A 144179-nucleotide genomic window follows, 5' to 3' on the forward strand; every position below is an offset into this window, starting at 1 on the left:
TATAGTGACGTATGAGTGTTGTGTTAGGGCTATATAGTGTCGCTGAGTGTTGTGTTAGGGCTATATAGTAACGTATGAGTGTCGTGTTAGGGCTATATAGTGTCGCTGAGTGTTGTGTTAGGGCTATATAGTGACGTATGAGTGTTGTGTTAGGGCTATATAGTGACGTATGAGTGTTGTGTTAGGGCTATATAGTGACGTATGAGTGTTGTGTTAGGGATATATAGTGACGTATGAGTGTTGTGTTAGGGATATATAGTGACGTATGAGTGTTGTGTTAGGGCTATATAGTGACGTATGAGTGTTGTGTTAGGGCTATATAGTGACGTATGAGTGTTGTGTTAGGGATATATAGTGACGTATGAGTGCTGTGTTAGGGCTATATAGTGACGTTTAGTGCTGTGTTAGGGCTATATAGTGACGTTGACTGCTGTGTTAGGGCTATATAATGACGTTGAGTGTTGTGTTAGGGCTATATAGTGTCGCTGAGTGTTGTGTTAGGGCTATATAGTGACGTATGAGTGCTGTGTTAGGGCTATATAGTGACGTATGAGTGTCGTGTTAGGGCTATATAGTGTCGCTGAGTGTTGTGTTAGGGCTATATAGTGACGTATGAGTGCTGTGTTAGGGCTATATAGTGACGTATGAGTGTCGTGTTAGGGCTATATAGTGTCGTTGAGTGTTGTGTTAGGGCTATATAGTGACGTTGAGTGCTGTGTTAGGGCTATATAGTGGTGTTGAGTGTTGTGTTAGGGCTATAAAGTGACGGTGAGTGTTGTGTTAGGGCTATACAGTGACTTTGAGTGTTGTGTTAGGGCTATATAGTGATGTTGAGTGCTGTGTTAGGGCTATATAGTGACGTTGAGTGCTGTGTTAGGGCTATATAGTATCGTTGAGTGTTGTGTTAGGGCTATACAGCGACGTTGAGTGTTGTGTTAGGGCTATACAGTGACGTTGAGTGTCGTGTTAGGGCTATATAGTGACGTATGTGAGAGCCACGCCGCCATTCTGGCCCCTACAGATTTTTCGACCATGGATTTGAAAATGGCTCCAATAAGTGACACGTCACCCAGACTAGAGGGCATTGTGGATAGTAAAAGCTGGATAAATTATTGGAGTCTCTGACATTTTTGGAACACGGTTTATGTAACACGGCCAAGGTAAAATAGGTCATGCTGAAAGTTATGAAATAATTCCTGGCATGAGATCAGTCCGCAGAGTTCATGTGCTCCATTGTGGTTAGATAACCATAAATTGCACACGTGGACCATGCTGAAAACTTTGGGAAGTTAAAGGTCCAGATTCGTCATTTGCAGGTTGTTGTTCTTTTAAGTCAATTTTTTTTGTCTTCTGATATTCATTGATGTTCTTTGTGCCACATAGGTTACTTGCTTTTTTTTTTTTTTAAATACGCAGTATGAAATACTTATGGTAGCAACTTTTTAAAAAGTCGCAATTAATGAATAAACCAAAAACATTTGGAAACCCCAGTTCCCCTAGTCCATACATGCCAAACTATGGCCCGCGAGCCAAATTTGGCCCACAGGGTGATAATATTTGGCCCGTGATGCCATATGGAGGACTATATGAGGCCATTATTCTGTATGGAGGACTATGTGGGGCCCATTATACTGTATGGAGGACTTTGTGAGGCTCATTATTCTGTATGGAGGGCTATGTGGGGCTCATTATTTTGTATGGAGGACTATGTGGGGCCATTATACTGTATAGAGTACTATGTGGGGCCCATTACTCTGTATGGAGGACTGTGTGGGGCCCATTATACTGTATGGAGGGCTATGTGGGGCTCATTATTCTGTATAGAGGACTGTGTGGGGCCCATTATACTATATGGAGGACTATGTGGGCCCATTATTCTGTATGGAGGACTATGTGCGTCCATTATACTATATGGAGGACTATGTGGGCCCATTATTCTGTATGGAGGACTATGTGGGCCCATTATTCTGTATGGAGGACTATGTGGGACCAATTATTCTGTATGGAGGACTATGTGGATCCATTATACTGTATGGAGAACTATGTGGGCCCATTATTATGTATGGAGGACTATGTGGGACCCATTATACTGTATAGAGGACTATGTGGGGCCCATTATACTGTATGGAGGACTATGTGGGCCCATTATTCTGTATTGAGGACTATGTGGGGCCCATTATACTGTATGGAGGACTATGTGGGACCCATTATACTGTATAGAGGACTATGTGGGGCCCATTATACTGTATGGAGGACTATCTGGGGCCCATTATACTGTATGGAGGACTATGTGAGGCCCCATTATACTGTATAGAGGACTATGTGGGGCCGTTATACTGAATAGAGGACTATGTGGGGCCTATTATACTGTATGGAGGACTATAGAAAACACTTTGGCCAACATATTTAAAACGGCGGGTACGTGGTGTGGAGGTAATACCATTCACACCCCATAACCGTGAAGCAGCGCCTACTCAAATAAATGATAGAAAAACGAAGAGGGCAAATGAGTAAACTGGCATGAATAAGCTTTATTATTAAAAAATCCTTTTACATAAATAGTATCAAAACATATGAAGACAATGTATGGACTTGCGGATCAAAAAAAACCCACCATGTCCTTAGCCCCATGAAAAAGTAGAGGACTAAGTATCTAGACAATACATCATAAATATAAGATGAAAAAATAATAAGCACCAAAAAAGATGACAATAAATACGCGTGGGTCCCCTAAGGAAAAACGTCCTGAGGGGAATCACCAAGATATATAAACTGCAAGGGATAGGCTCAGGTCAGTGACTGCGGTATGACACTATACCTAAAGATAACATCCAAAAAGAAAAATATAAAGATAGAAAGTGAGTAAAAGAGAAGAGGTGGGAAGAGGAGAGGGTGGGAAAGGTGGTACAAGCAAACATAGAGAGTATTAAATAATCTAGAGGGAGTCAGGTCAATTCGGTAAGGGAGTATATCGTTGAATTCATCCTATATATCACCAACACGACCAAAAATGACTCACCCACAACGGTATATACTGTTGCTTGTACAGGGGACAAAAGAGGGCTGGTCACTTCCGTCAGGAACGGGCCTCGACGCGCGTTTCACGGCAGCTTTCTCAAGAGGCATGAGTGCAGAGGGCTCAAGGACCTTTTTATGCCTGCCCCTGGAAGATCACATGTGCTGTCATGTGATCTAGCGATATGGCCACCCCTGGGGCGGCATCTATGGCGCATGCGCTGGAATTGTCATCGCCCCACGGTGTCCCGCGTCACCCGTCATAGCGTTGGCGCGACCCGGAAGTGCAGCCAAGGCTGCATCCGGGGAAGCGCCGCAGCCATGGTGACAGACGCGCGGGGACGCAGGGCGTGAGTAACCCAGCGCATGCGCACAGCAACCCCCGGTAGCGATACATGGTGCTCGGATTGTGTGGGCCCTAAATCTATAGAGAATAATGTGTCAATTGAATGGGCAACCCATCGGAGCAAAGAAACTACCCCCTGTACGCAGATAGGGGGAAGCAAAGGCCATACCAGATACTACTGGGACCGGGAGAAGAAATAAGGAGCAAGAAAGAGTAGAAAAATGATATGGAAGGCAGGAAAATATCAAGCAATTCAAAACTGAAAAATAAATACATGTATGAAACCACATATGAGAAGAATGAAAAACAAAAAAGGGGAGGGAAGACAGATACAATGAACAATGGAAGTACTAAAATACAAATATAGGAAAAAAGAAATAAGAAAAAAAGTTGATGAGAAAAAATATATATCAATGAATCATAAGTCCAGTTAGATTCCATGAAGAGGAAGATGAGATATTCTGTCTGTCCAAATACAAAAATGGAACATGGTTGCGGTCCTTGAGAGAGAGTCTATATGAAAAAACTATAAGAGAATTAGAAACAGAACAATTAAAAAACAAGATTAAAAACGGGAGGAACGAAAAGTAGCCCCCACACACGAAAATGTTCAGCAGGGTCAATAGGAAAGCATATACAAATGGTCCAAGGTAGATAAATGTCATTAGATAGAGCTATTCACCATGACCTATATAGATAAATATTATAATTGGCACCATATCTAATCTATCGAAGCGCAGTAACGGGATGGATACCAGTCAAAGAAAAGAGGCAAACCCCAAGTTCTCATTCAGCCCCCGTGGCGCCAAGGTGTCAAGAGTAACAATCCACCTTGCCTCCTTTTGTGCCAGGAGGCATTTGGCATTCCCACCCCAGGAGCCCAAGTGTACCACATCAATACCCCGTACTTTTAGTGATCGAGGATCGCAGTTATGAAATGCCCCGAAGTGCCGTGGTAAAGTCTTGAGCTCCCGGGGATCAGTGGCTACCCGAGCCGCACCAATGTCTCTTACGTGCTCACGAACTCTGATTCGTAGCTCCCTTGATGTAAGACCTACATAGATCAGCCCACACCCACACGTGGCATAATATACCACGTGTGTGGTGCTACAGGAGATGTAGTGGCGGATGTCAAAATGGCAGGAGCCATCATAGTTCGTGAACGACGTACAACGTATGACATTGGTGCAGGCGGTGCAATGTCCACATGGGAAGGTACCCACCGTGGTGCCACGAGATCCGAAGGGGTTGCACAAAGGAAGAATGTAATGACTGGAAACCAATAGGTCCCCCAGGGTGTTCGAACGCCAAGGTGTCATGCATGGATACTCTCCAATGAAGTCCCGAAGGGAGGGCTCCGTGCCCAAAACGCTCCAATGACGGGAGAGGATCCGCCGCATCTCCCCCCACTCATGGTTGAATGTGGATATGTAGCGGATCCTCTCCGGTAACCCATGGTTGCGTCTGGGAAGAGGATGTATAAGGTCATAGCGAGAGGTATTACGGGCCCTCACATAGCCACGGCCAATGCATCGATTGCTGTAGCCTCGTTGTTTAAAGAGCATGGAGGACTATGTGGGCCCATTATTCTGTATGGAGGACTATGTGGGACCCATTATACTGTATAGAGGACTATGTGGGGCCCATTATACTGTATGGAGGACTATGTGGGGCCCATTATACTGTATGGAGGACTATGTGAGGCCCATTATACTGTATGGAGGACTATGTGGGGCCATTATACTGTATAGAGGACTATGTGGGGCCCATTATATTGTATGGAGGACAATGTGGGGCCCATAATACTGTATGGAGGACTGTGTGGGGCCCATTATACTGTATGGAGGGCTATGTGGGGCTCATTCTTCTGTATGGAGGACTATGTGGGGCCATTATACTGTATAGAGTACTATGTGGGGCCCATTATTCTGTATGGAGGACTGTGTGGGGCCCATTATACTGTATGGAGGGCTATGTGGGGCTCATTATTCTGTATGGAGGACTGTGTGGGGCCCATTATACTATATGGAGGACTATGTGGGCCCATTATACTGTATGGAGGACTATGTGGGCCCATTATTCTGTATGGAGAACTATGTGGGACCCATTATACTGTATAGAGGACTATGTGGGGCCCATTATACTGTATGGAGGACTATGTGGGGCTCATTATACTGTATGGAGGACTATGTGAGGCCCATTATACTGTATGGAGGACTATGTGGGACCTATTATACTGTATAGAGGACTATGTGGGGCCCATTATACTGTATGGAGGACCATGTGGGACCCATTATATTGTATACAGGACTATGTGGGGCCCATTATACTGTATGGAGGTGTTATATGCACGCCACTAGGTTCAGATAGGGGCGAGACAGGTTACATGAATTCTTTGGAATCCTGAGGGAACCGTTACTCAGGGCGACCATAGACCATGTGCTGCAGCTTCTCTCAGGCACACAGGGGTATTGACCCTCAGGCACAGACACGTAGGTTGTTTCACTTGCTGACCAGACAAAATTGACAAGAGTCTTCAAAAATGGTAGAACAGTAGCATTTAATAAGAAGCCACACAGCCAGTGCAAGTTAAGTCTTATTAGCAACAGGCTCCAGTGACAGACAGTACAGTTTCCTTAGCAGCACAGCAGTTCACAGTCTTCCCAGTAGTACAGGACAGCACAGTTCTAATTCAAAGGCACATTAATGAACACAACATTCTTTACAGCACAGTGAGATGGAAGAGGGGGGAGGGTTTGATGAGGGAGATGATCCCCGTGACACCATTTCTTCCAGTCCTTATCTTTTTGCCTGACAATACTCTGAACTGCTAGTTTAGGAACTCTACCTGACCTGTGCTTAGCTTCACTCCTGACTTGAATCCTTTTCACTTGCTGGGGTGCTTCTGTGAGATACAAAACACACACACCACCTTTCTCTTTGGCTCCAGCCAGACAGTAAACAACTTCCCCACAATCCCCCTGGGGCTCTGCTAAAACCCTCCCGGTCTCCTGTGACTGTGTTAACCCTTATAGTTGCTGGATGCTTTTGAAGTAACAGCACTACTTCTGCATGTCACACTCTGCCCTCCTTTTTGAATGTCGTCCTCTACATTCGCCTTAATTGGTCAATCTGACCAGTTCTGAGACAATGGTGAAAGTTGAATAACTTTATATACAAATTGGCATTGTGAAATTGGTATAACGTTCATAAACATTGATAACAACCTATTCTTATGACCTTTTTCTTGTAGGACGTCTGTAAGAAATAAACAATTAACACAATTAAAACACTCAGCATCTCTTCAGCAAGCTCTCTCTAGGCTTTAACAATTCTTTGTTTCTACAAAGTCTTTTAAGGAAAATCAAAGCAGGAAAACAAGTCTTTCCACCAGGCAACATCTTCCATACTTCCTCTCAGTGGTGAATACCACTCAAGTGGGCTTACCTGGTCCGCAGGCAGAGATACCTGTTTCCAGTCGACGGTCCTTGGCACTTGGCTTGGTTCACCAAGTGTCTTGTACATCAGCATCACGAGCCTCCTCACTTCTCAAGTCGACATCCTCCTGATGGGTTGTTCCTCAGATACCATGGGTTCTTCGGTCACAGGAGTTTCTTTCGCCACACTCATTTCCCGTGCTTCCTCAGATGCTCTTGGAGCTGCCTCTGCAAGTTCCTGTACTTCTCCTGAATAGCCTATTTCTGCACGGTCTGATAATTATGCTCTTCCTGAGTGTTGATCGGTCTCTACAGGGCCTGGTGTACGATCATCAGATCTGAATTGGACTTCATCTGAACTCACTGGTATGAACTCTGGAGCCTCAGGACTTAGTTCACTCTCCTGAGGATGGTACATCCCTCTCCTTGCCGGTCCCAGAAATACAGCGGTGTGTTCTTCTTCATCAGAACTTTCAAGTTCACTGTCCACCTCCGGAGCTTCAGTCTGTGGTGGTCCCTTAGTCGATCTCGGACAAAGTCTGTTTACTTTTGGGAAATCTTGTTGTGGTGGGAGATAATCACAGGGTAGTAGTAAATTCCGATGGACTATTCTGGTTTTCTTGTCTCCCATTTCCAATCGGATTTCATACACTGGGCTGTCATCAGCTTTCCTCCTTACTGTTACGCTCGTGCCTGGACTGACTGGCGTTAGCCTGATTAGTGATCCCACTGTACCATGAACCGAGGAGTGCCTGGAGGGGCGTAACTAAGTATCAACCTGATCCGACCAAGGTCGCACGGCGGCTTAGTCGACTCCATGGACCAAGGAGGAACCGAGCAGAGGGACCAGGTGCGACTCCAGGTAAGACCCCGGTCACAGTTGTTGACCCACAACAGGGAATGCAGGAACAGGCAGATTAGACTGGCATACAGGCAGGTGGGTATTAGCAAGTACGGCTGGTATGCAGACAGGTGGGTACTGGCAAGTACGGCTGGTATGCAGACAGGTGGGCACTGGCAAGCACGGCTGGTATGCAGACAGGTGGGCACTGGCAAGCACGGCTGGTATGCAGACAGGTGGGCACTGGCAAGCACGGCTGGTATGCAGACAGGGAGATACTGGCAAGCACGGCTGGAGTGCAGACCGGGAGGTACTAGCAGGTTGGAGTGCAGGCTGGAGAGGGTCCAGTACAGACTGGGAGACAGGTACAGAGCCGCAGATGTGGTAGACAAGCAGAGTAAAGTGAAACCGCCGGAGCGGAGGACAAGGCAGAGCAGAGAGGAACTGCTGGTGCGGTGAGCAAGCAGAGCGGAGCGAAAACCGCAGGTGCGGTGGGCAAGGCAGAGCAGAGCGGAACCGCCGGAGCGGTGGACAAGGCAGAGTAGAGAGAAACCGCAGGTGCGGTGGAAAAGGCAGAGCAGAGCGGAACCACCGGAGCGGTGGGCAAGGCAGAGCAGAGAGAAGCCGCCGGAGCGGTGGGCAAGTCAGAGCAGAGAGAAGCCGCCGGAGCGGTGGGTAAGGCAGAGCAGAGAGAAGCCGCCGGAGCGGTGGGTAAGGCAGAGCAGAGAGAAACCGCCGGAGCGGTGGATAAGACAGAGCGGAGCGAAACCGCAGTTGCGGTGGACAAGGCAGAGAGGACAGGGCTCTGTTCACATGGAACAGACTGGAAAATACAGGACGATATGGAGGAGGGAAAAGGGACAAGCAGAACCAGATACACACAAGGTACTTCCTATGAAGTAGCGAGTGGACACAAAACTCACAAACAGAAGTACAGAGACAACGAGTTGGAGTTGCAAAGGCACATTAATGAACACAGCATTCTTTAAAGCACAGTGAGATGGAGGAGGGGGGAAGGTTTGCTGAGGAAGATGATCCCTGTGACACCATTTCTTCCAGTCCTTATCTTTCTGCCTGACAATACTCTGCACTGTTAGTTCAGGAACTCTACCTGACCTGTGCTTAGCTTCACTCCTGACTTGAATCCTTTTCACTTGCAGGGGCGCTTTTGTGAGATACAGAACATACACACCACCTTTCTCGCTCCAGCCAGACAGTAAACAACTTCCTCACAATCCCCCTGGGGCTCTGCTAAAACACTCCCCTTCTCCTGTGACTGTGTTAACCCTCATAGTTGTTGGATGCTTTTGAAGCAACAGCACTATTTCTGCATGTCACAGAGGACTATCTGGGACCCATTATTCTGTATGGAGGACTATGCGGGGCCATTATTCTGTATGGAGGACTATGTGGGGCCTATTATATTGTATGGAGGATTATGTGGGGCCATTATTCTGTATGGAAGACTATGTTGGACCCATTATACTGTATGGACTTCTATATGAGACCTTTATACTGTATCGAGGACTATATGAGGCCATTATTCTGAATGGAGGACTATGTGGGGCCCATTTTCCTGTATGGAGCACTATGTGTGGCCAATTATACTGCGTGGAGAGCTGAATGGGGATCACAGTTGGTGCATCATACTGTGATGGGGTCACCATACTTTGCTAGGGGGGTTGAGGAAGGGCGGGGGGTACAGTAGGGTTGTGCGTGTGGAGAGCACTGTGGAGAAATTCTCCATGGGGGTATCATACTTTATTTGGTAGGTGCTTTTGTTGGCATCATACTTTATGGGGGGCAATGAAAGAGCAATCTAGGAGCTTCAAGAGGAGGAAAATTACTTTGCAAGGGCTACAAAGTTGTGAGATATGCTCTCCTGTGACCCCACCAAATATTACGCTTTTTTTTGGAGGGGACGGGACCCAATTACACAACAAGATGGATTGCATATGGTGACGACAATGTGTTTTCTCAAGGTGGCGCATTGTCTATCGACATGTGCATACAAACTGCAAGTCTCAAACTCAGAGTCAATACCAATGCACATTATCATCGTCTCATGACAGTTATGATGTTGCTATGGGGGGATTGTGATGAAACAGCTTCTTATCTTAATCAGCCAGACGTCTAGATTTGTTAAGCCAAGAGAAATACACTATTGTGTTTGTGTTGACTTGTGAATGTATGTGTATTTCTGTGGCTGATCAAGAAGGACATACTATTATGTGTTTAAACCTGAATATTCATTTCTCTTCATCTGGAAACAATGATTTTTGTTAATATGTTATTTACATATTATACTAAAGCCAGCTAGATGTTGATTTATAAGAGCCCCCTGCTATACCAACTATGTGTTATGCACACGCCCGGGCTAAGCGGCGTGTGCGTGTGATTGGTAGTGATTCCACTGGACCGTGCCGGAGAGTGAATGCCTGGAGGGGCGTGACTAAGTATTCACCCGATCCGACCAGGGTCGCACGACGGCATACGACGCCAGTGCACCAAGGAGGAACCGAGCAGAGGGACCAGGTGCTACTCCAGGACAGACCCCGGACACGGCTGTTGACCCACACAGGGAAATACAGGAACAGGCTGGTAGGCTGGCACACAGACTGGAGGGTATAGGCAGGCACGACTGGTATGCAGGCAGGCGGGTATGCAGGCAGGGGGGTAAAGGCAAGCACAGCTAGAGTGCAGACAGGGAGGCACTAGCAGGTAGGAACACAGGCGGGATAGGACCCAGTACACACCGGGACTCAGGAACAATACAGGCAGAGGGTTACAGGCAAGCACAGCTAGAGTGCAGACAAGGCTGAGCAGGGAGGACAGGGCTCTGTTCACACGGAACAGACAGGAAGGGAAAGACAGAGCCAGATACTCACACAGTACTTGCAGAGACAACAAGCAGGAGTTAGGTACGAGTTCAGACTCTGCAGAAAAAGGAAGGGAACGGACATAGAGGCAAAACAGGTAAAGGACAGGAGAGAGTTCAGACTGGAACTGAGTGTACGGAGGAGACCGACACTGCAGAGGGATACAGGAGCGGGTCTGGGAATACGGCCCCCAGAGAGGCGGAACGAACAGGCAAGGAGCGTGTTCAGACAGGACAGACCAGACACAGGAGCGGGTCTAGGAAATCGGCCACTAGAAGGCGGAACGAACAGGCAAGGAGCGTGTTCAGACAGGACAGACCAGACACAGGAGCGGGTCTAGGAAATCGGCCACTAGAAGGCGAGAGGAACAGGCTAGGAGCGTGTTCAGACAGGACAGACAAGAGAACAAGAAAGGACTCAGTTCAGACACGGGAGCTGATACCACAAAGCAGGAGAAATACAGGACTCAGTTCAGACACGGGAACTGATACAAAAAGCAGGAGACAAGAGACGGGACCTGGCACCTTCAGAGTGCAAGCACACACTGAAGGAAACACTATGCTCAGGCAGGGATAGAAGGGAGCTGCTGAGCTATATACCAAGTGACAGACAGCAAAAGGCTGAGGACGCACAAGGGGTGTGACCCACAGCAGGTACAAAAGGCAGGAAGTGATCGGGCGCCGCCCTTAAGCAGCAGAAACAGACACAAACAGACAGCATGGAGGGAAGCCAGAGAGACATTCTGGACAGGAGATCAAGTGCGCCCTCTTGCACAGTGGGAGATGGACCACCATGCAAGGACGCCGCCAGGTATGTTACAGTACCTCCCCCCTTACGCCCCCTCTTCTTCAGGCCTGCCAGAATCTTCCGCAGGGAATTCGAGGGCCAGTCGTTCACTGGGTTGGAGGGGGACAGAGACTTAAGGGTAATCTCTGCTTCGAGGTACATCTTGTCAAGCTCACAGGAAGAAATAGACGGGTTATCAGGTACATAATGAGGAAAAGTCACTGTCTCTTTGTTATCTGGTGGTATCCCGGAGGATTCAGGAAACAACTGGAGGTCCTCCGCCGGGTCAGAAGAGTGCAGAGACTCAGAGAAAACAACTGCTTCAGAGTACACTAGGTCGGACTCACTGGAGGAAGCAGGCGAGGTATCGGGTACCGAGTATAGGAAAGTCTCTGTCCATTCACCACCAGGTGGCACCCCGAAGGGTTCTGGAGACAGCTGGCGGTCCTCCGCCTGGTCAGAGGGGTGTAGAGACTCACGGGTAACCTCTGCTTCAGAGTACACTAGGTCGGACTCACTGGAGGAAGCAGGCGAGGTATCGGGTACCGAGTATAGGAAAGTCTCTGTCCATTCACCACCAGGTGGCACCCCGAAGGGTTCTGGAGACAGCTGGCGGTCCTCCGCCTGGTCAGAGGGGTGTAGAGACTCACGGGTAACCTCTGCTTCAGAGTACACTAGGTCGGACTCACTGGACGAAGCAAGCGAGGTATCAGATCCAGGATATAGGAAAGTCTCTGTCCATTCACCACCAGGTGGCACCCCGAAGGATTCTGAACACAACTGGAGGTCCTCCGCCTGGTCGGAGGGGTGTAGAGACTCAGGAGTAACCTCTGCTTCGGAGTACACTAGGTTGGACTCACTGGACGAAGCGAGCGAGGTATCAGGTACAGAGTATAAGAGAGTCTCTGTCCTTTCGCTACCAGGTAGCACCCCGAAGGGTTCAGGAGACAACTGGAGATCCTCCGCCTGGTCGGAGGGGTGTAGAGACTCGGAGGTAACTACCACTTTGGGGTACCCATTGTCAGGCTCACAGGACGAAGCGGACAAAGTATTGAGTACCGGGTGTAGAGAAGTCTCTCTCCATTTGTCATCGAGTGGTATCCCGGAGGGTTCAGGAGGCAACAGGGGATCCTCCGCCAGGTAGTAGAGGTGCACAGACTCTGAGGTAACCACAGCTTTGGAGCATCCTTGGACATGCACACCGGTTAAAGAGAAAGAAGCATCTGATGCCGGGTGCAGGAAGTTCTCCTGTGTGGAGTCTGGATGGGCAGAAGTCTCTTCGGCCAGGAGAACTGGTGCACTACCCACGCACATTACCCATTGGGGTTTCTCCGGGATACAGGGAGATGAAGCTTCAGTAGGGACTTCAAGGTTGGGGTCAGGAGGTCTCAGGGAGGACAGACCCTGGCGTGACGGCTTGCCTCTAAGTCTAGCACGTCTGGACTGCCTCTTGAGGTTGAGAGAAGTATTCCGGAAAGCGTAGTCACCCTGTGAGGATTCTGGGTGGGCAGTAGTCTCATTGGGCTGGAGGACTATTGCGCTACCCACACACATTACCCGTCGGGGCTGCTCCGGGATATTGGGAAGTGAAGCTTCAGCAGGGGCTTCAGAGTTAGGGTCCTCGAAGACCATACGAAAGGCCACCAGGAAGGCCTGCAGGTCAAGGATGACAGGATCCCATGCTTCCCATAGGGGGGTGACCCATTTCAAGGCATCACCCGCTAGGTAGTCAATCATAAAGGCCACTTTAGCCCAATCGGAAGGAAAATAGAGAGGGTAGGCCTTAAAGTGTAGCATGCATTGCTCCACAAATGCACGACACTGTCTTGGATCCCCATAGTAACGTGGCGGATCCGCAGGAACGAGAGCTGATAGATCCATCTGGACGGGTGCGTAATTCGCCTGGAACTCAGCTAAAGGGGGAAAAAAATTTATTTATTTTAATGCATGTATTCGCTGGAAAAACTTCTCAAAGAGCGAAGGCCGTGGGGCTCAACGGGAACCATGGCCTGAGCATGCTGTTATGCACACGCCCGGGCTAAGCGGCGTGTGCGTGTGATTGGTAGTGATTCCACTGGACCGTGCCGGAGAGTGAATGCCTGGAGGGGCGTGACTAAGTATTCACCCGATCCGACCAGGGTCGCACGACGGCATACGACGCCAGTGCACCAAGGAGGAACCGAGCAGAGGGACCAGGTGCTACTCCAGGACAGACCCCGGACACGGCTGTTGACCCACACAGGGAAATACAGGAACAGGCTGGTAGGCTGGCACACAGACTGGAGGGTATAGGCAGGCACGACTGGTATGCAGGCAGGCGGGTATGCAGGCAGGGGGGTAAAGGCAAGCACAGCTAGAGTGCAGACAGGGAGGCACTAGCAGGTAGGAACACAGGCGGGATAGGACCCAGTACACACCGGGACTCAGGAACAATACAGGCAGAGGGTTACAGGCAAGCACAGCTAGAGTGCAGACAAGGCTGAGCAGGGAGGACAGGGCTCTGTTCACACGGAACAGACAGGAAGGGAAAGACAGAGCCAGATACTCACACAGTACTTGCAGAGACAACAAGCAGGAGTTAGGTACGAGTTCAGACTCTGCAGAAAAAGGAAGGGAACGGACATAGAGGCAAAACAGGTAAAGGACAGGAGAGAGTTCAGACTGGAACTGAGTGTACGGAGGAGACCGACACTGCAGAGGGATACAGGAGCGGGTCTGGGAATACGGCCCCCAGAGAGGCGGAACGAACAGGCAAGGAGCGTGTTCAGACAGGACAGACCAGACACAGGAGCGGGTCTAGGAAATCGGCCACTAGAAGGCGGAACGAACAGGCAAGGAGCGTGTTCAGACAGGACAGACCAGACACAGGAGCGGGTCTAGGAAATCGGCCACTAGAAGGCGAGAGGAACAGGCTAGGAGCGTGTTCAGACAGGACAGACAAGAGAACAAGAAAGGACTCAGTTCAGACACGGGAGCTGATACCACAAAGCAGGAGAAATACAGGACTCAGTTCAGACACGGGAACTGATACAAAAAGCAGGAGACAAGAGACGGGACCTGGCACCTTCAGAGTGCAAGCACACACTGAAGGAAACACTATGCTCAGGCAGGGATAGAAGGGAGCTGCTGAGCTATATACCAAGTGACAGACAGCAATAGGCTGAGGACGCACAAGGGGTGTGACCCACAGCAGGTACAAAAGGCAGGAAGTGATCGGGCGCCGCCCTTAAGCAGCAGAAACAGACACAAACAGACAGCATGGAGGGAAGCCAGAGAGACATTCTGGACAGGAGATCAAGTGCGCCCTCTTGCACAGTGGGAGATGGACCACCATGCAAGGACGCCGCCAGGTATGTTACACTATGTAAATTGATTAAATGCTCAAACAATGAGACCTGAGTCCAGTGGAATGAAACCTTTTCTAATTCTTAACCTGTGGATGTGTACTTGGAAGGATAATTGTAACTATTTAAGGTACATATGCCTCTGTAGCAGTCAGAATTGAAAGAGAGAATCAAAGATCAGTCAGACTCTTCAGGACATCATCTTGGTAGAATGGCTTTATCCAGGGAGACACAGATTTGTATTCTGCATGATTCCGGCCTAAGGGTATACAGCCCTGACTGGAAGGATACAGATCTGCTCCATTGACCATCAAAGAACTCACGGATACATTTGAGGAAACCAGGTTTGGACAATGAAATCACCTGGCCCCATGGATATGTTGTTTGGGGTTGCCAGGTGAGACCCTCCGGTCACCTGTAACCCATCAAGACGTTCGGAGAAGCCAGATTGGGACCAGCTGGTCATCTGGCCCCATGGAAACTCTCTGAGAGGCCAGGGTGGGACCCTTGTGTCTCCTGGCCATATACCTCGATGGACTGTCAGCTTCCTAAGCTTGCCGCTACCTCCTCTCTGTGAGGGCCTGCCAAGAGCGGGGAGCCACTGGTTGAGGTAGTCGGCCCAAGAAGTACCAAAGTCTCAGCTGTTCTATCCCAGGCGGCGTAGAAGGAAGGCTGAGACTGAGTAATGTTGCACCATCTTGGACATTTGCTGGGACTGTTCTATGTGTTTATTGTCTGTTTGGTGGTTCAATAAAGTATTGCCACGCTGTTTTACCCCCACCCTGTGTTATCTGAGTAGTGTTACGTCCTTGGGAGACCCCGTGTCTTCACAATGATGTAACTAAATACTTACTGTAAACGTTGCGTCTCTTTCTGGGCTTAGGGCTGGATCTGCCTTGGTTGAGAAATACGTTGGTGCTTTTCGCCTATTTTTCATTATTTGCGCATTATCCTTTTTTTAAAATTGGGCCTTTTTTAAAGACTATTTTATGTGTTTTTTTTTGTTTGTCATTGTGGTCACTCATTTTTTTTCCAAATGTACTCCAGCCCCTTTCTGCTATAATGTTCCCCCATCCTAACCCTTTCCAGAAATAATGCCCCTCATCTTGGGCCCGTCCTGCTATAATGTCCCCCCATCCTGACCCTTTCCAGAAATAATGTCCCCCCATCCGGGGCTCCTTCTTGGTCTCCTTTTTAGTATAATGTCTCCCATCCTAGGCCACTTCCTGGTATAATGTCCCCCATCTTGGTCCCCTTTTTGGTATAATGTCTCCCATCTTAGGCCACTTCCTGGTATAATGTCCCCCATCTTGGTCCCCTTTTTGGTATAATGTCTCCCATCCTTGGCCACTTCCTGGTATAATGTCCCCCATCTCGGTCCCCTTTTTGGGTATAATGTCTCTCCTAATGGGCCCTTTCCTGGTATAATGTCCTCCGTTCTGCTGCTGTTAAAAAAAAATAATTCTTCTTACTTTCCTCCACTACCACGATACTTGGCTTTCTCTTCTATAGCCGGTGCAGTAGCCTGCAGCTGACTTTGGCATGCCAGCCATAGGTGGCACATTACATTACTGCCATACGCAGCCCATGATGAACATGTGACACCCCAGGGGTCTGGTTGCCACAGTAACGTAATGTTATGTCTGAGAGCAGGTGGGAGGTCCTTTAGTCAGGGATCCTGTGCATGCCACACCTCCTGCCCAGTCTTGGGAGGGGAAGAACTTCCCCTATATAAACCTGGGGCTGAGGCAGGGTGAGTGAGTAGAAGAAGAGAAGAAGTAGAGACAGCATAGGAAGAAACAGCAGTTACAAGGAGTCAGGGGCTGGCAGCTGCAGAGTTCGCCCTGACTAAGAAGACTTTTTACCGGACCCGGAGTCCGAGGCTGTGGGGACTAATTCCTGCCCAGCAGCAGAATCCGTCAGGCAGGGGATTTCAGGTCCTCTGGCCCAGAAGCCCGAAGGCACGGTCACACGCGTGGGACCAGCACCGCCATCGTGGAGCGGAAGCCATTAGAAGGCCCCGAGTCACCGGCCATACGGGTGAGCACCACACGGTACACTCAGGGACGTGGGCTACTTACATCAGCTCCTAGCAAGGTAGCCAGAAGAGTACAGTCAGTTTGGGAGGCCTACAACTACGCCTGGCCAGGGGAGATCCCATCTGCTCAAGGACTGACCAGGCTCCATCCGCTAGCAAGTACGCCGGGAGGGTCTTTTGTTGTTACCAGTAAAGACCCTGAACTACACCGTACCGTCTCTGAGTGGTTCCTGCTACCCCCATCATCCACGTCGGCTGCCCTGAGGCCATACCCCTCCCGTTGGGGGTTATACTATCACGCTGCACAATCCCACCATCGGCCTCAGCGGTCTGCCCTGCAGCAGCAGCCCCCTGGCTGCACTCAACGGGTGGCGTAGTCATCAACCATTTACTACTAATGGACTGCCGTCTAGTTTGACTCCCTGGGCACGGACCGGGTCACCGCCACGAGACTACAACCCTCCACAGATCCGGCTCCGGGTAAGCTCCCGCATGCGCAGCGCAGCGCGACACAGGCCCAGGGGCGCGTCAACTTTGGCGTAGTCGGCAGGATTTCGTGCCCGCAACCACCGGGTACTGCGTGCCTGAAAAGCAAAGACTGTTCAAACTTACCAGTGGTGAAGATTCCCGCTATCCGTGGAGGTTTCCCGCCATCCGGCGCCATCTTCTACCTTCTTCCCGCCATCCGCGAAGTTTTCCCGCCATCCGGCGCCATCTTCGACCTTCTTCCCGCCATCCGTGGAGTTTTCCCGCCATTGGACGCCATCTTGAGGACGCCGCGCGGGAAGAAGAGGGGCGTGGACTCCGAAAGCGCGCGAGAACTGAAGCCCCGCCTCACGTCCGGACGTTGCGTAAGGTCCTGGAAGGAGCCCAGCAGACGCCGACGTCACAGGAGCGCGACGGAAGGTCCTCAACCCTGACGATCCACTGCGGAGCCGCGGCCTACGGAAGAGGATCATCGCAAGGTAGGCCACGGTCCACTAGGGGGGAGGAAGATGTCGGATACGGAGGAGAGCTTCACTGCCTCAACCCCCGCCAGCGCTACCGCTGCTGCAGTTATGCCCTTCACCATGCCCTATATCCCGGGAGCAGCTTGGCTACCCCAGTACTCAGGGGAGTCACATACCCTGCATGACTTTAGAGAAAAGCTGGATAGCCTCTTCCAGGTGTACCCCCTCACAGAAGAGCAAAAAGTGAGCATCCTGGTGGCCCAACTAACCAGGGCAGCCAAAAGAGAAGTAAAATCTTGGCCACCTGGGAGGAGGACTGTCGCAGAGATACTAACCCTGCTGAGGGACACCTTCGATACCCGCACCTCAGCCGAGATCAAGCTTAGATTCTACGGGTGCAAGCAGCGAGCGCATGAGAGTATAAGGGACTATGCACTAAACCTACAAGAGGCCCTGAGGGCCATAAAGCAGACCGACCCTGATGGGGTGGGAAACGAGGACAGGCTGTTGACTGAACAATTTATAGAGGGTTTATATTGCAATGCCCACCGAACCCAGTTGCGGGCAATGGCCTTACAGGATCCCCATCTGGACTTTGCACAGTTCAAGGATAGAGCTATCCGGGTGCTCCGAGAACCAGCACCGGGTGGCGTTGTGACCCACAGGCGCCCAGCTATCACTTACCACCAGGAGGCGGCGCCCTTGTCGACAGGGCCTGTGGGAGCTCATGCGCAGGCTTTGGACAATGACCCGGCTCCAGACCTACACCATCAGGTCCAAGAGCTAGTTAAGAGCGTTGCTGCGCTAACCCGAACTGTGCAGTCTTTACAGGTTTCCACCCCAGGGAAGATCCAGCTGGCATCCGGACCGGAGGACATCCCGTGGCGTCGACCAAGGAGGACCCCACCGGCCAGAGGAAGACCCAGTGACCGATACAGCGAGGACGGACGACCCATCTGCCGCCGCTGCAATCAACCCGGACATATGGAAAGGTACTGTTCTTTAAACGGGCACAACCTGGGGTAGAGGGCCAACCCCCAGGAAAAAGATCACCAGGCCCATCGAACTGGCGCGACAGATATGTGGGAGGACGTCCAGTCTTGCCTGTGGTACTGGATGGCATTCCCATGAGTGCCCTACTGGATACCGGGTCACAGGTCACCACCATCCCGTACGTGCTCTTCAAGCAGTACTGGAATGACTCGGATATTACCCGCTACCCTGACGACGACTTGAGTATCATCGCCAGCAATGGCCAGCCCGTGCCACAGATCGGATTTAAAGAGGTGACCCTCAAAATCGGTAGAGTCGAACTGGCCGCACAGGGACTGATCATTGTAGATATTGATAAACATGAGAGTCACCCAAAAATAACTCTAGGAACTAACGTAATTGAAAATTGTCTTGCAGAGGTGATTTTCCTTTTACAGCAGGTTGCCAAGAACGCCAGCTCCGGCGAGCAGCGGGTGCTCCAGAAAGAGATCCGGGCACTGATGCAACGGCAACAAGTGGAACTCTCCGGCGGTGAGATTGGTAGCGTAAGAATGTGTGACCCTTTTCCTATTGCCATGCCCCCAAAAAGTGAAATGATGATTTGGTGCCGGGCAGCTATTGGTCTGAGAGGTAGAGATTACCAGGCAATGGTAGAACCAGTTTACTCAGACAGTAGGCCCACCATTTTGACAGCACGGGGGGTGGTCAATGTACGCCATGGGAGGGTGCCCGTTCGCATAATAAATATCGGGGAGAGGGAAGTGTACCTGCCCCGGTATGCCACGCTAGCCAAATTATATACCACTAATCAAAATTCTATACAATCTGTGGAACCCTTGCCTCCATCTCACCCGGAGGAAGGTAACGGCTCTAAGAAAGACATGGAGGACTGGTGTCAGCAACTACATCTGGGTACTGACTCCACTCCCTCACATCAGAAACAAGGAGTCTATCGGGTGGTTCAAGAGTATGAGAGAGTGTTTAGTAAACACCCGTTAGACTTCGGGCGAGTCAAGGGGGTAGAACACCGCATCCCCACGGGAGATCATCCTCCCATAAAAGAGAGGTATCGACCCGTACCCCCTGCACATTACCAACACGCCAAGGGGATGCTTAGAGACATGAAGGAGGCTGGGGTAATCCGGGATAGCTGTAGCCCCTGGGCAGCCCCACTAGTTTTAGTCAAAAAGAAAGACAACACCATGAGGATGTGTGTAGATTACCGGAAAATCAACCGTATCACACACAAGGATGCGTACCCCTTACCAAGGATAGAGGAGTCATTGGCTGCTTTAAGATCTGCTAACTTCTTCTCTACCTTGGATCTCACTAGCGGGTACTGGCAGGTTCCTGTAGCAGAGGCGGACCGGGAGAAGACCGCATTCACCACCCCGATGGGACTTAGCGAGTTCACCTGCATGCCGTTCGGACTCTGCAACGCCCCAGGAACCTTCCAACGATTAATGGAGTGCTGTCTGGGCCACAGAAACTTCGAGACGGTCCTGTTGTACCTGGACGATGTCATCGTATACTCCAAAACTTATGAGGACCACCTGAAACACCTGGCGGAGGTGTTCGAAGCTCTGGCGAGTTACGGCCTAAAGGTGAAACCCTCCAAGTGTCACCTCCTGAAACCAAAGGTGCAATACCTGGGACACGTGGTGAGCGCTGACGGAGTGGCTCCCGACCCCGATAAGATCACCGCAATTAAGGGATGGCCAAGCCCCTCCAGCGTAAAAGAAGTGCGGCAGTTCCTAGGGTTGGTAGGCTACTACCGAAGGTTTATTCCCGGTTTCACCAAAAAGGCAGCACCTATGCAGGACCTCCTGATAGGCCAGTCCCGGAAGGCCAAGAACCAGAAGCCGCCCTTCAAATGGGAAAAGCTAGAAGAAGAGTCCTTCCGCCAGCTGAAGATGGCCCTCACGGGGGATGAAATCTTGGCGTACCCGGACTATAGCCAGCCCTTCATCCTCTACACCGACGCCAGTAACATCGGGCTAGGAGCCGTACTGTCCCAGATTCAGCAGGGGAGAGAACGAGTAATCTCCTATGCCAGCCGAAAACTGCGACCCACCGAAAGGAACCCCGAAAATTACAGCTCATTTAAGCTAGAGTTCCTGGCCGTGGTATGGGCAGTCACCGAGCGCTTTAGGCATTACCTCGCTTCTTCCCGGTTCACCGTATACACGGATAACAACCCGTTGACACACCTGGACACGGCAAGACTCGGTGCCCTGGAGCAGAGGTGGATGGCCCGTCTGTCCAACTACGAGTTCACAATCAAATACCGGGCAGGACGCTCCAATACTAACGCGGACGCCCTGTCCAGGATGCCCAACCTGCCGGACGAAGGAGAAGATCCGGAGGGACTGGAAGAAGTTGAACTCCCTGCGTTCCACCGTCATGGGACTATCCAGTATTCCCACCGGGTAAGGGGTAAGCAGGCTGCTACGTTGAACCCCTTACCCCACTACAACTGGGCGGAAACGCAAGACAGCGACCCTGCCGTCCGACTGGTGAAGGAGATGCTGACTCGGCCGGAGGCTCGCCTTGAACCAGACGCTCCGGAGGAAGCCAAACAACTATGGGCGGAGAAGAGTCGACTATTCCTTTACAAGGGGAAGTTGTGCCGCAGAATGGTCAACTCCCGGACGCATGAACTACTCTGGCAAGTAGTGGTGCCCCGAAGAGACGCAGCCATGGTGATGGAGGCATACCACGACGGAGCTGGACACTTCGGGTGGAAAAAGCTGGAGTTCCTGCTGCGCGAGCGGTTCCACTGGGTAGGCATGAGGGGAACCATCGAGAAGTGGTGCAGAGACTGTGGCCCGTGCAATCTGAGAAGGAAGGACCGGGCCAGCCAGAAGACTCCCCTGCAGTCCATCGTCACCCGGCAACCGTTGGAACTGGTAGCCTTGGATCATGTAAAACTGACCCCAAGCAGAAGTGGCTACGTCTACGCGTTAACCATCGTGGATCATTACTCCAGGTTCTTGGTTGTCGTCCCCGTCAAGGACTTAACGGCTCAAACAGCAGCTAGGGCCTTCCAGCAGCACTTCTGCCGTCCACACGGGTACCCGGACCAAGTGCTGACGGACCAGGGACCTGCCTTTGAAGCGGAGGTCTTCCAGGAATTCTGCAATCTGTATGGCTGCCGGAAGATAAGGACGACACCCTACCATCCGCAAACTAATGGACTTTGTGAAAAAATGAACCAGGTGGTAATGGATCTTCTAAAAACATTGCCCCTGGAAGAACGCAGTCTGTGGCCTGAGAAGTTGCCCGATCTGGTGGACCTATACAACCACATCCCGGTAGGTTCCACCAACTGTACCCCGGCTTACCTAATGAGGGCGAGACCTGGTAAGTTACCTGTTGACCTGGAAATGGGAGTCCTGACACCTGAGGACACTTCACCAGAAACAGACTGGGACACAGAGAGGCAGCAGCAGTACCGGAGAGTACAGGAGAGCGTGGAGCGAAGTCTCTGTCAGGCTAGGGAAAGACAAGAGAAGACTTACAACCAGTATGCTCCCGCTGTTCCCCTGGTACCCGGAGAGCAGGTCTTGAAGAGGAAAAGACGGCTCCACAAGTTGGATGACCAGTGGGAGAAGGACCCGTACACCGTACTGCCCTCAAGCCACGAGAACCCGAAGGTCTGTACCATCAGTAAAGACGGAGGGGAAACCACAGCCATTGTATCCCGGGGCCACCTGAAGAAGTGTCCCGAACAACTGAGGAACCCTGAAGAGGAACAAGAAGACCATCGACCCGTGGGAGAAAGGGAAGATATGGTTAGTACCGTGCTCGGGGACTTCCCTCGGTCTTGGACTCAAGTCAATGGTGCAGTTGTGGTACCCGTACTCACCTTCCTCCAACCATCATCCCAAGAACCTACGGAGCAACGGGTAGAGCTGGAAGAACAGCCGGTCCAGGAGGCAGAAGACTCCACACAAGTAGAACAGGAGAATCAACCCTCTGCTTATAGTGAGCCTGCCGTACCCCTAGTGAGACAAAGAGCCGGTAGACAGCTGCCCAGTTTACCCTTGACAGCTCCTACACCCTGTAGTTCAGGGCCAGACAGTCAGCTCCGTAGGTCCACTAGGGCCACTAGAGGCCAGTTACCCGCACGTTGGAGGATCTAAATGTTTAAGCTATTTTATAATGTTTACCTGTCTATAGTTGCTTGTGTGTAATTTTGTATTTCTAGTTGTTTTTAGGAATCCTTGGTGGATTTACCGGGAATCCTTGTATATAGTTGGAGCGTAACCCAGGATGGACTAAAGACTGTCAAGGACTCGGGGTAGAACAGACCCCTACCTGGTTACGTCTCCCTGTGTTGGTGAAATGGACACCTTGCTTTCTTCAGAGACTGCACCCGGTTGCGGACACGCCGTAACCATCTTTATGTGTTTTCTTATTGTATTATTAATGTTTTGCCTTGTTATGTTTTCTAAATGTGTTTAGTCCCGGAGTACTAAATTTTACTAGGGGGGAATGTGACACCCCAGGGGTCTGGTTGCCACAGTAACGTAATGTTATGTCTGAGAGCAGGTGGGAGGTCCTTTAGTCAGGGATCCTGTGCATGCCACACCTCCTGCCCAGTCTTGGGAGGGGAAGAACTTCCCCTATATAAACCTGGGGCTGAGGCAGGGTGAGTGAGTAGAAGAAGAGAAGAAGTAGAGACAGCATAGGAAGAAACAGCAGTTACAAGGAGTCAGGGGCTGGCAGCTGCAGAGTTCGCCCTGACTAAGAAGACTTTTTACCGGACCCGGAGTCCGAGGCTGTGGGGACTAATTCCTGCCCAGCAGCAGAATCCGTCAGGCAGGGGATTTCAGGTCCTCTGGCCCAGAAGCCCGAAGGCACGGTCACACGCGTGGGACCAGCACCGCCATCGTGGAGCGGAAGCCATTAGAAGGCCCCGAGTCACCGGCCATACGGGTGAGCACCACACGGTACACTCAGGGACGTGGGCTACTTACATCAGCTCCTAGCAAGGTAGCCAGAAGAGTACAGTCAGTTTGGGAGGCCTACAACTACGCCTGGCCAGGGGAGATCCCATCTGCTCAAGGACTGACCAGGCCCCATCCGCTAGCAAGTACGCCGGGAGGGTCTTTTGTTGTTACCAGTAAAGACCCTGAACTACACCGTACCGTCTCTGAGTGGTTCCTGCTACCCCCATCATCCACGTCGGCTGCCCTGAGGCCATACCCCTCCCGTTGGGGGTTATACTATCACGCTGCACAATCCCACCATCGGCCTCAGCGGTCTGCCCTGCAGCAGCAGCCCCCTGGCTGCACTCAACGGGTGGCGTAGTCATCAACCATTTACTACTAATGGACTGCCGTCTAGTTTGACTCCCTGGGCACGGACCGGGTCACCGCCACGAGACTACAACCCTCCACAGATCCGGCTCCGGGTAAGCTCCCGCATGCGCAGCGCAGCGCGACACAGGCCCAGGGGCGCGTCAAACACACCAACGTCAGCTGCCGGACTCTGATTGCTCGGGAGCATGTATTGCAGTGCAGGGACCCGGTAGGTCTCTGCGCCACAAAACATTTCAGCTAAATGTGTATCCTCGGACGTACATCCAGCTGAAATAGACACTGGCATCAGAGGCCTGCTCCAGCACATGCCCGGTTGCTGTCGCACCCTCTGCGATCGCAATCGTTACATCCCTGAATCAAGCCCTATACCTTTTATTCTATTCTGCCATTGGAGCTATGTAAAGGCTTGGCTTTTTTACGGGACTTGTAGCTTTCATTGATATCATTTTGGACTATATCGGGTTTTTTTTTGTTTTTTTTACACTTTTGTAATAATTTTTTGGCGGAGATGGGATAAAAAAAGAATATATTTTTATTTTATACTTAGAGTTGTTTCAAATACTGGCAATCCAATTATGTTCACTTTATATATGTTCATATACAGTACAGACCAAAAGTTTGGACACACCTTCTCATTTAAAGATTTTTCTGTGTTTTCATGACTTTGAAAATTGTACATTTACACTGAAGGCATCAAAACTATGAATTAACACATGTGGAATTATATACTTAACAAAAAAGTGTGAAACAACTGAAAATATGTCTTATATTCTAGGTTCTTCAAAGTAGCCACCTTTTGCTTTGATGACTGCTTTGCACACTCTTGGCATTTTTTTAAAATTTTTATAATTATTACAAATTTTCCCTTTATTTCGCCTCCTAACCAGCGTTCTACCACGGTGGTCCTTTGGTCCATTGTTAGGCTTCTGGCTGTCATGCCACGCCATGGGCGACTTCATACTGGGGATGGTGGATGATCCCTTGGACGCCAGACTTGATTGTGACCACAGCATCCTTAGTTTTCAACAGTCCCAAATTTGCCAAGACTGAATTTTTTTTGAAGGAGTCACTGGGGTCAGCCTAACCAATGCAATTGACTCCCCCAGCCCCCGCTATCGGTGTTACGCAAACACCATCATATATTATCGTCACACATCTGTACAACCAGTGCTTCACACTAAACCTATCAAAGTTCATGTTTCATTTAGAAAATTCCACTGGAAAAATTAAAGCTGGCCTCTGATTGGTTGTTACTGCAAGGACACCTGATTGGGCTAGGGTAACAGACTGTAGAAGCCAAGTATTATGGCTGGGGCAGATCACGTGACAGCAGCTGGCAGTTTCAGGAAGTGTAGTCATGACGACTAGGCTCTGCAGCCAGTGACGCCGTCGCACGTCACTCATACGTCATTTCCGCTCTGCTGCGCCGTGTTGTTGTGTCCGTGCCGGCTCTTTTATGGCAGTGACCCGTGTGGGTGTATAGTAGTGCGGCTCCCATGTTGTAGTGCCCGCCTCCCGGTGCAGGACATCCGCTCACATGGCCGGGATCCCCGATTCCAAGGCGATGACCTTATCATTGATCATCAAATGGGGCGGCCAGGAGTTCCCGCTGTCCGCTCTGTCGGAGGAGGACACGGTGATGGATCTGAAGCATTCCCTGAAGAGCCTCACCGGGGTCCTGCCGGAGCGCCAGAAACTGCTGGGCCTGAAGTACAAGGGTGAGACGAGGTCCTGAGCGGGTCCTAGCGCCGCCGGATAACAGCAGCCACATTGTGGGGACCAGTGGGGAAAGCCTGGTGTGTGGCCCCCACTGATCTGCAGAGTGGGGGTACTGGGCCTGGAAGAGGAGGCACAAGCTACAGTGAACATGTTACACACACTAGGAGATGTCTACTAAAGAGGGCTCACATAGCCGTGCTGTCAAAAGGGGGTCTTTGCCCCCTCCAAACCAGAGGGTCTCCGGGTCAGCGCCCCTTTGAGCTGATGGTCGGCGCCCCTCCGAGCCTGGGGGGTCTCCGGGTCAGCGCCCCTCCGAGCCTGGGGGGGGGGTGTCTCTGGGTCGGCACCCCTCTGAGCCTGGGGGGGTCTCTGGGTCGGCACCCCTCTGAGCCTGGGGGGGTCTCTGGGTCGGCGCCCCTCCGAGCCTGGGGGGGGGGTCTCCGGGTTGGCACCCCTCTGACCTGGGAGTTGGTGCCCCTCCGAGCCAGGGAGTCTCCAGGTTGGCGCCCCTCCGAGCCTGGGGGGTTTCTGGGTCGGCACCCCTCTGACCCGGGAGTTGGCGCCACTCCGAGCCAGGGGCTCTCCGGGTCGGCGCCCCTCTGAGCCTGGGGGGGGTCTCCGGGTCGGCACCCCTTTGAGGAGTTGGGGCCCCTCCGAGCCAGGGAGTCTCCGGGTCGGCGCCCCTCCGAGCCTGGGGGGTTTCTGGGTCGGCACCTCTCTGAGCTGGGGGTTGGTGTCCCTCCGAACCAGGGGGTCTCTGGGTCGGCGCCTCTTCGAGTCAGGGGGTCTCCGGGTCGGCGCCCCTCCGAGCCTGGGGGGTTTCTGGGTCGGCCCCTCTCTGAGCTGGGGGTTGGTGTCCCTCCGAACCAGGGGGTCTCTGGGTCGGCGCCTCTTCGAGCCAGGGGGTCTCCGGGTCAGCGCTCCTCCAAACCAATGGTCATTTGGTACAAGAACGCCGCCCCCATTCAACCAGCTTCACAACGCCTTTCTTGGACCGGCTGCTTCTTTCTAACCCTAAACCTTGGGGTCACTGGCTTTCTGAACACCCGTCCAACCAACCAGTGACCTGGTCCCTCCCCCTTGACCCCGAACCACAGGGCCACAAGGTTGGATCCTCTGCAGATAAGAGTCATAAGGCCAATAGTCACTAAGTGTCCAACCGCCCCCTTCTCCCAGTCATTGGCCGTGGACTGACTGCCTGCAGACCCCTTTTCCAAGTGATAATTACGGACCCGATGCCAAAGGTCAAACCCCTTCCCTAAACTACAGTTCACAGGGTCTGAATCACCCAAATCGGGTTAATTACCCAACGACTTCCCAGAGACCTTCACGGATTAGCCCACAGCAAGTCACAGGATCAATGGTTACTGGGCGCTCAACCATCACTCCCAACTTACATCTGGGACCCAAACCTGAGGCCACCGACCACCTGATCACCAGCACCCCTCCTCACCCAACCAGTGATCAGAGACTGACTGCCGGGCACCCCTCCTCCATGTGACTATCATGGGCCGACTGTTGACCCCTTTACCCCCAAACGGGCCCTGAACTTCAACTACCTGGGACTTTACTACACAGAGCCCCCAAATCCAGAAGTGACAGGAGCAACAATGGGAGAGATTGGGAGTTATTGTTCCTGCGGGTGACTGATTGTTATACATTACAGGCAAACCGGCAGATAACAGCATGAAGCTCGGAGTCCTGAAGTTGAAACCAAATACCAAGATCATGATGATGGGAACCCGGGAAGAAAGTCTGGTAACTATATACGACGCTTTATACGTCTCTGTTTAACCCTTTCATGTCCCCACGATTATTTTTTTTTAAATTATTTATGTATTTTTTTTCCATCCTCTTCTTGTAAGAGCTATGACTTTTTTTCCCCCCATCGATTTTAGTTGTACGATGACGCTCTTTCTTTGGGGACACCATACATTTTACAATATTATGTACTAAAAAATGGGCAAAAAATCCCAAGTGGGGGGGAAATGGTGAAAAAAAAAAAAAAAAAGGAAAACCACAATTCCTCCATTATAATTTTTTAAACCGTTCGTGTTTTAAAAATGACCTGGCAGCATTATTTTCCTTCAGGTCAGTATGATAAGAATCAGAGCAAATGGGCATTATTATTATTAATTAATAATATATTATTATTCATTAATAATAATATTATTAATACAATTATTATTATTTATTAATACATATTATTTGGCCAAAATAAAAAAAAAATGTAATTTTTTCGTTTTCATGCTGATGGAGGTGTTGAGGGTTTTTTTTTTGCATTGCGAGCAGGCTTTTTCCTTTATACCATTTTGGAGTAGATACAAATTTTTGATCGCCTGTGGCTGGGCTTTACGGGAGTACCAAGATGGCAGCCATGTCTGTGATCACAGGTGGAGAGGATGGATTTCCGGAACGGGGTGCCTAGGTTGTGAGAGTGGAGGAGTGGAGACTGTGCTATACAGATCTGGGGTCGGCTGTGTTGTACAGCCGGCATCCGCCTCTAGCAGCAGAGCTCTGATCGCTGCTGTTTTAGCCCCTTAAAAGGCTTGTCCACTGCTCGGACGGCCCATTGTCAGGCACTACGTCACAGCGACCCTTCTCCGACTAGATTAATTCCATGCTTTTATTGCAGGAGGACGTGCTGGCTCCACCACCGGACAACGACGACGTCGTGAATGACTTCGACATTGAGGAGGAGGTCGTGGAAGTAGAAAATCGGTGCGTCCTGATTTCTTTCTTTCCATTTCGGTTGCTGTCATGTGCCCTTGACAGCCACGATCCACCCGCGGCTGTTAACTAGTTAATGCCACTGTCAATCTCTGACAGCGGCATTTAACATGGCCGCGGCAGAAGGACATCATAAGTCCTTTCCCTTGTCATATGACCACGGGTCACTGATGGGTTGGCATTACAACCTGGGGTCTGCAGGAGACCCCTGCGGTTGTCATTTCCCGGAGGCTATGAGCGTTGCCCAGCGGTCGGAGCTCATAGCAATTCTGCTACACACAGGCGATCAAATGATCGCAGCTTCTAGTCTCCTAAGGAGACTATTGGAGCTCTAGATGGTGGCCCGATTCTAATGCATCGGGTATTCTAGAATAGGTATGCGGCCGACCGGGCGCAATCAGCAGAGCGGTGTTTAAATTTGGCGCCAAAATCGCTGATTGGTCGAGGCCGGCAACCGCGACCAATCAGCAAAGCGGTGTTAAAATTTGGCGCCTATATCGCAGATTGGTCACGGCCGGCGGTTGCGACTAATCAGCAGAGCGGGGTTTAAATTTGGCGCCAATAATGCTGGTTATTCGTGACCGGTAACCGCGACCAATGAGCAGAGCGGTGTTTATGGCGCCAATATCGCTGATTGGTCGCGGCCGGCCACCGCGACCAATCAGCGAAGCGGTGTTTAAATTTGGCGCCAATATCGCTAATTGGTCACGGCCGGTGGTTGCGACTAATCAGCAGAGCGGTGTTTAAATTTGGCGCCAATATTGCTGATTGGTGGCGACCGCGACCAATCAGCAGAGCGGTGGTTCAAATTGGCACCAAAATCGCTGATTGGTCGCGGCCGGCCACCGCAACCAATCAGCAGAGCGTTGTTTAAATTTGGCGCCAATCTCGCTGATTTTAAAAGCGGTGTTTAAATGTGTCTGCAAGATCGGTGATTGGTCGCGTCCGCTATTTAAATGTGGCGCCCACAGCTGTGTTAAACTTTTGCAGCAAGATCAGTGATTGGTCGCGGCCGAAGACCGCGACCAATCACCGATTTGTGCGCCATATTTAAATAGCGGCTGCGACCAATCACCCATCTTGCAGACACATTTAAACGGCGCTGTGCTGATTGGTCGCGGACGCGATTTAAATGTGGCACCAAGATCGGTGATTGGTCGCGGGCGCTATTTAAATGTGGCGCCCAAATCGGTGATTGGTCGCGGGCAGCGTCCGCGACCAATCAGCACAGCAGTGTTTAACTTTTGCGGCAAGATCGGTGATTGGTCGCGGTCTTCGGCCGCGACCAATCATTGAATCGTATTGGTGAGGACCGGGGAGCGCCGCTGCCTGTGCGGCTCCTTCCGCTTCGAGAACCCGGGACATGAGCGGGCGCTCGCAGCAGAAGTATCCTGACCCGCAGCGCCGCTCCCCGGTCCTCCCTTGACACCCTAGCCGCATGGATGTCAGCAGCGCTGCCTGTACGGCTACTTCCGCTGCGAGAACCCGGGACATGAGCGGGCGCTCGCAGCAGAAGTATCCCGACCCGCAGGTCGAGGTCCTTCTGCTGCTACCGGCCGGGAGATGAGCGCCTCGCGCCGGTCATCTCCCGGCTGCATCTCCATCCCGCAGATGAGCCGCTAACGGCCGCCATCTTTTTTCAGAAATCCCGCGGCGCTGATTGGCCGCTGCCGGACCAATGAGCGATGCGGCATTTCCAAGAAGGACGGGATAAGACGATTATATATATATATAGATGTGTAAAGTAAATAATAATAATAATGTAAAAAATATAAAAGTTTTAATCACCCCTCCTTTTCGCCCCATTCAAATTAAAATAATAAAAAAAACAAAAATACACATATTTGGTATCGCCGCGTCTAGAATCACGCGATCTATCAATATATAAAAAGAATCCGATCAGTAAACGGCATAATGAGAAAAAAATTAACGCCAGAATTGTTTTTTTGTTCACCGCAACATTGTAATAAAATGCAATATCGGGTGTCAAAACATCGGATCTACACCAAAATGGTATCAATAAAAATGTCAGCTCGGCGCACAAAAAATAAGCCCTCGCCCGGCCCCAGATCCCAAAAAATGGAGCCGCTACAGGTCTCTGAAAATGGCGACTTTTTTTTTTTTTGCGCAAATTTTGGATTTTTTTTCACCACTTAAATAATAACCTATACATGTTTGGTATCTGTGAACTGGTAATGACCTGGAGAATAATAATATCAGGTCAGTTTTAGCATTTAGTAAACATGGTAAAAAAAAACAATTGTGGAATTACACTTTTTTTTGCAATTTCACCTTACTTGGATTTTTTTTCCTAGTTTCCAGTACATAATATGGTAAAACCAATGGTGTCTTTCAAAAGTACAACTTGTCCCGCAAAAAACAAGCTCTCACAGTGTCATAGTGATGGAAAAACAAAAAAGTTATGGCTCTGGGAAGAACAGGAGCAAAAAATGAAAGCGTAAAAACGGAAAATGACCCGGGTGTAAAGGGGTTTAAATAAACTTTTGTTCGTGGAAAAATCCCTTTTAAAGAGACAGAGCCAGTGGAGGTTTCTGCTGCAGCAAGCTCCCGCCCAGCCAGGCGAACAGCATCCCATATCTGGCTTTACCCCTTCATTGCCTTGTGATTTTGTATTTTTGCACTTTCTTTTTTTCCTCTCCTTATTCCAAGAGCCATAACTTTTTTTATTTTTCTGTCAATATGGCCATGATTAAATCAGCCATCATGTGCGGGGAAAGAAAGATGCGGGCTCGGCGAGCGAGCCTGCATCAAAGGCTAGGGCATAACCTTTGACGGCGCCAGTTCGGTAGGTCAGTATACAAGGAATGTAGCATTTAAGGAGGGATTGACCATCCCTTTAACAGTGGTCACCTGTCATTGTTTTCAGAGAAGAAAATCTGGCAAAGATTTCACGTCGCGTCAAAGACTACAAGGTGGAGGTCCTAAACCCACCGAGAGAAGGGAAAAAGCTGCTGGTGCTAGACGTAGACTACACGCTGTTCGGTCAGTATGTCACCACCTTATGTCACCCTCACTTTTAGGTCCTGGCTAGTAAGGCCCAATAGTCCGGAGCTGTACGGTGCTGTATATACGGTGAATGCCGTCATACACGATGAGTCCGATGGTGCGGCATTACCCCTTATGTCAGCGTATAAGCTGCTTTTGTATGAGACAAATGCTAAAAAGTTAATTCCCTCCTGAAATGATTGCAGCTTTAGTCCTGATATCGTGGTTCTCCACTTCTCGTCTTTCTTCTTTCATCATTGTAGACCATAGATCATGTGCAGAAACCGGCTTGGAGCTTATGAGGCCGTACCTGCATGAATTTCTTACCTCGGCTTATGAAGACTACGATATTGTAATATGGTGTAAGTAATTGAAGCCTAAAACTTTATTTTTTTTACTGTCTTCCTTTTTATGGCCGTCACTATCCTGCGTTGGGGTAGATGCTGGCTACACTACACAACTGGCATCTGTCTCTGACAGCAGTGAGCAGAGCTGAGCTCCAATCACTGCTCCAAGCCATTTAAATGTTGTCGTAGGCTCACCGGCTCATCGACCTCCCCTCCTCACGGCACGATCTTGGGGCACTGATGGGTTACAATCCAACTGAGGGCCCCATCGCTGCTATATTGGTCGTCTCATGAAGCATAGGCTGAGCTTCATAGGAGAGCCATGATTTCACTATTGTATTGCCATATATAATATAAGTGATTTGGCAATCACAGGTTTAAAACCCCTAAGAGAATTAAAAAATACAGTGAAAAAAAAAAATAAAAAATCTACAAAGGAAAGAAAAATCAAAGCGCTTTTACGGTCACCACACTTCATTTAAAAAAAAAAGCACAAAAAAAATACCATACAAATCGACCAAACTTCGGGTATAGACAAAATAGTATCGATGAAAACGTCTGATCACTATGCAAAAAGCGAGTCCTCAATCAGCTCAGGAGATGTGGTGCAGCACTAAATCCAAAATTGTACAAGATCACCCCCCTCATTAGCTGGGATTGGTATACTGTAAGAAGATATATAAATATATATGTAATAAAGGAAAATATATACTGTGTGTATACATATATAACTAACAAATAAAACGTATATATTAAAAAATTAGAAAAAAATAAATAAATACATTTGTATGAAAAAAGTGTGTGTATATACCGTATATATACGAGAGTATAAGCCGACCCAAATATAAGCCGAGGCATCTAATTTCACCACAAAAAACTGGGAAAACTTATTGACTCGAGTATAAGCTGAGGGTGGGAAATGCAGCAGCTACTGGTAAATTTCCCCATCCTGGTAAGTATTGCCCCCTCATCCCCAATCCTCCCCAATTCTGGTAAGCATGGCCCCCTCAGACCCTATCCTGGTATGTATGGCCCCATCATCCCCAATTCTGGTATGCATGGCACCCCTCATCCCCAATCCTGGTATGCATGGCACCCCTCATCCCCAATCCTGGTATGCATGGCCTCCTATCCTGGCATGCATGGCCCCCCGTTACTGCATATATTTAAAAAAATAAGCACTCATACTCTCCTTCCTTTCCTCTACTCCAGCGCTGCTCCTGTTCTGCCAGCAGCTGATGTCAGCATCTGAGCAGCGCATGACGTCACTGTCATGCGCCCTCAGACGCTGAGGTGAGCTGTGGGGATATTCACTCCTCTCCACGCCGGGACTATGGTAGTGGAGAAGAGTGAATATCCCGGTTCTTTAATAGAGTGCTCACAGTGTCAGCAGCACCACAGCTCAGTGATCCTCCATGCCCGCTACTAAAGAGAATGAATATTCACCCTTCTCTACTGCATGTGCTCCGCTCCTCCGTCGCAGCTATCTCCCCCCTCCCCCACTATCCACCACCGGAATGTACAGTACAGACCCAAAGTTTGGACACACCTTCTCATTTAAAGATTTTTCTGTATTTTCATGACTATGAAAATTGTACATTCACACTGAAGGCACCAAAACTATGAATTAACACATGTGGAATTATATACTTAACAAAAAAGTGTGAAACAACTGAAAATATGTCTTATATTCTAGGTTCTTCAAAGTAGCCACCTTTTGCTTTGATGACTGCTTTGCACACTCTTGGCATTCTCTTGATGAGCTTCAAGAGGTAGTCACCGGAAATGATTTTCACTTCACAGGTGTGCCCTGTCAGGTTTAATAAGTGGGATTTCTTGCCTTATAAATGGGGTTGGGACCATCAGTTGTGTTGTGCAGAAGTCTGGTGGATACACAGCTGATAGTCCTACTGAATAGACTGTTAGAATTTGTATTATGGCAAGAAAAAAGCAGCTAAGTAAAGAAAAACGAGTGGCCATCATTACTTTAAGAAATGAAGGTCAGTCAGTCCGAAAAATTGGGAAAACTTTGAAAGTGTCCCCAAGTGCAGTTGCAAAAACCATCAAGCGCTACAAAGAAACTGGCTCACATGAGGACCGCCCCAGGAAAGGAAGACCAAGAGTCACCTCTGCTTCTGAGGATAAGTTTATCCGAGTCGCCAGCCTCAGAAATCGCAGGTTAACAGCAGCTCAGATTAGAGACCAGGTCAATGCCACACAGAGTTCTAGCAGCAGACACATCTCTTCAACAACTGTTAAGAGGAGACTTTGTGCAGCAGGCCTTCATGGTAAAATAGCTGCTAGGAAACCACTGCTAAGGACAGGCAACAAGCAAAAGAGACTTGTTTGGGCTAAAGAACACAAGGAATGGACATTAGACCAGTGGAAATCTGTGCTTTGGTCTGATGAGTCCAAATTTGAGATCTTTGGTTCCAGCCACCGTGTCTTTGTGCGAAGCAGAAAAGGTGAACGGATGGACTCTACATGCCTGGTTCCCACCGTGAAGCATGGAGGAGGAGGTGTGATAGTGTGGGGTGCTTTGCTGGTGACACTGTTGGGGATTTATTCAAAATTGAAGGCATACTGAACCAGCATGGCTACCACAGCATCTTGCAGCGGCGTGCTATTCCATCCGGTTTGCGTTTAGTTGGACCATCATTTATTTTTCAACAGGACAATGACCCCAAACACACCTCCAGGCTGTGTAAGGGCTATTTGACCAAGAAGGAGAGTGATGGGGTGCTACGCCAGATGACCTGGCCTCCACAGTCACCAGACCTGAACCCAATCGAGATGGTTTGGGGTGAGCTGGACCGCAGAGTGAAGGCAAAAGGGCCAACAAGTGCTAAGCATCTCTGGGAACTCCTTCAAGATTGTTGGAAGACCATTTCCGGTGACTACCTCTTGAAGCTCATCAAGAGAATGCCAAGAGTGTGCAAAGCAGTCATCAAAGCAAAAGGTGGCTACTTTGAAGAACCTAGAATATAAGACATTTTTTCAGTTGTTTCACACTTTTTTGTTAAGTATATAATTCCACATGTGTTAATTCATAGTTTTGATGCCTTCAATGTGAATGTACAATTTTCATAGTCATGAAAATACAGAAAAATCTTTAAATGAGAAGGTGTGTCCAAACTTTTGGTCTGTACTGTATATACAATAAAGTATATACCCGAGTATAAGCCGAGGGTAAGAAATGGCCTGAAAAAAAAGTCGACTTATGCTCAAGTACGTGTGTGTGTGTAATATATATATAAAACAAAAGATGAAAATATATCTAATTTCATTTGTTGCTTATTTAGATTTAAAAAAAAAGCTATGCAGGTTTTTGTATCACCGTTACCACATTGACTAGGAAAATCTTAGGGTGAACGGTGTAACAACAAAGTCCCCCGAAAAATTAGCATTTTTTTTTTTTTTTTAACCATTTCATGCCACTTGGACTTTCCCCCCATTTTTCAGTACAGTATTTTATGGTAAATTTAATGGTGTTATCCAAAGCTACAACTTGTCTCGCAAAAAACAAGCCCTCATGGATGGAAGAAATAAAAAATTGATGGCACTTGGGAGAAATGGAGAGAAAGGAAAACAAAATAAAAATGCCCGTTCTTGCAGTAGGGGGTTTTTCCTGGAGTTTGATATTGACCATCTATCTTCTTTCTATAGCGGCAACCAGCATGAAATGGATAGAAGCCAAAATGAAGGTGAGCAGCCGAGCGTTATATGATGTCAGATGTGTGATGTACCACAACCATGTGTGCATAGGAGCAGGACGCCAGAGACGCTCCGTAGACGGCGGGTGCCGGCTGTATTATACAGCTGGCATCTACCTCTAACAGGAGGCTGCTCGGCGAGCGCTTTCTACTCTTTATGTGGTGTTAAAGGGCATTAGCCCAGTGACAATTTACCCTCAAAACGATTTACATAAAATTTGTTCCTGGAGATCTGGTGGTCCTAAAGCCAAGAAAACCCGCAAACCCTCTGTAGCCAATTCTGCAAAGCTCCTGTAACCTTTGCAGTAAGAGCTCCCGGTGTTTGCGTGGCACGGGTGTACTCTGATAATAGCTCTGCCTTTTGTACTGTAGAAGGTCGTCATTAGCTCCGCAGACGGCAGTCATCACGTCCTTATCAATTTTTGGCTACCATCCATGGCTACTGTGCAAAAATGAATAAAAGTCCAAATTTAAAAGGTGGATTCCCATCCATATCAATAGGACATGCTGCTGGCGGTCCAACCTCTAGACCATCTTGAAAGTGAAAGTGAAAGGGGCCAAACTGCTCGTACAGTGCTACCTCCTCCCCATTTTCCAGTTTTCCCCTGTGCTTTACTCACCCTTCCCGGGTCCTGCGTCGAGTTGACAGAGCCACCGAGCTCATTGATTGGCGTCATCGCTGCAGACAACAGAAACCAGGACTCCGTCTAGGACCTGGGAAGGGTGAGTAAAGCACGATTTGTTATTCTTTATAGCAAACTGCATCCGGGAGACAGATTTTTTCTAAAACTGGCAAGTCCCTTGAAGTTTTCCCTGCCCTGCTGCCAACTCCATTTGAAACGCAGTAGTGCCCTGGACGGCGGGTGACTGGTAGAGATCTTGGGGGTCAGACTCCCCCTGGATCATAAAACTGGGGATACCCGGGGGGCATAATTAGATGAAACCTGAATTGTTCTCTTATTAGAAATTTGGCTTTAAGACTTTTCTCTCCTCTTTTTTCTAGGAGTTGGGCGTCAGCACAAATGCCAATTACAAGATCACTTTCATGTTGGACAGCGCGGCCATGATCACGGTGCACACACCCAGGAGAGGCCTCATTGCTGTAAGCTCATGTCAGGCTTTTTTTTTTCCACCAAAATTTTCACTTGTTCTTGAGATAGTTAAAAAATGTATTTTGTTTACAGTTCGTTGCCTTGGAGACAGAGAACATGTGCAGTGCTCTTTTCTATTGAGCTTGTAAGCACTGCTCTGAAGCTGAAGGGTGCTGTTAACTCCTGATCCTGGCAATGCTTACAAGCTGGACAGCAGCGGTGGTCGGTCTCATAGGCAACAAACTGTAAGCAAGAGAATAGTGTTAATGCCTCAAGAACAGATGAAAATTTTAACATTCTAAACTGCAAAAGTACAATCTGACAATATCCATCTGTGAAGGTGGGAATAACACTTTAAGACAATGTACATCGACAGTAGGTCTGCTGATGACCCTCCGTGCCTGTCATTATGATCCTTCTTGGAAAGCCTGCCCTTGGCCTGTATTCAATGGAGATCATAATTTTCACTATACATAGCAGTGCTGATCAGACGATCACAGCTTCAAGTCCCCTAAGGGGACTATTAAATACAGCAAAAAGTAAAATAAAAAAAAAAGTGTCACGCACAATGTGGGAAAGACTAAATGCAGCACAAAGGGAAGAGGGGAAGGAAGCCCAGACACTAGTGAAAGGAGGAGTGGAAACCCCCTAGGCTGATATAATATCACCCTGTCTCCCCTACCGTCCCTATATAGGTTCCACATCAATCGCCGAGCTGGAAACCTAAGCCCTGTATATCCCTAGAGCTAGGCTCTTGATATGGAGGTGGGGGTGAGCACTGGTCAGTCCCCACTAACAACTAAAGACAACAAGGGAGACAAACAAAGGGGGAAAACTTAGCTTGAGCAGACACCAGAGAGATAACACCAAACATCCTCCAAAGGCACCAGAGAGGAAGCTAGCCGACTGTTGTAGCTACAAGCTTTCACAAGGGAAAATGTGAATATCACCGGCGACTCCCTGGAGCAGACTGAGAGTTTATAAACATTCAGACCAGGGTGTGTCAATCAGAGCAGGAGGGAGGTAGCCGCTGGGTCCAAAAGTGAGAAGGATTAAGAAGGCGTCTGCAATGCCAAACTCCGAAACCTTCTGTAGCCAGATGCAGAGCGACTGTCTGTTACATTTGACACACCTGTCACACTATGGGACTGTGGGAACCACCGCTCTCATAGAGCAGGGGTCATGCATGGACACTACTTCTCCATTTATACTGAGAACACAGCAACCCTGTTTTGGGGATTAGTGAGGGTCCCAGAGATCAGCCACCCACCAATCATACATTTAGCACCTATCCTGTGGATAGGTTTTAAGTGTTGTTACATGGAGAACCCCTTTCAAACCGCAATGTCACCACGCATTTCAGGCCTCATATCTTCAGTAGGAGTCGACTTGGCTTGAAACACATAAGTCGAATGTGATCCAGTTTTAACTTTTCGGTGCTGGATCCTCTACCAATCTGAGTCGCCCCTATAAGTGCCCTTACATTGATAACTGGTATATTTTGTTAGGTGAAGCCTCTTGGGGTGATATGGGGCAAATACGAAGAGTTTTACAGTAAGAAGAACACCATCATGTTTGACGACATCGGGCGGAATTTCCTGATGAATCCACAGAACGGCCTAAAGGTTAGTGAGACGCAAAATACAAAATGTCACAGCACGATGGGATGTGCAGTCCTACGTCAGTGTCACTCACCCATTAGGTATGGTTACTGGGTGCAGCCAGTAATATAGTACCTGTATTGGTGTCTTAAAGGGTAATTAAACCTCTCAATCATTTTTTCTTGTTATAGGCCATGTTTCACCACTGTTGGTCATGGGGGTCTTCTTCCAGAAAACCAAGTGGTAGAAGTGCTCATCGTATGCTCAAGCGGGAACAGAGCAGTGTACGGGCCCTACAGAGAATCATTGCCTCGATACACTACTCTGCCGATGCCTGAGCTGAGCACTTCTGCCCTGTGGCTTGTGTGTGTTCTTTGGGTGTCTCAGGACCTGGACCCCACTGATCAAACGCGTTTTAAGCTGATGAGACGCTAAAGATTTCTGTAAGGTCTAATAGTGGATACCTGGTGCCAGATCCAATGGTGGATACCTGGTGCCAGATCCAATGGTGGATACCTGGTGCCAGATCCAATGGTGGATACCTGGTGCCGGATCCAATGGTGGATACCTGGTGCCGGATCCAATGGTGGATACCTGGTGCCGGATCCAATGGTGGATACCTGGTGCCGGATCCAATGGTGGATACCTGGTGCCGGATCCAATGCTGAATACCTGGTGCCGGATCCAATGCTGAATACCTGGTGCCGGATCCAATGCTGAATACCTGGTGCCGGATCCAATGCTGAATATCTGGTGCCGGATCCAATGCTGAATATCTGGCGCCAGACCTCATGTGGTGGGCATCTGGCGCCAGACCTCATGTGGTGGGCATCTGGCGCCAGACCTCATGTGGTGGGCATCTGGCGCCAGACCTCATGTGGTGGGCATCTGGCGCCAGACCTCATGTGGTGGACATCTGGCGCCAGACCTCATGTGGTGGACATCTGGTCAAGGCTATGGAGTTGGATAAAATATATAATAAATTGGGTATAGTAGTTCGATGCAGTTTGTGGGGAATATTTTTTCATAAGAGTTTGGGAAAGTTATGAAATGTCCTATAAATATCTGTCCTATTCCTGATCTAAGGGTCTAGACTTTTAGCTGAGATGAATCTGTGCTACAGTAAATTTATCACTTAAACATGAGCCATGTATGAGGGAGTCGTGGAGTCGGTGTCATGGAAATTGAGGAGTCGGAGGTTTGGCTTATCGACTCCACAGCCCTGCATCTGGTGCCAGATCTAATGCAATGGTGAATATCTGGCAAAAAATTTGAACTTCCAGTTTGTTCTCGGCTTCGATTCCATCAATGGAAGCCGAGACCATGGCAGACGTCCATCTGTGATTAACAGGTTTAGCTCATGACATCGTCCTGAACGACAACAACAGTCACAGATCAGCCATGATCTTCAAGTCTTTTAGAAAACAGCTCTCTGAAGTCGCCGACGCTAAAAGAGTAACCGTCCTGTTAATTTCTATTTCTAGATGAACAGTGCACATGACAATAAGAGACTTTGTAATATATCTCATCAGAGGAATCCTCTTCATTCTCCACCAGGACCGATCATTCATTCTTAATTCCTAGGTAAAATGTGTATTCAGTGAAGACATTACTAAGATAGAATTCTATGGAGGAGGGAGGAGCAAGTCGCAGAACGCTCCCGCCTCCTTCATCCGTCTACATAGAATCTTATGAGCACTAACTGTCATTTTCTATCTCAGTAATGTGAAATTCTCTTTTCACTGAATACAGATTCCACCCATGAATTGAGAATGAATGATCGGTCCAGCTGTCATGTGCCCCTAACAGCCGGGTGGAATCGCAATCTTCCCGCGGCTGTTAACATGTTAAATGCCGATGTCAAACTCCGACAGCGGCATTTAACATGGCGTCATAATACCCGCCCATTGGCGCCCGTGTCACATGATCGCGGGCTGCCGATGGGTTGGCATGACAACCCGGGGTCTGCAGGAAACCCCTGTGTTTGTCATAGCCGATCTGCTATGAGCACTTTTGTTACAGACAGCACCCCATTGAAAATAAAACAATTACAAATCAATCAAAATACACATATTTGGTATCACTGTGTTCAGAGTCGCCCGATTTTACCAATATAAAGAAAGGACTGATCTGATCGCTAAATGGCGTAATGAGAAAAAAAAACGCCAGAATTAAGTCTTTTTTGGTTGCCAGAACATTTCATTAAAATGCAATAACGGGCGATCAAAACATCGCATCTACCCCAAAATGGTATCAATAAAAACTTCAAATCGGTGCGCGATAAATAACCCATCCATCAGCCCCAGATCCCGAAAACTGGAGACGCTACGGATCTCGGAAAATGGCAACTTTTTTTTTTTTTTTTTTACAAACTTTGGATTTTTTCTCACCACTTAAATAAAAATTAACCTATACATGTTTCGTATCTACAAACTCATAATGACCTGAAGAATCATAATGGCAGGTCAGTTTTAGTATTTAGTGACCATGGTAAAAAAAAAAAAAAAAACCCAAGAAACTATTGTGGAATTGCACTTTTTTGCAATTTCTCTGCACTTGGAATTTTTTTTACCCATTTCCAGTACATAATATGATAAAACCAATGGTGTCGTTCAAAAGTACAACTTGCCTCGCAATAAAACAAGCCCTCACACGGCCATATTGACAGAAAAATAATAAGTTATGGCTCTGGGAAGAAGGGGAGCAAGAAACGAAAACGCAAAAACCCAAAGTGACGAAGAGGTTAAATGGCCTGATACATGCAATAATATTCACCTACACAGATGAAACAAATGTTTATCTATCTATATCAGGCAGGATTAAAGCCCATTATGCTGAACATTCTTTCTTTTTCTTTTTTTTCTCTTTTTTTCTCTCTCTCTTTCAATGTTTCTTTCTTTCGATTGATCTTTCCTTCTTTCTTTTTCTCTTTTGATCTTTCTTTTGATCTTTCTTTTGATCTTTCGATCTTTCTTTCTTTCGATCTTTCTGGCTTTCGATCTTTCTTTCTGGCTTTCAATCTTTCTTTCTTTCTGTCTTTCGATCTTTCTTTCTGTCTTTCGATCTTTCTTTCTGTCTTTCGATCTTTCTTTCTGTCTTTCGATCTTTCTTTCTGTCTTTCGATCTTTCTGTCTTTCGATCTTTCTGTCTTTCGATCTTTCTTTCTGTCTTTCGATCTTTCTTTCTGTCTTTCGATCTTTCTTTCTGGCTTTCGATCTTTCGATCTTTCTTTCTGTCTTTCGATCTTTCTTTCTGTCTTTCGATCTTTCTTTCTGTCTTTCGATCTTTCTTTCTTTCTGTCTTTCGATCTTTCTTTCTGGCTTTCGATCTTTCTTTCTGGCTTTCGATCTTTCTTTCTCATATCTGTCTCATAACTGTTTTTGCATCTCATCTCGTTTCTATCTATCAATACCCAATATCTGTTATCCCTTTTCACAGATCAGACCTTTCATGAAAGCACATTTGAATCGGGATAAAGACAAAGAGCTTTTGAAGCTTTCTCAGTACCTTAAAGAAATTGCTAAACTAGAAGACCTTTCCGAGCTGAACCACAAGCACTGGGAGAAGTAAGTGTGGTGCTGATCTCCTGTATACAGTGCTTATCTCAGTATATGAAGCCTCTCGTAGACGTGTGATAACTCTTCATGATTTTTTGGCTCGGCCTGATTACGACTTCCTAGCGAGGAGGATAAGCTGCGGGGAGATGCTTCTGGCACTTCTTATCTCCAGGGAAAACAAATGATCTGACACCTTGAAGGTGTCTTGCCACAGTTTACATTACATATGACTTAGAATTCCCCTCATCTCCATCTTCTTCTCTTTATTTTTACAGATATCTCTCCAAAAAACAAGGTCAATCGTAGATCATCTGCGATGAAGAGCGTCACGTCCGGAGATTTGTATCCGGGGCGGGCAGCATGGACAAACTGCGGAGTAAAACTTGAATGTTTCATGTCATTTGTCCTTTTTTTTTCGTTCCTTAGTTCATAGCGATCCATTTTTTTAGCCATTTTGACAAATTTACTTTGCTCCCCGGCTTTACCAATGATGGGAGCATTCAGACGCCGTACCACAGAGCTCTGTGTGTTTTGATCATGTTTTGATCATTATTTTTATTTATACTTTTTTATATAAACCGCTCAGAGAATGGGGGTTTTTCTGTTGTGTTTTTTTAGCTTCCATCATGTAGTTTTCTATACGAGATGCTGTTAAGTTACAGATCAGGACAACTTTCCACGATTTACCAAGGACAACCCCATAAAAAAGCGTTGGGGATAAGCCAATGAGAATATCTTTCAAATAAAACATACGGCCTTAAATACGTGAGATTTATTTATTCCCATTCTGTCTGTCATACGTACAATCCATCCCAGTAATCCAGAATGGCTGATGATCCAGCACTGCAAAATTGCATGCTGTCATTGAAGTTACTGTCATGGACGAAAGTGTTTGCACCCTTGAAATTGTTGCAGAAAATGTAAGTATTTCTCCCAGCAAATGATGGCAATTACACATGTTTTGTTATACACATGTTTATTTCCTTTGTGTGTATTAGAGCTACACAAAAGAACAGAGAAATAAAGGCAAATTGGACAAAATTTTGCACAAAATCCCAAAACTGGGCCGGACAAAATTGTTGGCACGTTTTCCAAAATTGTAAGTAAACAACTTTACTTCAAGCATGTGATGCTTGTTCAAACGCACCTGTGGCAAGTAACAGGTGTTGGCGATATGAAAATGACACCTGAAACCAGATAAAGAGGGGAGAAGTTGACTCGTTGCATTGTGTGTCTGTGTGTGCCACACTAAGAATGGAGAGCAGAAAGAGGAGAAGAGAACTGTCTGAGGACTTGAGAACCAAAATTGTTGAACAATATCAGCAATCTCAGGGTTACAAGTTCATCTCCAGAGATATTGGTGTTTCTTTGTCCTCGGTGCGCAAAATAATCAAGAAGTTTACAACCCATAGCACTGTAGCTAATCTCCCTGGACGTGGACGGCAGAGAATGATTGATAAGCAGCTCCAATCAAGTTACTAAGACATTCAAGCTGTCCTGCAGGCCCAGGGTGCATCAGTGTCAGCGCGAACTATCAATCGACATTTGAATGAAATGAAACGCCATGGCAGGATGACCCCACTGCTGACACAGAAACATAAAAAGCTAGACTGCCGTTTGCCAAAATATATGTGAGCAAGCCAAAATCCTTCTGGGAAAGCGTTTTGTGGACAGATGAGACCAAGATAGAGCTTTTTGGCAAAGCACATCATTCTATTGTTTACCAAAAACGTAATGAGGCCTACAAAGACAAGAACACAGTACCTACAGTCAAATATGGTGGAGGTTCAAAAAATGTTTTGGGGTTGTTTTGCTGCCTCTGGCTCTGGGTGCCTTGACTGGGCGCAAGGCATCATGAAATTTGAAGATTAACAAAGGATTTTGGGTGGCAATGTAGAGTCCAGTGTCAGAAAACTTGGTTTTGCGTTCAAGGTCAAGGGTCTTCCAGCAGGACAATGACACCAAATATACTTCAAGAAGCACCCAGAAATGGATGGAAGCAAAGCGCTGGAGAGTTCTGAAGTGACAGCAATGAGTCTGGATCTAAATCCCATTGATCACCTGTGGAGAGATCTTAAGATTGCTGTTGGGAGAAGACGCCTTCACATATGAGAGACCTGGAGCAGCTTTCTAAAGAAGAGTGATCCAAAACTCCAGTTGAGAGGTGTAAGAAGCTTGTTGATGGTTATAGGAAGCGATTGATTGCAGTCATTTATTTATTTTCTTCAGCAATTTCAAGGGTGCCAACACTTTCGGCCATGACTGTATATGCCCAGAAAACTCCTATCCCTCCTAGGGAAATATTTGACTGGCAAGATGTTTGATCACTTACTACAGGGATGGCCTGAGGTCCTGACACCGAATATTCATGAGTTTTCAATGGAGAGAGGAGAAGACATTTCCGACAGCCGCTTATCTATCTTGTCAGCAAAAGGATCATCCTTTTAAATAGACCCCTCTCTAATAGCCAAAGAGAGTAAGTTAGGGCCACCATGTATAAAGACAGCCAAAGCCCCCCATTTTGGCAGGATCAGTCAACATTCTGTTGTGTATGAGGATGTCTTGACTCTGCCGACAGGTGATCACAACCAGTCGTTCAAAACTCAGAAGGTTTGGCCAACTTTAATGTGTACGACCAACTCTCTCAGGTACTAAGCTTTGGTTATTATAGGAGGGATCCTTCTCTCCGGCATAAAAAAAGGGGGAATTAAGCTCTGGAAAAAAAAGGGAACCTGTCAACACATGTTAAGTTTGTCAGTGGTTATCTGACTGTGTGGACGATGATCTCCCAATAAAAATGATACCTTTATTGTAGGGATCCGATGTGGTGTTCGTGAGAAATTGAGGGTTGAAGTCATATGCAAATCAGGATGGAAGTGCACTAGGGGTGTGTCAATGCAGTTAGGAGAAGTACTGTCATGGGTGTGTCAGAAGTGACAGACAGTCACCCTGCAGTTGGTTGCAGAAGATCTCTTCGTTTGGCATTACAGACACCTTCTTAGCTGTCTCACTCTGGGACCCAGCGGCTACCTCCCTCTGGCTAATTGACACCCAGGCTGGGTGTTTAAATACTGGCTGGTGCTAGAGGGAGGTGCCAGTGACCCCTTGTGAAGGCTTGGAGCAAGTGCAGTTCTTACTTCCTCTCTGGTGCTAAGAGGACATGTGTGCCATCTCTCTGAAGTCGACTCAAGCAAAGCTACTTCCCCCGTGTCTTTCTCCCCCTGCTGTCTTTAGTTGTCAGTGGGGATCGACAAGCGCTCCCCCCACCCCCCCTCTTCCCTATCTAGGGCCAAGCACTAGGGAAATACAGGGATATGTTCCTGTGTGGCGATTGGTGAGGAACCAATATAGGGGACAGTAGGGGAGACAGGGTGATATCAGATCAGCCTATGAGGTCTCCACTCACCCCTTTCCCTAACGTCTGAGCTCCCTTCCCCTCATCCCTTCGTGTCTCACTTTGTCTTTCCTACACTGTTCATGACAAGAACGCCCTCACTGCACCTCCATCCTGATTTGCATATGACTTCAACCCTCGATTTCTCATGACTGGCACATCGGATCTCTACAAAAAATGTATCCTTTTTATTGTGGCCCAAATTCCTTTACAGCCGTACAACTACTTCTAAATGAATAAAATGTGCTGGCGGGTTCCCTGTAAAGTTTGCGTCTGCTAAAACTGCAAAAGGGCCACAGCTCTTGGTTTTCGTGATTGGTGGATCCTATAAAGGGTCAGACCTCATACAGCAATGGCGATGACATCTTAGCGTTAGCCGGAACCATGTTCGGTCGACAGCTATTTCTCCGAACCCTCATTTCCTCCTCCATACACATAAACTCTCGGCTCAGATATACTCAATGGGGAGATGGGATTAAACTGCTGCCAAACATTTCTGGCACCAGCTTATCTCCTGTAAGAATTAAAAGGATTGGGCATGTCGAAATCCAACATGCCCAGTCCTCTAGTTGGATTCAACATGCCCGATCCTTCTTTGTTCCCAGCTGGAGGAGAGTTAGGACCTCCCACATACAAATTAGTCGGCCTCTGTAAAAAGGGTTTTTAGATGGGGTGCACAATAAAACAGCCTCATAATGAATCTCTTTTTATTCACATGATTGAGAACGTACAATGTATAACAACTGGTAGCATTATATTGTATCTAAGACGGAAGGAATCTTATCATGATGGCTAATATAGAAAGAAAAGCAACACAAACAGCCCCGCCGGACGAACCATTAAGGACATGCTGTGTTTTTGTCGAAATACGGTCTTAATATAACTAATTATGGTGTAATCTACGATGTGCAGGTCCGTAAAAAGCAATATACTCGTATTACAGTTCAGAAATATACCATAACATAAATATTCGGGAAGAAAAAGGGTTAAATAAATATAATGTTAAAGGGTTATTCCCATCTTCAAGATCCTATTCCCATATGTAGTAGGTGTAGTAATAATATTAGCAAATACCTTTTAGCATAGTTCTTCTGATTAGCTACGTTGCTTACCCCATGTGCAGGGCATTGCAGTAGCTTAGGTATCCATGGCTAACAACTCACTGAGTGGATACTTTAGCTGCTACAATGCCCTGCACATGGGGTAAGCGACATAGTTAATCAGAAGAACTATACTACATTTCTAATTGGAGATATTTGCTAATATTATTACATCTAAAACACATTGGGATAGGATCTTGGAGATGGGAATACCCCTTTAAGGTTAAGGGGGTCTTCTACATACCTACTTCTCAAATCACAGCCAAAGCCCGAGGCTGCACTACTGCTCTATCCTTATGACAACACTTCCGTATTCTAATTTCCGTCAAAGTTAGTGTTGTCATAGGGACTCAATTCACTTTTATGTTACCTATTATAAAATTTTAAAAAAATCACATTTCGAATAAACCAAAGGCCATTTCTTTGGTTCTGCTTTAAAGTTTTCAGTCTCCAAAATATAAAAAAAAAGTTTAGCAAAAGTTATGCCTGCATCATTTATCCACCAGACTTAAAGGGGAACACCAGCATATTCTATATAAAGCCTATAACATTTACCCAGAAACCAGTAGGTCAGATAATGTGAAGCCAAATTGTCATCACATGCAGTGACAGTGGTTCTGTAAGGTCCCTGGGGGCCTGGAGGCATTTAGTGGTTAGATCTCAGTATGGCTAGTGGTCTAGGGTGATGAAGGCATTAATAGTGATGGCAAAGGGTTAATATCTAATATCCCTAGAAGTGTAGGGTGTTCAGCCATTCACATTTAATATGATATAATCACAGTATTATGTAAGATAGTAAATGGGTTAGTAGGGAGGGAAGGTGTAGGGCAGGACATTTATCCTGGGATATCCGTTTATGGTACTCCCAATGTCCTGCTTCCCTTTATATAGGCATCCAGGCAAAAGACTGGATCTGTCAGTCTGCAGTTGCCACTAGGGGACGCTCACAGCATAGGGATTCCATATGCAGTGGGTGCCCCCTAGTGGTAAGAGAAGGTTTTTTTTTAAATTATTTAAATGATCACTGTCCTTTCAATAAACTTGGCTGCATTATCTCTGCAGTAAGTGGGGGTGGGTCTGTCTCTTACAGGAAGGGGGGTGGGTCTGTCTCTTACAGGAAGTGGGGTGGGTCTGTCTCTTACACGAAGTGGGGGTGGATCTGTCTTTTACAGGAAGTGGGGGTGGATCTCTGTCTCTTACAGGAAGTGGGGGTGGATCTCTGTCTCTTACAGGAAGTGGGGGTGGATCTGTCTCTTACAGGAAGTGGGGGTGGATCTCTGTCTCTTACAGGAAGTGGGGGTGGGTCTGTCTCTTACAGGAAGTGGGGGTGGGTCTGTCTCTTACAGGAAGTGGGGGTGGGTCTGTCTATTACAGGAAGAGGGGGTGGGTCTGTCTATTACAGGAAGTGGGAGTGGGTCTGTCTTACAGGAAGTGGGGGTGGGTCTCTGTCTCTTACAGGAAGTGGGGGTGGGTCTGTCTCTTACAGGAAGTGGGGGTGGATCTCTGTCTCTTACAGGAAGTGGGGGTGGGTCTGTCTCTTACAGGAAGAGGGGGTGGGTCTGTCTTTTACAGGAAGTGGGGGTGGGTCTGTCTCTTACAGGAAGTGGGGGTGGGTCTGTCTATTACAGGAAGAGGGGGTGGGTCTGTCTATTACAGGAAGAGGGGGTGGGTCTGTCTATTACAGGAAGTGGGAGTGGGTCTGTCTTACAGGAAGTGGGGGTGGGTCTCTGTCTCTTACAGGAAGTGGGGGTGGGTCTGTCTTTTACAGGAAGTGGGGGTGGGTCTGTCTCTTACAGGAAGAGGGGGTGGGTCTGTCTATTACAGGAAGTGGGGGTGGGTCTGTCTCTTACAGGAAGTGGGGGTGGGTCTGTCTCTTACAGGAAGAGGGGGTGGGTCTGTCTTATTACAGGAAGTGGGGGTGGGTCTCTGTCTCTATTACAGGAAGTAGAGACGGGTCTCTTTCTCTGCTGCCGTCTCTTCTGTCGTACTACATACAGGCACAACAGAGAGGCAGATTTTTAGTTTTGAGCTGAAGCCATTGGACGATGGCAGGTGCAATGTATGCTTGGAAGTAACGAAAAGGAAGGTCCAGCTCATATAGTGCTGGCAGAATGCTAATGAATAAGAACTGCCCACTGCAAAAGAATCAATGTCAAGTTACAGAGCAGGAGAATAGGGACAGACCAAGACATGAAGCACTGAAGCTGTGGAAAGTACACATTGTATAGGGTTACCAGCTACATATTCGCTACATTACGCAGCGGATCACAAAGTATTAGGAGAAGGTCATGACTGCTCGGCCCCCTGTTCTCTCGCCGCGGTCCTGGTACATAGAGAAGCGTCGGAGGGGCTGGAATGTAATAATAAACACTGGATTGCAACATTTTCACTAATGATCTCTCAGACCGAGCAGGAGAAACCTCCCGGGCCTAGGTCTCATTGAAGAGAACAGACGGGTGGACGTCACAGATGTCGTACCACTTTGAGTTTATCTTCTTCCGGGGCCATAGTCCGTTTACCGGCAGTGACGAGTTGACTTGTCTGTCCTGGTCTTTTACCATTTTCCAATAGTAACTGTTTTTGATGAAAAAAGTGGTTTGGTAGGTGTAGGAGTAGTAGATGGCATCGATGTATCCACCTGGATGGTCCGAGGGGTCCACCGCTGGGAAGACATCCAGTATTCTCTTCGGGAAGTCATCATTCACCTTGTTCTTCTCGATACTAAAGGCCGTTACCTAGAATAAATGGTGGGAATTAGGTTTCTGGAGGTTTGGAAAGTTTTCTTGCTATTATTAAAGTATAATAATATAATTATATATATTTATTTAAGTTAGGATAGGTCATCAATATCGGATCGGTGGGGTTCTGGCTCCTGGTATCTGCACCGATCAGCTGATTGAATGCGGAACAGCGCCATACATTTTGCAGTGGCCATAAGAGGTACTACAAGCTCTCTCCCATTCACTTGCATGAGAATGAGCTTGCAGTACCTTTTATGGCCACTACACAATGTATGGCGCTATGCCTCATCTTTTGTGCTGTCATCAATCAGTTGATTGGAGAGGGTTTCCCTTCTGTTCAACCCTAAGACTAGGCCATCAGTATAATCATCCCTTTACCCAATACAATTATGGCTTCCTGTATCCTTCACAAGAGAAGCTTATCCATATCAGACTCCGTAAAGAGGTTTTCCAGTATGTCGGCAAATTTCATGTGTAGCGGTTGTTCTATAATAAAGAAATACCCATTACTTATATGTTGAATCTATCATTCATGTGAACACTGCAGCCAATCAGTGGCTTCAGTGCTGTGGTTTGGTTAATGTTTGCATGTAGTGGTCATATTAATGATGGACAGGAGCGGCGGAGATCATAAGAGCTGCGGGAGATTCCACATCTAGTTATTTCACCACTAGAGGGAGCTCTGGAGCGGTGGAAAAGGGCAGTGTAAAACATTATAAAACATAATAACATCTGACATCAATGACATCTGCTGCACAGTTCTACCAAAATTTGACTTTTGTTAAAATGCAAATTAGGCTTGCAAGTGCACAGGTGGGCCTCTTTGCTTGTCCCTGCCGGCAGTGTTCCTTGCTCCTTGATTGACAGTAGAGACCAGTGATGACAGTATGACACTGGCAGGAAGAACCATAGAGGAGCTGTAGACAGCTACCCTATAAGTCAATGCCTCAACACCAAAACAGCTGCCTACGAGACTGGAGAAGACTCTGGTTTGGTTAAATATCCCATGGCAAGGCTCAATAAAGTGTCAGACATTGACCTCCTGTAGGTGGCAGTAGAGAGCCAGCGTTCTTCCTCTTGGGAGGAAAGCTAATTTTCATACTTATTTCCCAGGAAGCCTTTTCTAGCCTATAAGTGGTCTCTACATTGAGAAACAATATCCCCTAGAGCATACATGTGAAACTCTGGCCCGTGGGCCAATTCTACGGGGTGGTTAAATTTGGCCTGTGACACCGGAACCGCCTCCCCTATGTGGGGCCCATTATTCTGTATGGAGGACTATGTGGGGCCCATTATGCTGTATGGAGGACTATGTGGGGCCCATTATGCTGTATGGAGGACTATGTGGGGCCCATTATTCTGTATGGAGGACTATGTGGGACCCATTATACTGTATAGAGGACTATGTGGGGCCATTATAATGTATGGAGGACTATGTGGGGCCCATTATTCTGTATGGAGGACTATGTTGGGGCCTTTATTGTTTATGGAGGACTATGTGGGATCATTATTCTGTATGGAGGACTATGTGGGGGCCTTATTCTGTACGGAGGACTATGTGGGGCCCATTATACTGTATGGAGGACTATGTGGGGCCCATTATTCTGTATGGAGGACTATGTGGGCCCATTATACTCTATGGAGAACTATGTGGGGCCCATTATTCTGTATGGAGAACTATGTGGGGCCCATTATTCTGTATGGATGACTATGTGGGGCCCATTATACTGTATGGAGGTCTATGTGGGGCCCATTATTCTGTATGGAGGACTATGTGGGGCCCATTATTCTGTACGGAGGACTATGTGGGGCCCATTATACTGTATGGAGGACTATGTGGGGCCCATTATTCTGTATGGAGGACTATGTGGGGCCCATTATTCTGTATGGAGGACTATGTGGGGCCCATTATTCTGTACGGAGGACTATGTGGGGCCCATTATTCTGTATGGAGGACTATGTGGGGCCCATTATTCTGTACGGAGGACTATGTGGGGCCCATTATACTGTATGGAGGACTATGTGGGGCCCATTATACTCTATGGAGAACTATGTGGGGCCCATTATTCTGTATGGAGAACTATGTGGGGCCCATTATTCTGTATGGAGGACTATGTGGGGCCCATTATACTGTATGGAGGACTATGTGGGGCCCATTATTCTGTATGGAGGACTATGTGGGGCCCATTATTCTGTATGGAGGACTATGTGGGGCCCATTATACTGTATGGAGGACTATGTGGGGCCCATTATTCTGTATGGAGGTCTATGTGGGGCCCATTATTCTGTATGGAGGACTATGTGGGGCCCATTATTCTGTACGGAGGACTATGTGGGGCCCATTATTCTGTATGGAGGACTATGTGGGGCCCATTATTCTGTACGGAGGACTATGTGGGGCCCATTATACTGTATGGAGGACTATGTGGGGCCCATTATACTCTATGGAGAACTATGTGGGGCCCATTATTCTGTATGGAGAACTATGTGGGGCCCATTATTCTGTATGGAGGACTATGTGGGGCCCATTATACTGTATGGAGGACTATGTGGGGCCCATTATTCTGTATGGAGGACTATGTGGGCCCATTATACTCTATGGAAAACTATGTGGGGCCCATTATTCTGTATGGAGAACTATGTGGGGCCCATTATTCTGTATGGAGGACTATGTGGGACCCATTATACTGTATAGAGGACTATGTGGGGCCATTATAATGTATGGAGGACTATGTGGGGCCCATTATTCTGTATGGAGGACTATGTTGGGGCCTTTATTGTTTATGGAGGACTATGTGGGATCATTATTCTGTATGGAGGACTATGTGGGGGCCTTATTCTGTACGGAGGACTATGTGGGGCCCATTATACTGTATGGAGGACTATGTGGGGCCCATTATTCTGTATGGAGGACTATGTGGGCCCATTATACTCTATGGAGAACTATGTGGGGCCCATTATTCTGTATGGAGAACTATGTGGGGCCCATTATTCTGTATGGATGACTATGTGGGGCCCATTATACTGTATGGAGGTCTATGTGGGGCCCATTATTCTGTATGGAGGACTATGTGGGGCCCATTATTCTGTACGGAGGACTATGTGGGGCCCATTATACTGTATGGAGGACTATGTGGGGCCCATTATTCTGTATGGAGGACTATGTGGGGCCCATTATTCTGTATGGAGGACTATGTGGGGCCCATTATTCTGTACGGAGGACTATGTGGGGCCCATTATTCTGTATGGAGGACTATGTGGGGCCCATTATTCTGTACGGAGGACTATGTGGGGCCCATTATACTGTATGGAGGACTATGTGGGGCCCATTATACTCTATGGAGAACTATGTGGGGCCCATTATTCTGTATGGAGAACTATGTGGGGCCCATTATTCTGTATGGAGGACTATGTGGGGCCCATTATACTGTATGGAGGACTATGTGGGGCCCATTATTCTGTATGGAGGACTATGTGGGGCCCATTATTCTGTATGGAGGACTATGTGGGGCCCATTATACTGTATGGAGGACTATGTGGGGCCCATTATTCTGTATGGAGGTCTATGTGGGGCCCATTATTCTGTATGGAGGACTATGTGGGGCCCATTATTCTGTACGGAGGACTATGTGGGGCCCATTATTCTGTATGGAGGACTATGTGGGGCCCATTATTCTGTACGGAGGACTATGTGGGGCCCATTATACTGTATGGAGGACTATGTGGGGCCCATTATACTCTATGGAGAACTATGTGGGGCCCATTATTCTGTATGGAGAACTATGTGGGGCCCATTATTCTGTATGGAGGACTATGTGGGGCCCATTATACTGTATGGAGGACTATGTGGGGCCCATTATTCTGTATGGAGGACTATGTGGGCCCATTATACTCTATGGAAAACTATGTGGGGCCCATTATTCTGTATGGAGAACTATGTGGGGCCCATTATTCTGTATGGAGGACTATGTGGGGCCCATTATACTGTATGGAGGACTATGTGGGGCCCATTATTCTGTATGGAGGACTATGTGGGGCCCATTATTCTGTATGGAGGACTATGTGGGGCCCATTATACTGTATGGAGGACTATGTGGGGCCCATTATTCTGTATGGAGGTCTATGTGGGGCCCATTATTCTGTATGGAGGACTATGTGGGGCCCATTATTCTGTACGGAGGACTATGTGGGGCCCATTATTCTGTATGGAGGACTATGTGGGGCCCATTATTCTGTACGGAGGACTATGTGGGGCCCATTATACTGTATGGAGGACTATGTGGGGCCCATTATACTCTATGGAGAACTATGTGGGGCCCATTATTCTGTATGGAGAACTATGTGGGGCCCATTATTCTGTATGGAGGACTATGTGGGGCCCATTATACTGTATGGAGGACTATGTGGGGCCCATTATTCTGTATGGAGGACTATGTGGGCCCATTATACTCTATGGAAAACTATGTGGGGCCCATTATACTGTATGGAGGACTATGTGGGGCCCATTATTCTGTATGGAGGACTATGTGGGCCCATTATACTCTATGGAGAACTCTGTGGGGCCCATTATTCTGTATGGAGGACTATGTGGGGCCCATTATTCTGTATGGAGGACTATGTGGGGGTCTTATTCTGTACGGAGGACTATGTGGGGCCCATTATACTGTATGGAGGACTATGTGGGGCCCATTATACTGTATGGAGGACTATGTGGGGCCCATTATACTGTATGAGGACTATGTGGGGCCCATTATACTGTATGGAGGACTATGTGGGGCCCATTATTCTGTATGGAGGACTATGTGGGCCCATTATACTCTATGGAGAACTATGTGGGGCCTATTATTCTGTATGGAGAACTATGTGGGGCCCATTATTCTGTATGGAGGACTATGTGGGGCCCATTATTCTGTATGGAGGACTATGTGGGGCCCATTATTCTGTATGGAGGACTATGTGGGGCCCATTATTCTGCATGGAGAACTATGTGGGGCCCATTATTCTGTATGGAGAACTATGTGGGGCCCATTATTCTGTATGGAGAACTATGTGGGGCCCATTATTCTGTATGGAGAACTATGTGGGGCCCATTATTCTGTATGGAGGACTATGTGGGGCCCATTATTCTGTATGGAGGACTATGTGGGGCCCATTATACTGTATGGAGGACTATGTGGAGCCCATTATTCTGTATGGAGGACTATGTGAGGCCCATTATTCTGTATGGGGGACTATGTGGGGCCCATTATGCTGTATGGAGGACTATGTGAGACCATTATTGTTTATGGAGGACTATGTGGGGTCAATTATACTGTATGAAGCACTATGTGGGGTCAATTATACTCTATGGAGGACTATGTGGGGCCCATTATACTGTATGGAGGACTATGTGGAGCCCATTATTCTGTATGGAGGACTAAGTGGGGCCCATTATTCTGTATGGAGGACTATGTAGGGCCCATTATACTGTATACTCGTTCGCCCACAACTTTTTCCAAGTTTTTCATTTTGGCCCTCTGTGTGTTTGAGTTTGACATCCCTGCCCTAGACCTTATATCAGTCTTTGTAATTGATTAGAAAACTGGTAGAAGAGCCCACCTTAGCTGGAAATAGTGACGACCAAAAGCTGTCCAATAAATGATGGGATGGAACATGCCGTATGTGTAAGGGGCTTCATAGATTACTTACATTGTTTCCTCTGAAGAAGTAGATCAGTCGGTCCTTCTTGTCAAAAAAAGCTGCGTCCACAGGACTTGGGGCTCCTGGAAAGGCGTCCGAAATAAGCTGAGGATACTTGTTTTTTTTCCAGTCTTCAGTATATGCCATATCTTTCTCAGGGTCATAACGCCAAACTTGTGTACCTTCCAAAGAAAAAAAATAGCTGGGATGAAATCTCTCTGAGAGCTGGTGTCCGCCATGTTGCAAATCTATCTTTTTTTTATTTGTTTCTTCCGTGGCTGACCGAAAATTATGATTGTAGAAAATGGTGTAGAAAATACAGCATATTGTATAAAGTATAGAGTGCCAAAGTGCAGAAAGAATCTGCAGTGCATGAAGGTCCAAGATAGTAAATTATAGTAAACATTACAATAGAAGAATAAATGTGTAATTGAAAATTACAAAAGTGAATAATACAAAAAAAAGAAGGGATGAAGAAGGTGAATCGGGGGTATGAAGTAGCTTGATGTGTGTTGTCACTTATTTGACTTCCTCAGGGGTCAGAACAAAAACTCTGTCTAGTACAGGGCATCTTGCTCAGCTAAGAAAGAGCTTATGGGTATTTGGACCAGGTGATGCCTGTATAGGGGCTCACAACTGCTATCAGAATCAAAAGTTTTTAAGAACATTTATCCTGCCTGACGTTTCCTGCTTAACTACTTCTTAACTCCCCATAGACTTTAAATATTCAGGAAGGCCACTCTTTACTCTGTAGTGACATTATAAAACGTCAGTGCAGAGTAAGCAACTTGCTCAGCATTGTGCAGCTGTCGGAGCGGGAGACACAGCCAGACTCCTCACATCAAATATAAACATGGTTTATTATCCTGTTTGCTTTCGATCCCTGTATGTACACAAGCTGAACCAGTGCTTGTGTATACAGATTAGGAAGCACTGACAGTACTTCCTCCTCCGGACCTAGTGATCATGTGATCGCTGGGTGTAGGGAGAGAGCAGGAGATCTATGCAGGCAGGAGGCCGAAATTCCCCTGTTACTACGGCTAAGACCAGCCACAGTTACAGGAGAAACTGGCAATAAAAAGTGTATTAACAAGTTCAAATGCCCCCTAAGGTATTATTAAACCTTATAAGTGGGGACACAGTGTGTGAAAAAAAAGCATAACTAAATCAAAACTGAAACAAAAAAAATACTGCTAGTATTTCAGCTCCACCTTCCCCACGTGAAGTGGGGGGCTGATTGTAACTGATGCGTGTAACCGCGATCGCTCCATTTAAATGCCATTGTCAGTGATTGACAGCAGTATCTAAGTGGTGCTCCAGAGCTAGCTGCTGTTATAGGAAGAATGCCGTGTGTGGCGTGGGCTCAGCTCCTAATCTCATTCTTCACGTGCGGACCGTGTGTAATCCTTTATTCTTAGGTCCCCTGATGGTAAATTGATAACCTCAGGGGAAATTAAACATTACACATTCAAATCACTGGCTCTGTCCATGTTATTCATTAACATGGAGTGTCCTCCTTTTTGGAGCTACTCTCCGCTATGGCCAATATATTGTTCATGAACAAAAGGACTCAATTAACCCAGAATCTCCTAATATAGAATTGTAAATAGGGTTTCTAAATTCCAAAAGCCATTTAATTTGTGACTATTTTCTCTTTTATTAGGAATGAATGTGAGATCTGCACACCCTTAGGTTCCCTAGTCCTATTGATTTGTAGGCCATGGATCTTCAATCATGCATGATCCAGCAATATCTGCCCATGAAAAAAATTAATGCCTGCATTCACCTAGCTGTTGTATTACTATTCATACCTTTAAAGAAATATTGCGCATCGATATTCCAAGTCCAGACGTGAACATAAGCGTCAATGTTGTTTTCCGGGACTCCTTTCCAGCCTGTCTTGATGGGAAGAGGGTCTCCAAACCTAGTTCTGTTACTCTTGTTTTCGTACATCCAGTACCAGCCAGTCTTGAAGAAGTAGGTGTTGAATCTGTAGAAAACTTCCCCTCGTGAGTTCCGTTCCTTCCTCACCCAATCAAAGATGGTGCTAAAGCTTCCATCACAGGCCCCTTGCGTGAGAAAGACACCGATTAACCAACCCATGCATTATGTTTGTAGGAGCTTAAAAACAAAAGAACACGTCCAAGGCTATTTGTTGGCAAGAACAAACAAGGGTATATGTATACGGGGTCCAGAGGTAACAGTAGCACCTCTGCCCTGGTCTATGAGGAAGTTCAAAGGCTTTTTCGCTGCGTAAGAAGTCATCGGGATCATAAATCCTACGTGGTTGGAGCAGAACACATTATAGATTATGCTTTGGGGCCCAGTAGCCTCTGAGAAAAATTTAATGGAAACTACTGATAGACGTTGACCTATATGAATCTTCTGCAATTACCATATTTTTTCTGAACAGTTTTTCTGTCTTCCCAGTCTAGCTCAAAGTGCTTCCCTTGAGGTGTATAGTTTGGCTGCATGACTGATCCTAAGCGATTGATATGGGGTAGACCAAGGGCATGTCCGATTTCATGAACTGCAACCTAAATAAAAAGAGCAAATGCATCAACATGTCATCCATATTTCACCGGTAATATCTACTACTGATCATCAGTACCAGGAATGGATCAATGACCTTCGAACCAACCAATTGTCTCCTTTTCCAAGAACGTTCTTCGGTCACCTCCATCCAAAAACAACCCAGGACAACGTGAACCTTCTAAGATTTACCTTTAAAAGGCTGATTCCTTGCTCGCTGCTTGGCCCAACAAAATGTTCATCATCATCAAAATGAATGTCTCCCAGATACCAGGCGTGGGCAAACTGCTGTCCGACACCATCGAATGCTTGGGAGCAACCGAGGTGCTGGCCTGGATAAAAAAAAACAATATTGATCATTAATTTGAAAATTCAAAAATATTTATTTCACAAGGTCAATTTTTCCAATGATCAGATTTGGATTTTTCAAAAAAAGATCACGAAGACCACTAATATAATTAGAGGGGGGTGTAAAAGGCAGGCTTTTTGAGAAAGGGGTACAAGTTCAGAGTTGACTAGATTAGTGGACCAACATGGCAGATCCAGGTATATGAAGCTCCTTAGGTGATACAATTACCGTACACTCCCTGCCTCTCCCACATTCTGCTTGATAAGTGTTAAGCATGGTTAATCAGATTACTATAGGTCTCTATACCCCCCCCACACACACACCAAATCCAATGAGCTCTGGCCTCTCTCCAGGATTATTTGGTGCTGATGCCGGCCCTCAATACATTGACTGCCATGACATGTGATACAATTTATATTGAATATAAATTATTACCATATAAATTATCTTTATATTACAGTAATTGAGTCCAGTGGGCAGGTCTATACAGTGATTGACAGCAATTCGGTGGGCAGACCTATACAGTGATTGACAGGAGTCTGGTGGGCAGGCCTATGTAGTGATTGATAGGAGTCCTGTAGCTGGTACTAAACAGTGATTAATAGGAGTCCGGTGGGCAGTACTGTACAGTGATTGATAGGAGTCCGGTGGGCAGTACTATACAGTAATTGATAGGAGTCCGTTAGGTAGTACTATACAGTGATTGATAGGAGTCCGGCGGGCAGTCCTATATAGTATAGTGTTTGACAGGAGTCAAGTCGGTAGTACTATACAGGGATTGACAAGAGTTTGGTGGGTAGTCCTGTAGTGATTGACAGGAATACAGTGGACAGTCCTATACAGTGATTGATAGGAGTCTGGCGGGCAGTCCTATACAGTGATTGACAGGATTCTGGCGGGCAGTCCTATACAGTGATTGACAGGAGTCCAGTGGGCAGTCCTGTAGTGATAGACAGGAATACAGTGGACAGTCCTATACATTGAAGGATAAGAGTCCAGTGGAAAGTCCTATACAGTGATTGACAGGAGTCCGGCAGGCAGTCCTATACAGTGATTGACAGGAGTCTGGTGGACAGTCCTATACAGTGATTGACAGGAGTAAGGCGGGCAGTCCTATACAGTGATTGACAGCAGTAAGGCGGGCAGTCCTATACAGTGATTGACAGGAGTCCGGCGGGCAGTCCTATACAGTGATTGACAGGAGTAAGGCGGGCAGTCCTATACAGTGATTGACAGGAGTAAGGCGGGCAGTCCTATACAGTGATTGACAGGAGTAAGGTGGGCAGTCCTATACAGTGATTGACAGGAGTCCGGCAGGCAGTCCTATACAGTGATTGACAGGAGTCTGGTGGGCAGTCCTATACAGTGATTGACAGGAGTTCGGCGGGCAGTCCTATACAGTGCATATCTCCCTATTCACACAATTGCATCAAAAGGCTGTTACTCACTAATTAGGACCACCCACTGGACTCTTAAACTCAGAAAGAGCAGGAATTTAAATACATAAATCACAAGCTATTCTGAATTTTTTTCCCCAAAAACTTCATAAAAGCTCCTCTTACTCTATAACACTCTGCCATGACAGATCCCCTTTAACAATTTTGAAATATACAAATTTACTTTCAGGCTTTTAGGCTTAGATTTACTAATAAAAAATAAAAACCCCAACAATCCTGAAAATGAAGCTCTGAAACCCCCCTCTCGAATGGGAGCCACAGCTCTATCCATTCTTTATGGGACTGCCCGAAAAAGCCATGCAATCTATTCGACTATCTTCAGCAGTCCCATTGTCAGTGAGTATGGCATGCATGTATGACTACCTCTCTGACCTGAAGGACATTTCCATTGGTCAGGTCCTTAATCCTACATGTTATTACTTATTCTTTGGACAGGTGACAGCTTTTAATGATGGGAATAAACCTTTAATAGATTTCACATCTGGTTTTGCTCAGAGATGAGAATGAGCTTCAGCCCAGATCAAACAGAATAGCAAAACATGGCGGCATATATAACTAAAGTGTCTAAAAAGAAAACTCTCTTTGGTACCCATAGCAACCAATCACAGCACACCTTTCATCCTACCACTGCTGTTTATGAAATGAAAGCTGTGCTGTGATTGGTTGCTATGGGCAACAAAGCCGGTTTTCCTTTTAGACACTTTTGATAAATGAGGCCTATACTTTTTGTTTTCCCCATGACTTCTGGACTAGAATGTAATTAAATAAAAACCCAATATCTTATCCTCCATGTTATTTGAAAGAAATTATGATATAAAGCCATGTAATCTCAAGTGAATTAAGACAAGATGGAGGGGCTTTATGGTCTACCATGATTGCTTTGGCAGTACTTTTAGTTTTCTAACTCTGGCCAAAAGCTGAATTTGTCTACAAGGAGCTTTACATATTTACTTTATTAGTTTAGATAATTAAAGGGGTTCTCTAGCTCAGTGTACTAAGCCATGTTCACATGTTGTTTTGGATGGTCTTTACCTTGTATTAGTCCATCAATGGGTCTCACCCATTGGGAACCGTATTCATATTTAGAAAGTACTTGAACAAGCTAAATTGTTGGACCAGGCACAGTCGCGAGGACGGAGGCAAGGTCCAGTGAGGGGTGGGGAGAAACTCTAAATCATATATTAATCACACACTCATGGCCTATCCCTAAGGGCTCGTGTAGACGGCGATAATATTTTAACGAGTGCCATCTGTTGTTTTGATGCATAGCACTAGTCCCCATGTTATTGTACGGGGTTGTCCACATTTCCAATATTTTCCTCGAACCAAGTCTATCCGAGGAAAAAAAATCGCAGCATACCCAGGTTTGATCCAATCTTTGGATCGTATTCGGCCATGCAAGTCAATGAATCCATGGAAAAAATTGGACCTCACTCCGATTTTCACTGACTCACAGAATTGAGAAGATCGAGACATTTTTTTTCCATCTTCTCCTAATCTGAGAGAATCGGATCACACTCTGATCAAGCTCTCATCAGAGTGTGTTTAGCATAATGAACCTGATTTTCTCAGATGAGAGAAAATATGGTTGTGTGACCCTAGCCTAAAGAAGAGCCATCAAAAACAGTCCCAGAAAATGACCTTAGGTTATAGTAGCAGTAATACTTGTGGACCTCTATGATAAATGTTCTAGAATTATTCAGTTTTGTCAATTCTTACATTGCAAAATTAATGAGAGAGGTTTAACCTGCCTGTGCCGAAGCCAACTCTAATGTCTATGTCTTCTCCAGTGAGGTCCTCCTGGAACTGCAGTGGGATCACCTCACTCCACATGCGGAAAGCAGTGTTGAGTATTCTTCTCTGTTGTTCAATAGTCAGCTGCATGCTGTATCCTTCCCCCATGAGTCTCCACTTCAACGTTCTCTTGGAAATGCTCATCGGATTCTCATTTTCCACCGCTTCTCTGTCATCCCGTTTCCTTCTAAAGTGGTCGATCAGTTGGGATAAAACATTTCTTTTCCCTCGAATGTTTCCTGTGTGTGGGGAATCATGATGAGTTTCATTCGTAGCCAAGAGACTGAAAGTTGCGTTTTTACGTTTCGATGGTGCTTTTATATCGGGAACTCCGCAGCGGGGCTTGTTCATGGCCAATTTAGTTGGGTTGTCCAGTATTCCAGTCGCATTCAGTCCATTGGCCTCTTGAAATTTTTTCAAAGACTCTGAAAAAGCCGGACTAATTTCAGTCTTAGTAGGAGACCTGAAAATATCCCGTTCTGCGGATTCCCCTTCTGATATGAGCTGAAAAACATCTTGTGGGGCTGAGTCAAGTTCAGGAATGTCTCCGAATGCTTGCTCCTCCCAATTTACCGGTGTCACCCATCCATATTTCACAAGGTATTGCTATTGAGAAAAAAAATAAGGATATCAGAACTGGTATAGGTTTTAATACATCTAAGGGTATGTGCACACGACATCATTATCAGGTGGGCGAACCCACTGAGCTTTTCAAGAGGAAGACAACGGCGTTTTCTCCTGAAGCTTCTTATTTAGTGTTTTTTATTATTACCGTTTTTCAACGATTTTGACCACCAGCAATTTTATTTTAGCATTTTTCCATCAACCTGGAGCGTCATTTTACTGGTGTTTTTCAGACTTTTTTTCTACACTTTTCAACATGGAAGAAATCGTTAGTGATTTTTGAAGCAAAAATGCTGGCAAAATGCTCAAAAAGTCACCAGGTGTCGTCCGGGTTTCTTTTGAGCCTTCCCACTGACTTCAATTATGAAGTAGAGAGCAATTATAAAGTGGAGCGGAAAATGCTTTTGAGCATTTAATTAGCGCTTTATCAGGTGGTTTTTGGAGCGAAATCTGCTTGAAAAAGATGTTGTGTGCGCATACCCTAATTGTCATATGATATACTTCATACATAACCATATATTCACTATCAATTGCGCGTTTTAGAAACTTTACCTCTGGCACCAAGCTTCTCTGGTTGCAGGGGGCAGCATTTTGACAAATGTGACACCTATGGCAGCAACATTAAAGGAGGAAAAGTGTCTCTCTCGTGACAGTTATAGGTCCATCCAGCAAATCAGTATCTGACCCATCTAGGTGTTAGGTGATAACTTTGGGATCCAAATGCTGAGGACCGTACCAATCCCGAGAAAAGGGTTTTGAAATGGATCTCCAAAGGGAGAACCCATACCTCTCGAGAGTGCCATCCGGCCAGCGAAGACCCAATCTGTACTGGCAAGGAGCAAGATGTCTCCAGATGGGTTTACTGAGATACCTTCTTATTTTTTAATGTTTTTAAGGGGTTATTCCCAACCAACACAGGATAGGTGATAACTTTATAATTGGTGAGCTAAGATTCCTACCAATCCAGAGAATGGGGCTCTTAAACATCCACTGTTCCATTCTCATGGAGTGTTTTAGAGCTCCATTGTTTGGATTGGCGTGGGTCACCTAAGCAAGCTATGGATAGGCAATAGCTGTAAATGTTGGGAATAAGCCTTTAAGAAACTTTGAAACATGAGTAGGGATTTTGGAAAACCAGATACACCCATCTGTAGACAACTGAGTATTTCTGCTCTTCGCCAGTAGAAAGTGGGTAGACTGGATGAGATGTCCTTAATGCAGCTCTCGTGAGGAGTACTGGACCTCAATTATGGAGATCCAACTGATATCAGGAGTCTTAGAGGTAATGCTCTCTGGGAAAAAAACGCAGATTAAAGTTTTCCTCCTTTTGGGGAGAGCTAATCTGCATTTTTTTTTTAACATAGACCACATGTAAGAATTCCTATGCCAACTGGATTAGCACAATTAGAACCAATAACTTCAAGAGTTTTTTACAAAAATAGTCTTGAAAGCTTGCAACCTGTTACCATCTTTTCAGTTAGCCATTAAAAGTTATCAACCACTGAGGACTCTCAAATCAAAATATTTTTCTTACAAAAATCAGAATCAGAAAATTGTATAATTTAAAAATATAATCTTTAGGGAATCTCCAGAAGCTGAAGCAGCATGAACTGCAGAAATCTATGATCTCATGCATTCCAGAAAGCAAATAAGATACCAGCAAATTCATAAATGTTGAGTTTATTATCTGAATTAACTATCTGAAATTGATAAAGTTCCCCTGAATAGCACAGATATTTACATATAGTCATACATTGCTTCCTGATCGTATATTCTACGCACGCATAAATACTCCTCATCGTGGTCTGGGTGGCCTAATGGAGATTGTGGCTCTCAATCATCATTACTGTGGAAGTGTGAGAAATATTTGTTACAGCCAAACCTACATGAAATATGCTTGGCCCTCCCTGCGCTGTGTACACACTAAGTGCTTGGTGGAGATGTGCTTCGAGGATGTTTACACTGCTTCCCGGCTCATGGTTTTGCTCAGATGCTATCAGGTTTGTTTTCGTATATATGTGTATATATATATATTATATATTCAATATATTTCTCTAAACTCATTTCCGGTGTTTCTAACCCTAAAGCTGTTAGGGATTACATTCTTATTTGTCCTTAAAAAAGGTAATCTGTCCACAGGTATAGAGGCAGGTGATCCGCTAACCCCAGTTTTTGGTGGTGGCATATTAGCATAAATGCCTCCTGAAACATCTGGGAGGCTCCAGGAAAAAGAAGGTAAGACTTCCTGGAGGAGTAGGCAATCTCTCAGGTGCCCCCGAAATCTCTGAGAAAGAAGATATTAAGAAGCTTTGTCAGCTCCGAAAACACATTCAAGGGTTGTGCTAGAGGTGTGAAGGGGGCAGGGAAGAGGTATGTAATAACATACTTACTAACTCTCCTGGAACATTCAAGAGGCTCCAAGAAATGGGGAAGACCTCTCAGACTCCCGAAGGAGTTGGAATAAATCCCAGACAGGGAACATTTTTCAATTGTATTCACATCCTCAAGACATGGATCCAGTTGAAATATTTGGTGGAGCAGGCAACCATGTGCTCCCAGGACTGACACTAACTCTGGTAGGCCACAGAAAACATCCAAGTGGCTCCCAGAAATAGAGGAGACCTCTCAGACTCCAGGAGGAGTTGGCAAAACTCCTGGACAGGGAGCATTATCAATTATATTCGCATCCTCAAGATACGGATCCAGTTGAAAACTTTGAAGGAACAGGGAACCATCTGCTCCTTGACCTGCCACTTACTCTGGTAGGCCGCAGAAAACATCCAAGCGGCTCCCAGAAATAGAGGAGACCTCTCAGACTCCAGGAGCAGTTGGCAAAACTCCTGAACAGGGAGCATTATCAATTGTATTCGCATCCTCAAGATACGGATCCAGTTGAAAACTTTGGCGGAGCAGGGTACCATCTGCTCCCAGGCCTACCACTTACTCTGGTAGGCCGCGGAAAACATCCAAGCGGCTCCCAGGAATAGAGGAGACCTCTCAGACTCCAGGAGGAGTTGGCAAAACTCCTGGACAGGTAGCATTATCAATTGTATTCGCATCCTCAAGATATGGATCCAGTTGAAAACTTTGGCAGAGCAGGAAGCCATAAGCTCCAGGGTCTGCCACTTGGTTTGGTAGGTCGCAGACTGAATCATAGAATCATAGAATGGTAGAATTGGAAGGGACCTCCTGGGTCATCTGGTCCAACCCCCTGCTCAAAGCAGGATTCACTAGATCATCTCAGACAGATGTCTGTCCAGCCTCTGTTTGAAGACGTCCATTGAAGGGGAACTCACCACCTCTCGTGGCAGCCTGTTCCACTCATTAATCACCCTAACTGTCAAAAAGTTTTTTCTGATATCTAATCTGTGTCTCCTCCCATTTAGTTTCATCCCATTGCTTCTAGTCTTTCCTTGTGCAAATGAGAATAAAGATGATCCTTCTACAATGTGACAGCCCTTGACATATTTGTAGACAGCTATTAAGTCTCCTCTAAGTCTTCTTTTTTGCAAGCTAAACATTCCCAAATCCTGCAACCGTTCCTCATAGGACATGGTTTGCATACCAGTCACCATTCTGGTCGCTCTTCTCTGAACTTGCTCCAGTTTGTCTATGTCTTTTTTAAAATGTGGTGCCCAAAACTGTACACAGTATTCCAGATGAGGTCTGACCAAAGAGGAGTAAAGACCGATAATGACTTCACGTGATCTAGACTGTATGCTTCTGTTAATACATCCCAGAATTGTATTTGCCTTTTTTGCTGCTGCATCACACTGTTGACTCATGTTCAGTCTATGATCTATTAGTATACCTAAGTCTTTTTCACATGCACTGTTGCTTAGCTCTATTCCTCCCATTCTGTATATGCATTTTTCATTTTTATTGCCCAGATGTAGTACTTTGCATTTTTCCCTGTTAAAAACCATTCTGTTGGTTGCTGCCCATTGCTCCAGTTTATTTAGGTCTTTTTGAATCCTCTCTCTCTCTTCTCTAGTATTAGCTATCCCTCCTAGCTTTGTGTCATCAGCAAATTTAATCAGTTTACCCTCAATTCCTTCATCTAAATCATTGATAAAGATGTTGAACAATACAGGTCCCAGGACGGAGCCCTGTGGTACCCCACTTGAGACATTCATCCAGCTGGATGTGAAGCCATTTACAACCACCCTTTGAGTCCGATCACTAAGCCAGTTATGAATCCACCTAACAGTTGCCTGGTCCATTGCATACTTGGTCATTTTTTCAATAAGGATGCATTAGGGGTCTGGAACACTGAAGGACATCAGCCAGTGTGATGAATGAGGAGGAAGGCCAAGGAAGCCATTGCTCATCATGGGGACAGAGTAAGGTGAATCTAAGTTAAAATTTTTTTTATTGGCACAAACGTTGCATGGGGGAAAAACGGTGTGGAAGCTCAGATGGGGGCACTGTGGTTATGCAGAGGCATGAATGGGTCACTATTATTGTGTGGAGGCACAAAGGGTGCACTGTTATGTGGAGGCACAGATAGGGCACTGTTACCAAGTGGAGGCACAAATGAAGCCACTATTATCATGTGGAAGCCCAAAGGGGCTACTATTATCATGTGCAGGCACAAAGGGTGCACTATTACTGTGTGGAGACATGTTTTGCCTAGACAGGCTTCATCAGTGGATTGAGGCCAGTTTCAAGTGCAGTATTACTGTGTGGAGACATGTGGAGGTATAAAGGGCACAAAGGGGCTATTATTACCATGTGCAAGCACAAAGGGTGCACTGATATTATGTGGAGGTATAGACAGGTCACTGTTACCAAGTGAAGGCACAAATGGCGCCAGTATTATCTCTTTTTTTTGGCTTCTCAAGCCCCAGAACCTCACCTGCCAGACATTTCCACCATATATTGTCAATATGCTATAAATATCCCATATGGGGATAACTAGAAAAGGCCTATGTAATCTCCCTGTACAGGGAGGAGAAGAAGGTGAGATGTACCCATCACTAAAGCTATGTTCACACACAGTTTTTTGAGTCATTTTGGAGCGGATCCGCTATAAAATGTTACTAAAAAATGTTTGAAAAACTCTTCCCATTCATGGCACTTCTATAAAGTGGATCCTGATAGAACCTGCTCCAAATTAATTGCATAAAACGGTGAGAAAAAAAATCTTCTGGAAATATTTGAGAAAAAGTAAAAACCTTCCAAAAACTTTCCAAACAAGAGTATATACAAACAACATAGTTTTCAAGAGTAAGCTGCAATACCAGACGTGGCTAGGGACAAGAGTGGTGATGATTTTGGGAAAATAAAGCAGATTTTTATAAATTACAGTACTTTGTGCATTCTCCGTCACTGACAACCATACCTGCGCAGCCTCCGGGCTCAGAATTGCTTCCGCTTGTGGGTGATTTTGTAACTCAAGGTCAGAATGGTCCCTGCTGTGGAAGAGTTTTTCTGCGCCGGTCCCCTTTATGAATAGGAGGCAGGGGGCAGAAATCAGGATCAACACAGTTTTCAGGCTAACAACTTGCTCCATACCAGTTCTACCAGATCGTCTTCTGTTTTCATGTGATCAGCGTTACAATTTCTTGTAGTGTCAGGAAAGGTTCCTCTTCGTTCTATCAAGTTTATCAATTCTTCAAAACTTGATTTATGTCAAATCTGAAAAAAAAATGAAAATGAGTTTGTTATAACCTTTTATTCAATACATATTTATGGGGGTTGTAGAGAAAAATTAAAGACATCTCCACAGAGGGTACATATCACCCTCACATTGAACATATGGGATTAATTATAACTGTGGAAGTGAGAAACTAATTATAACTGGAGAAGTGAGAAAAAGCTGACACTTCAACTTCCATTGAAGTAAGGCCCTCCTGCATTGAACAGGTAATTACAGTAGGAGATCTTCTCTGAGAACCAGACACTAAGCCTGGGATTCGTTTACTCAGGGGCGGAGAAGTACACTTCCATGGCAAGAGTTTCCTCTGTTCAAAGGGCTTGTCTCAAGACACTCTGGAGCGAGTGGTTAGTGATGAATATTGGGGTTTGTATCGACCTCATATTCATGAGAAATATATTTTCGGTGTCGTAGCTAAGGGACGAACATAACACATTTACTCCCATCACCGTAAGGCCATTTTAACCCTTTCAATTTAATAACGGACCTATGGATGATGCTATCCATGCCATGTTTCACCTTGACAGAAAGGTAAAATCGCGATAGGAAACTTGATGCCAATGTTTACCACTTTCAGTGTGTGATGGAATATCCTATTGCTGTGGAAAAACACTTTTAACCCCTCAATGACTGCTCAACTGCCTATTGATCTTGATCAGTGCAAATTTCAATTCTGCATCAGTGTCTTTTGATGCAGTTGCATTGAAGAGAGCCTGTCTCTCAATTTATGCTGCCCAAACCACGAGCAGCATGAAGCAGAGCCTGGTTACTCGATTGCAGTCATATGTTTTATTCTGAAGAACTCAAGCGTTTTCGAGAAAACATAGTTTGAAGATTCGTCTGGGGACCATCAGTAGAGACGAGACTAGTCAGGTGTAGCACCCAGCCAGGTTTTCCCAGTCCCAGTGTGGTTGCAGTTCATTGACAGGTCTCTCATTAACACATGGCAGTGAGCTGCCAATCATCTGAAGTGGTGCTGGGAAAAGCTGTCCCAGGGCCGCACCGGACTAGTATTGTCTCTGCCCATGGTCCATAGACCTTCAAACTACATTTCCTCCGAAACACTGGAGTGTTTCAGACACAAAATGTAACTGGCTGCAATCGTTCAGCCTGGCTCTGTCATGTTGCCTGTGGTTTGGGCAGCATGAATCGACTGATAAGTTCCATTTAAAGCTACTGCCATCTAGCAGCAACCGGTTGGGCCCCAGATAAGGGTAAGGAAACTGGGGAGCAGTTACTGCCTGCTTATGTAGTCTCTTTCCCAGGCTAGACAACACTCAGTGAGCACTACATAGAGATTAGGAATATGATCACTGAGTGCTAACTTCTGCCATGAGATTCAGCTACTTACTTGCTATATGCATTAAATTGCATTTGCATCTTTCAGATGCAAATACCATTAAAGATATGAGCGGCACTCCGGCACTACAGCGGCAGAAGAGCACTAATCAGGTCTCCTCCCCAACCTGCGGACATGATCACCTCATCAGGTACTGACGTCACCACAACGCCGCAGAGGAGGTGAAGACAGCGAGAAAGGTGAGCGGAGCGCTCTATGGAGGTGAAGATTCAATGGACATTTACTATAAGTAAGGGGGGCGGGGGGGTGGTGAGGGCACAATATAGAAAGGGGACATTGTAGGGAGGAGCAGTATTGAGAAAGAGCACAGTATAAAGAGGGGTAGCAAAGAATGAATAGGGAGGGAGCGGTAAAAAGAGGGGGCACAGTGTAGAGAGGCATAGTGTGGGGAGACAGTATAGAGGTAGGGCAGTATAGAGAGGGGCATTGTGAGGAGGACAGTATAGAAAGGGGATAATATAGGAAGGGAGCACAGTATAGAGAGGGGCAGTATAAAGAGGGCAAGTATAGAGAAGAGGCATAGCATACACAGGGAACAGTATAGCAAGGAGGCACAGTATAGAAATGGGGTAATATAGAGAGGGGCACAGTATAGTGAGAGGGAAGTATAGAAATGAGGCACAGTTTAAAGGAGGGGTAGTATAGAGAGGGAACAGAGTATAGAGAGGGGGTAGTGTGAGGGGACACACTGAAGATGGGAACAGACTGGACAGGCCAACGTGAGGGGCAATATGGAGATAGGGACAGCTTTTAGGGAAAAAGTAGAGAGAGGACAGCATTAAGTGGGGACAGTGTGGTGGCTTATATTTCAGAAGGGGTGACAGAGTGGAGGTTATAAGTCCTAAGGGGTGATAATATTTTATCATAGTTCATATGAGAGGACAGTATGGAGGTTATAATTCATAAGGGTGGGCAGTTTGGCAGTTACAGTTCATAAGGTCAGGCTGTGTGGCCAAGATAGTACATAAAGAAGGATAGTGTGGAGGTTCTAAATTATAAAGAAGAACAGTATGGTTATAGTTTATAAGGGAGAGTAGTGTGGAGGTTATAGTTCATAAAAGAGTATAATGCTACGGTTATAGTTCATAAGGGCATATGATGTGGAGGTTATAGTTCATAAAGGAGGACAATGTGACAGTTATAGTCCATAAGGGAGGACAGTGTGGAGATTACAGTTCAAAAGGACAGACTGTGGAGGTTATAGTTCATAAGGGCGGACAGTGTGAAGGCTATAAATCATAAGGGTGGACGGCATGAAGATTATTGTTCGAAAGGGCAGACACTGTTTAAGTTATAGAACATAAGGAAGGACAGTGTGGAGATTATAGTTCAAAAGGGAAGAAAGTGTGGAGGACAGAGTTCATAAGAGGGATGGTGTGAAGGCCATAATTCATAACAGCGGATGGTGTGGAGGCTAAGGTTCATAATAGTGGAAGGTTTCGAAGTTATAGTTTATAACGGCAGACTGTGTGGTGGTGATGTTGTGATTATGTACTGATAGGGGTTTCTGGTGATGTATTCATGTACTGATAGTGGTTATGGTGATGTATTCTTACTGTGATGGTGATTCCTGGTACTTTTGGCAGCAAGAATAGTGCTACAGACTACTATGGATGATTGCTAGGTATTTATCTAGGTATTTCCCTTCTGGACCTATCAGAGACATCAGGGCTGCATTCAGTTGGCATCATTGTTCTTGGATATTAGGCTTTGAAGTGTGCAGAACATTAAAACATGTGCATTCAGCACCATAATGAAGGATTTTAGGTAGCTTCTGCTAAATTCCAGCCATTCTTCGTACCTGTCCATAATGTGCTGAATGATAAATGATTATGACAATTTTCTTTTGTACTTTTATCTTCTATTTTAAACAAGATGTCTCACTTTGTGATAATATCCAGACACATTGCTCCCTTCTCCCACCATTTTTATACTTTTTGCCACATTGTTTTTAGATAACCCTTCCTGCAAACATCTGAGTCAACCCTCCATGACAAGTGTTTCCTAATGAAGAGACCCTTTCCTTAAAGTCTTTTCACTTGTTTTACTTATGTTTTAAAGAAAAGTTGAAAAAAGTAGAAACTATGGATATGGAAACTGTCAGCAAGCTGCTGTTTGCATATCTGTTATTCCTGTTGTGTTTTTGTATAGTATAATGCTGAACTTCTGTAACTACTTGTGTGTCTCATCGGCTTAGATCATTGTGTAGCTCAGTTAATGAATACAGAATGAATAAAAATCCAATAGTATTAGATACTTTTGTTATGATCTGCAACATGTACTAAGGAAAGATAGGGGAAAGCTATCCCTACAGTAAGACTAAGCTGAATCCCTACGATGTAGCGGGCTGCCTGTTCCTAGCGAACAGACCCGCCTTTGTCCTCGGCTGGTCTGAACGAAGACCTATAGCATAAGGGGAGGGGTCCCTAAAAGAACTAAGGACTCAAACAAAAATGGGACACCTCCTGAACAGAGAAGTTGTTGCAGAACACAAAAAGACAAACTGACAAAAAGGTACTAGAGGTCCCAGAAGGACCAAGCGAACTGACAGAGAAAGGCACCAAAGCACCTGGCTAGAAAAACAGTCAAACAACACTGAAGTCCAGCACAGCCAAAAGGGCGGAGCTGGAATATAAAGGCAGGTGGTCACGTGACCGCAAAACACAAGATGGAAAAAACAAACAGGAGGGTTCTAACAACTTTAATGTTAATTGGACCTTCGGTACTCCAGCTGTGATGAAACTACTGCTCCCAACATTCCCTGACAGCCACAGACTGTCAGCACAAGTTGGGATTTGTAGTTTTACAGGAGCTGGATTACCAAAGGTTGCCGATCCTTGATTTAGATGTTTGCTGCCTTTAGGAATACACTAGTGAAGGTCGATGAGGACTCTATTAGAGTGGAGAACCACTGAAAACAGCATGATTTAATTGGCTGCTGTGATGCTTAAAGGGTATCTCAGTAGGATAAACCCTCCTAAGTCGTCTATATGGATATGTAGGTCATAGAAAGCTGAATAAAATGATACCTTGATTTCTGCGATCCGATGTCTTATTCCAGAGAAATCCATGTTTTTCTTAATATGTAAATGAGCTGTTAAGATCTATGGGCCGCACATAGATCTCCCCGAAAATCCAGAGCCTATTTTAAATGAAAGGGGGTGTTACTAGTGTGAGATATGTAGATCAGGAGAGCAGACTGTCAGCCATTACATGTCTCACACTGGTAACTCCCCCTTTCTTTTAAAATAATCTCTGGAGGCAGATCTCAGGGAAGATCTATGTCCAGCCCATAGATCTTAACAGCTCATTTACATTTTAAGGAAGACATGGATTTCTCTGGAATAACACATCGGATCACAGATATCAAGGTATCATTTTATTCAGCTTTCTATCAGCTACATGACCATATGGACAGCTTAGGGGGGGTTGATCCTACTGACAGATTCCCTTTAATTTCAATAAGGACCATCCGTCTACCTTCCCTGGCATTGACAATAGGATGTGATCAAAGCTTCTAGTAGTAATACCCCGTTTAATCAGTATATTGTCAATGGGCCTTTCAAATGGGTAGGAAAAATCCAAACTAGACTAATCCTTTAAAGGAGTTTTTCTCAAAATTGCAAGTTATTCCCTATTTAACAGCGGAGACCCAAAAGTTATCCGGGAACCCAGAGATTGGAGCAAAGCTGGGAATGCTCTCCCTCCGCTCCATTCATTGACTATGGGACTGCTGGAAATAGGCAACGCTGTACTTGGCTTTCTCCGTCAGTCCTATAGACAATGAATGGAGCACAGGTCAAGCATATGCAACTTTGCTCCATTCAAGGCAGGACTCGGGATTCCAGAGCCACGTTCTTAGGATTTTTCCCCAAGTACCTTGCTTTTTTTTGGAAAACCCCTTTAGTGTAAATCTCTTTAAGTGAAATTTAAAATGCACAATTCATGATTTATGCATGCTATACATAATATTATCACAATGCAAAACAAATAAACCAATAAGTAAATATAGACTTAAAGGATTGTTTCCAAGATTGACAATTATCACCTATCTGTGTCTTGCTGATCGCCGATTGTTCCGAGAACGTGGCACAGAAATACCCGGTTAGAATTGAGGTCACAGGCGCCACCTCTTCATTCATAGTCTATGTGATTGTCTGTCATACTTGGGCAGTCCTATAGAAATGAATGGACCGGTGACGCGCGTCGTGGTCACTCTTTTATTCTAAATGAGCATTTCAGAGCCACATCCTCAAGGGAGACTTCAAAGGTCGGACCCCCAACGATTAGCAATATGTAGAGTGGTGATAACTTGTCAAGTTGGAAATATCCCTAAAACAAACACTCTTAATAAAATAATTGAATTAGCACCCAATCATGGCATAAACCCTAGAAGAGATATAAATGGACATTAAAAAAAACTGGCAAAAAGCTGGTGGGGGTCTGAAAAGTTGAATCTCAGTCTCAATCTATTCTGCAGTAACAGTGGGAACAGGCCCAGCTTATTCTCTGATCCAGCTGACACTTTTTTGACTTTTCAGGCTGGTTCTACCCTATTTTTTTGCCAATCACAGACCTATCAGTCTTTCTTTTATACACTTAAAAACTTTTTTTGGCTTCAGCCTAAAATCTGCAAGTGTGATCTATCTTAAGGAAAAATCCCTGTAAATATGCAATATAGTCTGTTGATTAAAAAAAAACAACATACACAGTCCATAGATACTAATAACAAAAAAAGAAAATAAATAAATATAAAGTTACCAACTATATCATATAAGTAAAGTAAAACTCAAAATTATAGTTACTCAAGATGCTCAGCGTTTTCTTTATAGATCTTAGAAGAAAAGCTGGATGAGGACTAGCATTGGGATAGCATAGACCGGTCAAGCTTCAGACTCATTTCGGATGGGTCAGGTTGTACTCACTTGCAGAGATTCTCCTTGTGTAAGTGTCGGATGTTAGTCTGCAGCCCACTAACTGGTCTTCTTTAACACGGTCAGAGCAGGGATGTGTATGATCCCGCCCAGGCATAAATCAGCAACTTTCATCTGAGCTGTCATACAAGCTGTTAGCTTATAATGAATGGGGCAAGGAATGCCAAAAAACCTAATTATGTACCTCTGCACTCAGGCTACTTGTCTACAGCTGGATGGTCCTGGCTGTTTTCAGACATCAGCTACCAGGATCTCTGGACTGATCACTCATAATGTCAACTACTTGGAAATATTAACCTGCAATGATGGGAATAGGACAATGTCCACCGTGACCTCATTCTTATCCTATGTGAACTGATGGCATGGACCAGTGAGTCTTACTAGACTAAAGAGTAGATACATTACATGGACAAAAGTATTGGTGTATAGCAGCTCTTAATCATTAAATTCTGTTTTTTCACTCAGTATAATATCTGGCCCCTCGCCCCCGGTGTATAACATCTGTCCCCTCGCTCCCGGTGTATAACATCCAGCACCTCACCCCCGGTGTATAACATCTGTTCCCTCACCCCCCGGGTGTATAACATCAAGCCTCTTGCCCCTCTCCGGTATATAACATCTGTCTCTTCGATGTATAACATCTGTCCCCTCGCCCCCCGGTGTATAACATCTGTCCTCTCGCCCCCGGTGTATAACATCTGTCCCCTCGGTGTATAACATCTGTCCCCTCGCCCCCGGCGTACAACATCTGTCCCCTCGGTGTATAATATCTGTCCCCTCGCCCCCGGTGTATAACATCTGGCTCCTCGTCCTCGATGTATAATATCTGGCCCCTTGCCCCCGGTGTATAAGATCTGGCCCTGGCCCCGGTGTATAACATCTGTCCCCTCACCCACCGGTGTATAACATCTGTCCCCTCACCCCCCAGTGTATAACAACCAGCCCCTCGCCCCCCATTGTATAACATCTGTCCCCTCGCTCTCGGTGTATAACATCCAGCCCCTCGCCCCTTCCCGGGGTATAACATCTGTCACCTCGCCCCCCGGTGTATAACATCTGTCCCCTTGCCCCCGGTGTACAACATCTGTCCCCTCGCCCCCGGTGTATAACATCTGTCCCCTGACCCCCCCGATGTATAACATCTGCTCCCTCACCCCCCATGTGTATAACATCCAGCCTCTTGCCCCTCCCCGGTGTATAACATCTGTCTCTTTGATGTATAACATCTGTCCCCTCGCCTCCGGTGAATAACATCTGGCCCCTCGCCCCCGGTATATAACATCTGGCTCCTCGCCCCCGATGTATAATATCTGGCCACTTGCCCCCGGTGTATAACATCCGGCTCCTTGCTCCCGGTGTATAACATCTGTTCCCTCACCCTCCGGTGTATAACATCTGTCCCCTCGCCCCCCGGTGTATAACATCTGGCCACTTGCCCCCGGTGTATAACATCCAGCCTCTTGCCCCTCCCCGGTGTATAACATCTGTCCTCCCGATGTATAACATCTGTCCCCTCGCCCCCGGTATATAACATCTATTCTCTCGCCCCCGGTGTATAACATCTGTCCCCTCGCCCCTGGTGTATAACATCTGGCTCCTCGCCCCCGGTGTATAACATCTGTCCCCTCGCTCCCAGTATATAACATCTGTCCCCTCACCCCCCGGTGTATAACAACCGGCCCCTCGCCCCCCATTGTATAACATCTGTCCCCTTGCTCCCGGTGTATAACATCCAGCCCCTCGCCTCTTCCTGGGGTATAACATCTGTCACCTTGCCTCTTCCCGGGGTATAACATCTGTCCCCTCGCTCCCGGTGTATAACATCTGTCCCCTCATCCCCCGGTGTATAACATCTGTAACCTCACCCCCCGGTATATAACAACCAGCCCCTCACCCCCATTGTATAACATCTGTCTCTTCACTCCTCGTGTATAACATCCAGCCCCTCGCCCCTCACCGGGGTATAACATCTGTCCCCTCGCACCCCGGTTGTATAACACCTGTCCCCTCACCTCCCCGGTGTATAACATCTGGCCCCTCACCCCCGGTGTACTTCAGCTTAAAGGACATTTAAGACAATTGTAGCGTCCAACTTTGTGGAAACAGTTTGGAGAAGGCCCATTTTTTGTTCCCTATGACTGTGCCCAATGCATAAGGTCCATAAAGAAATGGTTGGAGGAGTTTGGTGGGAAGAACATGAGCGGCCGCACCTAAGCCCGGACCTCAACCCCATCGAACATCTTTGGGATGATCTAGAATGTAGATTGTGAGCCCGACCTCTCCTCTCATCCTCTCCTGGATAAAGGGGCAAAAATTCCCACAGACACCTGCAAACTCTTGTAGAAAGTCTTCCAAGAGGAGTGAAATTTGTTATAAGTGTAAAAGGACTGACTCCATATTGATGTCTATGGACGTGGAATGAGAAGTCATAAAAGCTTCTGTAGTGTAATATGTGGATGTACCGATACTTTTGTCCATGTAGTGTACTGTATATTACAGGGAAACCAATGGCAAATACAGCAGGGAAGAAATCACAACTAAAATAGATTGTTGGATAATGGAAAAAGGGACATTGGCAATCTTGCTCATTGGTGAAACATAGTATTGCAGCAAAGCCAAATTCAAGTTAATGAATTATCCTTACACCAACATTTATCACCTATTAACATGATGGATAACAAATGTATGATCACAGGGGTCCTGTGTTACCCTTGTGAATGAAGCAGTAGTGATCCTTACAGTTGATGAATCACGCAGGAGTGCTACCTCTCCTACAGACCTACAGAAGTGAATGGAGTTGGGGTCACGCATATTCACTACTGCTCCCATTTACTTTTGTGACACAGGATGTCCATTCAAGGGAACAGGAGGGGGTTCACAGGTCAGATCCTGTAGTTAGGAGATAAAAATTGTTGGTGGGATAACCCCTGTAATAGTTCTGTTCTACAATACCAGACCGAACCTATGAACATGAGTGCTTCCGGAAACACATTGACTAATTTTATACAAACCCCTTACTCAAACAATTTTTAAACTGAATGTCTCCAAAAGGACTGACCATCAGAAGTCCAAAAATCTAAAAATTTAGGAAGAAGTCATGTCAACGAAAGACACTCTAACAGTCACCTTAATGGTATTTTCACACTTGGTAGATTGGATGCAGAAATTGTTGTGGTGGTCCCAATCAGAAATCCATGTGCATCCTGCAAACATAACCCCATCCAGATGTATGGAACTGATTTTCAGACATTTTTTCAACAAATCTGTCAGGAATATACTCTTATTATGCAGACTTGATAAGAAAGAGGTATAACGTGATGTCCCTCTAACCTACCCTGAGCAAGTGGTGATACATGCATGCAGCATAAGCTCTACTGTATGGTGATATCGTCATCAGTGGTATCCTTCTGGCCATAGAAATTCTACTAAGGAAATATTTTATCAAAACAGAGAGGGAACCAAACTTCAGAACTATATGCAATAATGGTAGACCTTTATTTATATCATAAAAGTTTCTTAAGATATCATTAGTAACGTTTAGGACAAAGTCCTTCTTCAGGCTTGGAACAGAGTCAAGTAGTACCTAGAGAAACCCACTAAGGGGAACCTGTCACCGTATTTTTTAAATTTATACTGAGTACACCATCAAGTTGCCGCTGCTCCACTGATTCTGGAACAGTTTTTATTTTTCTTCTGTGACCCTCCGTTCCAAACTTTGCCCCCGGAAGTAAAGATGTAAATTTTCCCTTCAACTAACTGGGCGCGTACCACAGAACTTCTCTGTGGGCGTTTGTTTTTGCTCCTCTAATGCTGCTACCCAATCAAAACACGGCACCGCCCACAGAGAAGTTTTGTGGTATACATTCAGTTGGTTGAAGGGTAATTTTGCATCTTTATTACCGGGGGGCGTAACTTTGGAACGGAGGGGCACAAAAGAAAAACTCTTACAGAATCAGTGGAGACTTGGCAATTGGAGAAGATACTTAGATTAAATTCTAAAAAACACAGTGAAATTTCCCCTTTAATTGTGACTGTCTATGTATTTCCTGATTCTGCTCCAAGCTTGAAGAATGACTTTGAAAGTTTGTGACCCTTAGCCAGTAAAATAATTCCAGAATCGAGTACGGACATAGAAATATTTACGTTTAAGACATATGTGGCGCCCCTGAGGGTTCGGTCGCCACAGAGTTATTGCATGTCATCCAGAGATGTGGTACCTCACTCTCAGGTAAGGAAGGAGTATGGCTCAGGACCCTAACACTACATCCACTACACCACATTTCCAGGGGACAGGGCGAGATTGCTCCTACGGGAGAGCACAGTCCCTGATCCCTGGCTGGAGTGTGGAGGAACCACGTAGAGAGGGGTCACTATGTAGTGGATGGGTGGAGGACATAGTTCCTGGGAGCACTGGAGTAGGAGTATAAGAGGGAGGAACCATCTTAGTGCAGGGAGTAGAGGAGTAGTTCAGTTCAGGCTGAGCAGAAGTGACAGGGAGCAGAGGCTCTGCATGAGCTCTGCTCCACAGGCGGGCCTAGTCAGGAGGCCTGAGCCTGGAAGGAGAAGAGAGCAGAGGGAGCAGGAAGGCTCCGGGAACCAAAGGGACCCTAGGGGTACGGGCCGTGCAGCAAGCCACCCGTACGCCCGCCGCTACTAGAAGAGTAGGGGGGTCAGGCCAGAAAAGGGGAACCGGTCCCCCAACTAGCACAGAGCTACAAGGCCCAACTAGGAAACCGGAGGCTGCAGCATTTCAAGTACTGCAGGCCACAAGTCCACACCAGTGCACTAAGAAGGTGGCCGCATAGGACCCAGGGGACGGAACACACGTCGCCCGCCAAGGCCCGAGGACACGGGATAGAAGTGCTGCTGGGTGTGAGGTGCAGGGAGCAGGCCAGAGAGAGGACACACAGAAGGGGGTCCTGTAATATGCTCCGGAGTTACCTGAGGGTCGGCCAAGCCCCTCACTGCGTGAACACAGGACGCCGTGGGCCCTTACACTGGCCCTGTATCTGGAACTGCTACAATCGTGAGTAAAAGACCTGGGACTGCACTATCTGACTCCGTGTCATTACTGACTACCTGCATCATAACCACCATCATCCATACACGCTGCCCTGAAGCTCCACTCTTCCTGTGGGGAGTCACATCACCTTGCTGCACACACCATCAGCTTCAGTGGACTGCTCCGCAGCGGCGGTTCCCAATAACTGCATCCCACAGGTGTCGTAGTCGGACTATATATAACAGACACCCATAGACTACCCTGGTTTGACCGCCCTGGGTCACGGACTGGGTCACCGCCACGGTGACTACAACCCCCAGCGTCTACAGGCCCGGCTCCGGGTACCCCCCACGGCCCAGGGGGCGCGTCACATGGTCCCAATCGAACATGCATCATCCAGTGCTGGGGGTTTTGTGGTGCATTCAGCTACCTGATCTTTGCTTGAATTTAATAGAAATTCAGAGTAGTTACCAATCCTGGTTTCTAGTAAATAGAGATGAAAATATATGATTTATATAGTTTGTATTATTTTCTAAGATCAAGTGGATTTAGGAAATATAATCAGCACTCGATCCTGGTAAGTGCCAGGAGGTGATTATATCTTCCTTTAGACAGTACAACACATCGGCTATAGAAGGCTGCAACATTTTTAACAAAACTCAATTGCAAAAATTATTTTTAACCAAAAATGTTCATGTAAGTAAGAAAAAATGAATTGTCCTCAAGGGTGGACAATCTCTGGTAACTTGTGAAAGACTCCTAGGATTACCACAAGTGTCCTTACTTCTCCTCCAATTGACCCATTAGATACTTTTTTTATCGCCCCTAAGAATAATGGACCAGCAGGTGATTTTGGAAGTTAAATCTAGGAATACTTTGTGATCTGCACAAGGGCAGCACTATGGAGGGGAAGGTGGGGGTCAAACTCAAGCAGTTATATTATACTATGGAATCCACACTCCCTGGTAGATATTTATTTAATGATGCCAAAAACTTTGATAGCGAAACGCGTGAGCCATATTCTATATTTCCAAGAAATTTCTGTTGTGTTTATTTTTTTTCTGAAGAATGATTTTTTTTTTAAATGAATTATTATAGTGTGGTTGACATGACTGGATAGCTTCTGCGTATATTCGAATACTCCCTTTGTGTGCTTGACGTATATTATAGGATAAATGGTAAATGTAGGTTAATACTATTGTTTTGCGGCCAAGCTGGATGAACTCAGATGTGCTGAGGGAGGTGAATTATTGGAATAAGCTTTTGGGATAATATACTTTTCTTGGCACTCAATACATTTTTATTCTGAGTGATAATTTGTCTGAAAGTCCGGAATCCCTTTAGACCACCTACGGACAGAAGGATTCAAGTAATAAGTCACTGTTGGATAGGACTTATGGGGTTGTTCAGTAGATCTTGAGCTATCAACCTTGGTCTTGGGTCACATCAGCTCTACTACCAGTTTGTGCTTGGTTCAGGAGAGAAAATCGGACACAGGTACATACAACCCAAGTTGAGGACCTAGGACACCTGTAGAGATCTGCAAGTACCACAGAATAATAGAATGTTAGAGTTAGAAGGGACCTCCAGGGTCATCGTGTCCAACCCCCTGCTCAATGCAGGATTCACTAAACCATCTCAGACAGATATCTCTCCAGCTTCTGTTTGATGACTTCCATTGAAGGAGAACTCACCACCTCTCATGGCCGCCTGTTCCATTCATTGATCACCCTCACTACCAGTTGTGACCCAGCTACTATACCATGGTGTCGGTACAAAACCAACCAACTCACCGATGCCTTGACTCTTCAAAAAGGTCTTCAAATGTCACCAATGTTTCCAGGAGACTGCTATGTACCATATATGAGAGGCAAGTCCTACTAATAGAGAGTCCCTGAATCTGGTCCTCGTTAGGATAGGACGTGGTCTGTCGGTGAGATGAACAGAAACTGAGCTAAATAATCCATTCCAACAAATGAAGCAAATCCTTATGTGTAACTCTTATGTAAATGTAAGTGCCATGACGTGTGCGCAACTGGTGCATTTTATCGAAGATGCGTGCTCGGCCGTGCAATGACATTCTTCCTTAGCAATGTCCTCGTCATTAGTTCTGGGTCATTACTTTGAGAAATAATGTCTGACTGCTAGAAGACGGGGCTGACTTACTCTATGAAACGAGATCTATGTGATATGTAAATCAGAGATACGCTTGTTAGAAACAATACGTGGCACAGGGGATGGAAAAACATATAGCTACCCTGCAGTGGCGTAGAGTGGGGGGCTACAAGGGCAGTTGCCCCGGGAGAAAAATTGCAAGGGGCAGAAAGTTCCATTACTGGATAATTTGAATTATATCGGTGTCAAAATGGCACCATTAGAGATCGATCCTGTGGTAGAGCGAGGAGCCTCAGGCACTCTAGGGGCATTTTTACTCAAGTGGGCACATTGAGGGCATTATTACTTTAAAGGAACACTTAGTGAGTATTAACACTAGAAGTGGGCAATATTACTTGAAGGGGACACTCGTGGCATTATTACTTGAAGTGGACATTATTTCTTGAAGAGGGTATTATTACTTAACTGGGTGCATAGAGGGTAGTATTACTTGGAGGGGGCACTCTGAGGGCATTTTACTTAACTGGGCACTCTGAGGGCATTATTACTTTAAGGGAACACTTAGTGAGTATTAATACATGAAGGGGACATTATTACTTGATGTGGGCATTATTACTGGACTGGGTACTCAGGGGACATTATTACATGAAGGGGGCACTCTGAAGGCATTACTATTATAAGTGAACACTTATTGGGTATTAATACTTGAAGGAAGAGGGCATTATTATTTGAAGCCAAAATGCAAGAGGAGGGACCCTCAAGGCATTGAGGAGGGATTACTTGAAGGGGACACTCAAGGCATTATTACTTGAAGGGGGCATTATTACTTGACTAGGCACTCAGGGGGCATTATTACATGAATGGGACATTCAGAAGGCATTATTGTAAGGGAACACTAAGTGGGTATTAATATTTGAAAGGGGCGGTATTACTTGTAGGGGACACTCAAGGTATTATTAGTTGAAGGGGGTACACAGGAGGCATTTGTTCCTCAAGAGGGTACTCAAGAGGCATTATAACATAAGGGAGACACTATTAATTTCTAGGGAGCATAGTGGACCTCATTATTACTGTTTAGAGGGCACATTTGTGGTGCTTTTATTGTGTGGGGATGACTCGCCCCCTGGGCCGTCGGGTACTTGGCAACTGGGACTTATGGCTGCTTGCAAGGGGGGAATATCACGGTGGCTGGCCCGGTCCGTGACCCAGGGCGGTCAGTGCAAAGAGGGGAAATAAAATGAATAGAATAGTTCGTGACGCCACCTGTGCTGTCTGGTGAGGACCACCAGTGCTGCAACAGTCCTCACCAGACAGCACAGGTGGCGTCACGGCAGCTATAGGTGTCAGGGCAGCTATAGATGATCCGGCTCCCCACAGGTGGAGCAGGCCTCAGGGCAGTATGAAACGAGGCAGGTTGCGCTGGGCGTTGTGGTGCAGGGAGAGAACGATGGCGATTTGCTTCATTACCTTTACTGGTACAGCTGTATAAGGCCTGCTGTTCCATGTCTGTCTCTGTGTAAGCTCCTGGCCAGCCTGCAACTGAGCCTAGATTATGTGTCCTGCTTTTACTTCACCTGTTGCTCTGAAGTAGGACCTCTGGTTGGTAACCACTTTCCCTGGACGTCGGGGCCTTTGTGGTTCCTGATCCTGTGTGTGTCTAGCTTCAGGTTTGCCAGGGACTTATAGTCCTCCTGGGATTCCGGTTATCCTACTGGGTATAAGGCGTCCCTGTAGGCGCAGACCCGGTGTCCGGTAAATATAACGGGGTGAGCTTCCTATGCTCCTCTGCCCCCTTGGTTCCACTCTCCTTTTCTCCTTGCCGTCGACCACACTGGGGGCCCTCACTAGGCTTCAGGGCTGCTGGAGGCCTAGCTTGCCTCACACAGCAGCCTGCGTGCTGCTCTCTCTTCAGAGCAAACTGCACTGTAACTCATCTAGTCACTGACTAATCTGAGCTGCCTGGCTCCACCTCTCCTATATATATCCCTATCAGGGCTCCCTCTGCGGGTATGAGGTGGAAGGTAGAGGTGTGTGGATGTAGTGAGGGCCTCTTGTGGAGAAATACATCCATGCACCCTTCTGGGTTCTGTGGCACCAATGCGCAGCAGGGGCGCCACATTCCCCCCTAGTAAAACTCAGTACTCCTGGACTGAAGCATTTTGTAAAACAAAGGTTACAACAATAATAATAACAATTATAATAATAACAACAACAATAAGGTTACAGCAAGTCCCGTAACCTGGTGTCCTTTTCACCGAAAGTAGATAAGTAGCATGAGGGACCCGTCCGAAAACCCTCAACGTAGGCCCTGGGCGTGGCTGCAGGGCATAAGTGATCCAGGTGATGGACCACGTATTCGGCCACGCCAAACGGGTTTTTGTTCAGTGGTCATTTACAAGGCAGTGCAACTATTTACAGTACAGTTTTTGGGCTGCTCACAGTCCTCAGCCACTGAGTCCTTTATATATATACCCTTACGGGTAACTAAATGCAAAGCTAAGTGTCCATGTCACATAAATTGTCCATTAGCAAGGCAAAACACATCAATAATTAAATACTTGAAAATCACACAAGAATAACATACCCCAGGGGCAACTATTTATACTACAGGTATTTCTACTTATTCACTGAACCTAACAGGGGCCTGGTCTTTGGTGCTACATGTTGATCTGCGTAGTACGGGAATGTAGATGGTATCTGTGTCAGCACCATCTGCTACCCTATCAGTTCTACGTGTGGGTAGATTGTAAAACTGACTTAACCTCTCTATGGGACTGGCAAGTGTACCATTGGCTGGGCCTTCTTGCTCTGCTCCAACCGGGGATCCTTCTTCCGAGCAGGCTCTTCTTGGGCACTTAGAGGTTCTACTTGCTGTGGAGGGTCTTCTGGCTGTTGGTAGAAGGGGATCACAGGTATTATCACTGCTCCACCTAGTTGAGGCCAATCTGCCGGGAAATCTCCTAATTCAGTATGCATCACTGCTTCTTTAGGCTCCTCCGGTACGATGAGAGGCACCACTTCCTGGGGCTTCAAAAGACCTGGACACAACTTCAGGTGGTCTCTTGATACCGTCGCAGTTGTTCTTCCTCCGTCTCTACTAATTAGGCAGGTCTTTCTATTATCGAATCTGGAGTTCAACACAGTGTAGGGTTCTGTCTCCCACTGGTCGTCAAGTTTGTGGTTTCTTCTTTTTCTTTTTAGCACAACTTCTCCAGGTGCTAAGGGTTCTGCTGGCGCACTCTTGTTGTACTGTGCTTCCTGCTTGTCTCTTACCCTATTCAGACTGTCTTCGACACAGGCTTGTACTCTCCTGTACTGCTCCTGTCGAGTCGTATCCCAGTCCTCAGTGGACATATCTGCTTTGGGTTCTACTACACCAAGCTCCAGGTCCATGGGCAACTTTCCGGGTCTTGCTTGCATGAGATATGCTGGAGTGCAATTGGTGGAACTCACAGGTATGTGGTTGTACAAATCTACCAGGTCAGGTAGTTTGTCTGGCCACTGGTTTCTTTCCTCTAGCGGTAAGGTCTTCAACAGGTCGATGATGTTGTTATTCATCTTTTCACATAACCCATTGGTTTGGGGGTGGTACGGAGTAGTCCGGATCTTCTTACACCCGTACAGATGGCAGAACTCCTTGAACAATTCGGCTTCAAAGGCAGGGCCTTGATCTGTCAGCACCTGCTCCGGTTATCCATGGGGCCTGCAGAAGTACGCCTGAAACGTCTTCGCCGCAGTTACTGCCGTCAGATCCTTGACGGGGGCTACCACCAGGAACCGGGAGTAGTGATCCACCATGGTCAGTGCATAGGAATATCCTGACTTGCTGGGTGACAGCTTGACATGATCCAGGGTCACGATCTCCAAGGGTCGAGTTGTCTTGATGGGTTGCAGGAGTGCCTTCTGGCTGCTGTAGTCCTTTCTTCTGAGGCTACAGGGTCCACAATCCTGGCACCATCTCTCTATGGAACTGCGCATTCCAACCCAATAAAACCGACCTTTCAGCAGGGTTTCTAGCTTCTTCCAGCCAAAGTGTCCCGCTTGATCGTGGTAGGCCTCCAACACCATCTGGATGTCTGTCCTGGGCACTACGATCTGCCATACCATCTCATGGGTCCTCGGGTTGACGTACCTTCGGCACAGCTTCTCTCTATAGATGAACAGCCGGCTTCTCTCATTCCACAGTTGCTTGGCTTGTAGAGACACGTCCTTCTCCAGGGAGGAACCTTCCTGGGTTATCAGTTCTTTGATACGGCTGACAACCGGGTCGCTGTCCTGGGTCTCCTTCCAGCTGTGGTGAGGCAAAGGGTTTAACGTCTTACCGCGATGCCTCCTGGAGGCTCGTTGCTCGTGGACCATTCCATTACGGTGGAAGGCAGGTAGCTCAATCTCCTCCAGGTCATCCACTTCTTCTTCAGTGTCCGACTGGTGAGGCATCCTGGACAGGGCATCGGCGTTGGCATTCTTGCGGCCTGCCCGGTACTTAATGGTGAACTGGTAGTTTGACAGCCGAGCCATCCATCATTGTTCCATGGCTCCTAACTTGGCTGTTTCCAGATGAGTCAAGGGGTTATTATCAGTGTAGGCAGTGAACTTACTGGAGGCTAGGTAGTGCTTGAACCGCTCGGTGATGGCCCAGACCAGGGCCAGGAACTCCAACTTTAAGCTGCTATAGTTCTCTGGGTTCCTTTCGGTCGGGCGGAACTTCCTGCTTGCATAGGCGATCACCTTCTCTCGGCCATTCTGCTTCTGACTTAACACAGCTCCTAATCCCTCGTTGCTGGCATCAGTGTACAGCAGGAACGGTTGGCTGTAGTCAGGGTAGGCTAGGATCTCTTCGCCGGTCAGGATCTCCTTCATCACTTCAAAGGATTCAGCTTGCTCCTTACCCCACTGGAACGGGGGGTTTCTGCCTCTCCCGGACTGTCCTACCAGGAGATCTTGCAAAGGCGCCGCTTTCTTGGTATAGTCCTTCACAAACCTCCGGTAATACCCGACGAGTCCCAGGAACTGATGTACCTCCTTGAGGCTCTTCGGCTCTGGCCATTTCTGGATGGCAGTGACCTTCTCCGGGTCCGGTTCTACCCCTTCTGGACTGACGATGTGCCCCAGGTACTGTACCTTTCGCTTGAGCAGGTGGCACTTGGAGGGCTTCAGCTTCATCCCATACCGGGACAGCGACTCAAATACCTCTGCCAGGTGCTTCAAATGGTCCTCGTATGTTTTGGAGTACACTATCACGTCATCCAGGTATAGCAGTACAGTCTCGAAGTTGCGGTGTCCCAGGCAGCACTGCATCAATCTCTGGAACGTTCCGGGGGCGTTGCAGTGTCCGAATGGCATACTGTTGAACTCGCAGAGTCCCATCGGGGTAGTAAAGGCCGTCTTCTCCCGATCCTCCTCAGCAACAGCTACTTGCCAGTACCCACTAGTGAGGTCAAGGGTGGAGAAGTAATTTGCAGACTTTAATGCAGCCAGGGATTCCTCTATACGGGGCAAAGGGTATGCATCTTTGTGTGTTATGCGATTTACCTGTGTGTAATCTACACACATTCCCATGCTTCCATCCTTTTTCCTGACTCGGACCAGGGGAGCAGCCCAGGGCCTACAGCTGTCCCTTACTACCCCTGCCTTCTTCATGTCATGCAACATCTCCTTCGCCTTCTGGTAGTGTGCTGGTGGTATGGGCTTGTAACGTTCTTTGATGGGTGGATGGTCACCTGTGGGTATATGGTGTTGTACCCCTTCAATCCTCCCAAAGTCAAGTGGGTGTTTACTGAATACCTGCTCGTATTCCAGAACCACCTGGTATACACCCTGTTTCTGATGGGCAGGAGTGGTGTCTGTCCCAACATGGAGCTGTTGACACCAATCCTCCACCTGGGTTCCCGGGTTATTATCCTTCACTTCGTCTGGTGAGGTTAAGGACTCCGCCGTGTGAATGGAATTGTTATCTACTGTGTACAGTTTGGCAACAGTGGCGTAGCGGGGTAATCTAATCTCGTCCTCCCCATAGTTTAGGAGGCGTATGGGCACCCTCCCATTGCGTACATCCACTACCCCTCTGGCAGTCAAGAGTGTAGGTCTATGCTCCGAGCTAAGGGGCTCTACTACCGCCAGGTAGCTCCGTCCCTTGAGACCTATTGCTGCTCTACACCAAATTAGCATCTCACTCATCGGGGGGATCACAATGGGTATCGGGTCTGTCACCCGTACATTACCAATTTCACCACCTGATAGCTTTACCTGTTGCTGGTACATAAGGGCTCGGATCTCTTTCTGGAGCACCCTCCTCTGCCCTGGTCTGGCGGTGTCAGCCATCTGTTGGAGCAAGAACAACACTTCTCCCAAACAGTTACTAACAATATTTGTGCCAAGTACCATATACAAGTCTGTATCATCAGGATTAGTCTCTACTGCGATTAGTCCCTGGTCCTTCAGTTCCACTCTTCCCACCTTTACTGCCACATCCTTAACCCCGACTAGGTTAAGGGGGAGGCCATTAGAGGCATACACGGAAAGGTTTGGATCTGGCGGGCTCAGTTCGTCTATGGATCAGAACCTTTTGTAGAGGACATCAGGCATGATGGTTACCTGAGATCCTGTGTCCAGCACGGCAGGTGTCGCGATGCCGTCCAGCATAATGGACAGGAAAGGTCTTCCTCCCACGAACCGGCAGGACCAGTTTGATGGGCCTGGTTGGTCTACTCCTGGGTGTCGGCCCTCGGCCCCAGGGTTTCCTCGTTTAAAGGACAGGTCCGCGTGGTGTGGCCTGCTTTATGGCAGCCGCAGCAGATGAAGTCTTCTGGAGGCGCCGTTGGTCGTTGGTCCTCCCACGGGGTGGCGTCATCCTCCTACGGGGTGGCGTTGTCCTCCTTCTTCTTCTCATCCAGGGGACATCCTCAGGGCTATCGGCTAGCAGGATCCTTCCTTCCGGCTCAGGCTCCGTCCGTGGGTGCAGGGTGCTCATGACAGTGGCCAGGGTTTTACTTAACTGGCGCACTTCAGAGCGTAGGCTGTCCAGCTCGCTAGGGGGCACTGTCTGCATCCTTGTTTCAGTCGTTAGTGAAGGAGTGGTGGGTGCTGCAGGCACTGGGGTGGCCCCACCCTGGTAACGCTGGATAGCAGTGTCCGTGGTTTCCAGGGGCTGCAGGCCCTTTATAGCCATGTCCTTAAGGGTGTCAAAGGTGGCATCTGGATGGTCTAAGGCCCACCACCGTACAGTTCTTCTCTCCTCCTGGGACTTCAACCCCTGAATGAACTGTTCCGTCAGCATTTTATTTTCATCATGGATGCTGGCTGGACTAACATGTTTCAGGGCCCTGTTTCAGGGCCCGTATACTGTCCTCAGGTTTTTGGACACACTGGTAGAACCTCATCAGGAGATCTGTCTCAGTGCGGTTTTCAAACGCTGTTTGCAATCTTTTAAAGATGATGGACAGTGATTCTTGGTCTGCGGCTGGCCAGGTTTCAACTTCTTGCTCAGCGGCACCAGTCAATTGTCCTAACACTACAGCGGCTCTCTTCTTGCCAGTCATAGAGTACATGTCCAGTATGCCGCATATTTTCCTCTTGAATCTGGACAGTGTGTCTGGTTTACCATTATACTGGGGGGAACCACTTTGCTCCAGGAATATACGGCAGGGCCATAGGTATCAACGGAGTTATGACCCCTGCTGGTGGAGCGACCGCACCGGCCTGTGCAACGCCGGGCGCAGGTTGGGTATCAGGAGCGTTAATCGGTGCTCCGGCGGCTTGCTGGTCGTTGGCCATGGTTGCGCCCCCCTAGTGAACTGGAGCCTACCTTCTTCAACGGGTAGGCCACAGCTCCGCAGGTGACGGTCTTCTTCTAGGACCTTGCGTCGCTCGCGTCTGACGTCAGAGCATCCTCTGGCTCCTTCCAGGACCTGACGCTTCCTGATTCGACGTCAGGGGCAGGGCGTGTACTGGGATTCGCGCGCTTCCAGCGGTTACGTCCCTCTTCTTCCCGCGCGGCAACAGGAAAAATGGCGGATATGGCAGGAAAACTTCACCACAGTGAGTAACACAGTCTTTTAAGGCACACAGTACCCGGTGGCAACGGGCACGCAATCCTGTTCGTGACACCAAGTTCTGACTCAACCCCTGGGCCGTGGGGTTCTCGGCAGCCGGGCCTTATGGCTGCTTGCAGGGGGGGAATATCACGGTGGCTGGCCCGGTCCATGACCCAGGGCGGTCAGTGCAAAGAGGGGAAATAAAATGAAAAGAAAAGATCGCGACGCCACCTGTGGTGTCTGGTGAGGATCACCAGCGCTGCAACAGTCCTCTGAGGCAGGTGTCAGGGCAGCTATAGATGGTTCGGCTCCCCACAGGTGGAGCAGCCCTCAGGGCAGTATGAAACGAGGCAGGTTGTGCTGGGCGTTGTAGTGCAGGGAGAGAACGATGGCGCAGCGGGAGTAACGGACAGAGACAGGGAATTTGCTTCGTTACCTTTACTGGTACAGCTGTTAAGTACGGCCCAGGGTACCCCAGGTGAAGGGCGCACTTTTGGACTTCTCCCCAGGGAGTGGGTATAAGGCCTCCTGATCCATGTCTGTCTCTGTGTATGCTCCTGGCCAGCCTGCAACTGAGCCTAGATTATGTGTCCTGCTTTTACTTCACCTGTTGCTCTGAAGTAGGACCTCTGGTTGGTAACCACTTTCCCTGGACGTCGGGGCCTTTGTGGTTCCTGATCCTGTGTGTGTCTAGCTTTAGGTTTGCCAGGGACTTGTAGTCCTCCTGGGATTCCGGTTATCCTACTGGGTATAAGGCGTCCCTGTAGGCGCGGACCCGGTGTCCGGTAAATATAATGAGGTGAGCTTCCTATGCTCCTCTGCCCCCTTGGTTCCACTCTCCTTTTCTCCTCGCCGTCGACCACACTCGGGGCCCTCACTAGGCTTCAGGGCTGCTGGAGGCCTAGCTTGCCTCACACAGCAGCCTGCGTGCTGCTCTCTCTTCAGAGCACACTGCGCTGTAACTCATCTAATCACTGACTAATCTGAGCTGCCTGGCTCCACCTCTCCTATATATATCCCTATCAGGGCTCCCTCTGCTGGTATGAGGTGGAAGGTGGAGGTGTGTGGATGTAGTGAGGGCCTCTTGTGGAGAAATCCATCCATGCACCCTTCTGGGTTCTGTGGCACCAATGCGCAGCAGGGGCGCCACAGGGGCAGAAAGGGGACATTATTGCCATGCATGACACAAAGGGGGCACTTTTACTCTAAATGACACAAAGGTGGCATGATTACTGTGTGTACCAGAAAGGGGGCTCTATTCTATGTGAGGCACTACGAGGGGCATTATTATTGTGTGGGGCACGAAAGATGACAATTGTACTGTTTAGGGTAGAAAGGATGACACATTTACTATATGGTGCACTATTACCATTTTTTTGGCATTCATTTTTGGCACTATTGTTTTCAGGGGAATTGTCTGCACTTTTTTGGGAGAAGATGAAGGGGGGAAATTATGGTAAAGACACAATTTTTGAAGTATTAGGGTTATTGTGACACTGAGCTGATCACAAAGTCCTCTCACCTGCTGCACTTTTCGAATATTATGCAGCAGCAGGAACACCAAGATTATAATTTAGGGAGGAGGCAGACGCAGGGACGGGTTGGGCCAGGGCCTACTAACACTCAGCAATATTAGACAGTACTTGAAGAACCGAGAGTGCAGTATTGTATTAAGTCTAGTATTACATACATTTTACATGGAGTATTTTCTTAAAATACCATCTACTGGTGGAAGGCACTCAGGGAGTGCTAAAGGTTCACAGGTTAGGGCATATAAAATACTTGCCTTACTTCGGGTGCTGGCAACCCACGCTGCTCCCATGCTATCTAGGAGACCATTAAATTATCTAATTTGGAGCATATTTCCCAAACCTGTCTGCAAAATGATAATATACTGTAGTTTAGGATGCAGTTAAAAAGCATCAGTTAGTAAAGATATATGGTGGGCCCTCATGGTCACTAGCTCTGGTGGACTTAGGGCAATCTTAGAGAAGACATATCAGTGTGCAACTGCTGAAGCTGCACAGGGCTTAGTAGATGAGAGAGAAGTGTCACCTTAAAAGGATCCACCTGCTGTCTTTGTGTAACCTACTGAAGAAGGTTACTTAGATATAGGGTGGTATTTTGGGGGAAGCATTTGAGTAATGACCAAAACATCCCGAGAGAGACAATAGCAGGATTTTACACTGTTTAGTTTCTATGCATCTCCCCGGAGTCAAAATGTCCAAGAGTGGTGGTAATGACAAAGAATCTCTGGTGGCATACCAGAAAAGATGAAAGGGTGAGAGCAGAACTGCCTCCTGGTCCACACTTTGTGGTAACAAAGATGGTCACAAGATGGTCACCTCTAAGACGGCCTGAAACTTGCATTGTCTCCTGAGAGTTTTGCCACATAGAACCAAGAGAAGTAATCCAAGCCAGAAAGGACAAGCAATGGCGGTGGAACCTGACACCATTGAGGGAGTGTAAGGAGATGGAAATGCTGCCCTTGTTTCCCTTTGGAGAATATGTGTATTGTAAACGTGTAATGTGAACTGTGAAATGTGTTATGGTGTGGGTATTGTATTCTGCCCAGCAACAGGTAGTTGACAGGGACAGTGAGAGTTTATGTTTGGGACTAGCCCAGAGTGGGAGGGGATATGCTGAAGAGACAGTTTCCTGTTAGAATGTCAGAAAGTTCCGGAGAGCAGCGAGAACAGATCTAAGGTCTGGTATGGGCAGTGCCGCATTTCATGGGTGTCCCTAGTAATGAGAGGAGACCGGGAGAAAGAGATTGTATGATCCGGAGCAGAAACGAGGAAGAGTGACTGAGAGACAAACTGATTTACCAGACACGGATCCTGGGAGAGAATACCTAGCAGTACAACCCAGAGTTTATAACTCTTAAAGTAAACGGGCCTAGACAGGACAGAGTATGCGAGATGAAGAGAGTGCCCTGGGCGGGAGTTCCAAAGCATCAGTAGAAGAGAAGATAAGTTCCTGCCATAATGGCACCATAGTTCCCCAGAGAAGAAAGAAGATGAGGAACCATGGGTTGAGTAAAGGACTCTTGCTAGCTGAACTGTAATGTCGAGCTGGGTTGTGGTGAAGTAGTTAGGAACGGTGAAAGCAGAGAAGTAAAGAAAGATTGGGATTGCATTTTTGTTAGGAAAATGTTACACATTATGAAGGAAACTTTTGAGAAGATATGTACCCACTATCTACTGTCCCCAAGTTAATGTTCAGTAAAAGATTTATTTTGAACTGGTGGTCTCCCTCCTTGAACTGTCAAACATCTGGTCCTGGCCAACCAGCAACATCAGTTATATGCAGCCTGCAAGGGCGTATTGCACCCACAGCACAAGTCCACACACCCAGTCAGGACCCCCATTTTCATGTAACGTGCCGGGGCAAAAGAGATGAGTATCTCGCCCACGACTATCGCCCTGCGCCACATTATAGAAGCGCCTAGTTTACCAACAAGACAACCAAAAGTAAGGTCAGACAGACTGTTCGGCTTCAACATAAGGCTACAAATTGATGGTGTTTATTGCTGCATATTTGTTCCTAAATATTTTTAGTAATTCTGTACTAAGAAGTTAGGGAAGTTAAATGTAAGGGAATTGCCACCACTGGAAGTTTTTACTACTTCTCAAAAAATATGCATAACTGGCGGGTTAAAGGGATTCTTCACTAGTGGACAAAAAGCTGATCACAAAGTTTTTCCCTGCAGGAACGCTCAGCAATTAGCTGTAATCTGTAGGTAAATCTGACAATAAGTCTTCAATTTCCCTGCAGCGCCACCCCAGGGAAACAAAAGCATCATACGTTGCCTATCTAAAGAGGACCTGTTATATGCACTAAAAATGTAGTTAAATACCTTGTAAAAATCCCTGAGCTCCCCTGATTCTGCCTCTCTTTTCCGTTTTGCACTGCAACACTCCATTGCAGAGATATTTCCATTTGTTTCTTCAGGTCCGCACTATGTGAAATCTCTGCTTTGCAGCCCAACTGTTTGTTGCTTCACAGTTTACCTTTGAGTTGTTCACCCCTCCCTGAAGCTGCCAATCACAGCTCAGCAGCATTTGAGACTGCTAAACTGTTAGATCAGTGCCTTGGTGTGATTGGCAGTGTCTGAGAGGGAGGGGTGAAAGTGAAATGCCCAGTTGGTCTGCAGAGATTTCACATACTGCGCTCCTAAATCAATAAATTTGAATATCTTTGCAATGGAGCCACTCAAAAAATCAGAAAATGGTGGCAGAATCAGGGGAACTTAGGGATTTTTACAAAGTATTTAACTCAATTTTTTGAGCAAGTGAAAGGTCTTCTTTAAATCAATGAGTTGTTTGTATAAAACAGGACAGGTCAGGTCTTGTATAAGAGAGACGCTCATTGTTGCTGCTCTTCACTTCTCTGATCAAGAGATTAGGATTCTAAGGTTATGTGCACACAACTAGAGATGAGCAAACCCGAACTTTGGGGTTTGTACCGGGCAGTTAGTGTCCGGTGCAAAACTCCGAACATGGACTTCTCCTGGAAGTCTGCATTAATGTTCGGAAGTCTGGGACGAGAGAGAGATTTATTTCCAGCTCCAAAGTTCGGGTCCCCATTGATTTCAATGGGGTTCGGGTTCTGGCACAAGTTCGGGTACAGTTCTGGTAAACAAACCAAACTTTGGACTAAAATTCGATTCAGGTACCAGAACTCGAACTTCCACGGGTGCGCTCATCAGTACACACAACGTCTTTTCAAGGCAAATCCCGAATAAAAAAAAGTGCGCTAAAAATGCTCAAAAGATTGAACATATGCACTGTTCATATGTCCAGTCTTTGATCATCTTTTGACCACTTCCGGCTTCAAAAGACAACAAATAGGTGACCTCAGCATTCCCCTGGTGTCTTAGAAGATGCCACAATCTAGATAAAGAAGTTGATGGGAAACCCAAAAATATCTATCTATCTGTGAGCCAGAAATTCAAATCTATGAAAGCCAAGGTTGGTTAAAAATTTTCTGTAGAATTTGTATTAATTTCCACTTAGAAAAAGTGGAAAGATGCCATTAGGAGCAGGAAAACAATTTTTTTTTTAAAATTTATTTTAAACATAAGCCAAATTTGCAACTTTGTAAATTTCCCCCAGTCTCCGTACAACGCTGCGGAATATGTTGGCGATGTATAAGCAACTTAAAATAAATGATGAAAACGAAGAAAGAGCTACTGAAATAAACAAGGTTATCCCGTGCAGCTCCATGCCCGAGCGCTCGTTTTCTTGTACTGCCTGGAGAATATATTGCACGAAGGCTTGATAAATTATGTCTATTAATTTACTACTCATGAAAACAAACATGACTGATGTCAGTGGCTGAGAACAAGGAGTTTGCCTCATTCCAGAACAGCCGATTACTTATAGTGATTTATTATGGGCATATGACCAGGTTACTATCAGTTGAGTGATTTTACCTTTCTATGTTGCTTTTACTCACAGGTTTATATAAACAGTGTGCCACCTACTTTAATTACTGGTGATTTATATATATACTCGCTGCCTGCTGAAAGCAATAGTGCACTACACTAACAATGACAGATATAGCAGGGTTTCATTGGTCATTGAACTCTTTGCAACTGCATTACTTGTGTATCATGATAATTCAAGCCGTGTACACTTTGTGCATATAGGTTTGATAAGATTGAACAATGGGCAGCGACTAATAGAATGGCATTTAACAGGGAGAAATGCAAGATTCTACATCTGGGTAAGAAAAATGAAAATGACATCTACAGAATGGGAGGAATAAAACTAAGCAACAGCACATGCAAAAAAGACAGGTATGCTAATAGATCACAGAGTGCACATGAGTCAACAGTGTGATGCAGCAGCAAAAAAGGAAAACACAGTTCTGGGATGTATTAGGAGAAGCATAGTGTCTAGCTCAAGTGAAGTACCGTATTTTTCAGATTATATGACGCACTTTTTTCTCCCCAAATTTGGGGAGAAAATGGGGGTGCATCTTATAAAGCAAACTGTATAAACTGAAGTGCTTACTGGCGTTGGTGGAGCGGGGTCCCAGGATCGATGCTGCCGGAAGCTTCTGCCTTCCGGCAGAGGCAGGAGGTGAAAGAAAGCTGCAGTCCCCATGCTGCGGGCCCCTTGCTTGCAGTAGGTGTTTGGTGGTGCGGGGGCTCCGCCGACATTTTGTGAAAGCCGGAGCCCTACACCTTCCATACTGTTCCATGCGGCGGTCCCTGGGAAAATGGCCGCCGGAGGCAGCGCATACGCAATTGAGATCTCGGGAGCCGAGATCTCGGTGCCGATATCTTAATCTGAGCATGCGCCGCCTCCGGGTCGCAGCATGGGGACTGCAGCCATCTTCCGGCAGCAGCAATCTCCCGACTCCTGCCTCGCCCCCGCCACCTGGGACCCCACTCCACCAACGCCTCAGCCCCCAGGTAAGCTGATTATAACCGGTTTATAAAAAAATGTTTTTTTTCCTATTCTCCTCCCCAAAATTTGTTGGAGTTTTATAAACCAGTGCGTCTTATAATCCTCAAAATGCGGTAATTATTTCCCTCTACTCCTCCTTGGTCAGACCTCATCTGGAATGCTGTGTCCTGTTCTGGGCACCACATTTTAACAATAGACCAAAAAACTTGAGCAAGTTCACAGAAGAGCTACCAGGATGGTGAGCCGACTGCAAACTATGTCCTATAAGGAATGGTTAAAGGATCTAGGAATGTTTAGCTTGCAAAAAAGAAGCCTGAGCGGAGACTTAATAGCTGTCTACAAATATCTGAAGGGATGTCACAGTGTAGAGGGATCATCCTTATTCTCATTTACACATGGAAACGCGAGAAGCAATGCAGTGAAACTGAAAGGGAGAAGATACAGATTAGATGTTAGGAAAAAAACTTTGTGAGGGTGATCAATGAGTGGAACATGCTGCCACGAGAGGTGGTGAGTACTCCTTCAATGGAAGTCATCAAACAGAGGCTGGACAGACATCTGTCTGAGATGGTTTAGTGAATCCGCATTGATCAGGGGGTTGGACACGATGACCCTGGAGGTCCCTTCCAACTCTAACATTCTAGGATTTTATGCAGTCTTATTCATCTCGATGGTTACTGACCACAAAGAAACTTTATGAGGAAAATTTTTGAAGACTGGCACTTCAACCAAGGGCTTCTAGAGCAAGATGCAACAAATTTATGAAGAGGCACACAATTTATAATTTGAAGCATTTTTAGGTTGACTTTGCGCTACAAAATAAAATCTTGAGTTGATAATTCATGCCAGTTTGGGTGTAAATCATCTTAAATCTGTGTGTGTATGGCAGTGTAATAGTGGGGAAGGACGTAGCCTTCCTTTGGCACTGAAGTAGTTAAAGAAAGTGTTCCCGTAGTTAGACCTCTCTGAACTGTTGGTAGGCCAAGCTAAGGGGTTAGCTTCAGTGGTCCAGTCAGTAGAGTAGAGGGGGAACATAGTGCCCTGATCAAGCCTTGAGTGTTATAGAGCTTGTTCCTGGCATAATTCCTTGTGGGCTGTAGTATCTATAACCAGCCACAAGATGCCACTATCCTGGGTGCAGATGTCAGGTTGAGTCTGCTAGCAGTGTTACAGACAGTGATGGGGTTAATGCTGTGTGATGGCAGCCCACAGAGGGTGGGCACATTAGGAAAATCTCTGCTTAGTTTCCAGTAGCAGGAAGTGATGAGTAGTAAGAGATAGGACAGTGAACTGTACGGGCAGCCTGACTATATGGTGGCTGCTAGGGTAGATTGGAGCTCCATACCCTCAGACAGTGGGATCACCAGTGTAAAAGTCTCCCTACGCAAGAGTCCTGTTAGCCGGCCGGAGAAACTCAACAGAGGTATTGAGGACCCGGGGCACTTCTAGTCTGCAGGAAGCAGAGGAAGATAAATAGGACTCCAGGCTAAGACGTGGGGGAGATATTGGATCCGGAACACTGTTGGTATTGCAGAAGAGTCTCTTGGACTAGAGATTAGAGTCATAGAGATGCTTCACTTAAAGAGGGAACCAGGGCTGAAGATGTTGCCAGCGCCTGTGAGGGAGATAATAACCTGTCGGGCCTTATCCATTATATCTGCCTGTAAATACTGTATATATTCCTCTTCCCCAAGTAAAGTCCAAGTTATGGTTAAGAACCTCGTGTCCTCTGAATTTATTGCTGCCCTGGTCCCAGAAGAGAAATGCCTGGAGACAGCCGCGATCAGATGGTTTGAAGTAAGTGGAGAGCCCCACATACACAGCCACATATCAGAGGGAGGACAAGAATTGTCTGTAGGGTGCCAGAGCGAGAGGGGGCTACAGCTCGCCCACGGCTACCTCGCTGGGGCACCTTACAGCAGCAGTAGGCCACACACCTCCTGCTAAGCCCCACCAAGTGCAGTCATAAAAGGGCATACTGTGAAATCACAACAAGTTGGAAATTTTTCCCTTCTCTCGTTTTTCCTTGCAATGGATTTGGTTAAAGGGGTTGTCCAAGCTTGGTACTCAACTCTGCAGTTACTCTTTATGACTGCAGACTTGTGAATCCTCACAGCGTGCACAATGCGAGCTGTCAAAATTCTTCGGTGCTGGCAGCAGTTGGTCATTTGACCGCAAGTATATGATTTGCATATTTCTGGCCACATTCCTACTAGACGTGTTTGGTCTTGCTCAATTCACTTGGATTGAGCTAGGCTGTGCACGTCTAGTTGGCATGTGATGGTTGGGACTATATGTATTATTATTGCAGTCACGCGCCCACCAGCTCCCGGTGCCAGCAAATCCAGACAGTGTGCACACTGCGCAAATTCACAAGTCTGCAGTGACATAGAGTATGAATATTTTTTCAAAGCACTGTATGTATTAATTCAGCCACTGTACCTGTACTTCTGTTTAACAAATTACATAAAAACGCCTGGTATTTGTGAATTGGAAGCAGATGAGTTACATTTATCGGTGCCAGACGCGCCATGCCCATCTCTGTTTACAAACTAGAGAATTTTTAGCAGGAAATAATCTGAGCTGGCACTGCGAGAAGTGGAATGTCTTCTAATAAAAATGAAAGAATCGTCTTTGTTGATAAGATGTATCTATTTTAAGCACAGAAAACCACCCATGTTAAATGGAATTGGGCACAAAGACAAGTCTATTGCTTTGGGGATATCTATTAGCAAAAGTGCAGCTTAAAGGGATTGTCCACTTTGAACAATACTTTTTGAAAGAAGGTTCCCCTGATAATAAGTATACTGATCAACACATAGTTGATAGTAAATTAGGGATGTCTTATTCCCGACCTCCAGACCCAAAAATCAGATAACCCATTTAAGGGTCTTTCCACTTATACAGTACATTATTCATGCACAGAACTTAAATGATGGTACACAGGCTCCATATGGTTCTTTATTATGCCTGTTCAGACTCAGAGGTATGTATACAGGTATACACAACTATAGTAGGATATGGGTGCTGCATTCAAAGGCAGATCCATAATATGGCCAAGTACAAGGAATCTTAGGTTGACCACTCACATCTAATAGTATCAGTCAAATACTTATTTGTCCAACAGCTATCTCTACTCACTCCCCTGTACACCTGTACGCTCAGTTTGGCCAACAGTTATCTCTCCTCGCTCCCTTGTACGCATGTACGCACGGTTTGGCCAACAGCTATCTTTTCTCTCTCCCCTGTACACATGTACGCTCAGATTGTCCATCATCTTTCTTTTCACTCCTCTTTATACATGTACGCTCAGATTGTCCATCATCTTTCTTTTCGCTCCCCTGTACACATGTACGCTCAGTTTGTCCATCATCTTTCTTTTCGCTCCCGTGTACACATGTACGCTCAGTTTGTCCATCATCTTTCTTTTCGCTCCTCTTTATACTTGTATGCTCAGTTTGTCCATCATCTTTCTTTTCGCTCCCTGTACACATGTACGCTCAGTTTGTCCATCATCTTTCTTTTCGCTCCCCTGCACACATGTTCGCTCAGTTTGAACAGCAGCTATCTCTGCTCGCTCCTCTTTATACATGTACGCTCAGTCTGTCCATCATCTTTCTTTTCACTCCTCTTTATACATGTATGCTCAGTTTGTCCATCATATTTCTTTTCGCTCCCTGTACACATGTACGCTCAGTTTGTCCATCATCTTTATTTTCGCTCCCCTGTACACATGTACGCTCAGTTTGTCCATCATCTTTATTTTCGCTCCCCTGTACACATGTTCGCTCAGTTTGAACAGCAGCTATCTCTGCTCGCTCCTCTTTATACATGTATGCTCAGTCTGTCCATCATATTTCTTTTCGCTCCCCTGTACACCTGTACGCTCAGTTTGGCCAACAGTTATCTCTCCTCGCTCCCTTGTACGCATGTACGCACGGTTTGGCCAACAGCTATCTTTTCTCTCTCCCCTGTACACATGTACGCTCAGATTGTCCATCATCTTTCTTTTCACTCCTCTTTATACATGTACGCTCAGATTGTCCATCATCTTTCTTTTCGCTCCCCTGTACACATGTACGCTCAGATTGTCCATCATCTTTCTTTTCGCTCCCCTGTACACATGTACGCTCAGTTTGTCCATCATCTTTCTTTTCGCTCCCGTGTACACATGTACGCTCAGTTTGTCCATCATCTTTCTTTTCGCTCCTCTTTATACTTGTATGCTCAGTTTGTCCATCATCTTTCTTTTCGCTCCCTGTACACATGTACGCTCAGTTTGTCCATCATCTTTCTTTTCGCTCCCCTGCACACATGTTCGCTCAGTTTGAACAGCAGCTATCTCTGCTCGCTCCTCTTTATACATGTACGCTCAGTCTGTCCATCATCTTTCTTTTCACTCCTCTTTATACATGTATGCTCAGTTTGTCCATCATATTTCTTTTCGCTCCCTGTACACATGTACGCTCAGTTTGTCCATCATCTTTATTTTCGCTCCCCTGTACACATGTACGCTCAGTTTGTCCATCATCTTTATTTTCGCTCCCCTGTACACATGTTCGCTCAGTTTGAACAGCAGCTATCTCTGCTCGCTCCTCTTTATACATGTATGCTCAGTCTGTCCATCATATTTCTTTTCGCTCCCCTGTACACATGTACGCTCAGTTTGTCCATCATATTTCTTTTCGCTCCCCTGTACACATGTACGCTCAGTTTGTCAATCATCTTTCTTTTTGCTCCCCTGTACACATGTTCGCTCAGTTTGTCCATCATATTTCTTTTCGCTCCCCTGTACACATGTACGCTCAGTTTGTCCATCATATTTCTTTTCGCTCCCCTGTATACATGTTTGCTCAGTTTGTCCATCATATTTCTTTTCGCTCCCCTGTACACATGTACGCTCAGTTTGTCCATCATATTTCTTTTCGCTCCCCTGTACACATGTTCGCTCAGTTTGAACAGCAGCTATCTCTGCTCGCTCCTCTTTATACATGTACGCTCAGTTTGTCCATCATATTTCTTTTCGCTCCCCTGCACACATGTACGCTAAGTTTGTCCATCATCTTTCTTTTCGCTCCCCTGCACACATGTACGCTCAGTTTGTCCATCATCTTTCATTTCGCTCCCTGTACACATTGTACGCTCAGTTTGTCCATCATATTTCTTTTCGCTCCCCTGTACACATGTACGCTCAGTTTGTCCATCATCTTTCTTTTCGCTCCTCTTTATACATTGTACGCTCAGTTTGTCCATCATATTTCTTTTCGCTCCCCTGTACACATGTACGCTCAGTTTGTCCATCATCTTTCTTTTCGCTCCTCTTTATACATGTACGCTCAGTTTGTCCATCATCTTTCTTTTCGCTCCTCTTTATACATGTACGCTCAGTTTGTCCATCATCTTTCATTTCGCTCCCCTGTACACATGTACGCTCAGTTTGTCCATCATCTTTCTTTTCGCTCCCCTGTACACATGAACGCTCAGTTTGTCCATCATCTTTCTTTTCGCTCCTTTTTATACATGTACGCTCAGTTTGTCCATCATCTTTCATATCGCTCCCCTGTACACATGTACGCTCAGTTTGTCCATCATCTTTCTTTTCGCTCCTCTTTATATATGTACGCTCAGTTTGTCCATCATCTTTCTTTTCGCTCCTCTTTATACATGTACACTCAGTTTGTCCATCATCTTTCTTTTCGCTCCTCTTTATACATGTACGCTCAGTTTGTCCATCATCTTTCTTTTCGCTCCTCTTTATACATGTACGCTCAGTTTGTCCATCATCTTTCTTTTCGCTCCTCTTTATACATGTACACTCAGTTTGTCCATCATCTTTCTTTTCGCTCCTCTTTATACATGTACACTCAGTTTGTCCATCATCTTTCTTTTCGCTCCCCTGTACACATGTACGCTCAGTTTGTCCATCATCTTACTTTTCGCTCCTCTTTATACATGTATGCTCAGTTTGTCCATCATCTTTCTTTTCGCTCCCCTGTACACATGTACGCTCAGTTTGTCCATCATCTTTCTTTTCGCTCCTCTGTACACATGTACGCTCAGTTTGTCCATCATCTTTCTTTTCGCTCCCCTGTACACATGAACGCTCAGTTTGTCCATCATCTTTCTTTTCGCTCCTCTTTATACATGTACGCTCAGTTTGTCCATCATCTTACTTTTCGCTCCTCTTTATACATGTATGCTCAGTTTGTCCATCATCTTTCTTTTCGCTCCCCTGTACACATGTACGCTCAGTTTGTCCATCATCTTTCTTTTCGCTCCTCTGTACACATGTACGCTCAGTTTGTCCATCATCTTTCTTTTCGCTCCCCTGTACACATGAACGCTCAGTTTGTCCATCATCTTTCATTTCGCTCCTCTTTATACATGTACGCTCAGTTTGTCCATCATGTTTCATTTCGCTCCTCTTTATACATGTACGCTCAGTTTGTCCATCATCTTTCGTTTCGCTCCCCTGCACACATGTACGCTCAGTTTGTCCATCATCTTTCATATCGCTCCCCTGTACACATGTACGCTCAGTTTGTCCATCATCTTTCGTTTCGCTCCCCTGCACACATGTACGCTTAGTTTGTCCATCATCTTTCATTTCGCTCCCCTGCACACATGTACACTCTGTTTGTCCATCATCTTTCTTTTCGCTCCCCTGCACACATGTACGCTCAGTTTGAACAGCAGCTATCTCTGCTCGCTCCTCTTTATACATGTACGCTCAGTTTGTCCATCATCTTTCTTTTCGCTCCCCTGTATACATGTACGCTCAGTTTGTCCATCATCTTTCTTTTCGCTCCTCTTTATACATGTACACTCAGTTTGTCCATCATCTTTCTTTTCGCTCCCCTGTACACATGTACGCTCAGTTTGTCCATCATCTTTCTTTTCGCTCCCCTGTACACATGTACGCTCAGTTTGTCCATCATCTTTCTTTTCGCTCCTCTTTATACATGTACACTCAGTCTGTCCATCATATTTCTTTTCGCTCCTCTTTATACATGTACGCTCAGTTTGTCCATCATCTTTCTTTTCGCTCCTCTTTATACATGTACGCTCAGTTTGTCCATCATCTTTCTTTTCGCTCCTCTTTATACATGTACGCTCAGTCTGTCCATCATCTTTCTTTTCGCTCCCCTGTACACATGTACACTCAGTCTGTCCATCATCTTTCTTTTCGCTCCTCTTTATACATGTACGCTCAGTCTGTCCATCATATTTCTTTTCGCTCCTCTTTATACATGTACGCTCAGTTTGTCCATCATCTTTCTTTTCGCTCCTCTTTATACATGTACGCTCAGTTTGTCCATCATCTTTCTTTTCGCTCCTCTTTATACATGTACACTCAGTCTGTCCATCATATTTCTTTTCGCTCCTCTTTATACATGTACGCTCAGTTTGTCCATCATCTTTCTTTTCGCTCCTCTTTATACATGTACGCTCAGTTTGTCCATCATCTTTCTTTTCGCTCCTCTTTATACATGTACGCTCAGTTTGTCCATCATCTTTCTTTTCGCTCCTCTTTATACATGTACGCTCAGTCTGTCCATCATCTTTCTTTTCGCTCCCCTGTACACATGTACGCTCAGTTTGTCCATCATCTTTCTTTTCGCTCCTCTTTATACATGTACGCTCAGTTTGTCCATCATCTTTCTTTTCGCTCCTCTTTATACATGTACGCTCAGTTTGATCAAACAGATGTGTTCTGAAGCTGGAAAACGGAGCTATTCTGCACTGAGAGCAAAAATATAGGATGTTGAAATTAAGCACAGCCTTTCTCCCAACATTTACTGCTGAGTGTTACGTCTCAATAGTTGGCCGGTCATGTCAATATTGGCAGACACTGTAGCCATTTTCCTAATGTGTATTGCCACCTTTAGTTTTCTTGACCGACAAGACTTGAAAAGTGACAATTAAACATGTACTGAAATCAATTGTTCCTTTCCTCTCTCTTCTTGCCTGTCTCTACAACGTGAAGAAACCCTGCAAATTTGTGAATAATAAGCCAAACTTTGGAATAAAAGTAAATTATAAGTTTTTTTGTTAAATGTCCTATTTTATTTTCCTGACCTTTTTTTTTTAACTGGCCAGTCGTCTCCATGTGTGGTAGCTTCTCTTGATCATCTATTGATTTATAAGGTAAGCAGGTAAGCTTCCATGAGATCTGCCGTGTACTAGGGATGTGCCAGCCTGGCCCAAACTTCTCTCCTGGAACAGTCCAGCATTCCTCAAACCTGTAAATCATTCTAAGCGCAGGTTCATCTGCCAAGATCAGTAATCACATGAGCTTCTGTCTTTTGCCAAAGTGCAGGTTGCTAGAATTGTAGAAACTTGTTTACTTTTATCTGCAAACTTCTTTACCAAATGTAGCAGAAATAAGTGAGCCACTAATCTAAGAACCTGTGAGCTTAAAGTAGCACTCCAGCAATTTTTTTTTGCACGTGCAATGCTCACTCATATATCTGATGTGTTTTATTGCAGCTCAGTAGCATCCACACATTTCCCTCTGTCAATATAGGCAGCTGTGATCACAATCTAACCACAAGTCCAATACATACTTCCGAAGATATCACGTCTGCTTTGTAAAAGAGAGCAGAAGTATAGTAATAGAATCCATACAGTGATGACCTACAGGGTTTTAAAACTCCCCTAACTTACACTGACTGTCTACCCTATCCTGTGAGTGCAGGATGCAGGGTCTCCAGTGTATCCTATGAGATGCAGCTTCATCCTGTCTCCTCTACCTCTTTCCTGTAACAAGAAGAAACCTATCACGAGCAGGAGGCAGAATGATAAGGCTATAGCTAAATCACATAGTATACACTGGTATACACTGGTACAGTGGCTCTCTCATAAAGAACAAAGCAGCGCTCCTGTGTAAGGAGGAGTCAGAAGTAATACCTGTTGGTCAAACGATCAGTTAAACAATCTGCCCTGCTGCTAGGATCCCCAGTACCATGTTCAATAGTTTAGTACCCCAAGTGCTCTGCAAGGCCACCACTGGGGAAACAAGGCATTACACAATGCCCACTAAAATCAACAGGCTGTCCATATAATATGTGGCTATGAGATGCAGCTTCATCTTGTCTCCTCTGCCTCTATCCTGTAACAGGAAGAAACCTAACACAAGCAAGAGGCAGTGTGTTGGCAGCAGATCATTCAGGATACTCTCAGAGCGTGTTGACAACAGAACAAAGCTTTAATTAGCTATAAACAGGTACAGATATGATCGGCTTTGTGGAATCAGGTATATACATATCTTAAGTGTCTCTGTGCAGCATCAGCAGGCTGCTTCTCCTCTCATGCACAGACACAGGAAACTGAACAGTCACATGGTCTTTTTCTGTGTGTGAGCCTCATTGGTAGGTAGCAGATCTTCTTCCCCTTCCAACTTTAAGTAGGATGGATCCATTGGTGTTAACGCACCTTTGGCTTCTGACAGTCCAAATTGGTTCAGGAAGTGTTCTGACCATATAAGAAAGGCGTCGAGCTGGGATACCTTTGTTTGGTCTTTCTAATCTCCTAACTGTTTCTTTCTTGCTGGCTTCAGAGCTTATCCAGACTTCAGTGTTTTCTTTTTCAGTGTCTGGGTTTGGTGATTGAGGTTCTTGTTTCTTGGCGTGAATGACTGGTGTAACTTCATGGAATTTGAGCGAAACTGAGTTGTCATCAATCACTACGTCTTTGCTGATTGTTACTGTGTTGGTCTCTGGATGAAAGATTCTGTATCCCTTTTGAGTTTCGCTATAGCCCACCAGGACTACTTGCTTAGCATGTGATTCCCACTTGGAACGTTTTTCTTTGGGAACATACACTAGCGTTTTGCTTCCAAATATCCTTAGGTGCTTCAGGTTAGGGTTCACACAGTTCCATAGCTCATATGGAGTTTTATTTGTGGCTTCACCTGGCAGTCTGTTTTGAAGATAGCAAGCTGTCGTGATGGCTTCTCCCCAATACGTTGTAGGTAGATTCGCATCAAACAACATACTTCTTCCACTTGCACAGAGAGTGCGGTTCTTTCTCTCTGCAATGCCATTCTGTTCTGGGTTGTATGGGATGGTAGTCTGGAACACGATTCCATTCTTTTTCAAAATGGTTTGCACCTTACCACTTGTATATTCAGTCCCATTATCTGCACGCAGGGCTTTTGGCATTCTTCCAAATTTGTTAAATACTACGGCAAGATATTCTTCAAGTTTCTGTGGAACTTCATCCTTACTGTGAAGCAGGTAGGCGACTCTATATCTGGAGTAGTCATCAATAAATGTGAGAAAATATCTCTTCTTGCTTGGAGCTTGAGCACTCATTGGGCCACAAACATCTATGTGTATCAAATCCAGTGGCTGTGCAGATCTAGTGGTGCTTACTTTAGGAAAGGATTTTCTGGACATTTTCCCTTTAAGACAGCTAGTGCACTTCATCATTTGACTACATTGCTTGATTTCCACACCATTCGCAAGTTGACCTAGCTTCCTTATTGCTTCTGGGTCTCTGTGCCCAAGACGTCTGTGCCATATATGGATACAGTTCTTATGCAGATCTTGTCTAGCACTGCATACTCTTTCTTTGCATTTTAGCTGATAAAGTTCATTTTGGATTTTTCCTTCTGCAAGAGTGTGACCCTTCTTTGATATAATGCAGCTGTTGTCTTTAAAAGTAACTATATTCCCTTTTTGATTAAGCTTCTTTACTGATCGAAGATTGCTTTCAAGACTGGGAACATAGAGAACATCCTTTACTGGGATCTGTCTGCTTTGTGCTGAGAAAACTGGACAGTGGAGGTAGTCGTCTCCTACTCCTTCTGAAGTCATATATTGACCAGTAGCTAATATGACGTTTTCTGACTTGCTTTCATCAAGGTCAGTGAAGAAATCCTTGTTATTCGTCATATGACTGCTAGCACCAGAGTCTATACACCACATATGGTTTGCAGATAATCCTGTACTGGTATTAAATGCAGTTTCAACACATGCAGACTTTTCCTCTACAGCTGTTTTCACCTTTTGATAACTGTTATGCTTTTTAAACTGACTCATACTTGCTTTCCAAATTCTGCAGTCTGCTTTAAGGTGGCTGGGCTTTCTACAGACAAAACACTCACTAGTTTCCCTTAGATTGCTCTTATTTTTAGGAAAGTCCTGTGTCTTTAATGCTGTTTCTGCTCCAGATTCATTACTGCTGCTTTCATTGTGTGTTTTTCGCTTGAATTCATCTACAAGCTTGCCTTTGACGTATTCTAGTGTGAGCTCATCATCTGGCCGTGCATCTAGTGCAGTGACAAGTGTGTCATAATTTTCTGGAAGACCACTTAATAGTAGTGCAGCAACATGAAAGTCTTTAATTTCTTCTCCAATGCCCCTGAGACGCTCCACAATCTCTAGGGTGTTTCTTATATAGTCATAGAATCATAGAATCATAGAATGGTAGAGTTGGAAGGGACCTCCTGGGTCATCTGGTCCAACCCCCTGCTCAAAGCAGGATGCACTAAATCATCTCAGACAGATGTCTGTCCAGACATATTCTGCCCATCACTTAGCTTAGACTGATACAGTTTTCTCATGAGATAAAGCTTATTGCTGAGATTTGATCTTTCATGCATTTTCTGTAATTCATCCCACATCTCTTTTGCAGTTGCACATTTGCACATATGCACAATCTGATCATCATCTACACTGAGGGAGATAGTGCTTTGTGCTTTCTGATCCTTCTCTAGCCAATCATCTGGTAATGGATGAGGCACTTGTTCCTGCTTATATTTCCACGTACCTTCTCTTATGAGCAGCATTTTCACCTTAAATTTCAAAGATTGATAATTCTGATTGGTGAGACTTTGCACTGAGAACTTGCAGTGATCCCTGCTTGAGGACATCTTCTCTGTTGCTCTGTGCTGCTTATGCTTTGGACTTCTGTTGCTGTATTACTCCTCTGCGTCACTCCGGGGGTTCTGTGTCACTCTGGGGGTTCTACATTATTCTACAATAATATGCTGATCTATGAGGCACAAATAAAAATACTGGACTGCTGCATTACCCATGTAAAAACAATTTTCTTTTTTTGTGCTTTTGTTTTTTTCATCCCATTGTTCCAAGAGCCTTAATTGTTTTATTTTTTTGTTGACAAAGCCAAATGAGGGCCGTAGTTTTGAATTACACCATTCAAGAGTGGGAGAAAAAAACAAATGCATGAAATTGCGGGAAAAAAATGCAATTCCGCCATTGTTTTTTTTAGGTTTTATTTGTACAGTGTTCATTGTGCTGTAAACTTGCCCTAGCAACATGATTCTCCAGTTCAGTACGATTATGGCAATGCAAGACTATTACAGGTTTTCATTATTATTTTAGTTGTGAAACAAAAATTTTAAATTTGTAAAAGGAAAAAAAACTTAGTTTGTTTCGCCATTTTCTGAGACTTGTAACTTATATTTTTCTGTCCATGGAACTGTATGAGGGCTTGTTTTTTGTGTGCAGAGCTGACATTTTTTTTACACCTTTTTAATGCTTTTTATTGTATTTTTTAGAGGGGGTGTAGTGAAAAAAGGCAATTCTGTTATTTAGATTTTTATTCTTTTGCGTTTGATTTACGATTTAAATTATATTAGAGTTTGATTGGTTGAACTTTTTTGGACACAATGATACCGACTATGTTTATTTTTTATAATTTTTTATACTTGAAGGGAGTAAAGTAGGGTGGGGGGGATTTAAAGTTTTAGATTTTTTTACATTTTTTTTCACTTTTAGTTGATTTTTTAGTTACTACAGGGGACTTGAACCTATGATCATTTTATTGCTTATACTATATCTTGCGGTACCACAGCACTGCAGTAAACAGTGAAAACGCAGTTCTCCTGTTGCTCAGCTTCACAGCAACTCTAAGCAACTCTAACATGGCAGTTACGCCATAGGTCATTAAGGATTTAAAGGGGTATTTAATGGGACAAGTTGCAATATTCAGCACACCACTACTAAGTAAACTGTGTGCCAGTAGACAGAAACAATGAAGATACTGCATCGCTTTCCTAAGCATCATAGCCCCTTCAAATAGCTGATTGGAGAGGATGCTGAGAGTCGGACCCCCACCAATGTAATGTTGATAGTTTCTGTGCACTGTAAGAATGTGGAAGTGTTTCCCACATTTCCCCTTGAAGACATGTATATAGTTGTAATGCGGTATGACGTTTGAATGCTTAATAATCTGTATTGATAGTGATGGGTTGTGTTCTGCCCAGAACTAGGTAGCCTACAGGCTTAATAGTTGAGACTAGCCCAAATTGGGAGGGGCTAAAGTGAAGGGACAGCTGGGATGTTCCTGTCAGGAATGAGATAGGGCCTAGCTTGAAACGAGAGCAGACCTCTGGTCTGCTTAATCAGTAAATCCACATGAACTGGGTGTCCCCAAAGTGAGTGGAGACCGAGGCAACGGATAGCATGATCCAGAGTAGAGGCAAGGAAAAGTGTTACACGGAGTGAGTGATTATCAGGATACGAGGCCTGGAACAGTAAGCCTAACCAGACGGTACAGAGTTATCTCACAGTCAATTGACCGAGCAGTGCTGAGAAGGAAAGTGGGATGAAGAGAAAGTGCCCTGTGTTCCAAGGTATGGGCAAGCAAAGAAGTTAAGTAACGGCCATAGTGGCATAAATAGCTCTCCTAAGGGAAAAAAGACACTAAACAGCGGGTTGAAAAATAGGACCTTTACTTACCGGTTAGTGGTGCTGTTGTTGGGGACTAGAGAAGCTCACAAAGTGCGGTGCTGGGTGGTGGTGAAGATAGAGAGACTAACGGACGGAGAGTGGAGCGAGTTCAGGAAGCAACGGGAATGTGTTTGAAAATGTCATATGTTCTAAGAGAAACTTCATATATTCTAAGAGAAACGTCCACAAAGTTTTGCACCCGCTATCTACTGTACATACTTCCCCATAAGTTATTGTATAGTAAAAGACAGTTTATTTTTGACTGGTGGTCTCCCTCATTGAACTCTACAACATCTGGTCCTGGCCAGCCGAAGTCAACGCCATCATGTGGTCTGCAAGGGCCATAGCTATAAAGTCCACACACCCAGCCAGGACCCCCATTTTCCTGTAGCGTGACGGGGCGTGGAAGATGAGTGCCTTACCCACAGCTACCACCCCGTGCCACGTTACATATGCTTCGGCAATTAACTAATTTTCCGCTTTTATAGTCTGCAATCTTTACTCTTAGAATGGGATCCGGAACATATGCTGGAAGAAAATGAAGGGATCAGAGGTGTACATAAAGATGGTCCTAAAGCACAGGTACAAATTGGGACTACTTTGCTTAACTACAGCCCTTTTTTTATTAATATTATTATGCATTGCTTATATAGTGCTATCATATACGGCAGCGCTTTACATATATTATCATCGCTGTTCCGATGTGAGGCTCACAATCTACTGTAGATTCCCTATCAGTATGTCTTTGGAGTGTGGAAGGAAACTGGAGAACCTGAGGAAACCCATGCAAACACGGGGAGAACATTCAAACTCCTTGCAGATGTTGTCCTTGTTGGGATTTGAGCCCAGGACCCTAGCACTGGAAAGCACTGGACCACAGGGTCAGACTCCTTCCACAAACCCTACTTCATAACTCCTGAATATGTTTTGAGATGCTGGGCTCCATCTGAATACAAAGTATCTTGGCATAATGTACAGGAAACCTTTAGGAAGAGCTGTTCTCTGTAAAACTTCTTTTGCACCCGGGAAAATTGCCAACTCTTCTGGGAGTCTAGTAGAGTTGGCAATTATGCCCTGGCACAACCACACAGAAGGGTTGGCAGAGGATTTGCTTACTTGCTACACTTTTGTATTTTTTTCACAAGGAAGGGGGGGTGAGACTAATCTGGTCCATTCTCTCCATGGCAAATGATTCCCACTACCACTATGGCATTTTGAGCTGCAGCTGAACCAGGGCAGTAAAAACTCCCTTGGGCGGCACTTGAATGTACGGGGTGTAGCCACTTGCGGACACAGACAGAAGAGGGCCCTTGTGCAAGAACTGTAAATTTGCCCTTTGCAGTCCAATAATTCATCAGAATGCAAAATTCCACCGTCTTTGAAGGTTGATGTGGGCCCCCTTACCTCTTGGACCCCTATGTGGCTGCACAGTTGCCCCAATGGTATGTCCTCCCCTCTGTGTAGCTATAAAAGTCACAAAGTTAACAAAGGCCACATAAGAAGGCATCAGTGCTATAAAGATTTTACATGGGGGCCCAAGAAATTCAAGTATAGGCATAATTGCAATCCAACCTAGCTATAGATATGTCCTGGTCCAGTGATGGTCACACCGATGTAGGGCTAGTATAGTGCAGTAGTGCAAATATCAGAGTGGAGTCTTGAAACGACCCATGAAATTGTGTGTCCATCACATAACCAGGGCAGATTTTTATCCCCAAGGAGTAAGATATGAAGGTTCCTATTGTATGACAACAAACACCATGGGATATTGATATGTATTAGAAAATTCAATTGTATGCAAAATGCTGAAATGAGAATAGCCCTGTATGGTATTTACTGAGGGTAGTGACTTGGAAAGCTCTTTCTACAATATTGTCACATCCTATAAGTACATTCTGAGGTCTGGTTTATGGCCAACTGAAGTCTATCATTAAACAGCTGAGGTAGACAAGTTCCTGATGGATTTTCCTGTCTCTGACTTTCAGACTGAAGGTCGGAATCACTTCTACCTGCTCAGCAAATACAAATGCCAAATACTGTGCCTCTTAGTATTTATCGCTATAGGCATTCATCGGATGACACCTTCTGAGCCCACCAAAAAACTGCCAGGGTGAAACTATCGCTTAAAGCTTCAGTTGATGTAAAGGGGTTATCTGTCACGCAAGGTGAGGGAAGGAATAAGAGTACAACAATGGGAAGAGGGTGAAGGGAGCCCAAGAACTAGGAAAAGGGGGAGGGGAAACCCCTATGCAGATCTAATATCACCCTACCTACCATATTGTCCCTATACAGGTTCTGCACCTATCGCCGAGCAGGAAGCTAAACCCTGAATGTCCCTAGAGCTAGGCCCTAGATAGGGAAGGGACGGGGTGAGCACTAGTCAGGCCGCACTACAAACTAAAGACAACAAGGTAAACAAACAAAGGGGATACACTTAGCTTGAGCAGACACTAGAGAGATAACACCAACTGTCCTCCAAGGGCACCAAAGACGAAACTAGCCGACTGCTAGTACTCCAAGCCTGCACAGAGGTACATAGAACTATCACTGGCGACTCTCTGGCGAAACTGAGAGGTTTTAACTACCAAGCAAGGGTGTATCAATCAGCAGCAGAAAGTGGAGGTCGCAGCTGGGTCCTAAAGGAAGAAGGATATAACTATACTAAACAGATGAGAGGATTAAGAAGGCATCTGCAATGCCAAGCAGAGTGACCTTCTACAGCCGGGTCTAGAGCGACTGTCTGTTACACTTGACACACCCATGACATTATCTTAATGGAAAACCCCATTTTCAAATGTCTTTTAGGGAAATCTTGCTTGACATATGGGATCCCTATTTCAGATTTATCAATTGCTATGAATCGATGCACAGGATGTACATTAGTAATCTGTGGCCGCTGGACAGGAGTTCTGACAATCAGCTTTTACCTAACGGCATCTTCTTTTGATTAGCCTCCTTGGGTTGCATCACATGTGCGTGATGCCGCAACGATGATGTTGCGCCAAAAAGGAGAGCCATGGGTGCAATCTGGATGAAAGAAGTTCTCAGGGCTCCCATACAGTGGCCACAAATTATTTACGTGGTCAATGGACAGGCTCCTACGAACCGATTCGCACCAACTCTAATCAATAACCATCGTAGAGAGAGGCTACTAAAAGTACTTGTTAGGCTATGTGCCCACGATGCAGAAATGCTCAGGATTTTTTACTGAGCGTTTCTGCATCTCCCTGGCAGAAAAAACGCATGCGGATTGTACATGCGGATTGTACATGCGTTTTCCTGCCAGGGACATGTGGAAGTGAAGTGTTCTTCACTTGCATTTCCGCATGCGGGTTGACAAGCACTTTCCAAGCGATTTTAGCATCACTTGGAAAGTGCTTGTCAACTTGGTCACACTATATAATTCCATGCAAACAGCATGGATTTATATAGTGTGACCGAGAGAATGTCAAAAAATAAAAAAATATATACTTACCCTCCGATGGCCCGCGCTGTCTTGCTTCACCGTCCCGGCTGCGGCTGCCGGCAGATCGCGGTAGAGTGAAGGACCTGCCGACGTCAGCGTCGTGTGACTCGTCACATGACTCTGACGTCAGCGCAGGTCCTTCATTCCATCGCGAAGTGCCGGGAAGCAAGGAGGAGCGCAGCACGGGCCGCCAGAAGGTAAGTATATATTTATTTTTTATTTTATTCTTTTTTTACAGCTGGTACCTCGGTGTGGATGAGACTCTCCTCTCCTCTACACCCGGGTACCATCCGCACATTAGAACGCGCCAATTACGCAAGTACAGATGCAGTCTTGCGGAATTGGCACGTTCTAATGCAAGGCAATGGCGGCGAAAACGCAGCGCTTCCGCAAAATAATTGGTAGTGCTGCGTTTTTTTCCGCAATGATAATCCGCAGCTGAAATTTCCGCAGCATGTGCACAGCACATGCGGATTATCATTGGGGAACATGGCAGGCCTTCTACCATGCGTTTTTTAAGCGTTTCTGCAGCGTTTTTGCCGCCGCGGAAACGCTTAAAAAACGCATCGTGGGCACACAGCCTTACTGTGTAGATAAGCTAATCATTTCCAACCCTTGTAGTATTCTAGCATTGCCAAAACGGGTAACTTAAAAGAGTAACTGTACTTTCAAAAAGTTTTAACTTGTTCTAATTATATGTCAGAAGGTATGAACGTCGCCAAATTCTGAAACACAATTGCTCAGCCGGGTGTAGAGGGTTAGCTGAAGATTTTCTACTTAAGGCCCCGTCACACTTAGCGACGCTGCAACGATCCCGACAACGATACGACCTGTCAGGGATCGTTGCTGCGTCGCTATGTGGTCGCTGGTGAGCTGTCAAACAGGCAGGCTCACCAACGATCAGGGGAGCAGGGACATCGTGGAAAGAATCTTTCCACGATGTCCTGCTCCTGGTTACCAGCCTACTGAAGCAGGAGCAGGCTGGTAACCATGATAAACATCGGGTTACTGGGGGCACACGTGCACCTAGTAACCCATTGTTTATCATGGTTACCTCTCTGCTACAGTGAGCGGGAGGTTACCGCTCACTTTAGCAGGCTCGTAACCATGATAAACAACGGGTTACTAGGGGCACGTGTGCCCCCAGTAACCCGATGTTTATCATGGTTACGAGCCTGATCGCTGCTCCCGCTGGTCACACACAGCGATGTGTGCTGACCAGCGGGAGAGCAACGACCAAAAAATGGTCCAGGACACTTTACAGCGATCAGCGACCTCACAGCAGGGGCCTGATCGCTGCAAAGTGTCACACACAGCGACATCGCTGGTGAGGTCGCTGGTGAGTCACCAAAACCGTGACACAGCAGCGATCTCGCTAGCGATCTCGCTATGTGAGACGGGGGCTTTAGTCCTCCTCTCTGAGCTTCTGCCTCTTTGTTTTAGAGATTGGTGTTGGCCTCAGCACACAGAATTCGGCCATTCAAGAGTTCACTAGGACATTTCAAAAGTTTTTTGAAAGTGAAATTACTTTTTAAGTGACTGGGATCGTCCACTGAACTGCAAGAAAGTTTTCTTATATGTCTCAAGTTGTGTAGTCTACTTGGGGCAAATGTCACTTTATGGAAGTATTTTTGTATCCTGGAAATTTTTGAATTTTAATATGTCTTTCTATTTACTCCCAGAATGTCTTTCTTCTAGAATAAAAGTTCAACTAAATTCCAAGACGTCTCAAACTGACTGTAAAATATCTTTTAGATGTTTATCGCCTATGACAGTGGTTAGTTTTCATGAATGATAACTATAGTGCATGCTCTTCCACTTAAAGGTATGCCCCAATCTGATCAGGGTCTGGGATCTTGAAGAATGGTGGCTGCTATTGACGCGCCCCCTGGGACATATTCCTTTTTGAGGGGAATACCCGGCACCGGATCAGATGGGGGGTTGTAGTCTCCGAGCGGCTGTGACCCGGCCCCGTGCCCAGGGCGTCAAGCTCAGTGTTATGTGGCAGTCCTACAGATGTTATTAAGAGTTCTTTTGTGTCGACTACGCCACCCGTTGTGATGCGGTCACTGGGGCCGCCGCTGCAGCAGGTTCCGCTGAGGCTGATGGTGGATGCGCAGCTTGGTGGGATAACCCCCAACGGGAGGGGTATAGTCTCAGAGGGGACAGGCGCAGAGGATGGGGGTTGTGGTGGTGTAGTGCAGACGGCAGTGAAGACAGAGTCGGGTTGTGCAGTTAAGGGTGTTTACTTACTGCAGATGTTGTACTGGTCACTCCAGCTGCTAGTGACCACCCGAGCCGTGCTGCGTCCACCAGGTCCTGGATCCAGCCAACCCCCAAACAAGTCCGGAGCGTGGCCCTGAGCTCTCTTTCTGTCCCGTTCTCTGGCCGTCCCCACCAGTAATCCACCTAGGTCCAGCTCCCTCGGGCCTTCTGTTGGGACACCCTTGGCCCTGGGTTCCCTGACCCTTCATGTGGTGTGCCTTCAGGGTGGATGTGATGGGTGACCGTGGCAGACGCTGCCCACGGTCTCCGGTCTCTGGCTGGGGAATGTTTTTACCCCCACCAGCTTGGGTTCCGGTACCCTGTGCCGACTCCTCACCCGGTGCTTTAATTTGGGTTCTTGGGTCCTCTCTGTTTTCCCCTCTGGGTACTCCTTCTCTGCTCCTCTCTCACTCAGGGTCTCTCTTCTCCCTTGCTGCAGGCTGACTTCCTCTCTGCTTGCTGTCTGCTCCTCTGCAGCTGTCTTGCTGTCTCCAACTGACTTGTTCTCTGCATCTGACCCTGTTCTTAGTTGGTGCCCACCTTATATACACCCTCTATGTGTGAGCTCAGGTGACCAGCACCCAATGAGCTCCTAACTTTACCCAGGCTGCTCCCCCTATCTGCCCCTACACTACTTGGGATGTACCACCCCCCTCCCACTCCAGCCAGGAACAGACTCGGTCGTACCTGCACATTTCTAAGTGGGAGTACCGTCGGTCTGCTCCTCGGAAATGGGATGTGTGTAGTGCATGCAGCCTACCGAGCTCAGTTCCACACTCCATCCTTGCCCGGGAGTGGAATATCACACCTCTGGGTTGAGGTGCAATACCCCTGTAGCAGCCGAATCCTCAGGGTGCTACATTCCCCCCTGGTAAACCACAGCACGTCCTCGGGCTGTAAAGACAAAAACACCAAAACATACAAAATTTTCATATAAACATAATAAAACATATAAAACATTATATATATAACATATCTTAGCAGATAAAACTTTCTCGTCGTCTCTTGTTTCAGGTTCCTCCTCCTCCGGACACTGTGCAACGTGTGTCCGGGAAAAGTGCGACAGTCTCTTAGAAAAACTGGTTTTACTATAAAACCGGTAGGGGGCGCTTTAGGACGCGCAACTATTTACAAGGGAAAGTTGGCCGCTCTCAGTCCTCGGCCAGGTAAGGAGGGAAAGGGAATGGCTGCTCACAGTCCTCAGCCTGTGGGATTAAGGGGTTAACGGGTAAACAGTTCACTCAGCTGGTCCCAACGGGGACTATATATAAGTATCAACAGTTTCTTTGGTACCCGATCTGGTAACTATTTACAGCTTCTGCTTCGCTGTCCTCAACGACGGCGTCCTCCTGCTCTTTGCTTGTAGCTGGTGGTAACTTCAGACCCGTCCGGCCATGTGAGCTGGCTGAACAAGTCCTCCCCCAGGTGTGGCACCCTTGGTTTTACGGGCGCGGGCGCGGTGGTGGTGGCGCCCGGATTGCCCAGGCCTTGCGGCCAGGCCTGGGGCACCTGGAAGGTGAAGGGCACCGTTAATACGGCGGCGCCCTGGGCTACCTGGCCTTGCGACCAGGCCGGAGGCTCCGCGGAGGTAGGGGGCGCTATTGGTGATGCGGCGCCCGGGGGTACTAGGCCTTGCGACCAGGCTGGTGGTATTTCCTGCTTTGTCACGCTCCGGGTCGAGGCGCGTGACGTCACAGGGGTCGCTGCGGCGGCTTCCGGTCGGGGCCTAGTCTGCGTCGGTGACATGGCGTTTTCGGGCACAGCAGGGGGACTTTCAGGCTCTGCGACGGGGAGCTGGGGCAGGTAAGCGGTGTCACGGCTTGGGGTATAGACGTCCCCTTTACCTGCCTCCATGCGTTCGGCTCCCTTCTCGGCGCCGTCTCCGACCTTTGGTCCTCCCGCGCCATCCTCAGAGGCGGTCTGCTTCCTCATCTCGGCTGGCGTGCTCCGGGTCTTGGTTTGCTGGGCCATCTCCCGGCTCCATTCCGCCAATATCTCGCGCTGTACCCGGGCCATCCTCCGTGCGAGGCCCTCCAGGGCAGTCTGTGCACACTCCCGGTCTCGGGGGAGCTGTGCAAGGACCTCCACTAGGTCTAGTGGGGTCGTGGTGTCTAGCAGGCTCCTGACCAACGGGTCGGTGCTGCTCTGCTCTTCTTCCAGCAGGCTCCTGGCCAGCGGGCCGGTGCTGCTCTGCTCTCTGGACATCTCCGGGTGAGCTTCTCTGCTACTCCTCTCCAGACTTCTTGTCTCCGGGTGCGCTCGCTCCAGACTCCTCCAGGCGGCACCCATCTTCGTTCTTTTCTTTCGTCTCCTCCCACTTCGAGGGTGGTCCCGGGGCAACTCGGTGACTGTCAGCTCCAGGGGTAGTTCTTTCACGCTGACAGACACCTCCAGCATCACAGTCTCTGTTGGTGGGGGCGGTTTCCACTTTTGGCGCCATTTTCTGTCCTGGCCCACGATGGGAGGTGGCCTCTTGCCCTCCTTTGGCACGCCCATAATGGTGTCCGCTGCTCTTCCAAGGCGGGAAATCTGCGGTTTTGGCGGGAAGCGTCGCCCAGTGGCGGGAAACTCTGCAGATGGCGGGAACAAGTTGGAAATGGCGGACAATCGGCGGGAAACGACTGGTGATGGAGTCCGATGGCGTGGACCCTCCGGAACCGGCGGGAGACTTCTTTCTGAGGTAAACTTGCACTTTTCTTCAGGCACGCAGTACCCGGGTGTTGCGGGCACGTAATCCTGCCGACTACGCCAAAGTTGACGCGCCCCCTGGGACATATTCCTTTTTGAGGGGAATACCCGGCACCGGATCAGATGGGGGGTTGAAGTCTCCGAGCGGCTGTGACCCGGCCCCGTGCCCAGGGCGTCAAGCTCAGTGTTATGTGGCAGTCCTACAGATGTTATTAAGAGTTCTTTTGTGTCGACTACGCCACCCGTTGTGATGCGGTCACTGGGGCCGCCGCTGCAGCAGGTTCCGCTGAGGCTGATGGTGGATGCGCAGCTTGGTGGGATAACCCCCAACGGGAGGGGTATAGCCTCAGAGGGGACAGGCGCAGAGGATGGGGGTTGTGGTGGTGTAGTGCAGACGGCAGTGAAGACAGAGTCAGGTTGTGCAGTTAAGGGTGTTTACTTACTGCAGATGTTGTACTGGTCACTCCAGCTGCTAGTGACCACCCGAGCCGTGCTGCGTCCACCAGGTCCTGGATCCAGCCAACCCCCAAACAAGTCCGGAGCGTGGCCCTGAGCTCTCTTTCTGTCCCGTTCTCTGGCCGTCCCCACCAGTAATCCACCTAGGTCCAGCTCCCTCGGGCCTTCTGTTGGGACACCCTTGGCCCTGGGTTCCCTGACCCTTCATGTGGTGTGCCTTCAGGGTGGATGTGATGGGTGACCGTGGCAGACGCTGCCCACGGTCTCCGGTCTCTGGCTGGGGAATGTTTTTACCCCCACCAGCTTGGGTTCCGGTACCCTGTGCCGACTCCTCACCCGGTGCTTTAATTTGGGTTCTTGGGTCCTCTCTGTTTTCCCCTCTGGGTACTCCTTCTCTGCTCCTCTCTCACTCAGGGTCTCTCTTCTCCCTTGCTGCAGGCTGACTTCCTCTCTGCTTGCTGTCTGCTCCTCTGCAGCTGTCTTGCTGTCTCCAACTGACTTGTTCTCTGCATCTGACCCTGTTCTTAGTTGGTGCCCACCTTATATACACCCTCTATGTGTGAGCTCAGGTGACCAGCACCCAATGAGCTCCTAACTTTACCCAGGCTGCTCCCCCTATCTGCCCCTACACTACTTGGGATGTACCACCCCCCTCCCACTCCAGCCAGGAACAGACTCGGTCGTACCTGCACATTTCTAAGTGGGAGTACCGTCGGTCTGCTCCTCGGAAATGGGATGTGTGTAGTGCATGCAGCCTACCGAGCTCAGTTCCACACTCCATCCTTGCCCGGGAGTGGAATATCACACCTCTGGGTTGAGGTGCAATACCCCTGTAGCAGCCGAATCCTCAGGGTGCTACACTATGACAGTCAAACCCATAGTTCCTAGCTATATCCTTCCATAGTAGAAAAAAAAGCACTATACAAATACTCTGAGATTTCTTTTCTTATCTTTTTAACATATACACTTAACACATAAGAGCTGAATTCTTTTTCTTCCCCCAATGCATTTTAATCAGTTCTAAGGACAGACAATGGCTTTAGCTTACCAAAAAAAATTGTCAGTCTTTCAGGACATTTTTGAAAGCATAGAAGAACATCATCAACTAAGAAATAATTAAAAACGATAATAAAAACAGCAAAAAATTTAGAAAGAAATAAGAAAATTTGGAAAAAACAATGAATTGAAGTAAAAGCAAAAAAAACCCCAAACATTGAAATAATCTAAAACATTGAATAAGACATTGCCGTTAAAATCTATGAAAAAAAACATTTTGTAATTAAGATATTAAATTGGCATAAGTTGAAATCTAAAAACCATATCATTTATACAACTAAAAAAACAAAAACAAGTTAGAAATGAATATATTACAATTTAATGTATAAGATCAGATCAGAGCCACGATTCTGTCAATTACATTTTTCTTTCTTTTTTTTTGCATCCTACAGAACGGATCAGTCTTTATTAATATTGTTCATGAAAGTTATGGGAAAAAAAATTACATTTTTCATAATTTACAATGTAAATTAGAAAAATACTGACTTCTAGAAAAGTTCTTAGGTGAAACTTTACAGCCAGTTGCCAAAAGATACTTTCTATCGGGTCAGATTTGGTGTAATACGTGTGATTTATAGAAATAAATTACCTTTTCGTTGTGGCTTGTTTCTACTATTTCCTCTGCTTTGTAGACAATGAGACGGCTAAGCTTCACGTAGTCTATGTAGCGACGATGACGACCGTGCTGGAAAATAGAAGAATCTTGAACTCCCAACAGCTGTGTCTCTTCAGCTCCTCCCACACTCAGCCATTTTTAAATCATGTGGGTTTATTTTTGTTTTTTTAAACCTACTTTTTCTTCCTTGCCGTAATATGCGGGAATGTCGCCAAGAAGAGTTTACTTGAACTGGGTGTTTGATTAGGACAATGATTTTATTTTTATCTCTTTTTTTTTTTTCATTCGCTTCACTTATTATATTGTTTTTTTTTATTACTATTTTATTATTAATCTATAAAGCCACATTTTTTTTCCATTGTATTAAAAAAACGCTTTTTTATTAGATTCACATATTATATATTTTTTGTTACTCTTTTGAAATATTATTATTTATATATAAAGCACATTTTTTTTCGTTGTATTAATACAACTCATTTTAAGGATATTTTTAAATACTTTTTAATATCTTATATACTTCTTTCAAGTAATTTTTTTATGGGCAAGAATCTGAGACCACCATCAATCACTCAACCCAAATATATGAGAGTTTGATATATTTTTATTAGTTATTATTATTTATTATTATAGTGCCATTTATTCTATGGCGCTTTACATGTGAAAAAGAAGTATACATAATAAAAACAAGTATAATAATCTTGAACAATAAAAGACACCGACTGGTACGGAGGAGAGAGGACCCTACCCGCGAAGGCTCACAGTCTACAAGGGATGAGGATACAGTAGGTGAGGGTAGAGATGGAACAAGGGTTACTGCAGGTTGTAGGCTTGTTGGAAGAGGTGGGTCTTCAGGTTCCTTTTGAAGGTTTCCACGGTAGGCGAGAGTCTGATGTGTTGGGGTAGAGAGTTCCAGAGTAGGGGGGAAGCACGGGAGAAATCTTGTATGCGATTGTGGGAAGAGGCGATAAGAGGGGAGTAGAGAAGGAGATCTTGTGAGGATCCGAGGTTGCGTGCAGGTATGTACCGGGAGACTAGGTCACAGATGTATGGAGGAGACAGGCTGTGGATGGTTTTGTATGCCAAGGTTAGGGTTTTGAACTGGAGTTTCAGAGCAATGGGGAGACAGTGAAGAGATTCATAGAGAGGAGAGGCTGGGGAATAGCATGGGGGGGGGGAGGGCAGGTGGATTCGTCGGGCAGCAAAGTTTAGGATAGATTGAAGGGGTGTGAGAGTGTTAAAAGGGAGGCCACAGAGCAGGAGGTTGCAGTAGTCAAGGCGTGAGATGATGAGGGGTTGCACTAATCTTGATTGCAGATTCTTTATTAAGGAATTTATGGATCCCGGAAATATTTTTGAGTTGGAGTCGGCAGAAAGTGTAAAGGGCTTGGATATGTGGTTTGAAGGAGAGATCAGAGTCAAAGGTTACCCCGAGGCAGCAATCTTGCTGTACTGGGGAGAGTGAGCAGCCATTGTCTTTGATGGATAGGTCTGTTGGGGGGTTGAGTGAGATGGGGGAAAGATGACCAATTCTGTTTTGTACATGTTAACATGTTAAGTTTTAGAAATCTAGCTGAGAAGAACGATGAAATAGCGGACAGACATTTTGGGATTCTGGTTAGTAAGGAGGTGATATCGGGTCCAGAGAGGTAGATATGTGTGTCATCAGAATAGAAGTGATACTGGAAGCCGTGGACTCTATGAACTGTTCCAGGCCAAAGGTGTAGACGGAGAATGTCAGGGCCCCTAAAACTGAGGCTTGGGGGACACCGATAGATAGGGGATGAGATGAGGAGGTGGTGTGTGAGTGGGAGATGCTTAATGCCCGGTCCGTTAGATAAGAAGAGATCCAAGATAGGGCCAAGTCTGTGATGCCAGGAGATGAGAGAATCTGTAGTAAGAGTTAATGGTTCACTGTGTCAAAGGCAGAGGACAGGTCCAGGAGCAGGAGGACAGAGTAGTGTCGCTTGGATTTGGCAGTTAGTAGGTCATTGGTGACTTTAGTCAGGGCAATTTCAGTGGAATGGTGGGGTTGGAAGCAAGATTATAAGCGGTCAAAGAGGGTGAAGGAAGAGAGGTGGGAGGACAGTTCAAGATGGACGTGTTGTTCAAAAATAGTACCCTCTTTTAGGGTCCCTTCCAGATGAGTCTGTGACAGCAGAGTGAGGATGCCTAGTGACGCACCCCCTGGGCCGTGGGGTACCCGGTGCCGGGCCGGTAGATGCTGGGGGAATGTCACAGTGGCGGTGACCCGATCCGTGACCCAGGGCATTCAATAAAAGGGGTTATGTATAGGGGATTTATAGAGTTTGTGACGCCACCTGTGGAATGGGGCTAAAGGGAGCCGCCGCTGCGGAGCAGTCCTCTGAAGCTGATGTTACTGCAGCAGGGATGGTGTGGCTCTCCACAGGAAGAGCTAGCTCCAGGGCAGTCTAGATGTTGCAGGTTGTGCTGGGCGTTGTAGTGCAGGGGTTGATGGCGCAGCAAGAAACACAGAGACAAGGAAGTGCAGTCCCAGGGTCTTTACTCACAGTTGTTGCAGTCCAGATTACAGGGATCCATGTAACTGCCCTCGTCGTCCTGTGTTTACTCAGGGAGGGGTTCGGTCTACCCCCAGGTAACTCCGGAGTACTTAGCAGGACCCCCTTTTGTGTGTCCTCGCTTTCTGGCCTTCTTCCTGCACTTCACACCTAGTATCTCCAATCCGGTACCAGTGGGCTTTGGCGGGCGACGTCTGTTCCGTCCCCTGGGTCCTATATGGCTACCTTCTCGGTGAGACTGGCGTGGACTTGTGGCTACAGGACATGAAGTACTGCAGCCTCCGGTTTCTAGTTGGGCATAAAGTCCTCTGCTAGTTGAGGGATCGGTTCCCTTTATGTGGCCTGACCCCTCCATATCCTGGTAGATTTGGGCGTACAGGTGGCATTCTGCACGGCCCGTACCCCTGGGGTCCTTTCTTGGTTCCTGTAGCCTCTCTGCTTCCTCTCCTCTCTTCTCTCCTTCTCTTCAGACTTGGGCCTCACTGGCTAGGCCCGCCTCTGGAGCAGAGCTCCTGCAGAGCCTCTGCTCCCCTCACTTTCCTCCTCTGACTGAACTGTCTTTCTAAGATGGCTTCCCATTTTATATCTTCCTCTCATGTGCTCCCCTAAGCTACTTCCTCCACCCACACCCACTATGTGGTTCCCCCTCTCTGGGTTCCCCCCACTCCAGCCAGGAAAGGGGCTCAGCAAGCATCAGAGGCATCTTTCCCCTCCTGCTGGCCTGGAGTGGTGTGTGTTGGATGCAGGTGTTAGGGTCCTGAGCTGTACTCCTTCCTTACCTGAGAGTGAGATGCCACATCTCTGGCTGAGATGCAGTTCCTCTGTGGCGACCGAACCCTCAGGGGCGCCACATTAGTATGACATCTCTTGAGGAGGATAGGAGCATCTATGTCCCTTTTAAGCATCCACATATCTCCTCAGGACAAGGAGTAATTTCACAGTCCAGAGCATGGTTGATTTCATACTCCGTGATTGGATCAGAAGTAGAAGCAGGAACTGTTTTGACTGTGGTAGAGCATTTGTTGAGGGCTGGAGGACAACTTGATGATGGAGAGTTGGAAAACTAAGAGGCAGAAGCAAGGACACACTTAGACTCAGTCACATCTTCTCTGCGGTTCTGTTTGGCCCCATGCCTTGAGAAGACATCTGTGAGGTTCTGATAGGAGGCAGTACCACACGTAACCTAAGGACAGGCATGGCACTGTTTTTGGAAGAACGCAACCATGTTTTTCAAAATCTATACAAATTAGTGATGAGCGAGCACTAAAATGCTCAGGTGCTCGATGCTCGGGTCGAGCACATTGGAATACTCGGGTGCTCGACCCGAGCAACGAGCCCAATGTAAGTCTATGGGAAACTCGAGCATTTTTCAGGCGGCTCCCCCCGTCGGTCTGCAGAGGGCCTAAAAATTGCCCAAATCGATCGGAACAGTGCTCAAATGACATGGGGACAGCATGGGAAAGACCCCTGGAAGCATTTCTGACTCCCAGGTCTCTTCTGTCAACAATGTTGTCAGAGGTATTATGCCACTTTTACAGACTCACAATAAAACATACCAATATGAAACCAAAATGTATTTTCCTGGGAAATATGTTAAGGAACATCCTTTCCAGGGTAATGACTTGTATATAAAGCACACCTTGGGCTATGTTCACATGTAGTGTTTTTGATGCGTTTTTTCACTTTTGCATTGCTTTCAACCGTGACAAATGCATTCACCAGGAAATGTCATTTTAACATTTTACAACCTTATCTGGCCATGTGGTATGTGAGATATCATCATATACATTGTGTTTCATTTATGAAGGAGGGACTCTGAAAGTCACAAAGCCTATTTTTATAGGGTCATCAGGCGGCCTTTACTATTCTTAAAGGGCCAGTAGTCAGCCCTCACTATTCTTAGAGAGCCATCAGCCGGCTATGTTTTATTGTTCCCATTACTAAAGAGCGGGTCTCCTATACTGCTATTGCATATGCAGTGAGTGGCAGGGCTGCCCAAAAAATGGACGCACCCCAATACCACTTTGAAAATTTGGATGCACCCCAATACCCCTTTGAAGAGACCTAGAGGAGAGCCTCCTGAAAACAATGTTCCCATTGTTAGGAAGTGGGTCCCCCATTGTGTTTGCCTATGCAGTGAATGCAAGGGTTGCCAAAAATTTGGAGGCACTCCAATGCCCCTTGGAAGAGACGTAGAGGGCCTCATGAAAAAATGTTCCTATTATTAGGAAGTGGGTCTCCCATAGTGTTGACCTATGCAGTGAATGCAAGGGTTGGCAAAAAATGGGAGGCACTCCAATGCCCCTTGGAAGAGACGTAGAGGGCCTCATAAAAAAATGTTCCCATTATTAGGAAGTGGGTCTTCCATAGTGTTGACCTATGCAGTGAATGCGAGGGCTGCCAAAAATTGGGAGGCAATCCAATGCCCCTTGGAAGAGACATGGAGGAGGGCCTCATAAAAAAATGTTCCCATTAGAAAGTAGCCGGCCTCCTATACTCGTAATGCCCATGCACTAAGTATATGGGCTGACAAACATTTACCCCTGGGGGGTATACATGAACATACTGTATAATTTTTTTTTTTACGGGCATCATAAACACCCTTTAAAAAAATGATGTGGGTGTTGCATCACGGACCACGGTCACCCTGGTGATATGGTGGTGGAGGATGAGGAGAAGGAGGAGGACAAGAGCAAATAGCCAAAATCAGGAAGCGTATACCCATGTCTGGGTGTGAAAAGGTGCATGGGAATACACCTCCCAAGAAAATACACTGGATTTGAGTTTATGTTACGCTGCTATCATTCGGTGGTGTTGAGAAGTCTGGCCCAATCCAGCCCCTGTTCATTTTTATAAGAGTCAGCCTGTCATCATTTTCAGTTGACAGGTGGATGCGCTTATCAGTTATAATCCACCAGCGGCACTAAAAACTCGCTCTGATAAAACGCTGGCGGCAGGGCAGGCCAGGACCTCCAAGGCATAGAGAGCCAGTTCATTCCACAAATCCAGCTTGGATACCCAATAATTATAAGGCACAGAGGAATCACAGAGGACGTTGGTACGGTCGGCAAGGTACTCCCTCAGCATTTCCCAAACTTTGCACTCCTTGTGAGAGTACCCCGCGCCTCAGGGCTTGTGCGATGGGAGGGTCTGAGAAAATTCTCCCAGAACATTGACAGTGTTCCCCTGCCTCTGCTGGATTGAAGTTGTGTCTCTCTCGCCTGTACTCCTTGGTTGTCCAACGAAGTGTGCCCTCTGCCGCCAGTGTTTTCAGATTGGAATTTTTTTAATAGTTCCGCAGCAAGGGCCAACTGGTACAGCCCCATTTTTGTAGACGTGTCCGCCTCAGGAATAAGAGATATAAAGTTCTCCTTCTAGCGTGGGTCTAGAAGTGTCACCAACCAGTAATGACTGTCACCCAAAATTTTGAGAACGCAAGGGTCATGGGAAAGGCAGCGTAACATGAACTTAGCCATGCGTGCCAGACTACTAACAGTCAAGACTTCCGTGTCCTTACCAAGAGGATGACTGACCATGCTCTGCTCCTCCTCTCTGTCCTCTGGCCATCCATGCTGAACAGACGGTATGACAGCTGTGCAGGTAGTACCGTCTATAGCGCATGAAACTAGCTCCTGTTCTTCCTCCTCCTCCTCTTCCTCATTGTCCCCCAATCCACGTTGGGATGAGATGAGGCTGGGCTGTGTGTAATCACCTTGTATGGTTCCTTGCTCCATCTCATCGTGCTCCGCCTGCAATGCATCCTCTTTGATTGTGAGCAGAGAGCATTTCAGAAGACAGAGAAGCGGGATGGTGATGCTAATTATGGCGTCATCACCACTCACCATCTTGGTGGAGTCCTCGAAGTTTTGGAGGATGGTACATATGTCTGACATCCATGTCCACTCCTGAGGTCTTATGTGTGGAGTCTGAACTGAATACCGACGGCCTTGTTGATGCTGGTACTCAACAACTGCCCTCTTCTGCTCACAAATCCTTCCCAACATCTGCAGTGTTGAGTTCCAACGCGTGGGGACATCACACACCAGTCTGTGAGCTGGAAGCTGCAAACGCTGCTGAAACACGGTAAGGGCGGCGGAAGCTGTAGATGACTTTCTAAAATGGGCACACAGGCGGCATACTTTAACAAGCAGATCCGGCAGCTCCGGGTAGGATTTGAGAAACCGCTGAACCATGAGGTAAGGCACATGGGCCAGGTATGGTACGTGTGTGAGCTCGCCTCACCTCAGAGCCGCCACCAGGTTCCGGCCATTGTCACACACGACCATTCCTGGCTGTAGGTTCAGCGGTGTGAGCCACAGATCTGCCTGCTCTTTCAGAGCTGTCCACAACTCTTCAGCATTGTGTGGTTTGTCACCTAAGCATATTAGCTTCAGCACAGCCTGTTGCCACTTGGCCGAGGCAGTGCTGCAGTGCTTCCAGATTGTGACTGATGTGGTCATTTCGGAGATGGAGGCTGAAGAGGAGGAGGAGGATGAGGTGTAGGAGCTGTAGACCGCAGGGGCAACCCTGATTGACCTAGGGCCCGCAATCCTTGGAGTCGGGAGGACGTGTTCCGTCCCAAGGTCCGACTGGGTCCTGGCTTCCACTATGTTAACCCAGTGTGCCGTCAGCGAGATGTACCGTCCCTGCCCACAAGCACTTGTCAACGTGTCCGTGGTTAGGTGGACTTTCCTGGTAACTGCGTTGTTGAGGGCACGGCTAATGTTTTGGGACACGTGCTTGTGTAATGCGGGGACGGCACACCGGGAGAAATAGTGGCGGCTGGGGACCGAGTACTGAGGGACGGCCGCCGCCATCAGGTTGCGGAATGCTTCCATCTCCACGAGCCTAAAAGGCAACATTTCGAGAGCAAGCAGTCGTGAAATGTGAGAATTTAGTAGTGTGGCCTGTGGGACGATGGATGCGTATTTGCGCTTGCGTTCCAAGGACTGGGGTATGGACAACTGAACGCTGCGCTGGGACAAGGACGTGGACGTGCTTCCTGATGGTGCTAGTTGAGAGTGTGCAACGACAGGTGCAGGGCAAGAGGCATCTTCGCATGCACCATGGACAGGGGATTGGCTTGCATGCACAACAGCGGAAGAAGCAATGGTGCCACCTGCAAACACTGTTCCTGGACCCTGTGGTTCGGCCCACAAAGTCGGGTGCTTTGCTGCCATGTGCCTGATCATGTTGGTGGTGGTCAGGCTGGCGTTTTTGCCACCCCTGCTGATGCTGGCCCGGAAGGTGGTGCAAATGTCCTTTTCGTGGTTATCGGCAGAGTCTTTAAAAAACAACCAGACTGGGGAAGACCTAACAGGTGTACTGGCAACTTCCTTTGTGTTGGTGTTATAGGGAATGGTTGCCTGCCTTCTGTCTGCGGCCGCCACACTGCTTCTTGCTGCCTGTTGGGGTGCTCTGCCTCCCTCCCCCTGTGTGCTGCTGTCCTCGCTCTGCATGTCCTCCTGCCAGGTTGGGTCAATTACTATATCATCCACCACATCGTCTTCCACTTCCGCACCCTAGTCCGCCTCCTGACTTTCCGCCAATTGTGTCTCATCATTGTCCACCTCTTGTGACACTTTCCCACCGTCGCCTTCGTGTGACGGTGGCTGCTCAAATATTTGGGCATCGCTAGATGCAATCTCCTCTTGCCCCGCTTCAAGTGGACCAGGCGAGAGGCCCAAATCTATAAATGGAAAAGTGAACAGCTCTTTAGAGTGTCCAAGTGTGGGATCAGTTGTCTCTGGGTACTCGGCATGGTGGGAGGAAGGAGGATCAGGGTGAGAAATATGCAGTCCAGACTCACGGCTACTGAGACTTGACCAGACTTGACGCGCGGTCCGTCTGTGAGCCCTTACATCATACAGTCCTCTGTCCAGGTACAAACCACTCTCTTTTTCTTATGTCTACACCTTGTGGGTAGCTGGATATTTAATTATGTAGTGACTATTTTATGCACTGGCAGTAATACAGCAGCATTGAGTGTTTGGACATATATAATTCACAAATATCGATTGAGATTTTGCTATGGTAATGTGGATTAAGAAATGTTGATACACATGGTCATAGAGCCATTGGGGTTCTCACAGAACGGACCTCGTTGGTCCTTTATCATGATGGATTTTTAATAGTGTATGTATTCACACCATTTCTGTCAGATATCTATTCCTGATTTTTTAATCGTATTATATGCAATAAAAGTTATTTTTTATATTGATGAACATCTTTTTGGGTTGTTTCTGATCGCGTGTTTGCTTCTATGAGTTTCCAATGTCTGGCGATTTACCCGTACTAATATCCAGGTGTGAGCTATTTAGCTTCAATTAAAATTTAATATGCACCAGTTGAGAAATAAATATATGAGACTTGACCATGTGGAAGACATGGTGGTGGTGGTGATGGTGGCTAAGTGACTGGAAGCATTATCCGCTATCCAACCAACAACCTTTTGACACTGCTCTGGGTTCAATAGTGGTGTGCTGCTGTCCCCTAGGAATTGGGACAGGAAGGTCGGGCGAGAAGATGTGGGTGTTTGTTGTGGCACAATTTCAGCTTGCCCACGGCCTTGTCTTCGGCCTCTGCATGCACCATCACCATCATGTCCAGTTCGCCGTCCCTTGCCACGTGCCTTGCCCATTTTAAATGGAGGACAATATCTTCCACGCTTACTACAAATGACTGAATTTGGAGTGAACTTATATGTGATCCTTGTGACGGAGAAACCACAGTTTTACCTGGCCTGTAGGTAACTGTTTTGAACAGCAAACCGATGTCAAAAACTTCGCTGACACAGTGAAAAAAAAATTGAATTGAGGCCAAAAATGGCAGTATTTTCTGACAACGTATAAGAGGTGATCCGTGTGACGGAGAAAACACGGTTTTAAATAGCTGTATTTTTAGCGCTGTAATATGGAAAGGACCTGGCTGTATTCTGCAGTGCCAACAAGCAAATGGTGTAGAAAAACGGTGTTCTCTGGACTGCTTTTTAAGAAAATAATGATTATTAAGATCCAAAGAAAAGTATTCCTGGCCCCTGAGATCTGGGCCTTTGTCTAGAAATATCTAACAGCAGCAGAAGGAAGAACTGGAATGGAGCCTCTTGTGCTATGTGCACTGCAGTCTGCTATAAACCCTGCCTGCCTGCCTATATACACTGCCTGCCTGATATCTCTGCAGATGGATTAGTCCTCAGAAGGACTGTTTGTTAAGATGGATATGTGTAATGTACGGTTTTTCTCTCTACACTACCTAATACACGATCAAATCTCTCCCTGACGCAGCAGCAGCTCTCCCTACACTGTCAGATTCCGGAATGACTGTGACGAGCATGGCGGCGCCAGGTCTGATATAGACCTGATGACGCTGTGCGGCCAGCCAGTCACTGTAATTCCACAACCACCATGGCTGTGGTAATCCCTGCTTGTTGATTGGTGCTCTAAAGAGCGCCAAGCATGCAGGGAGGGGACCCGAGCTTCCGCCCGAGCATTGAGTGAGTATAGAGTACTTGCGAGTATGCTCGCTCATCACTAATACAAATCTTTTAATAAATGAAATTTAATTTTATTATAGAAATACTAGACTTTTAAAATTTTGCTATGATGGCAATTTTGAATCCACCACCGTATTGCAGGATTCTAATTAGCTAAATAACTGATAATGAATTGATACTTAACAGTGAATGCAGAGAAAGCCAATTTGCCATTTGTTGATTCCGCTTCTAACTTTTAGGGATTGGGTTGAGGCTTTATGGTGCTTGTGCATTTATCTCCAGTACAGTATGTTCCAAAATCATATACATGAGGAATGAGAACAATTAAATATTCCTATGCACCCACTAGACAATGGGCCCTGGAATTAAACCATTAGGCAGGTGGCCCTGAGGATTAAACCAATAGGCTTTTGGGATTAAACCACTCGACACAAGGTCTTAGAAATTAGACCACTAGGCACATGACCCTGGGGATTAATCCACCAGATTTAAGGCCATGGGAATTAAACCAGTAGGCACAGAGCCCTTGAATTATCCCACTAGGCACAGGGCACTGGATTAAACCACTAAACACACATGGAGATTTAACAACTAAGAACAAGGCCGTAAAGATTTAGCTAACAGGAAACCAAGGATCACCAAGTTACGACTTGCCTACTTTGGACACATCATACGAAGAGAGCAATCACTGGAGAAGGACATCATGGTTGGAACAAGTCGAAGAGGAAGATCAGCAATACAATGGCTTCAAACTATCAAAATAACGGTGGAGAAGACTCTGGTGGATCTATCTAGGCTTTCTCAAGATCGATCTTCCTACAGATTGTTCATCCATAAAGTTGCCATGGCTGGAGATTGAGCCGAAGGCCGTTAAATAAACAATAAAAAGATCCTGGAGATTGAATTGCAGGGTACTGAGCCCTGGGGATTAAACCATGAAACTCAAGGCCCTGGGGATTAAGTCCTTAGGAGAGCTGAGAGAATAAAGCACTGGATCTGAGGCACTGAAAGAACAAATCAGTGAAAAAATAAAGCACTGCACAACAGGAATTGGGAGAAGCAAACACTGGACACGAGGCACTGGGAACACAAGAGACTGGGAGAATAAACCATTGGACATCAAGAGCTAGGAGATTGATCATCTAGACAACAGGGACTGGGGGGGGGGATAAAGCACATAATGCCAGGGACTTGGAGAATAAAGCAATGGACACCAGGAACTGGGAAATGAAAGCATTGCATTCAAAGAACTGTGAGATTAAAGCACTTGACACAAGAGACTGGAAGAATAAAGCACTGGACACCAGGGATTGGAAGAATTAAAGACTGGATATCAGGGACTTGGAAAATAAAGCACTGCACACCTGGAATTGGAAGATTGAAGCACTGGACACTCAGAACTGGGAAAATAAAGCTCTGGACACCAGAGACTGGGAGAATAAAGCACTGGTCACCAGGGACTGGGAGAATAAAGCGCTGGACACCAGGGTCTGGGAAAATAAAGCACTGGACACCAGGGCCTGGAAAATAAAGCACTGGACACCAGGGACTAAGAGATTAAAGCGCTGCGCTCCAGAAACTGGAAGATTGAAGCACTGGAGAGAAGAGACTTGAAGAATAAAGCATCGAACACCAGAGTAGGGGAGCAGGGCCGGCTCCAGGTTTTCGTGGGCCCCGGGCGAAAGAGTCCTAGTTGGCCCCTTTAACACATACCACGATTCATGATGCACAGATAAGAAATATAGGTATAGTATAATGCCAAAGATTTCACTTACTTCTTACATTACATGAGTGATATCTATTGTCAATTCTAGAATAGCTTGGAAACTGGCAAATCCTCGCAGCGCACAGTGCAGACCAGACAGTATAGTCCTCCATACAGTGTTATGGGCACCTCATAGTCCTCCATAGAGTATTATGGGCACCAAATAGTCCTCCATAGAGTATTATGGGCACCACATAGTCCTCCATACAGTATTATGGGCACCACATAGTCCTCCATACAGTATAATGGGCCCCACGTAGTCCTCCATACAGTATTATAGGCCCCACATAGTCCTCCATACAGTATTATGGACTCCACATAGTCCTCCATACAGTATTATAGGCTCCACATAGTCCTTCACACAGAATAATGGGCCCACATAGTTCTCCATACAGTATGATGAACCCCAAATATTGCTCCATACAGAATAATGGACCCCATTATAATGTGCCATACAGAATAATGGGTCCCATATAAAGCTCCATACAGAATAATGGGCCCCATATAATACTCCATACGGAATAATGGGCCTCATATAAAGCTCCATACAGCATAATGGACCCCATATAATGCTCCATCTACAGTGCCTACAAGTAGTATTCAACCCCCTGCAGATTTAGCTGGTTGACACATGCGGAATTAACTTGGCATTGTGACATTTGTACTGTAGATCAGCCTGGAAGTGGGAAATGCACTGCAGCAAATTTTTATTTTTTTTTTGTTTTTGTTTTTTTTTTAAAAACGTTAAAAGTTAATTCAGAGTGTCATTTATTATTAAACCCCTCAAACCACAAGAATTCTGTTTGGTCCCCCAAAAGTATTAAGAAGTAGTTCAGGCACCAAGAATAATGAGCTTCACATGTGTGGATTAAAGATCTCTTTTGCCAGCCTTTTCTGACTATTTAAGACCCTCCCCAAACTTGTGAACAGCACTCAGACATGGTCAACATGGGAAAGACAAAGGAGCATTCCAAGGCCATCAGAGACAAGATCGTGGAGGGTCACAAGGCTGGCAAGGGGTACAAAACCCTTTCCAAGGAGTTGGGCCTACCTGTCTCCACTGTTGGGAGCATCATCCGTAAGTGGAAGGCTTATGGAACTACTGTTAGCCTTCCACGGCCAGGACAGCCTTTGAAAGTGTCCTCCCGTGCCGAGGCCAGGCTTGTCCGAAGAGTCAAGGCTAACCCAAGGACAACAAGGAAGGAGCTCCGGAAAGATCTCATGGCAGTGGGGACATTGGTTTCAGTCAATACCATAAGTAACGTACTCCACCGCAATGGTCTCCGTTCCAGACGAGCCCGTAAGGTACCTTTACTTTCAAAGCGTCATGTCAAGGCTCGTCTACAGTTTGCTCATGATCACTTGGAGGACTCTGAGACAGACTGGTTCAAGGTTCTATGGTCTGATGAGACCAAGATCGAGATCTTTGGTGCCAACCACACACGTGACGTTTGGAGACTGGATGGCACTGCATACGACCCCAAGAATACCATCCCTACAGTCAAGCATGGTGGTGGCAGCATCATGCTGTGGGGCTGTTTCTCTGCCAAGGGGCCTGGCCATCTGGTCCGCATCCATGGGAAGATGGATAGCACGGCCTACCTGGAGATTTTGGCCAAGAACCTCCGCTCCTCCATCAAGGATCTTAAGATGGGTCGTAATTTCATCTACCAACAAGACAACGACCCAAAGCACACAGCCAAGAAAACCAAGGCCTGGTTCAAGAGGGAAAAAGTCAAGGTGTTGGAGTGGCCTAGTCAGTCTCCTGACCTTAACCCAATTGAAAACTTGTGGAAGGAGCTCAAGAATAAAGTCCACATGAGACACCCAAAGAACCTAGATAACTTGGAGAAGATCTGCATGGAGGAGTGGGCCAAGATAACTCCACAGACCTGTGCCGGCCTGATCAAGTCTTATAAAAGACGATTATTAGCTGTAATTGCAAACAAGGGTTATTCCACAAAATATTAAACATAGGGGTTGTATAATAATTGACCCACACTTTTATGTTTAAAATTTAATAAAATTCAACTGAGCAACATAACTTTTTGGTTTGTAAGATTTATGCTTCTGTTCATAAAACCTACTCTCGTTTGCAGTTTGAAGGCTCTAACTTATTTGCATCTTATCAAACCAGCTAAATCTGCAGGGGGTTGAATACTACTTGTAGGCACTGTATATATATAATCGTCTTATCCCGTCTGTCTGTCTGTCTGTCTTTCTGTCTTGGAAATCCCGTGTCGCTCATTGGTCCGGCAGCGGCCAATCAGCGCCGCGGGATTTCTGAAAAAAGATGGTGGCCGTTAGTGGCTCATCTGCGGGACGGAGCTCAGCGGCGATGCAGCCGGGAGATGACCGGCGCGAGGCGCTCATCTCCCGACCGCCGGCGCCGCTGACCTCCATGCGGCTTGGGTGTCAAGGGAGGACCGGGGAGCGGCGCTGCGGGTCGGGATACTTCTGCTGCGAACGCCCGCTCATGTCCCGGGATCTCGCAGCGGAAGTGGCCACACAGGCAGCGGCGCTGACATCCATGCGGATGGGAGGACCGGGGAGCGGCGCTGCGGGGCGGTATACTTCTGCTGCGAACGCCCGCTCATGTCCCGGGTTCTCGCAGCGGAAGTAGCCGCACAGGCAGCGGTGCTCCCCGGTCCTCACCAATGCGATTCGATGATTGTTCGCAATCTCTCGCCGCGACCAATCACTGATCTTGGCCCAAAAGTTAAACACCGCTGTGCTGATTGGTCGCCGACGCTGCCCGCAACCAATCACCGATTTGGGTGCCACATTTAAATAGCGCCCGCGACCAATCACCGATCTTGCAGACACATTTAAACACCGCTGTGCTGATTGGTCGCGGACGCTATTTAAATATGGCACCCAAATCGGTGATTGGTCGTGGGCAGCGTCGGCGACCAATCAGCACAGCGGTGTTTAAATGTCTCTGCAAGATCGGTGAATGGTCGCGGCCGCTATTTAAATGTGGTGCACAAATCGGTGATTGGTCGCGATCTTCGGCCGCGACCAATCACTGATCTTGCCACAAAAGTTAAACACCGCTGTGCTGATTGGTCGCGGACGCTGCCCGCGACCAATCACCGATTTGGGCGACACATTTAAACACTGCTGTGATGATTGGTCGCGGACGCTGCCCGCAACCAATCACCGATTTGGGCGCCACATTTAAATAGCGGAAGCGACCAATCACCGATCTTGCAGACACATTTAAACACCGCCGATATTTAAATGTGGTGCCCAAATCGGTGACTGGTTGCGGCCGATATTTAAATGTGGCGCCCGAATCGGTGATTGGTCGCGGGCAGCGCCCCCGGTCCTCACCAATACGATTCCGCTCCCAGGTCCTCACCAATACGATTCGCTGATTGGTCGCGGTCTCCGCACCCGACCAATCAGTGATCTTGGCGCAAAATTTAAACACCGCTGTGCTGATTGGTCGCGGCCGCTGTACCCGCTGCCAAAGTACTGGCGCCAAATTTAAACAACGCTCTGCTGATTGGTCGCGGATGCCAGCCGCGACCAATCAGCGATATTGGCGCCAAATTTAAACACCGCTGTGTTGATTGGTCGCGGCTGCGACCAATCAGCTATATTGGCGCCAAATTTAAAAACCCGCGGTGCTGATTGGTCCCGGCTGGCGGCCGCGACCAATCACCAATATTGGCGCCAAATTTAAACACAGCTGTGCTGATTGGTCGCGCCCGCCGGCCGCGACCAATTAGCGCTATTGGCGCCAAATTTAAACACCGCTGTGCTGATTGGTCGCGGCCGCGACCAATCAGCGATATTGGCGCTAAATTTAAAAACCGCTGTGCTGATTGGTCGCGGCCGGCGGGCGCGACCAATCAGCGATATTGCCGCCAAATTTAAACACCGCTGTGCTGATTGGTCGCGGCCGGCGGGCGCGACCAATCACCGATATTGGCGCCAAATTTAAACACCGCTGTGCTGATTGGTCGCGGCCGCGACCAATTAGCGATATTGGCGCCAAATTTAAACACCGCTGTGCTGATTGGTCGCGGCCGCGACCAATTAGCGATATTGGCGCCAAATTTAAACACCGCTGTGCTGATTAGTCGCGACCGCCGGCCTTGACCAATCAGCGATATTGGGCCCAAATTTAAACACCGCTCTGCTGATTGCGCCCGGTGTACCGCATACATATTCTAGAATACCCGATGCGTTTGAATCGGGCTACCATCTAGTACAGTATAATATGCCCTATATATTGCTCCATACAGAATAATGGACCCCATATAAAACTCCATACAGAATAATGTGCACCATATATTACTCCATACAGAATAATGCACCCCATATAATGCTCCATACAGAATAATGAACCCCATATAATGCCCCATACAGAGGAATGGGCCTCATATAATGTTTCATACACAATAATGGGCCTCATATAATGCTCCATACAGAATTATGGCCCCTATATAATGCTCCATATAGAATAAAGGACCCCATATAATGCTCCATACAGAATAATGAGCCTCATATAAAGCTCCATACAGAATAATGGACCCCATATAATGCTCCATATAGAATAATAAGCTCCATATATTGCTCCATACAGAATAATGGACCCCAAATAATGCTCCATACTGAATAATGGGCCCCATATAATGCTCCATACATAATAATGGGCCCCATATAATGCTCCATACATAATGATGGCCCCCATATAATGCTTCATGCAGTATAATGAGCCCCATATATTGCTCCATACAGTATAATGAGCCCCATATATTACTCTATACAGAAAAATAGGCCCCATATAATGCTCTATATAGAAAAATGGACCGCATATAAAGCTCCCTACATAATGTGCCCCATATAATGTTGCATACATAATAGGCCCCATATAATGCTCCATACAAGATGGGCCATACATAAGGCTCCATACAAGATGGGCCCCATATAATGTTCCATATATAATGGGCCCCATATAATGCTCCATACATGATGGGCCCCATATAATGCTGTGTACAGGAAAAAAATCAAATACTTACCACTCCTCGTTCCTCGCTGGCTGCAGCTCCGGACTCCTCAGCATTGCAGCCTTCCCGCTCTCTGCCCTGTGGCGCTCATAGCAGAGGGCGCACTGTAGTGACATCATTGCGCCATCTGCCCTAAGACGACACAAGTCAGCAGACGCGGAAGAAGCTGGAACTGCAGGGAATGGGAAGAGATAAGTATTCCAAGTGCCGGGGCCCTGTGTAATGGGGTGGGTCCACTCGTGGGCGCTGGCACTGGGCTCCCCCGACTCACTGGCCCCATAGTGCACCGGTTTCCCCGACGGCAAGTGGACCCCCCTGCTGGCTTAGAGCCCCGGCACTTGCCCGGGTGCGCCAGGTGATACCGGCCTTGATTGGGTGAATAAAGCACTGGACACTAGGAAATGGGATAATAAAGCACTGGACACCAGGAAATGGTATAATAAAGCACTGGACACAAGTAACTGGAAAAATAAAGCACTGGACATCAGGAACTGGGATAATAAAGCACTGGACACCAGGAACCGGTATAATAAAGCAGTGGTCCCCAACCTTTTTTGCACCAGGGACCGGCTTGAAGCAAGATCATTTTTCCATGGCCCATCAAGGAGGGGGTGGGGTGGGCGGGGCTTTGGTCATATGGGGGCGGGGTAATGGAGGGATTTGGAGTTTAGTGCATACTTATCATATAGTGTAGACCAGGTCCCCGCCAGGAGCTATGCCAGGAGCCCCACATAATGTGCTGTGCCAGGAGCCGCATCACTGAGGCCCCATCACGCCCTGCAGCAGGACAGGGCAGCTGTCCTGACAGCTGCTGTTCAGCTGCATTTACTTCATCCCAGGGGCGGACACAGACTGTAGTGGGCCCCTGTGCAAGAAATTTTTGGGGGCCCCCCCCCGCCCTTCATAAGGCAACAAAGTTATGTAAACATAACCCCCCCCATGTGCATCTCTCACCCCCCCATGTGCAGCTCACCCCCCGTGCATCTCTCATCCCCCTCCGTGCATCTCTCATCCCCCTCCGTGCATCTCTCACCCCCCCGTGTATCTCTCATCCACCCCCCGTGCATCTCTCATCCCCCCCGTGCATCTCTCATCCACCCCCCGTGCATCTCTCATCCCCCCCGTGCATCTCTCATCCCCCCCGTGCATCTCTCATCCCCCCGTGCATCTCTCATCTCTCCCCTCCCCCCCATGTGCATCTCTCATCTCTCCCCTCCCCCCATGTGCATCTCTCATCTCTCCCCTCCCCCCCATGTGCATCTCTCCTCTCCCCCCCCATGTGCATCTCTCATCTCTCCTCTCCCCCCCATGTGCATCTCTCATCTCTCCCCTCCCCCCCCATGTGCATCTCTCATCTCTCCCCTCCCCCCCATGTGGATCTCTCATCTCTCCCCTCCCCCATGTGCATCTCTCATCTCTCCCCTCCCCCCATGTGCATCTCCCATTCCCCCCACTCCTAGTTAATTGTATTTAAAAAAAAATAAAACTTGTTATACTTACCCCCATGCGATCCCTGCAGAATCCTGGCGCTCGTCCAAATCGCTGACACCAGGTTCTCCTGCCTTCCGGTCATGTGACGGCGCCGTCACATGACCGGAAGTCAGAGGAATTATGAGATGTCCTGGACCCGGCGCTTTGCATGGGGCCAGGGGCCCCATGAGGAGAGAGACGCACAAGAGGGGGGCTCCGAGGGGGCTCCTACCGGCCGGGCCCCATACTGGAGTCAGGGCAGTCATGCCCTGATGGCGGCCCTGCTGGAGGCTGGAGGGGCCCCCTCTCCCTCGGGGCCCCCGTTCAATGAACCGGCTGCACGGGCGGTAGTTCCGCCCCTGCTTCATCCTGCTTCAGGACCCGTGGTGACATCACAGTTATGTACCTTGATGTCATCACAGGTCCTCTACAGGTCTACCCTGCGGGAGTCTAGAACAGCGGGCAGCATCCACCCCACACAGTGTGCTCTGAGCCACCGCAGACCACAGCACACTGTCAATGTTTAGTGATTGTCTGTGGCTGTGCCGCGGACCGGCTGAAAAACCCCAACGGCCCGGTCCTGGTCCGCGGATCGGCGGTTGGGGACCTCTGTAATAAAGCACTGGACACCAGGAACTGGGATAATAAAGCACTGGACACAAATAACTTGGAAAATAAAGCACTGGACACCAGGAACTGGGATAATAAAGCACTGGACACCAGGAACCGGTATAATAAAGCACTGGACACCAGGAACTGGGATAATAAAGCACTGGACACCAAGAACTGGTATAATAAAGCACTGGACACAAAGAACTTGGAAAATAAAGCACTGGACATCAGGAACTGGGATAATAAAGCACTGGACATCAGGAACTGGGATAATAAAGCTCTGGACACCAGGAACTGGTATAATAAAGCTCTGGACATCAGTAACTGGTATAATAAAGCTCTGGACCTCAGGAACTGGGATAATAAAGCTCTGGACATCAGTAACTGGTATAATAAAGCTCTGGACATCAGGAACTGGGATAATAAGGCACCGGACACCAGGAACTGGGATAATAAAGTACTGTACACCAGGAACTGAGAAAATAAAGCACTAGACACCATGAACTGGGAAAATAAAGCACTGGACACCAGGAACTGGGATAATAAAGCACTAGACACCAGGAACTGATATACTAAAGCACTGGATATAAGTAACTGGGAAACTAAAGCACTGGAGACCTGGAACTGGGATAATAAAGCTCTGGACACCAGGAACTGGGATAATAAAGCACTGGACACCAAGAACTGGTATAATAAAGCACTGGACACAAAGAACTTGGAAAATAAAGCACTGGACATCAGGAACTGGGATAATAAAGCACTGGACACCAGGAACTGGGATAATAAAGCTCTGGACACCAGGAACTGGTATAATAAAGCTCTGGACATCAGTAACTGGTATAATAAAGCTCTGGACCTCAGGAACTGGGATAATAAAGCTCTGGACATCAGGAACTGGGATAATAAGGCACCGGACACCAGGAACTGGGATAATAAAGTACTGTACACCAGGAACTGAGAAAATAAAGCACTAGACACCATGAACTGGGAAAATAAAGCACTGGACACCAGGAACTGGGATAATAAAGCACTAGACACCAGGAACTGATATACTAAAGCACTGGATATAAGTAACTGGGAAACTAAAGCACTGGAGACCTGGAACTGGGATAATAAAGCTCTGGACACCAGGAACTGGGATAATAAAGCACTGGACACCAAGAACTGGTATAATAAAGCACTGGACACAAAGAACTTGGAAAATAAAGCACTGGACATCAGGAACTGGGATAATAAAGCACTGGACACCAGGAACTGGGATAATAAAGCTCTGGACACCAGGAACTGGTATAATAAAGCTCTGGACATCAGTAACTGGTATAATAAAGCTCTGGACCTCAGGAACTGGGATAATAAAGCTCTGGACATCAGGAACTGGGATAATAAGGCACCGGACACCAGGAACTGGGATAATAAAGTACTGTACACCAGGAACTGAGAAAATAAATCACTAGACACCATGAACTGGGAAAATAAAGCACTGTACACCAGGAACTGGGATAATAAAGCACTAGACACCAGGAACTGATATACTAAAGCACTGGATATAAGTAACTGGGAAACTAAAGCACTGGAGACCTGGAACTGGGATAATAAAGCACTGGACACCAGGAACTGGGATAATAAAGCTCTGGACACCAGGAACTTGGCTAATAAAGCACTGGACACAAGGAACTGGGAAAATAAAGCACTGGACACAAGGAACTGGGAGAAAAAAAAACACTGGACAGCAGGGAAGTGGAAAACAAAGCACTGGATGACATGGACTGAGGGATCAAACTATGTCACATATATTGGAAAAATTATACTTTTACATTATTATGCCTTGATTTAGGCAAGGGTAATATTTGTGGCAGGGTATGCACTGTGCTATCAAAACACGAAATGTAGTATTTCTGATTTTGATATAACGCAGGTGAAGCTGCCTTGCTGAGTTTATTTCCCTCTCAGCAACATCCTAGAATTCCTATGATACAGCTGCCAGGTCGTGAACAGGGAGGGTGGACCTCTCCCAATGAGTATAATTTACTGTAATGTTTCTGTGACAGGAGCCGCTCTCTGAGGCGAGAAGAGGGGAGTTCCAGATTTATAATCTCACCAGAGAGTTCATCTATCCAGGTGGGAGAAAACACGTGGACAGTTTACAACTCACTCCATTAGTGCTGACCTCTACACTGCTGGTGTTATATACACTGGAAACCTCTAAGACTGAGATCCAGAGTAATCCCTTACATCTTCACATACATATTTACCGCTTATATAACTACAGTAAAATTCCACTAATCTGACACCGCTTGGGCTGAAAATCCCGCTAATCTGCCATGTGACAAAAAATTTACAGTATGTATGAATAGTCCAGAAATAATTAATATTGATACCTAACAATTGCCTAATCTCTTTATATGAGTGGGGAACCCTAGAAGTCATAGAATAAAAATTATTTCAATTCTAATTTAAGGGAATAAAATGGTGGTGATGTATTTCAATTTTGAAACTAACCTTAGTTGACTTTCTTAAAAGAATTGACGTTAATAACGAAGTTTATTAGATTACTTCTCACAGAGGTGGGTCAAAGGATGTCATCTGCTGTGCCAACTACCCTCTCCCCATGCACTGTTTTACTGAAACACTGTCTGGGATAACTGCAGCTGCATCCCCCTCCTCCCTCTCCTGTCTGTTTTCAATTTTACAGTAAATTGATTTTTAAGTACGGTAGGTTTATAAAGAACCAGAAGACAGGAAAATCCACGATACCATGAATTCTCCATTAAATGTCACCTCTTTAACCCAACAGGAAGTACGGTGTCGTCTCAAAAACACTAAAGTAGACAAATCTCCGGGCTCAGATGACTTGTACTCCCCCGAGTACTACAGAAATTAAGATAGACCATTACTTCTAATACTTAAGGATTCCTTAATAGCAGGGTCTTTACCACAGGACCGGCATATAGCAAATGTGGAGCCAGTATTCAAAAAGGGGACAAAAACTGAGCCTGGAAATTATAGGCGAGTAAATATAAACCTCTACTGTCAGCAAAATCTTTGAGAGTTTCCTGAAAGCCGCAATCCTGGAGTATCTCAATAAGAATACTCCATTCTCAATAAGAATAACCTCATGATCCAGTGTTAACATCTGTCAGACTAATCTGATCAGCTTCTATGAGGAGGTAAGTTCCAGGTTGGATCAAGGTAATTCCTTGGATGTCCTCTCTCTCAACTTTTTAAAGGCGTTTGATATGGTGCCACAAGAAAGGTTGATATATAAAATGAGAGCAATGGGACTAGGGGAAAAATATGTGGAATTTGGTTAACAACTGGCTCAGTGATATGAAACAGAGGGTGGTTATTAATGGAGCACACTCTGAATGAATCAAACTTAGCTACCACAGGGGTCAGTAGTGGGCCCTTTTCTTTTTAATATATTTACTAATCACTTTGTAGAGGGCATACGGAGTAGAATTTTAATATTTGCACTAAACTATACAAGGTAATCAACAAAGAAAAGGATAATTTAACATTACAGAGGACATGTGTAAATTGGAGGCTGAGAAATAGCAATTGGGCAGACAAAATAAAATATATAATTATGCAATAATGCAATAAATTGTAAAACACTAGGTAAAACTGTAAACAAATGGTTCCAATGCTGACTTTTATGTTGGTATCTTATTCAATATATAATTTGCACTTTTTTTAAGTTAATGATTGTGGGCGTAGTTTTCCTTGAATCCACCCATGAATAAGGACCAAGATGGTATGAAACGCATAGGAAAATGCTTGTACTAATTGATTGTTTGTACCTGGAATGGCCCTTTGTTACGCTGGCGTGTCCTTCAATAAAATAAAATAAAACTTAAAGGACACGTCAGGGTCCACAGGACTGCAGAGGAGCTGCAGCAGCTGAGTCCCAGAGGAATGTTCAGCTAAGCACAGAGAAAGAAATGAACTAGTGTGTTAAGTGCACACACTAGTAGTAACTAAACAAGATACAATGCTGGGAGTTAACAACACTCCAGAAACGAAACTAATAAACTTCTGCACTGCAAGACACCGCTGTGCAGAGCAGGAAGGATTTGGCAGCATGAAATGCCTGAGCATTAGATAGCGGCGTATAGAGCTGCAGATAGCTGCTGGCCAGGAAAGGCCTGGAACCTAAGTTCCTAAAGAGGAGGAGGATCTCTGCAGCACCCAACACATGGGTGTAAAAGCGGCAGTGTGACCACACATACAATGGCGGACCCTGGAATACTGGATCAGTAGCAAGGACGCCTCCGTGGCATGGACACAAACCAGTGAACCGACACAGTAGAGCGTGCTGCTCACAGCATTCGCCTAGCCCTAATTGATGGCTAGGATGACTAGGGAGTTTTCAGCAGGAACCCTTGACAACGACTCTCACACACTGCATTTACTGCCAAAGACCTCACCCCAGGTTAGAAAGAGATAGACTAGGCACCGGGCCGGAGCCCACGGAGCCCTTAAATACACTAGAGACAGCCCCAGCCCCCCAGGACAACCAACCACGCTGTACCAGACAGCAGGGGGCGTGGCTTAGCGGCACATGACCACAATGGGGCGTGGTTTAGCGGACCTGCTATCAAGGAGGCGTGGCTTAGCGGCACATGACCGAAAGGGGCGTGGCTTAGCGGCACATGAGCAGAAATGCAGAAACCACACTTAGAATCCCTAGAACGTGTTATTTTCGCGCCCGGACTGACTGGCATGAGCGTGATTAGTAATCCCACTGTACCATGAACCGAGGAGTGCCTGGAGAGGCGTAACTAAGTATCAACCCGATCCGACCAATGTCGCACGGCGGCTCAGTCGACTCCGTGAACCAAGGAGGAACCGAGCAGAGGAACCAGGTGCTACTCCAGGTCAGACCCCGGTCAAAGCTGTTGACCCACACCGGGGAATGCAGGAACAGGCAGGCTAGACTGGCATACAGACAGGTGGGTATTGGCAGGCACGGCTGGTATGCAGACAGGTGGGTACTGGTAAGCACGGCTGGTATGCAGACAGGTGGGTACTGGCAAGCACGGCTGGAGTGTAGACAGGGAGATACTGGCAAGCACGGCTGGAGTGCAGACAAGTAGGTACTAGCAGGTTGGAGTGCAGGCTGGATAGGGTCCAGTACAGACTGGGAGACAGGAACAGAGCCGCAGATGCGGTAGACAAGCAGAGCGGAGCGAAACCGCTGGTGCGGTGGACAAGGCAGAGCAGAGCGAAACCGCAGGTGCGGTGAGAAAGCAAAGCAGAGCGAAACCACAGGTGCGGTGGACAAGGTAGAGTAGAGCGAAACTGCCGGAGTGGTGGACAAGGCAGAGCAGAGAGGAACCACCGGAGCAGTGGGCAAGGCAGAGCAGAGCGAAACCGCAGGTGCGGTGAGCAAGCAAAGCAGAGCGAAACTGCAGGTGCGATGGACAAGGCAGAGCAGAGAGGAACCACCGGAGCGGTGAGCAAGCAGAGCAGAACAGGGCTGAAGGTGCAGGCAGAGAAGACAGGGCTCTGTTCACATGGAACAGACTGGAAAATACAGGAAGATAGCTAGAACACAGGAGGTAGATACGAAGGAAGGGAAAAGGGACAAGCAGAACCAGATACACACAAGGTACTTACAATGAAGTAGCGAGTGGACACAAAACTCACAAACAGAAGTACAGAGACAACGAGTTGGAGTTAGGTGCAGGTTCAGACACTGCAGGAAAAGGGAAGGTACGGACATAGAGACAAACAGGTAACAGGCTAGGAGACAGTTCAGACAGGAACTGATACTGCAACAAGATACAAGAACGAGCCTGGGTATACAGCCCCCAGAGTGGCGGAAACAGACTAGAAGTCACAGGTAACAGGCCTGGGTATACAGCCCCCAGAGTGGCAGAAACAGACTAGAAGTCAGAGATAACAGGCCTGGGTATGCAGCCCCCAGAGTGGCGGAAACAGACTAGAAGTCAGAGATAACAGGCCTGGGTATGCAGCCCCCAGGGTTGCAGAAACAGACAAGATACAGGACAAGACCTGGCAACTCAGAGGCAAGGAGCACACTGATAGTTAGTGTTGCTCAGGCCTCTCCTTCTGGGTGGAGGGGGTTTAAATATCCAGTGACTCACAGCAATAGGCTGG

The 144179-nt window shown here is 46.7% G+C and overlaps 2 protein-coding genes across 4 annotated transcripts; one reads left to right on the forward strand and one right to left on the reverse strand.

Moving 5' to 3' along the window:
- Positions 1–25325: 25325 nt before the first annotated feature.
- UBLCP1 (ubiquitin like domain containing CTD phosphatase 1) lies at positions 25326–42482 on the forward strand. Its single transcript, XM_073649307.1, has 10 exons — positions 25326–25674; positions 27342–27433; positions 28311–28396; positions 31293–31408; positions 31675–31773; positions 35425–35462; positions 36475–36573; positions 38071–38187; positions 41602–41729; positions 41996–42482. Exons 1-10 carry the CDS (start codon positions 25494–25496, stop codon positions 42024–42026), a joined length of 987 nt encoding a protein of 328 aa, XP_073505408.1. The 5' UTR covers positions 25326–25493; the 3' UTR covers positions 42027–42482.
- A 3782-nt stretch (positions 42483–46264) lies between these two features.
- Positions 46265–119270, reverse strand: LOC141164524 (matrix metalloproteinase-21-like). 3 transcript variants are annotated; one of them, XM_073649884.1, is made up of 8 exons: positions 119133–119270; positions 66735–67030; positions 60724–61372; positions 57359–57498; positions 57030–57171; positions 56446–56703; positions 54644–54816; positions 46265–48949 (listed from the first exon to the last, which is right to left on the reverse strand). In XM_073649884.1, exons 2-8 carry the CDS (start codon positions 66903–66905, stop codon positions 48644–48646), a joined length of 1839 nt encoding a protein of 612 aa, XP_073505985.1. In that variant the 5' UTR covers positions 66906–67030; positions 119133–119270; the 3' UTR covers positions 46265–48643. The 3 variants fall into 3 exon arrangements, with proteins under 3 accessions (XP_073505985.1, XP_073505986.1, XP_073505984.1); XM_073649885.1 differs by lacking the exon at positions 119133–119270 and adding an exon at positions 73528–73620; XM_073649883.1 differs by lacking the exon at positions 119133–119270 and adding an exon at positions 73335–73474.
- Positions 119271–144179: the final 24909 nt, after the last annotated feature.

Source organism: Phyllobates terribilis, unplaced genomic scaffold (assembly GCF_046119375.1).
Source record: "Phyllobates terribilis strain yellow unplaced genomic scaffold, ASM4611937v1 Scaffold_10__3_contigs__length_209671492, whole genome shotgun sequence".
Classification (NCBI taxonomy): Eukaryota; Metazoa; Chordata; class Amphibia; order Anura; family Dendrobatidae; genus Phyllobates; species Phyllobates terribilis.

Coding starts and splice junctions, on each gene's coding strand:
- LOC141164524 (XM_073649884.1), bottom strand. CDS start 66,905: ATGGAGCAAGTTGTTAGCCTGAAAACTGTGTTGATCCTGATTTCTGCC. Junction 57,172..57,358: donor AAGGAATCAGCCTTTTAAAG/GTAAATCTTAGA, acceptor CTTTTTATTTAG/GTTGCAGTTCATGAAATCGG. Junction 48,950..54,643: donor ACTTCTTCAGAGGAAACAAT/GTAAGTAATCTA, acceptor CATTTATTCTAG/GTAACGGCCTTTAGTATCGA.
- UBLCP1 (XM_073649307.1), top strand. CDS start 25,494: ATGGCCGGGATCCCCGATTCCAAGGCGATGACCTTATCATTGATCATC. Junction 27,434..28,310: donor GAACCCGGGAAGAAAGTCTG/GTAACTATATAC, acceptor CTTTTATTGCAG/GAGGACGTGCTGGCTCCACC. Junction 31,409..31,674: donor CGTAGACTACACGCTGTTCG/GTCAGTATGTCA, acceptor TCATCATTGTAG/ACCATAGATCATGTGCAGAA.